Source organism: Vipera berus (assembly GCF_964194415.1).
Source record: "Vipera berus genome assembly, chromosome: 6".
NCBI classification, from domain to species: Eukaryota; Metazoa; Chordata; class Lepidosauria; order Squamata; family Viperidae; genus Vipera; species Vipera berus.
Window position 1 is genome coordinate 10,339,480 of NC_138208.1, and position 142,788 is coordinate 10,482,267.

At 42.9% G+C, this 142,788-nt stretch overlaps 6 protein-coding genes and 1 long non-coding RNA gene across 10 annotated transcripts in view; 3 read left to right on the forward strand and 4 right to left on the reverse strand.

The window, feature by feature from the left end:
- Positions 1–49,829: 49,829 nt before the first annotated feature.
- CDNF (cerebral dopamine neurotrophic factor) lies at positions 49,830–60,477 on the reverse strand. The gene is made up of 4 exons (XM_081331249.1): positions 60,144–60,477; positions 55,463–55,590; positions 54,189–54,330; positions 49,830–50,321 (listed from the first exon to the last, which is right to left on the reverse strand). The coding sequence occupies exons 1-4, from the start codon at positions 60,277–60,279 to the stop codon at positions 50,143–50,145; spliced, it is 585 nt and encodes a 194-aa protein (XP_081187375.1). The 5' UTR covers positions 60,280–60,477; the 3' UTR covers positions 49,830–50,142.
- Positions 60,478–60,479: 2 nt separating this feature from the next.
- On the forward strand, positions 60,480–74,671 carry HSPA14 (heat shock protein family A (Hsp70) member 14). Its single transcript, XM_081331243.1, has 14 exons — positions 60,480–60,561; positions 61,793–61,873; positions 61,968–62,050; positions 62,407–62,455; positions 63,745–63,838; positions 63,926–64,016; positions 65,238–65,342; positions 66,033–66,194; positions 67,847–68,002; positions 70,324–70,426; positions 71,677–71,889; positions 72,672–72,845; positions 73,630–73,700; positions 74,540–74,671. The coding sequence occupies exons 1-14, from the start codon at positions 60,505–60,507 to the stop codon at positions 74,622–74,624; spliced, it is 1,524 nt and encodes a 507-aa protein (XP_081187369.1). The 5' UTR covers positions 60,480–60,504; the 3' UTR covers positions 74,625–74,671.
- On the reverse strand, positions 68,665–74,368 carry LOC308670069. The gene is made up of 2 exons (XR_014026932.1): positions 74,123–74,368; positions 68,665–69,126 (listed from the first exon to the last, which is right to left on the reverse strand). It is a non-coding gene; the product is annotated as an uncharacterized lncRNA (long non-coding RNA).
- A 354-nt stretch (positions 74,672–75,025) lies between the features above and the next one.
- DCLRE1C (DNA cross-link repair 1C) lies at positions 75,026–101,578 on the reverse strand. 2 transcript variants are annotated; one of them, XM_081331241.1, is made up of 14 exons: positions 101,455–101,578; positions 97,319–97,370; positions 95,702–95,786; positions 95,471–95,530; positions 94,566–94,621; positions 92,705–92,806; positions 90,491–90,563; positions 86,363–86,503; positions 84,161–84,262; positions 82,999–83,135; positions 80,566–80,620; positions 79,251–79,339; positions 78,325–78,425; positions 75,026–77,466 (listed from the first exon to the last, which is right to left on the reverse strand). In XM_081331241.1, the coding sequence occupies exons 1-14, from the start codon at positions 101,561–101,563 to the stop codon at positions 76,493–76,495; spliced, it is 2,136 nt and encodes a 711-aa protein (XP_081187367.1). In that variant the 5' UTR covers positions 101,564–101,578; the 3' UTR covers positions 75,026–76,492. The 2 variants fall into 2 exon arrangements, with proteins under 2 accessions (XP_081187367.1, XP_081187368.1); XM_081331242.1 differs by having other exon boundaries at positions 101,299–101,533.
- An 832-nt stretch (positions 101,579–102,410) lies between these two features.
- MEIG1 (meiosis/spermiogenesis associated 1) lies at positions 102,411–109,575 on the forward strand. Its single transcript, XM_081331506.1, has 4 exons — positions 102,411–102,538; positions 103,715–103,850; positions 104,688–104,853; positions 109,267–109,575. Exons 2-4 carry the CDS (start codon positions 103,723–103,725, stop codon positions 109,393–109,395), a joined length of 423 nt encoding a protein of 140 aa, XP_081187632.1. The 5' UTR covers positions 102,411–102,538; positions 103,715–103,722; the 3' UTR covers positions 109,396–109,575.
- Positions 109,576–124,620: 15,045 nt separating this feature from the next.
- Positions 124,621–137,627, forward strand: TMEM243 (transmembrane protein 243). The gene is made up of 5 exons (XM_081331957.1): positions 124,621–124,722; positions 126,842–127,151; positions 134,036–134,086; positions 136,533–136,637; positions 137,389–137,627. Exons 2-5 carry the CDS (start codon positions 127,074–127,076, stop codon positions 137,509–137,511), a joined length of 357 nt encoding a protein of 118 aa, XP_081188083.1. The 5' UTR covers positions 124,621–124,722; positions 126,842–127,073; the 3' UTR covers positions 137,512–137,627.
- Positions 137,628–138,771: 1,144 nt separating this feature from the next.
- Positions 138,772–142,788, reverse strand: part of DMTF1 (cyclin D binding myb like transcription factor 1) — a 32,730-nt gene continuing 28,713 nt past the window's right edge. For all 3 annotated transcript variants that reach the window (XM_081331956.1, XM_081331955.1, XM_081331954.1), the window contains 3 exons: positions 142,220–142,597; positions 140,733–140,874; positions 138,772–138,987 (listed from right to left, as the gene is read on the reverse strand). In XM_081331956.1, the coding sequence (XP_081188082.1) occupies positions 138,878–138,987; positions 140,733–140,874; positions 142,220–142,597 (630 nt within the window). In that variant the 3' untranslated portion in view covers positions 138,772–138,877. The remainder of the gene's footprint in view (positions 138,988–140,732; positions 140,875–142,219; positions 142,598–142,788) is intronic.

A 142,788-nucleotide genomic window follows, 5' to 3' on the forward strand; every position in this document is an offset into this window, starting at 1 on the left:
GGCGCAGAGTTCTAGTCCCACCATAGGCATGAACACCAGCTGGGTGACTTGGGCTAACCACCAGGAGATGGTGAGTTCTAGTCCTGCCTTAGCCATGAAAGCTTCCTGGGTGACTTGGGCCAATCACCAGGAGAGACCAAGTTCTAGTCCCCATGAAACCAGGGGTGCAGAGTTCTAGTCCCACCATAGGCATGAACACCAGCTAGGTGGCTTGGGCCAATCACCAGGAGACACCAAGTTCTAGTCCCCATGAAACCAGGGGCGCAGAGCTCTAGTCCCACCATAGGTATGAATACCAGCTGGGTGGCTTGGGCCAATCACCAGGAGACACCAAGTTCTAGTCCCCATGAAACCAGGGGTGCAGTGTTCTAGTCCCACCATAGGCATGAACACCAGCTGGGTGACTTGGGCTAACCACCAGGAGACACCAAGTTCTAGTCCCCATGAAACCAGGGGCGCAGAGCTGTAGTCCCACCATAGGTATGAATACCAGCTGGGTGGCTTGGGCCAATCACCAGGAGACACCAAGTTCTAGTCCCTATGAAACCAGGGGTGCAGAATTCTAGTCCCACCATAGGCATGTACAACAGCTGGGTGGCTTGGGCCAATCACAGGAGACACCAAGTTCTAGTCCCCATGAAACCAGGGATGCAGAGTTCTAGTCTCACCGTAGGCATGAACACCAGCTGGGTGACTTGGGCTAACCACTAGGAGATGGTGAGTTCTAGTCCTGCCTTAGCCATGAAAGCTTCCTGGGTGACTTGAGCCAATCACCAGGAGACACCAAGTTCTAGTCCCCATGAAACCAGGAGACAGTGAGTTCTAGTCCCACTTTAGGCATGAACACCAGCTGGGTGGCTTGGGCCAATCACCAGGAGACAATGAGTTTAGTCTCCATGAAACCAGGAGATGGTGAGTTCTAGTGCTGCCTTAGATATGAAAGCTGTCTGGATAACTTTGGACCAATCCCTCTCTCCCAGCCCAACCCACCTCACAGGGTTGTGGTGGTGGTGGTGGGGAAAATAGGAGGAGGAAGGTGTGTTGGATCTGTTCACCACCTTGAGTTGTTTTCAAAAATAATAAGCGTGGGATACAAATAAATAAACAGGGGCAAGACTCATTATGGGTATCATCTAGCAGGTGTGTATGGGGTTCTGAGTCCGTTTTTTTGACGCTTAGAGGCTGCCTGTATAAAGTGCCTGGAGTTTTCTTGGCCAGGTTTGTTTGTTTAGAAGTGGGTTGCCTCCTCTTGACAGGCCTTAGTTCACCTGGATGGCTTCATGCCTGAGGTAGGACTAGAACTCCGGGCCTCCCAGCTTCTAGCTTGGTGCCTTAACCAACAACACCCAATCACCTCTCATTCCGTATCAAATTATGCAAATGTTTGGATGGGTGCAGTGATATCACAATGCACACAAGGTGATGGCGGCTTGCCCTAAACGCGGATGGAGTGAGCCCTGACTGCTAAGCCATTTCCTTCTGTTATGGAGACAGCCTAATAAAGATTTCTTCCATCTTTTCCTAATTACTCCTTTCTGCTCTTATTGTCTTGTTTAGACTTTACTCTGGTTGCAGTCATGCGACGGATTCCTTCTGTGCATTGCAAATAAAGTAAAAACAAAGAACTTGGAGATCCTGTTAGATAAATTATTAGTACAACTGTAGCAGATGTTGATTTTATTTTTATTTTTTTATTTTTTTGGAGAAGAATTTAGCCATAAAATGCTATTGTGCAATCAGCAAGGTTTTTCTTTTTACTTGCTAATTGCACAACAGCATTTTATGGGTAAATATCTTGCTTTATTTATTCTCTTCTAAATTATATCTTCCCCTGTGAGTTTAGGCTATTCACAGTCCATAGTATTCAGATAAAAACCACAAGTTAAGTCCTTCAACTTCCCAAACAAGAGCCTCTAATCAGAACGGTGAACAATTAGTGGGAAAATATATGTAAAAAACAATTACACCAAGTTTCTATTTTTTCTCCCCATTCATTATGATGATATTTAAAAAGGAGAAGAAACAATACTGATGCAGTCCCTGATTTAAAACACTAGAAAATATAGTAAGGAAGGAGAAAATACAGTATCAATAAAATCCAAGTGGATAACCAACAAATCTTGAATAATCAACTTATTATTATTATAATCAGCAGCTGTAAAATATCACATGGCTAATATATTCTACTCTCTTAACAGAACATCATAAGGTGCTTCATCACCCCATTTCTAGCCAAGAGACGTCTCTATTAAGCTGTAAAATCATTTGATGAGCAAAACTCAATTCAATGAAGGAGAGAAGGAAAGCTATAAATAGAATATATATATATATATATATATTGTTTGGGTAGTTGGTTGGTTGGTTGGTTGGTTGGTTGGTTGTGTAGTTGGGTGGATGGGTGGTTGGATGGTTGTGTGGGTGGGTGGGTAGTTGGGTAGTTGGTTGGATGGTTGATTGGGTGGGTGGGAGGATGATTGTTAGGGTAGGTGGTTGTTTGTTTGTTTGGATGTTTGGTTGTTTGGGTGGCTGGGTAGTTGGGTAGTTGGTTGATTGGGTGGGTAGGTGGGTAGTTGGTTGGATGGTTGATTGGGTGGCTGGGTGGATAGTTGGTTGGGTGGTTTGTTTATTTACCTACTTATTAGACTTGTGTGCCACCCATCTTACCTGGAGGTGACTTTGGGCAGCTTACAAACATTCATAGCCAATAAAAAGGAATGGAATCCAAACCCTGCTGAGATTTAATTCATAAATTCATGGAAAGCATCATTTTGATTTTCCTAATTTTTAAAGACTATCCCTTATTTTCTTTTTTATGTTTTCAAAAAGTAATTTTGTGCAAGGAAACAGCCAAGGTCAGAGAGCACCAGGACTCCACATTTATCTTTTGAATGAAAGATGTCTCAGCTAAGATGTGATGCAAATAATTATCTATCTATCTATCTATCTATCTATCTATCTATCTATCTCTATACCTATCTATTATCTATCTATTATCTACATATCTATCTGTTCATCCATCTATCTACCTATCTACCATCTATTAATCATCTATCATCTATCAATCATTATCATTTATCTGTCTGTCTGTTGGTCTATCTATCTATCTATCTATCTATCTATCTATCTATCTATCTATCATCTATCTATCTATCTATCTACCTATCCATCTGCTTATCTATCTGTAACTTATCTATCTTTTCTTCATGTTCTTAGCTGATAGAGGCAAAAGGCCGTTTTGACACCCCTTCAAAGTTTAACATCCACCTTCCTTGGTGTAAATCGCTGGCAATCTACATTAAAGCCTTCACTGTAACCTCCATTGAAAGCATCTGCTGTGCTACAACCTCATTAGAAAACTGATCTAATCTTTCATGCCTCATGCAATTATCCACCATTGCCATCGAAAACACGGGCTCCTGAGTGTGCATGACTAAGATTCCTACAAGTGTAAGAAACAGGAAACACTCAGGAGTCTGGTAAAAAAATCTCTCCAAGCCAAGGAGGCCACATACGTTGCTCTCTGATATGACTCATCACTGCAACTGTCATTACCTAACTTTTTTTCTTTTTTGTTGTAGCACAAATCTACCCCAAGTTCAGGACATCACGAATAATTCTCAGTGCCAAGGAACAAGCATTCCCAAAATAGATCAATATGTGGATGTAAGCCAAGGGAGTCCATTAAGAATGTTTCCTTCATTCGTGACTCCAAGTGAGACAATCAAAGTCAATCAATCAATCAGGCATAAAGAGTTGCTGGACACAGTAAAAACGATCACATGTGTGTCATTTGCACAGATGGACAGACTTTGCAGGTGGCTGAAAGGCATCACCTCTCGATGACTTGCCTCCAGAAGTTGTGGGTGCTCCAAAACTGGAGGTTTTTAAGAAGAGACTGGACATCCATGTGTCTGAAATGGTATAGGGTTTCCTGCCTGAGCAGGGGGTTGGACTAGATGACCTCCAGGGTCCCTTCCAACTCTGTTATTCTGTTATTCTCTTCAGCATCATCCTATTTCAAGCTTTGAAATTTATGGATAATGTTTGGTGTTAGGAAGTGATTCTATTATGCAGGTAGTCCTCTAGTTACAACAGTTCATTTCGTGACTGTTCAAAGTTACAACGGCACTGAAAAAAGTGACCTGTTTTCACACTTACAACCATTGCAGCATACCTGTGGTCGCATGATCAAAATTCGGATGCTTGACTCATATTTATGACGGTTGCAGCGTCCCATGGCCTTGTGATCCCCTTTTGCGACCTTCTGACAAGCAAAATCAATGGGGGAAGCCAGAATCACTTAACAACCATGTTACTAATTTTTAACAACCACAGTGATTCACTTAACAACCGTGGTAAGACAGGTCGTAAAATGGGGCAAAACTCACTTAAGAAATGTCTCACTTAACAACAGAAAATTTGGGCTAAACTGGGGCCATAAGCCAAGGATTACCTGTATTAGCTTAAGAGGAGCATCCATCGGATGCATCTATCATTTGGTCCTTAAAAAGAAGAAAAAAACCTGTCATTTTATAGGGTTGGCTATCACTCTATAAATCAAACCAAATTTCAAAGGGGCTTTGCATCTGCCAATAGGCAGCTTCCTCTCTCAATGAAAAGCTTTACCTATTTAAGTAACATTTTATTTATTGGGTTTGTGACCTGCTTTTCCATTTCAAAAGAGGCAATCAAAACCGATAGCGACAACAGAGAAAAATAAATTAGAAGCACAATTAAAAGGTGATTTAATTGGGAGATAACCAATATGTTTCATCAGTAAAATTACTCAGACAGCTAAATTGAAGCAACTGATGGTTCAGTCATCTGCTCCAAACGCTACCACTGTTTTACGAGCCGTGGCTTCATTTTCTATATGCACTTACATTAGAAACAATATTCTGCAGGGAGATTTCATATTTCCCAGTAATTGCTAGCAAGGAAACGGCCATAATGAATGTGTCATGTACTGGGTTTCTTGCAAGCAGGAGAAGAGGCGAGAGAGTTCAGGCAGGAACATTGCTTTATTGAATAACAGGAACTGAGCTAGTAACCAAGGCTTCTACGCAGCTATTTACACAGCTGGCCACTAGGCGGCGGCCAATAGGTTTGAAGGAACCTATTCCCGCCCTAGAGCCAACCAATGGTGGTCCTGGAGACTGCATGTCTGGGCAGCCAGCGACCGTTACACAGACTCCCTGATTAAGCAGTCTCAAACAGCATTCAAAGACAGGTGGAAAACAGTTCAAGTAACAAAGGCCCAATATCTTACAGAATGTTTTGTGGGAATTTAAGTACAGAGTCTACTGGTGTTCTTTTGTTGTTGTTAGCTGCGAAGTCGTGTCCGACCCATTGCGACCCCCATGGACAATGTTCCTCCAGGCCTTCCTGTCCTCTACCATAAGATATTGCAAAGCAAACGGTTTCGTGGAAATGCATATTGATGACACTGCAGCTCAATTATTATCACCGTCACTTATAAACCATTGAAATGAGTCTTGGTTTGGTGAAACTTTTAGCTGCCATGCTCTGGAGACTTTGGGGAGCATTTAGACTTTCCCACAAAGTGGTGTGGGCTGAAAGGCAAAGTCTTTCTCAAGATTTTTTGATGGACTCCAAAAACGATTTGAGTCGAGTCGTTCCACAGTCCTTCCACTATACCTCATGCCATAAAATTTTCCAGTTCTGTCCTAATTGAAGTGCCTATCCTTCTCATGAACCAATGAAGTATAATCTCCTGATCGATCAGGTGGTTGGACTAGAAGAACTCCATGATCCCTTTCAGCCCTGTTATTTCTACGAGGGCGATTCGGAAATAAACCTCCGTTTGGTTATCGATGACAGACACTCGCAGATGAAGAACTTTTATTATGCACATTAAAAGACTACAACATGACATTACTTTTTGACATAATCGCCTTTCCAACTGAGGCACTTGTCACAATGTCTTAGAAGGTTTGAAATTCCTTAGTCGTCGTCGCTTGGTGCCAAATCTGGGCTATGGGGGTAGGGTGTGATCAAAAACATCCCAACGGAATGACTTCAAAAGTTCTTGGGTGCATCTATTGGTGTGCAGACGAGCATGATCATGAACCAACACCACACTGGAAGTCAGCATGCCCCATGCTTGTTATGGATGGCTTGTCTGAGTTTTTGTAATGTTTCACAGTCGTGGTCTGGATTGATGGTCGAACCACACTCCATGAACTTCACTAGCAGTTACTCCTTTGGCATTCCAGAATACTGTTGCCATAACCTTTCTGACAGACAATGTTTGCCAAGCTTTTTGGGGTTTCTTTGCTGAGTGTGTATGACACCACACCATTGATTGCTCTTTGCTTTCAGGATTCACGTACAGCACCCAGGTCTCATTGCCAGTCTGTTAAGAAATTGTCCTCCTCCCCAGGCACAATGTGTGAGAAAGTCCAAAGCAGAACCCAGATTTGGCGCTGAACAACTGCCATTTCATTTCAAACCTTGTAAGACGTGATGACAAGTGCCTCAGTTTGAATGGTGATTATGTCAAAAAGCAATGTAACGTTGTAGTTTTCTAATGTGCATAATAAACATTCAGTATCTGCAAGTGTCTGCTATTGATAACCAAATGGAGGTTTATTTCCGAATTGCCCTCGTATGTTCTAGTCCATGTTCTCTAAGCCAGAAGAGCCAATTCTCAACTTCCTTAGGAAATAATAATCTTTAGGAAATAAGGATGCTGTGAAGCAAAACGTGAAGTTCTAGCATTATCTTTATCTACCAGAATGCTCAAGAAATTCTATTTTCTAGGAGCGACAGATGGTGATTGACTGTGGCTTTGTCTGGAACATATCTATTTGCCAAGAAAAGAAGCACCAAGACCATCCAGGGCGCTTACAGGGAACAATATGACCAGGCGATGGGTGCCAGCCATTTTTTCTTATGGTACCTATAATATCTTATATTCCAGATACATTCACCATTCCGAAAATATTGTCCTCCTTTGTTCAAAGGCCAGGTTGGCATACGTTCACTCAGAGGAACTCCAAGAAGTAAATAAATATTGAGCAAGGAGAGGATAATTCAAATATAAAGATTTAAGAAACGGCCACTGATTTTTTTCTTAATCATCAGATGCAAGTAAACACAGGTTTGTTGAACTATCAACTGTATAAACATATATAAAGCTCGATTTAGGTTTTTGGGGGGAGGGGGGAAAAATCACTTGAGCTTCTTCCCATTTCTGGACTTCCAAAATAAACTTGGACCATGGCCTGGAATAAGAGTGATACATATTCTTCAAAATATTTACCCCATAAGTTCATCATAGATCAAAAGACAGAGAAGACAGGCTCTTGAATTAAGCAATTCCCAAATACAGTAGAAGAAACAGACTCCCCCCCCCTCTTTTTCCTAATCAGGACTATCATTACATTTGCATCTATGGTTACTGCTCATGTACAGGCTCTTACAGATTCAGAATAAGAAAATGGCACGTGAGGTTGGAACACCCTCCAACTGATTTAACGTTTCTTCAATTTTATGTGCAACAAACTTATTAATAAAGATGATTGATTCATTAGCCTTCCTGTAAAATAAGCCAGGTGAAAGCAATTCCATAGGTCAATAAATGCTCTCAGCCAACCTTCTCATCTCTCAGGTTGATGCTTGTTGCTGTGACTGTATTCAACAAGCAAAGATGCCTCTCTCCAAGCATCCGAAAACTAGGATAATTCTCTCTCGTCAAGGCAGGACAGGCTTAACAAAATATCTGAAAGCTTGAACACTTGAACGCTTTCAACGTTGAGAAACGTGGTTAAGGAATCACATGGCCTGGCTCTCTTGAAGTCAAGGTAAGAGCCAGAAGACCGGAAAAAAACCAAAAAAAACTAGAACTAGCCTCAGATGCAGAACTTACACATCACTGCCAAATAACAACCAGCTGCCGTGCATCAATGTGCACATATACACAGTCCTTTTTCAGAGACCATTTACAACATGGACCAACTGAAAGTCTTCAGTGTTCAATAGTGGGGTAACAGGTTAGCAATCAAGAATATCTCCAGAGAATGTTCCAAAAATTCGAGATAATCATCACAATTTTGCAATCAAAACTTTTGACTGTTTTTTTATGTGCCACACGCATAAAAAGGGGAAAGCTCCCATCGTACCAGGGGGGCTACCACCTTCACATTTTGGACTACCCCTGCAGACACCCCTCTTAATAGCTTTAAGGTTTGAGAATCTGTTGAACTGAAGCAAGAGAGCAAGAGGAAGGTGACCAACTGTCCCAAAGATGCTTTTTCAGGAGGCAACTGGACTTTCTTGTTTTTCTTTGAAGACATTTCGCTTCTCATCCAAGAATCTTCTTCAGCTCTGACTGGATGGTGGGGAATGGAAGGATTTACACTCCTTGCAGACAGCTGGTCATTTGACTTCTTTTAGAGAGTCGTTGAGCCACGTGGGGCTTTGTCTGTCTCTGTTTCTTGAAAAATAAGGAAGTCCAGTTGCCTCTTGAAAAAGCACCTTTGGGACAACCATGACTTGGATGACTGAGAATCTCCATAGATATTGAGCTATGCCCTTTGGGATGAACACCCTTCAAATGGTGCGGGAGTATGAACAGATTTGCAGAAAAATTGCAGGCTACAGAAACCACTTGCGCTTCAGTTTGAGATACAGACAACACAGTCTCCTCCCCAACAGCCTGCGCCAGTCTTCAACCGTGAAGGGACACAAAGCAGAACACATCCTGCAGAAAACACAACTCTACAATACTGTCCTTTCATCAGTTCAATTATTTATTGGGTTCTGGAAGCAGGAAGGACGCCGAGACGATGAGTACAGCATGGCAGATCTTTATTGGGGGGAAGTGACTATACTGGGAGGTTAGGGGGTACTTGCACTCTTTATATAACTTTCTGAGTAAACAGCCAAACAATCAGATTGAACCTAAATCTCCCGCCATAAATGACTCCCGCCAAAACGGTTACAATTCAAATGCATACTGGTAGTGGCTGTGTACAATGCTTAGGTGTTTCTTTAAATGTCAATACACAACAAGTTCCAAGAAGGCTCCATCCACACCCATTTGCATTACTCAGGTGATCCTGAGGACACAGACAAACCTCCAAGTGGCCTCAACGACTCTTCGGAAAGAAGGCAAATGACCAGCTGTCTGCAAGGAATATAAATCCTTCCACTCCCCACCATCCGGTCAGAGCTGAAGAAGCTTCTTGGAAGAGAAGCGAAATGTCTTCAAAGAAAAACAAGAAAGTCCAGTTGCCTCCTGAAAAAGGGACAACCATGACCTGGATGACTGATAATCTCCATAGATATAAAGGTGACGAACTGTGCAAGGAAAAATCCAGGACTTCTAGCAGGTGGGAGGTAGGGGAAAAAGAGAGATAAATGTTGCTGAAAACTGAAATAAAAAACATTTGGACCAAAAAAAAACCACACACCGTGCAATAAAATTTGAAGTGGTCTCCCACAGGCATGTGCCAAATAATTAAACAAGGACCTGGTTGCGCCGAATGCTTTGCAATTACTGGAAAGGGAGCTAAATGCCTCTTATAAATTCGACATTATTTAAATCAAATTAAAAGAAAGCATCCAGCCCCCTCTTTTTCCAACATAATACCTCCTACTGGAAAGGACCTCACAGGGAAGCTTGCAAACTCTGTTTTCCCAGATCCAGAGTGCAATCAAGATTTAGAAACATCCTGTGACATCTGGCTGGAGCTGTTCATTATGTGTGAAAAACTCCCACACATGAAGGTGGGAGGAATAGAAAAGACTTGAGATTTTTTTCAGAGCTGGTTGCTGCAACGGATTAAAAATTTGGCTGTAGCTGCCCGTTTCAGCATCACTGGATCCGACAAGTATGATTCGTATCAATTTAAAGAGTCATCCCTCCTGAGGTCAAAGGTCCAAAGCAGAGCGGTGCCATCATGACACCACGTTCATCATGTTGCATGCACATATAAAAGAGGCAGAGTTTGCAGTGAATGCCACAAATGCTTTTGACATTTTAATAGAATAGCAGAATAACAGAGTTGGAAGGGACCTTGGAGGTCTTCTAGTCCAACCCCCCGCTCAGGTAGGAAACCCTATGCCATTTCAGACAAATGGTTTGTCCAGCCTCTTCTTAAAAACATCCAGTGTTAGAGCATCCTGGAGGCAAGTGGTTCCACTGATTAATTGTTCTAACTCAGGAAATTTCTCCTTAGTTCTAGGTTGCTTCTCTCCTTGGTTAGTTTCCATCCGTTGCTTCTTGTCCTGCCTTCAGGCGCTTTGGAGAATAGCTTGACTCCCTCTTCTTTGGGGCAGCCCTGAGATACTGGAACACTGCTGAAATGTCACCCCTAGTCCTTCTCTTCGTTAAACTAGACATACCCAATTCCAGCAACCGTTCCTTGTATGTTTTAGTCTCCAGTCCCTTAATCATCTTTGTTGCTCTTCTCTGTACTCTTTCTAGAGTCTCAACATCTTTTTTATACTGTGGCGACCAAAACTGGATGCAGTATTCCAAGTGTGGCCTTACCCAGGCATTGTAAATTGGTATTAACACTTCACGTGATCTTGATTCTATCCCTCTGTTAATGCAGCTTAGTACCGTGTTAGCTTTTTTTGACAGCTGCAGCACACGGCTGGCTCTTATTTAAGTGATCGCCCACTAAGACTCCAAAATCCCTCTCACAGTTACTGCTATTGAGCTATTTTTGATGACAGCTTTGGATCTTGGGAACCCCTCTGTCAATTTCCCTCTTTCCTTACATCAGACATGTCAAACACAAGGCCCGGGGCCAGATCCGGCCCGTGAAGTGGTTTCATGCGGCCCGCGAAGCCATCCTGGAAAGAGTGAGGGAACGGCCCCCACTGCCTTGGCCCTGGCCCAGAGACCCTCAGATCTGTCCCACTCCTGCCCTGGCACCCATAGGCACCCTCGATGTGAACGATGTAGAGCTGGCCATGCCCACCCAGTAGGCCATACGCACTCTAGCCACGCCCACCCAGTAGGCCACGCCCACCCTGGCCACACCCACCCAGCCCCCTGAGGGCAACCGCAATGCTGATGCAGCCCTCAATGAAATTGAGTTTGACACCCCTGCCTTACATGTTTTGTGTTTATTTGGGGCTGCGGGCGACATGGTTAAAATAGTAAAATTGGCCTTATGCCTATTTTGAAGGCCTGGTTTCAGCAAAATTCAGGCACTGGGAGGCAGAAGGAGGGAGAAAGATCTCTCAGCTCCCTGGCCACAGGAAAAAAAAAATAGTTTGGGTTCAAATGAAAAAGAAAAGACGAATATGAAAGTGAAGCGGTGAAGAGGCCATCTCTTGAATTCTTATTATGTTTAGATATGTTTTTAAATAGAATCAATAATAGAACAAATAATTGCACTGTTTTTTGTTTCAGCCTGTCATTAACATCCATTCTAGGTAGTCCTCGGGTTATTGGATGCAGTTATAAAGTGTGACATGAAACCTTGGTAAGGCCCAAAGGTTCTTTTTCAAGAGGTAACTGGACTTCATTTTTCTTTGGTTCGAAGAAAAACAAGGAAGTCCAGTTGCCTCTTGAAAAAGCACTTTGGGGACAACCGTGACCTGGATGACTGAGAATCCCCACAGACACGTAGATAGAGGCCACACCCGGAACACTGCATCCAGTTTTGTTCAGCGCATTACAAAAAAAGATGTTGAGACTTTGAAAAAAGTGCAGAGAAGAGCAGCTAAGGCGATTAAAAGTCTGGAGGCAAAAACATATGAAGAACGGTTGCAGGAATTGGTATGTCTAGCTTCGTGAAAAGAAGGACTACGGTGACTTGATGAGAGTCTTAAAATATTTGAAGGGCTGCCACAAAGAAGAGGGAGTCAAGCTATTCTCCAAAGCACCTGAAGGCAAGACAAGAAGCAACGGATGGAAGCTAATCAGAGAGAGAAGCAACCTGGAACAAAGGAGAAATTTCCTGACTGTGAAAACAATCAACCATTGGAACAGAAGTTGCCTCCAGATGTTGTGAGTTCTCCATCACTGGAGGCTTTTAAGTCTTGTCCGGAATGTCCAGAATGGCACCGGGTCCTCTGCTATAGCTTCCAGCTCTATTCTGAATTGAATTGAACACCATGTAACAAGATCGCTTTGCACTCCTGGTAGTCCATCAACACTGAGGCCAGATAAAGTGTCCTGTCCTGTCCTGTCCTGCCATGTACTGCTCTGTTCTAACCAGGGATTATGTGCATCTTCATACAGGAAGAGGCGGGACTCTCAGACAGCTGGGCCAGTAGGTGAGAACTGTGCATGAGAGCTACTGGCGGGTGATGGGTGCTTCTGGGCCTGGATTCATCCTCAAACATTTTCCTTGGCACCCGTCAGGTTTTATGCACCCCTTGATTTCTTAGAGATTAATTTTTAAAAAATGAATTGAAATGTGCATTTCCGGAACTGCTTCGGGCGCTCTTTTTTCACTCGATGTGTTAAGACACGAGGGCTGCAAGGCAGGGCAATGTTTTCTTGGGAGAGTTCGTACTTGCCCAGAAAACTCAACATGAAATACAAATGGGGATTTGCAAGATGTTTGTGTGAATCAGTATTTAGTGAGCTTGGCAATCCCTTGTGAGAGTGCCTGTAACATGATCTCAAAAGTCCAGATGTGCTCAGCAACAGCTTTGATTTATTTATTTTTTTAATCCCATTTATATCCCGCCCTTCTCCGAAGACTCAGCGTGGCTTACAATCTAAGAAGCACAAATCAATGTGCTTAGCAATAGCCTTCATTCTATGTATATGCCTGCTTATTAGGGCTTTAGCCCCCCCCCCGCAAGCGGCATTTTTACAAAGTCAGCTTATTGCCCCCAACAATCTGGGTCCTCATTTTACCTACCTCGGAAGGATGGAAGGCTGAGTCAACCTTGAGCCTGGTGGGACTCGAACCTGCACTAATTGCAGGCAGCTGGTGTTATTTTGGTGGGTAACAGCTTGAATGGGGTGCTAAGGAACACTCCAGCCTTCGTATCTATCAGCCTTGATCCCCTTTACGTCAAATGCACACCCTCAGTGGGTCCTTCTTCATCAGAGGAGTGGGGAACACATCATCCTTGAGAGATTGGTGCACAAGTGCTTCTCAGCACCGTCCCCTGTTGTGCAGGCTGCCAAGAACTGTAGCTTAGCCAACATCTGGAAGACCAAAGCTTTCCTGTTTCTACAGAATATTGTGGGGATTATTTTATGTAAAATATTTAGATTCCTCTTTTTGTTTATGTAAATGCCTAAGTCCACATTTCTTACAAGTGCCTATTCCAAACACATCGAAGGAAGGAAGGAAGGAGAGGGAAAGAGAGGGGAGAGGAGGAGAGGAGAGGAGGGGACGAAGAAAGAAGGGAAGGACAGGTGGTTGTTGTTTTTTAAAAAAAAAACTACCCCAACAAACATTTTAATAAGTAAGCTCTTGTAGCCAGATGCCTAAAAGACAATATTGAGGAATCCTAGAAAGAATGTCCTACAGAAAGACCACACAACAGCATTCTTTTTGAGGGAGAAGACTGGGCATTGAGGCACGATTTGGAAATGAGCAGACGTATGTACAAATTCAGGTACCCCTTACTATTTTAGAGAAAATACTTGCACTCCTATTTGATTATGGTTTCGAGTCTACCATACACTAGAATGTGGTGAAAAGTAAACTCAAGGATCTGAAATTATTCCAACTGCAGCAGCCTTAAAGGTGCCCTTGACTTTGACATGCTACAGAATCTTTGATAAAGGAAAAATCAACCACCATGCTCATTCATTTAACACCTCCATAAATCATTTCCCTTGTCTTAAAATAACAAGAGTGGACCTTTGACCGTGATCAGGTAAATTGCAGGCTCAACGCTGCCCTGCCTGAATTCATTTCTAGAAAACTATATGTTCCATTGAGGCCACTTTGTGTTTGTATAACCAGGGAACTCACTGCAGATGGGGACTGTAGCCAAGAAATTAAAAGACGCTTGCTCCTGGGGAGGAAAGCCATGGCAAATCTAGACAACACACTAAAAAGCAGAGACATCACCCTGTCAACAAAAGTGCGTATAGTCAAGGCTATGGTCTTCCCAGTTGCAATGTATGGCAGTGAAAGTTGGACCATAAGAAAGGCTGAGCGCCAAAGAATTGAGGCCTTTGAACTATGGTGCTGGAGAAGACGCCTATGAGTCCCTTGGACTGCGAGGCGATCAAACCGGTCAGTTCTAGAAGAGATCAACCCTGACTGCTCTTTAGAAGGCCAGATCCTGAAGCTAAAACTCAAATACTTTGGCCACCTAATGAGAAGGAAGGACTCACTGGAGAAGAGCCTCATGCTGGGAAAGGTTGAGGACAATAGAAGAAGGGAATGACAGAGAATGATGTGGCTGGATGGAGTCACTGAAGCAGTAGGCGTGAGCTTAAATGGACTCCAGAAGATGGTAGAGGACAGGAAGGCCTGGAGGAACGTTGTCCATAGGGTCGCGATGGGTCGGACACGACTTCGCAACTAACAACAACAAACCAGGGAACCCAAATAGACAAAAAGTCAGAGCTCTATTTCGCTTCAGAAAACAACAACAACCAACTCAGCAGAACAACAACTAATCAGAATCGTAGTATTTGAGGAGTAGTGAACTCTGCCCAGAATTTATTTTTGCCAGAAAGATTTCAACTAGTGGTCTAAACTTTTAAAAATAATTTGTTTGTTTTTTACAGAGAAGCAGAGTTTGTTTTTTTTACAGAGAAAAACACTTGGACCAAGAAAGTTACATCCATTGCCAAGGGGGTTTGATTTAAAGAAATTGAAAACTGCTAGTTGATAGAGAGAATTCACTCACACAATGTTGACAGCCAATCCATGCTTTAAGATGTGTGGACTTCAACTCCCAGAATTCCCCTGGCTGGGGAATTTGTGGGAGTTGTACTCCACACATCTTAAAATTGCCAAAAAACCCACTGATGTAGACCATTAAAATGTCCCTTTGCTCAGTTCATCAGTCAAGGAGATCAAAAAATCAAGAGGGCAGCACGATCACCCAACTCAGGGGTAGGCAACCTTGGCTCTTTTATGACTCCTGGACTTCAACTCCCAGAATTCCTGAGCCAGCCATGCTGAGGGGAAAGGGAGAGGTTTCCAAGCTGAGCCATGCTGGCTCAGGAATTCTGGGAGTTGAAGTCCACGAGTCATAAAAGAGCCAAGGTTGCCTGCCCCTGACCCAAATGAAGCTTATGCAGGTTAAAAAGGGGTGGAGTTTTGATCACACAATTGCATCCACCATCATTATCTATCTATCTATCTATCTATCTATCTATCTATCTATCTATCTATCTATCTATCTATTTATTTATTTATTTAGGACGCTCCTGGCAATAGTCACACCTCAGGTGGCTGTCTAGTTCCTACTGAAACACATTCACCAGTTCTCCAAATAATTGGTTCCAATACCAAACTGGAAGCAAGTTTAATCCCTCAATGAAAAATGCATGGAAAATAAGATATTCTAAGAATCCAGTGTAGAAAATGTTGAATGTTGGACCCATCTAATATCTCAGTTAGCTTTCAACTGAAGACCCACTGAGCTACATTATAGCAGTGACGGTGGTCTTAAACCCACATATTCTCTCTCTCTCTCTCTCTCCACGTCTCTGTCTTTCTCTCTCTCTCTCCTTCTCCCTCTTCCTCCCTCTCTCTCTCTCTCACACCCTCACTGGATGTTTGTAATTTGATTATTTGGGGATTTGCAAAAGGGCCTGATGCCGCTGATTTCGTTAATGAAACTACTTCCTAAAAGTCATTTATTCCACTGAAGCCTCACACATTGAAAGCAATACAGTACGTTGTCTGATCTTTAAGGAATTTAAGTGGGGCACTACAGGTTTCTCCCTTTGCATCTGGACCCGCTTTTAATGCAGTGAAATTCCCTGGCTGATCTAAGCCAACCGCGTTGGAAATTGGTCACCAGCCGTAGCAAAGGACGCCATCAGCATCTTTCAAGGGTTGAGAACAGGCATTCCTTGCAATGGATCCGTTTGTGTGCATGATATAATTGCCGAACAATAAATATTTAATGGATCGTACCTGTGGATAGATCATCGTCGGAGGGTGGAAAACTGGAAAGCTTGAATAATTCCATTTGTTTTCTGTCTTGCTTTTCCTCTCATATAGTTACCAATGGTAACAAGGAAGAGAGAGAGAGAGAGAGAGAGAGAGAGAGAGAGAGAGAGAGAGAGAGAGAGAGAGAGAGAGAGAGAGAGAGAGAGAGAGAGAGAGAGAGAGAGATAAAAAAAAGCAACATGTTAACAATTGTTAAACAATTAAGAAAGGCAATCAACATTGTTCTTGACTTCAGGAATTAATATATTTTCAATATAACCTTTTAACATCTTTTCTCCTTTTAAGCTTGAAGAGCGTAAAAATATTGTACTTTTTAAAGTTTTAGAGCCACGGGGTGTATACTTTTTTCCTCTTATGCATGTGAGCTAAATTTCTTCAGGAATGATCTGAGTGCAAAGTGAAGAGAACCATTGGGGCGTGAACCAGTTACATTTGTTGGGAGATGTTATCATTCAAATTTATTAGACAAATAATGCAGGCAATCTGCAACCTACACCTACAAATGGAATCAGAATTTCCAATGCTAAGCAAAGTGGATGCTCAGTGAGACACCCCTGATTTTATGACCTTTTTTTTTTTGCCATGCTTGTCAAGCAAATCACTGCAGTTATTAAGCGAATTATGAGGTCGTTAACGCAATCCGGCTTCTCCGACTGACTTTGCTTAGTGTACAACTTTGCGGCTGGGAAGATCGTAGATGGCAATCGTTGACCTCAGGATGCTGCAACCATTGTAAACAAATGTTAGCTGCCAAGCATTCAAATTTTGATCACGTGACAGACACACACACACAGCCAGATGTGACAGTCTTAAGTGTGAGGACTGATTGTAAGTCACTTTTTCCAGTGCCTTTGTAACTTCAGGTGATTGCTGTAAACCACGGGTGTCAAACTCACTGCGTCACGTGACGTGTCGTCACGTATCACACCTTTTTTTTTGCATTGCCTGCGGGCTGGCAGCTTGACACCCCAGCTATAAACAAAAAATTGTAAGTCAAGAACAGTATGTAATGTTCTCCACACTGGCAAAACAGTGTTGTTGTTGTTTTGTTTCATCACTAAAAATAGGGAATTTAGCTGACACCATTTAATTCTTTGTTGGGTATGTCTAGTTTAATGAAGAGAAGTGCAAGTGTTCCAATATCTCAGGGGCTGCCCCAAAGAAGAGGGACTCAAGCTATTCTCAAAAGCGCCTGAGGGCAGGACAAGAAGCAACGGATGGAAACTAATCAAGGAGAGAAGCAACCTAGAACTAAGGAGAAACTTCCTGATAGAAGAATTAACCAGTGCAATAACTTGCCTCCAGAAGTTGTGAATGCTCCAAAACTGGAAGTTTTTAAGAAGAGACTGGACAGCCATTCATCTGAAATGGTATAGGGTTTCCTGCCTGAGCAGGGGATTGGACTAGATGACCTCCAAGGGCCCTTCCAACATCATCATCATCATCATTATTGAAAAAGTTATGTATCTCATTCATTGTACCAAGGGTTTGTTATGTTTTGCCTGGTATCAGAATGTATGCTTATATACAGTGCTATTGCTTTGCACAAGGCAATAAAAGGGATGAATCCTATACAAATTCCCAGAGGCCGAAGCCCTTGGAATCAATAGGGTGTGATTAAGCATGGATTTGCTGTCCAAAATGATCTATTTTATTATGTCATTTCTCTTATGAGTAAGTTCATCATATGAATACTGTGGCATGATAATCTGACCTGCTCCATTTCCAATCCTGGTCAGTTCGCCCCTCTCCATTGGGAATCATCATTGATTGATGGCAAACTTAATGCAAACAACAACTAGGTCCTGGACCATAAATAAAATACAATTAAAAAAAAGCAAAATCCTGTGAACTCTGATTTGAGTTAATTCAGTCTTCCAACCTAGATCTATTAGGATTTACCTTCTGATTTCCCTTTTCCTGAATCTACTAAAAAAATAATATGACCCCCAATAGAAAATCAATCCTCCTTGTTTGCTTTTTGTTTCCATATAAGCACAGTTTCAGTTTTCTGATTGTTCATGTAACTGATAAGCACCTACTACTGATACGATAAGGATCACAGTATCCTATGTTCAAGTTATTTGGAATATGTGAAACGCTCATGCCTGCATTTTTATCTGGGACTCATCCTGTTCTGAATCAAGTACCTCTTTGCGTTTTCACCACCGAGATCTCTTCTGAGGGTTAAAAAAAAACAAAGGAGGAATAAAGTTTCTCTCTTCTACTTGAGTTCTTGAATCTTCCTCAACTATCCATTGTTCTGAAATGTGGGATTTTGCTGAAAATTGAATTGTCTCTGATGGTTTGATCAATCTCCAGGGAGGTGTAGGATTCTAAGATCTTAGTTTTATCATAACACAATTCTCTTCTCTTTCCTTCAATCTATGAAAAGTGTGAGTGTGTGTGTGTGTGGGGGGGTGTTGTCTTCTTTCACACAACAGCCTGGTATCCATAATACAAATCCTTCTTCCCGGTATTGGATAATCAATACCTAATTGGTATTGAGACTGGTAATTTATTTATTTTCATTAAATTTATATGCTGCCCATTTCGCCGTCAAGTGACTCAGAATGGCTTACAACAATATGAAAGCACAATGTACAGTGATAAGAAGCATTAAAAACATGAAAAAGCTTCAACATAATTAACCAAGAACAAGATCAAAAGGGACTGATACGAAAATAGGGTGGAGATGGGATAGTCTCCTAATCTACTCATGATATTGGAATGATGCAATAGTGTTATAATAACACAATTGCATGGTGTTATTCCTAGCAGTACTGTTGGGAAAATTCTGACCATTTCTAAAAATTATTTCAAGTTTGAGACTGTCCCCAAGGGTGGATATCCACAGGCTAGTCAACATGACAGCTGTGGCTGCATGATCAAAGTCACATTCCGTTTTGACCTGCAACAAGTCATTTGCTAAGGTTTATTTATTTTTGTTTAGGGTTCTGTGAAAAACCATCCATTGTGTCAGGCCCCAAGGATCAGGGCCACATATAAAGTTGCAATTCAAAAGGTTTATTGCTCAAGCCTATACACAAGGATCTAGTCAAGTAAAATTCAGTATTCAATTGGTGCCCAGTAAGGGTCAGTGGAATTCAAGAGGGGTTAGATTTGGATCGTTTGTGGCAACATGAGGATTCCAAACTGATGGCCTACTTAACTCCACCCACTCCAGCTCTCCTGCTCTTCTTCTACACATTGCACTTTATTTGTAGTACATTCTGGACTACAGTTGTTCATTATTAGCTAGGGACAAACATATCATGAAATATTGAGATGTGCAAACCCTCCTTAAGTCTGAATCCAGCCTGATGCCTAAAATTTAGTGCCTGGAGTCATTTTTACCCACCCTACTAGCCTCTAGATATCTATATAGGCATTCTTAGCATCCCAAGCCAGATGGGACTTGTAGACAACTGCAGAAAATTGGTCCAAATCCGATGAAAAAAAATATTGTACAGATGGAAGAATAACCAAACAACATTGGGTTCTCATATATCCTTAACACTTTAAATTCCCTTGTGATGGTTCAGCAGTGAAGCAAAATTAATACCAGAGATTGACAAAAAAATGGAGCTAGCACTGTTGTTTTTAGTCCAAGTCAAAGGAAAAGAAAGAACTCCATCTTCCACCACAAGGCATGTCTTGTATATTTAGCATTTTTCAAGTCTTTTTCCCATGTCGTTCATTTCCTGCCTTCACGGGGAAATATGACGTCTGTGGAAAACGTGGTATGGCTGAAGAAAAGAAGAAGTGAACTGAAGTCGGATAGAATTTTAAAAAGATTGCTGGATTCCCACTTCTTTTTTTTAACTGGAGAATGTTCTAGGGCTGGCTGTCCAACTTTGGCAACTTTAAGACTTGTGGACCTTAACTCCCAGAATTCCACAGCCAGCCTCAAGTCTTAAAGTTGCCAGAGTTGAACACCTCAGTTTTAGGCAAATAAAGAGAGACAGCAAGAGAGTATATGTATAATTCTGTATCTACCTTTGCTTGCAAAATGATTTCCTGAACAAAACAACTTTTAAAATCCAGTTAGTTCAGTATTATCAGGGCAGCAGTTCTGGCCAAACAAGCCTACGCCTCTCACTGTTTGTGTGTGTGTGCGCGTGTGTGTGCGTGTACTCATGCACACAGAGTTCCAGGGAGGCATTTTGTATGACAAAGCTTTGCTTGGAGTTGAGGTTGAAAAGAAACAGCTGAATCGATAGGAACTGGGGATTTGAAGCATTGCATTCAGTTCCGGAAATGCAAAGAGCTCGTCCATGTTTGTGAGTAAAAATGTGAGCACAAATGTACAAAACAGCAGGCTAAATGGAAGAGGCGGGATGCAAACTTCCAAATGTCTGCTTTGATCGGCATCAAAGCAATGCTTCAGACTGGATTTCAGCCAATCGATGGGCCTGCACTAGATTTTGGCCAGGATGGTTCCCTTGAAAGAAAGACGACCAGGTCATTTCCCAGTAGCCATGCTCCATGCATTAGATGAAGTGAGATATCAGTGCACAGAAGTGTAGGTCCTTCAAGAACATGTATGTATCTGAAAAGTTGCTATTTGTAACCCAAGGGTGCTCTTTCAAGAGGCAACTGGATTTTCTTATTTTTCTTTGAAAATGTTTCCCTTCTCATCCAAAAAAGTTTTTCAGCTCTGATTGGATGGTGGGGAATGGAAGGATTTATATTCCTTGCAGACGGCTGGTTAGTTGCCTTCTTTTTGAAAGTCTTTTAGACGAATCCTGGTAGATTTGATTCCCAGGAAAGGCTTACATAATAGTGACATTTAATCAGAGTTCTTCTGCCTGGAACGGAAATAAATTTGGGATGGGAAGAGTTTAGAACAGTTTGTGGAATGGAAATTCCTGCTTCTTGGAATATTGCTTCAGGCCACACACCATAAAGAGGTTATTTTCTATTGATATTTTGGTACTCTAACACAAAGGCTGTTGTCTTTTTGTGGCTCTTGGTCTGAATAAAGCAAACACAAACTAAGAAAGCTGCTCTAAAAATATTGTACGGCATTTCTGTACGCTGCACATCTGCCTTGATTCTTGATCAAGATGTGTGCGAGTTTTTCTCAACATGGATGCAGCTGCAATTAATCTCCCAACTTGTCAGTAACTTTAAAGATACTCGAGAATCTAAAAAAATATTGAGTTCTGACTTTGGGGATTCTACAATGCTGCGAACATGCTTTATACTTGTCAAACACAAATAAATCTGCAATGAAATGAGTTCATAAGTTTGTTCCTACATCAGTTTACCCAGTGCTTTTCCAGGATATCTACACTTCTGGAGTCCCTTAATACATTTGCATGGAAAACAAAAGATATGCTAAACAAAATAGCTGGAAATTACAGGTATGTTGAATTAACTAGTCTTCCACTGGCGTGGTAACCCCCAAATGTCAAACTTTTAGCCAATTGCATTGCATATGAAGGAGAAAGAAATACAGAGATGAGATTTAAGAAGTCATTGCTACATATTTGCACACGCACACAAAAAAAGCCTGCTAAAAGACACAGTGGTAAATATGGTATCAATGTGTACGTGTCACAAGCTCATTGTGTTTGTTTAACACGTTGAAATGGCCATATTAAAGAGCCTTGGTGGAGCAGTGGGCTAATGCCTCCTTAAGTAACACCAGCTGCCTGCAATTATTGCAGGTTCGCATCCCACCAGGCTCAAGGTTGACTCAGCCTTCCATCCTTCCGAGGTAGGTAAAATGAGGACCCAGATTGTTGGGGGCAATAAGCTGACTTTGTAATAATGCCGCTTGGGTGTGTGTGTGTGAAAGCCCTAATAAGCAGGCATATACATAGAATGAAGGCTATTGCTAAGCACATTTGATTTGTGCTTAGATTGTAAGCCGCCCTGCATCTTCGGAGAAGGGCGGGATATAAATGGGATTAAAATTTAAAAAAAAATTAAAAAATATTCTTTATTGTGACATCTGCAAGTGGTTTTGAGGACTTGCCATTTTTTTTTCTTTTTCAAAAATATTTTCTCTGTGTTTTACATTATCGTTCCCCCGCTAGCTAACAATATCCAAAGCCTGTCTTCCCTCTATTTCTTCTGCAGGCAGCAGATTCTTTTGTTCAACTCCTGTCAAGAAGACAACCCATCCTCTCTTCCTGTCCCATCTGCAAAGTATTCCCAACACAATTGAAACCCAATTCATGTTTTTCTGATTCTGCCCTCCGCAAATGGAAGACGTCTCCAGCCTGGGGCTGGTATTATGCACGGAGGCCTGGAATTCACAAAGAGAACCAGGCCCGAGCTTTAGCTAGCAAAGAACATCTTCAGAAAATGCAAACCAGAGATTGTCTTCTCCACTCGAAATGTCTCCCAGTTCCCGAGATCTCTTTGTTTAAGGTTTTACTTTGAGATGAAATTACAAGAACAGATACCGTAGTCCACGACTTAACGACCATAAGTGAGCCCAATGTTTCTGTTGCTAAATGAGACATTTGTTAAGTGAGCTTTGCCTCATTTCACGACTGTCCTTGCCACAGTTGTTAAGTAAAACCCTGCAGTTGTTAGGTTAGTATAGCTCCGTGGTGGCGAACCTATGGCACGCGTGCCACAGGTGGCATGCAGAGCCCTCTCTGTGGGCACGCGTGCTGTCGCCCCAGTCCTAGGCCTTTAGCTGGGTTTTATAAAACCTTTTTGAATAGGCCTCCGCTGCCGTCTGCAAAAAAAAAAAAAGGTTCAATCAATCAATCAGTTTTAACTTCTCATGGGGAAAAAAAGATCTCACAAAGTTGGAATTGATTGATTGAACTTTTTAGTCCCACCCAGTCTGCCGTTACCACCGCAGCCACGCCCACCAAATGAGTCACATCCACCCAATGGGCCACACCCACCCAATGGGCCATGCCCACCCGGCACCCGACGATACATAAGTGGGTTTTGGGTTGCAGTTTGGGCACTCGATCTCTAAAAGGTTCGCCATCACTGGTATAGGTGGCACCTTGCTCAAAAGTAGTAACTGTGAGAGGAATCTTGAAGCCCTAGTGGACAATCACTTAAGTATGAGCCAGCAGAATGCTGCAGCTGCCAAAAAAAGTCAACACAGTGCTAGGCTGCATAAACAGAGGGATAGAATCAAGATCACATGAAGTGTTAATACCAATTTACAATGCCTTGGTAAGGCCACACTTGGAATACTGCATCCAGTTTGGGTCGCCACAATGTAAAAAAGACATTGCTTAGACTGATTTATAGATCTTTTAAGTTCAGAGTACAGAGAAGAGCAACAAAGATGATCAGGGGACGAGGTTAAAACATATAAGACATGGTTGGTGGAATTGGGTATGTCTAGTTTAATGAAGAGAAGGACAAGGGGGGACACGATAGCAGTCTTCCAATATCTCAGGGGCTGCCACAAAGAATAGGGAGTCAAACTATTGTCCAAAGCAGCTGAAGGCAGGACAAGAAGCAACGGATGGAAACTAATCAAGGAGAGAATCAACCTAGAACTAAGGAGAAACTTCCTGACAGTGAGAACAATTAACCAGTGGAGCAACCTTCTAAAGTATTATAATTAAAATCAAAAGAGGTGGTAGCACGGAGCCACACTTGGCTGATCTTAAAAAAATTAAGCAGGCTTGCAGCCGTTGATACTTGTATGAAGAGTCCATCAGCAGACAATCTCAGAATTGTAGATTGGAACATATATTTTAAAACATCCCCAAATAAGTCAATAGTAAACTACTTCTGCATTAGTTGTATCCAAAACCACACCAAGAGACAAGCTGAAGCTAAAGGAAGGATGATCCACTTTTGACACTGTCCACATATGGGTCAAATAAAAAGAGGCATTATCTCAACATCAGTCCAGGAAAAAGTCACAGTTCCTTTGGCAGGAGAAATCTCTGCAAAAAGGAAGAAAGAGATAAAGCCAGACTGGGACATATTCAACCTGGGGAAGGCTGGCAGGAAGGAAACTGACGTATGTGCTCAGTTCATTTTGAAGGCATGAAGATTTAAAAGGTATGAGGCAGAACATTTTGTTGGTAGAAAACCATTTAGTCATTTGTCAACGTTACAGCACAATGTATTGGAGCAGAAGACTGGTTAAACCCAGCCAAAAAATTACATCGAATTTTCCACATTAGATGTTGTTTTATCCAGTTCTGAGTATACAACAGCCTCTAGTATGGATGCAAGCTTTCTTACTGTATATGATCTCTTGAACTGCTTCAAATAGAGCAGGGACTTCCACCCTTGGCAATTTTGAGCCTTGTGGACTTCAGCTCCCAGAATTCAGCTGGAGAATTGGCTGAGAAAGTCCACAGTTCTTAAAACTGCCAAGGTTGGACATACCCAAACTAGGTTCTTGCTACAATCAGACGCAATCAGCAGGATTCAGTAAAAAATCAGCAGCAGCAGCCAACAACTAGACGCAGGGGTGTCAAACTCAATTTCATTGAGGGCCGCATCAGCATTGCGGTTGCCCTCAGGGGGACGGGTGGGTGTGGCCAGGGTGGGCGTGGCCTGCTGGGTGGGCGTGGCTAGAGTGCGTATGGCCTACTGGGTGGGCGTGGCCAGCTCTACATCGTTGGCATCAAGGGTGCCTATGGGGGCCTGGGCAGGAGTGGGACAGATCTGAGGGTCTCTGGCAGAAGGAGGGTCTCTGGGCCAGGGCCAAGGAAGTGGGGGCCATTCCCTCACTGTTTCTAGGATGGCTTCGCGGGCCACATGAGACCACTTTGCGGGCCGGATCTGGCCCCCAGGCCTTGTGTTTGACATGTCTGAACTAGAGTCCTTTCTTGCCTCTTCCTGCTTCTTCTGCTTCTTGAAAAAACCTCTTCAAGTTCTTGTTTAGTGTTCCTTGCTTTGGAGTTTCTTTGAAGGGTTGAACTCTAAGGATCTACAGTATAAAGCAGTCTAAGCAAGAGACTTGGGTTGCTCCATGTCATACAAGCCTGAAAGGAATGTGTGATACGGGATCATTCAAGTCTATCCCATGATGTCTTGGTTCAACCTAGGGCAGTGATGGCGAACCTTTTAGAGACCCGAGTGCCCAAACTGCAAACCAAAACCCACTTATTTATCGCCGGGTGCCGGGTGGGCGTGGCTGTGGTGGTCATGGCAGATTGGGTGGGTATGGCAAAGGTGGGCATGGTCACCTCAATGTTGCTCGTGGGGAGGGACACCTGTGGGGAGTGGGCAGGGATGGAGAAGATCCAGGGGGTCTCTGGCAGGTGGGGCGGTAGGCAGGAGGCTCGTCCTGCAGGGTGAGGCTCGGCAGGGCAGGGGCGCCATTGCCATGGGGCAAGGCAAGGGCCGGGGCAGCTGCTGCCTGATACTATTGGCCGCCGCACGCAGAGGCCAGCGAGCGCACGGGGGCCGACGGTGTCCGTCAGTAGCCACAGCCTGCTGGTCCCTCGACCAGCACACTCTAGGGCTCCGCAGCCCACCGCCAGCAGTTCAAAGAAGCCGCCTCTGAGCTGGGTGGCCAGCCAACAGCTGAGGAGGTGATGTAGTGAGTCATGCCCAAGAAAAGGAGAGCATTTGAGGCCAGGAGGGATGGGACAAGGGGGAAGGAAACCAGCCGTGCCAGGATGCATCTGGCCACATGGGACTTTGGTGAGTTAGCGGGCGGCTGCTTGAAGAGGGACGGTTGCCATCTCCGCGGCATGGCGAGTGTGCCCACAGAGAGGGCTCTGAGTGCCACTGCTGGCACGCGTGCCATAGGTTCGCCACCACTGGCCTAGGGTCTAGTGAGGTCCTAAGTAGAAATATAATTCTTCCACAACAGCGACTGATCTTGTTGCAAGCTTGCTTGCAAGGAAATGCTCCAAAAATCTGTAATTGTAAAAGTCTGTCATTGAAATCCTGTTCCTGAGAGAAGGTTAGTTCCATTAAAACCTCTTGAAACGAATCCAAGTACGTATATCGTGATGTTATTTCATGACTGAGCCAGGGATTATGCAATGCTCTTAAATCATCCCAGGTCACGAATCAGAATGATACTAAAAATAAGGAAAGCAATAGAAGGAAAGTAATTATTCAAGTGAAAGATAATGTTCATTTGTTTGGGAAGGCAACGTGATGTGTGAAGTATAAGGATATGGGTGTCATTTTCATAAAACATTATACAATGTGTTTCCAGATGCTGAGCACCAGCTAGTGAGGAAAACAGCTAATACAGGTAACACACATTTAGTGACCATTCAAAGTTACAACAGCACTAAAAAAAAGTGACTTATACTGTAGACTGTGTTTTTCAGTTACGACTTTGCAGCATCCCCATGATCATGTGATCAAAATTCATTTTACCAATGGCTAGAAAAATGGGGTAGAGAGTAGGAATTTAAGATGCATTATCAAGTTTAATATGTGAACCCAGACAACACATTGTTTACTAAGCACTAAAGATTTGTAATTATAAAAAAAAAATTTTTTTTAAAAAAATCAGATGCTTGGCAACTGGTCCATATTTATGACCGTTGCTGTGTCCCAAGATCAGGGGATCCCCTTTTGTGACCTTCTGACAAGCAAAATCAATGGGGAAGTTTCATTTAACAACCAGGTTACTCATTTATCAACTGCGGTGACTCACTTAAAAAATGGTGGGAAGAAAGATCATAAAATGGGGCTAAACTCACTTAACAAATGTCTCACTTAACAATAGAAATTTGGGGCTCAACTGTGGTCATAATTCGAGGAAAACCTGTACTCCTGATTATATATTAGAATTCTACTGTAGTGTTTAGCTCAGAACACTGCTTTTATCGTTCCTCAATATTTTTCTCACGAATCGAGTTTCTGTTCATCTATCTTCTTGCTTTTCCTCCAGATAATACTTTGCACTGCTTTTATCTGGCTGTTCAGTCTAATAGGACTCTGTATGGATTATCCTGACAATATATTTGAGCAAAGTCAATTAGAACAACAAAAAAAATAAAAGACATTCATTGTGAACTCATGTGAACCTGTGGGGTTTTGCCATAACGTTTTCATTAGTGAAAGTAATCATATCAGGCAATAGTGCTATATGTCAACTCTTTCATCCAGTGCCAGGAGATTATCCATCTTGAGGTACAAATGTTATAAAGCAAAAATACTGTTTTTCCAGTCTCTGGATGGATTTATGTTCATTTTTGCATGTGTCTCTCTGGTGAATAGATTTATTTATTTATTTATTTATTTATTTATTTATTTATTTATTTATTTATTTATTTATTTAATTGGATTTGTATACCGCCCTATTCCCGTAGGACTCAGGGCGGTTTACGGGGCAGTTAAAACCATGAATACAAAAAATTAAAAACAAATAAAACAATTAAATTAAATTCAAGCCCCCAAGAGTAAATCTAAAACCCAGTTAAATTAACAACCCCACAGTCTGGACCAAACAGATCGAAGAGCCAAGTTTTCAGGTCCCGGCGAAATGAGCGAAGGTCATACATATTCAGAATTTGGCTGAGGCATGTGGTCCTCAACTTACGATTGTAATTGGAGCCTGACCATTACAGTCATAAGTTATAATGGTCTTATCTTAAAACAGATTATCCACGTGATTGACCTGTTTTGTGGAACTTTTTTTGCAGTGGTGGTTTAAGCAAACGCAGTAGTCCGAAAGTGAATGCTACGGGCATTAAGGGAATACCATGGTATTTAAGCGAATCTATTGTGTGCTGCAGGACATTTTTACCAAAAAACAGAAATAAATGTTGGTTTTCAGCAAAAAAAAAATCATAAATCATGGACACATGACCAAAGGATGCTGCAAACACGTATAAAAAAGCAGGCTGGTTACTGAGCATCCAATGTCACGTCATGTGACCTGGGGGGGGGAGGTCCAGCTATTGAAATTTCAGAAATGGGTTGTAAACAGCACTGGGGAGGTTTCTCCTAAGTTTAAACAATCATTAAGCAACCAGTCTTAAGTTGAGAACAACCTATACTTAAACAACCCACATCTTTAATAAAGATAGCATTATTTCTGTGTCTTCTAGGTAGAGGTCTCAACCAGAGGAATCTAGAGGCTCTATAGACCCTTTCAAAGCTGGAAAGGGGCCAAAATGCTCAAACTGACATTTTGATGAACTTTTTTCTTTTAGTACCCTTGGAGTGAATCCCAACTCAGGAATGAGATCCTCAATGGAGCATCTTTCTGATCACTTCCCTGCATTGATTCCACCTTCAGGCGGTGTGCAAAACTTCAAAAAGTCTTCTCTCTAATTTTTCAAAAATAAGACCCGCCTTTGATGTAGTCTCTGCTGTATTTGCCATTTGTCCACGAAGGAATTAATTCTTTAGTATATAAATGCCTTCTCTTTAATTAAAGGGCTTACTATATAACATGAATGAAAATTATAGTCAATCATCTTGATGGTAATTTCTACACATGGAGACCTGATTGCTGCTTATTACGTGCTAGCAAAAGGCCCGTAATGATGGGATGTGAAACGGAGGGTGGCCTTCCTCTTTCAGACCACCCACTATTTCAGAATAAGTGGCGTGTTGTGCACTCAGAAAGTCTCCTAATTCTATGAATCACAAGATATAAGCAGCTACCTGCCTTTCCTTCCCACCCTCTGCCTCTGAAACAGGATGGATGAAATGTTAGAAAAACAGCTCAGTTTCACATGGAGAAGAACCAGTTTTGACTAGAGATGAAGGCTAAAAACCAGAATATTCTGAGTTCTAGCTTACCTTAGGCAAGAGAGACAGCTGGGTGACTTTGGGTCAGTCCCTCAGTCATAAAGATAAGGCTGTAGGATCTCACTCAGTACACAGCTGTAGCACAGCTGTCACACTAGCCTTGGTGGAGCAGTGGGCTAATGCCTCCTTAAGTAACACCAGCTGCCTGCAATTAGTGCAGGTTCGCATCCCACCAGGCTCAAGGTTGACTCAGCCTTCCATCCTTCCGAGGTAGGTAAAATGAGGACCCAGATTGTTGGGGGCAATAAACTGACTTTGTAATAATGCCGCTGGGGGGGGGGCGAAAGCCCTAATAAGCAGGCATATACATAGAATGAAGGCTATTGCTAAGCACATTGGTTTGTGCTTAAATTGTAAGTCGCCCTGAGTCTTCGGAGAAGGGCGGGAAATAAATGGGATTAAAATAAAAATAAATAAATAAATAAAAATACACCATATTTTGAATCTCATTCAGCGCTGAAAAAAAATCTGTAGATATCACACAAGGAAAGAGACAAACTTCACCATATCCTGGTTAATCATCGATGCAGGGAGCTATTTTTTAGGGAACTATCTTCCAGTTGTGGGGTTTATGAGAACTGCAATCTCTAGCAGTTGATATTTCCTACTGCAATTAATCATCCTCCCCAAGGACAAAGTGAAGAGCTTTGGGATAAGGATGCAAATATGGGTGAAGTTACTGACTGGGACCTTCTTCCCTCTGGATCCCATTTCCAATGTATTGAATGAAGAAAGTTCAATAGTCAAACGATTCATTTTTGTGAAAAGGAGTCAGGATGTTGAACTCAAAAACAAGGATGATGAAAGCAGGAGAAATATGAAAATACACTGAGGAAAAAAATGGTATGATGTGTACTCTCTTCTGGTACAGTTGGTGGGTATGCAATTTTCTCTATTAAAGTAAAGGTAAAGGTTCCCCCGCACATGCGTGCTAGTCGTTTCCGACTCTAGGGGCCGGTGCTCATCTCCGTTTCACAGCCGAAGAGCCAGTGCTTGTCCGAGGACGTCTCCGTGGCCAAAGGCGCACGGAACGCTGTTACCTTCCCACCGTAGTGGTCCCTATTTTTCTACTTGCATTTTTACGTGCTTTTGAACTGCTAGGTTGGCAGAAGCTGGGACGAGTAACAGGCGCTCACTCTGCTACGCGGCACTCGGGATTCGACCCGCCAAACTGCCGACTTTCTGATCGACAAGCTCAGCGTCCTAACCCACTTTATCCTCGCAATCCTTTTTAAAGGCATGCATGTTTTAAAAGGCTACTGCAAATTTAAAACTCCCTTATTTAAAGCTCCTGAAGATGAGTTGGAAAGTCATTTTATATATTGGGGAGAATAATTCATGAAGCAGGAGATATACCTGAATGAATTTTGACTGGTTCAAACTGAACAATCCTGAATATTCGCAGAACTGATGGGTTAAATCTGGTTCAAGAAAAGAAAGAACAAAAAGACATTTCTGCAGAATGCTGTGACAATGAAACTATTCCAATGGTTCTTGAAATGTTAAAAAGAGATGGAAAGGAAGCAAGATATTCTGTAATTGCTTGTAAGGAAGGAAATCCTGTGGTTGAGCCAGAACAATTAGAATCAGGAAAGAATAATTCTATTCTTACATTAATTCAAGCATCCTCTATGATTCTAGCCAAGGAACAATAGGAAGATGCCTCCAGCTTGTTTACAAAGCATTAAATAACTCAGGACTTAACTACTATGTTCAAGTAAGTGCATTTTTTTTGGAGGAAATCCATTATGATGATGTGTATCTCAGTTTTAACTTTAAAACAATCAGTCTGGCTTAGGGATGGGATAATATTCCATCAGACATAAAAATTTATTCAATAAGAGAACAGTACCAATCGAGAGCACAAAAACACAGTTTAAAAACCACAATGGAAAGTGTTTTAAGCATACTGAAGGCCTCATACACAGCAAAATGTCTCAGGGTGTTAGCTTTCCTTACACAATTGTGCTGTCATTTTCATGGAAGTTTGTGAGGTCTGGGTACCATTGTCTTCCACTTGCAACTTCTTCCAAAGTTGTCATCTTTTGTGTTTCCAGAAAAATAAAAATAAAAGCCATCAGGGTGAGAAGGTGAAATAGCTGCCTCTTGGACTTTAAGCCATCTGCCCAAAATGTCCACTTAAAGTACATTAAATAGGACAGACTGAGAAGGCCCCATCATGTTCCCGTCCATTTTATTATATTGTTGAGACAGAATCAGGTACTCCAGATGCAATGTAAAGAACTGGTGTGGATCCTAGCATTTTAAAGTAATTTCAGAAATAAAAATGGTCAGGGAACTGCACAGCAGGTGTCCAAATGAAGTCAGAAGTGCTGACCCGAATTTGTGGTTTTATATAAATACAGGTGATCCTCGAGTTACAACCATAACTGAACCTAAAATTTATGTTGCTAAGTGAAATGTTTGTTAAGTGAGTTTTCCTCTATTTTATCACTTTTCTTGCCATAGTTGTTAAGTGAATCATTGCGTTTGTTAAGTTAGTAACACAATTGTTCAGTGAATCTGGCTTCCCCCATTGACATGGCTTGTCAAAAACTCACAAAAGGGGATCACGTGACCCTGGGACACTGCAACCGTTATAAATATGAGTCAGTTGCTAAGCATCTGAATTTTGATCATGTGATCATGGACATACTGCAACGGTTGTAAGTGTGAAAAACTGTCATAAGTCCCTTTTTCAGTGCCATTGTAAATTTGACCGGTCACAAAATGACCTTTGTAAATTGAGGACTTCCTGTAAATGTATTTTGCATCTATATTTGCAGCAAATAAAATAGTCAGGCAAACAGGAGCATCGTGAGGTAAATCATGAGGTAAATCACAGAGCACACAGGGCACACAGAAGAAAAAAGGTGGGACAAAAGGGAAACTCACCCTCCACACCCACAGCAACCAATCACAGCACAGATTGCCTCATGCAGCAGCCATCATTCTCCAACTGATCAACCACAACTGTGTGTTTTGGCTCACTGCATGACCCCACTGCTCCAGCTACTAAATTTAAATATCTTAACAAAAATAAGGTTGGAATTAAATAAAAAGTGGGTTGCTTCATTTTGCAATGATTGAATACCTTAATTTTTAAAGAGACCATTGCACAGAACTACCGGTAGCTTGGAAGTGACTAGGAAACGGATCCTGGGTCTTGTCCCATAAAGGTTGCAGTTATCAAACAAACAAACATTAGGAAAGACAGTTTTGCATTCCACCAAGCTCAGTATTCAAGGAAAGTAGATAACGAAGGATCCGGGGTTATCTCCAAGCTATCCCTATCTTCCTACAGAGACAATACCACATGCCTTGAGCAAGTTGCTTATCTCCTAAGTAAATAACAATTGGGTAAATCATCATCTATATTCCTACCAACAACTGATTTGGAAAAGAACTAAACAGGACCAGATTTGGTCAGTATTTTGATAGGAGACTGTCTGAAGATTGTATGGCTGGAGGATAGATTGGGAAGTAAACAACAACAACAAAACCAATGAACAAAACTCCAGAACATGGCAACGAGAAACCCTTCAATCTCATGGCTAAGAAAACCACCTGGACATTTTCTGAAAGCCACCCTCAGTCATCACCCACACGGCTTGGTCAGACAGTCTAAGACTGGTGGAAATTTAATAATTCAAGTCCTAATCAAGGATCTAAGGATTATTGTAGCATCTAAGAACATAGGCAGTTCTAAGAGGAGTGGGTTTTTTGTAGAATTAGGGTGTTTTTGCTGGATAAGTTCAATATTTCCAGATATTGAGGAAGTCCTTTAGGTATCACTCCAAAGGCTTCAATCACGATTGATATAATAATGGATTTCTTTTTCCATAAGCGTTCATCTTCAGTCTGCGAGTCCAAATAATTCATAATTTTTTCCAATTGCTTCTCAATCCTAGCATCATCTGGAATATGAATCAATGATTCAGACTTCCATCTTTTCAATAAAAGTTATATCAGCCTGTTATGAACATGCTGCCTTCTATTTGGTTGTACAAATCCTATAAGATCTTAATCCGCTCATTATCCAAAACCTCCACTTGATGATCCCAGTAGTTTTTCCTACATTTACTGCATCCAAACCTCTGGCCAAGTTTCCAATGAATAACTCTGGCAACACGGTCATGATGCTGCTTGTAGTCAGTTGGTGAAATTTTGCTGCAGCCACTGATCAATTGTCAATTGTTCCCAGTGCTTTTTTTGTAAAAGAAAAAGGTGCCGGAACTCACACACGTCATACAACCTGCCTTGCCTACCCTACAAGGTTCCATCCAAAAAAAGGTGCCGGAACTCCGTTCTGAGTGTTCTATGAGGAAAAAAGCCCTGATTGTTCCATGCTTTTTACTATAAAGTTGACATCTGCTGTTGCTTGCTACATGTAGACTTTTCACCTTCATGCAGTTAGGTGGCAAAGTTTGTTCTTGAGCTGCTAAAGTAAAGACTTCGGTTTCTTTCTTTAATACTCCTAATCTTAATCAATTCCATGTGGGGTTTTTTATCAGCTTTTCCTTCTATATCACAAGTGTCAAACTCGATCGCATCACATGATGTATCGTGACGTATCATGATGTTTTTTGCCTTTGTGGAGCCGGGGTGGGCATGGCCTGTACCTGATGCATCTGGCCTATGACCCACCAGTTTGACATCCCTGTTCTATATCTTTCAAGTATTTCTATGCATATCCTTCAAGTTTTCCTTATACTACACCCTTCAAGAGTTAGGTTTAGGGTTCAAATCATTTTCAATATTCATCACAACAATAGTATTATGATGATAGATATAAAAATCAATGCAGATAACAGAATGACACAGTTGGAAGGGACCTTGGAGATCTTCTAGTCCAACCTCTGCTCATACAGGAAACCCTACTATATAAATATACCTCTATAAAACTGGTAAGTTATGTATTCTATACTTCTTTCATATGCTGTGCTATATATAATATTTATATATTACATTATTAAAATAAAAAAGGGAAAAAGATTAGCTAGCTTTAATGACACTCGCAAAAGAAATAGCATTGAAAAAATGGAATTACAGTTAGTGTTTCATGGCACAAAGTGAATTTCTAACTGAAATATTGTTTATTTGGGCAGGGCTTAAACTACAATTTAAACTTTTGAAGTTACAACTTGGAGTGGACTTAAGATGGATGACATCCCTAACAGATGGATGATGGTCCTCGTCTGTCTACAAGGAATAATTGGGCAAATCCCAAATCCATCCATCCCCATTGCAATCCTAAATCTTTGAGAACACGTCCCCCTGGAATAAGTCAGCTGGAAGATCTGGGTAATTGCTTTATTACCCCTTTAAAGGTAGATTTCACGTCCCTTTGAAATGAATTTTAGAGTGAGCCACTCTGAGGAAAACAGACTATAATGAACGATGCATGACTGGAAAAAAATGGGAAAGGAGCTTATGTTGACAAAGTTCCCAAGAGTACCTGGCTGTTAAATTATTGTTGCTCTTCCTAATGGTAATATATTAGTACAACTCTGTTATTTCTTGGCAATGAAAATTGAGAAGAACGTCATCTTTGGTTGACAGTAGCCCTTAAAATTCCCCAGAATGGGTTAAAATGCAATCTGCCTCACTGCAAGTCAAGTTTAATTGTGTGTTGTGCTTCTCCCTATCCTCCCAATTAAGAATTTCCAGAGTAGCAAACCCTCGAGTCTTGATGTTTTGCACATTCCCACCAACCTCGTCCAGTTTAAATATTCAGTCCAGCAGCAGAATTCAACCTACAGCAGACACAGACCTCAAAACAACAGCCGGATGGTTTCCATTCCTGCTCCCAGATGCTTTATAAGGCTTTAGCTTTTTTTTTAAAAAAAAAAACTTTGGCTACTGGAAAGAGATGTGGAACAGGCATGGCTGGCCAGAAAATTAGGCCAGTCTGAAAGGAGAAGAATTTTTCATGTGCCACAATAAGAGAAAGTTATTATTATTGTAGAATCATCATCTCCGTCCATCAGAATTAAACTGCTTCTTGTTGTGTTCCATTTTACAGATAGCCCTTGACTTACAACAGCTCCTTTAGTGTCCTTTCGAAGTTACAAAGGCACTGAAATGAGTGACTTATGACCGTTTTTCACACTTATGACCGCTGCAGTATTTCAGGCCCCGTCCGACGAGCCACCAAAAAGAATGAATCCGGAACGGGAGCTGGTTCTCCTAAGCCACGTTTATTAACCTCATAAACAGTTGCTCGAAGACAGACGAAGTCAGCATTGATTCTACAGCATAATCAACGCTGTTAAATAGTCGGCAAAGCCGACACCCTCCACCACACCCTTAATTATTCCACCACGCCCACACCCTACTTAACTACTGCCTCCCCTGGTTCCCACCCTTTGGCACCCGCCCCACCACCATTGCAGCCGGTAAGCCACCCCCCAGCCCAAACCACCCTCCTTTCCCCCAGAGCTCCGCATATTTTCATCTCCCCCCCTAGCTCTCCAGTCCGCCGTGAATTGTGCCTTGAGCCCCTCCCCGACCTGCCGGCAGTCTCCACCACCCCCTGAGTCACCCTGGCGTCCGTTCTTGTCCTGCCGCTTGAGCGCTGGGTATCCACCGGCCGCTCCACCGGACGGCCGCTCCCCGGCCCTCTGGTCGGCCCTGGAGGCTGTCAGGCCGCGTCGGCATTCACGCCCTCCCCTCCAGTCCCCGAAAGCCAGCTGGCCGCTCCATGGCCGTACACGGCAGCCGCGCTCCTTCCCGACTCGTTGGTTGCTTCCGTGAGCCGGCGGGCTGGTCCGCGGCCTCCCCAGCTGACAGGCGGCCTGCCGCTGCGCTGTCGTCCCGGTCGCTCCTTTCCCTGGCCCACTAGGACGCCAGCGACCACCTCCGGAGCGCGGCAGCTCGTCAGGGAGAAGAAGAGGCTGGCAGGAGTCCATGGAGGCTGGTAGGACGCTTCGTGGCTTCCCCGGGAGTTGGGCGGGCGGTTGCTGGGGTGTGGCGACAGCCGAGCATTGTCCCGGCCCTCCAGGGAACCGCGGGCGCCGGCGGTTGGTTTTGGGGCCTGGCGGGGCGCTCCGCGGGCGCCGGCGGTAGTTTTCGGGGCCTGGTGAGTCGCTCCGCGGCCCCTCAGAATGTCGGGCGTGCCAGGCCCGACACAGTATCTCCATGGTCACATGATCAAAATTCAGACCCTCGGCAACTGATTCATATTTATGACGGTCGCAGTCTCCCAGGGTCATGTGATCCCCTTTGGTGACCTTCTGACGAACAAAGTCCATGGGGAAGCCAGATTCTCTTAACAACCGGGTTACTAATTCCACAACTGCAGTGATTCAGTTAACAACTGTGACAAGAAAGGACTTTAAAATTGGGCAAAACTCACTTAACAAATGTCTCGCTTAGCAACAGAGAATTTAGGCTCAACTGTGGTCATAAGTCCAGGACTTCCTGAAATCGATCTGTCGCCATGCAGAGTAGGTAAGCATTTAATAACCATTTCTAAAGGTAAAGGTAAAGGTTCCCCCGCACATGCGTTCTAGTCGTTTCCGACTCTAGGGGCCGGTGCTCATCTCCGTTTCAAAGCCGAAGAGCCAGCACTTTTTTTTTTTTATTGAAAAGTTTTAAAATACAATTTTCCTTTAAGAATCCCCCCTTCCCCCTCCCTCCTCCCCCCCCTACCTCCCCCCCTCCCCCCTCCCCCCCCCCCCGACTTCCCAGAGCTAAATACAAGGTATATATATAAAAAGCAATCATAAACAATCATATACTAACAACTATAAACTCTAAAATCCATCACTCTCTAGCTTATAAAGGATAAAACAAGCCTTAATAATATTGAATATGTATAAAAAGAAACTAAGATAAGAAAAGAAAAAAAAACGAAAGAAGACTTATTCAAATGCTACATAAAACTTCTTAACCCTATACTTGTTCTGGATAAACTCAATCCATTTTGTCCATTCCATAATATAGCGTTCTTGCGAATGATCTTTCAAATAGGCCGAAATCTTCGCCATCTCTTTCAGGTCTGAAACCTTTAAAGTCCACTCTTCTATAGTCGGCAGTTCCTCTTTCTTCCAATATTGGCCTATCAAAAGTCTTGCCGCCGTGATTAAGTTCAACATCAACTTGGTGTCCACAACTGTAGCGTCTGCAATTATTCCCAACAAAAAAAGTTGCGGACAAAACTTTATCCTCTGTTTAAAAATCTTCTGCATATTCCACCAGACTTTTATCCAAAAAGCCTTAACTTTCTTACATGTCCACCATATGTGAAAATATGTTGCATCTTCATCACCACACCTCCAACATTTAGGCTGATAATTCGGATACATACTTGCAAGCTTTTTAGGATCTAAATGCCATCTATAAAACATTTTGTAAAAGTTCTCTCTTAGATTTTGAGCTTGAGTAAATTTCACGTTCCTCACCCAAATCTTTTCCCACGTGTCCATTGTAATAACTTCCTGGATGTTTGGGGCCCATTTTATCATACAGTCCTTAACAAGCTCTGTTTCTGAGTCAATCTCTATCAATGCAAGATATATCCGTTTGATATGTGCTGGTCCCTGATTTCTAATTTGCTTTATCAAATTTTCATCAGTCATTGTAAATCCATTTTTCTGGTCTTCTTTCCACCTGGCCCGTAACTGAGTATATTGAAACCAATTTTGAACAACCTTCTCTTCTCGCAAGAGGCTATATGATTTCAAACACCAAACATTTCTTTCCAAGCTGAGGATCTCCTTGTACGTAGTCACATCATGTTTAAAGCCAGCATGTATATTTTCTATTGCGTGTTTTGGAATTGCCCACAATGGTATCTTGCAACTTAACTTATGTCTATACTTCTTCCAAACTCTCAGCAATGCCTGCCTTAAAATATGCACCCTAAACACGTTGTCTACCTTCTTATCATACAACAAATATGCATGCCAGCCAAACAACAAATCATGGCCCTCAAGATTTAATAACCTCCCTTGCGTCAAATTAATCCAATCACTTATTCCTGCTAATGCAGCAGCTTCATAATATAATTTGAAATTAGGCAATTTAAGGCCACCTCTCTCACGAGTATCCTGCATAATCTTAAGTTTAACTCGTGGTTTTTTCCCTGCCCACACAAATTTATTGATACCTCGCTGCCATTCCTCCAAATTAGAGTCTTTCTTAAGAATCGGTATCATTTGAAACAGAAATAAAAATTTAGGCAGGACATTCATTTTTACTGCTGCAATCCGTCCCAACAAAGACAATTGCAATTTTTCCCAACTCTCCAATTCTTTTTGAATTTTCCCCCATAGCTTTTCATAATTATTTTTATATAGCTTTGTATTAGAGGGCGACAAAATCACCCCCAGATATTTAACCCTTTTAACAATCTCAAATCCAGTTAATCCTTCTAAGAGGGCCTTTTGCGGTGATGTCATGTTTTTGGCCAAGATTTTTGTTTTTTGTACATTAACCTTAAATCCAGAAACCTTCCCATATTGTGTTATTATCTCCATCAGGTCCACAACAGAGTTCTCTGGCTGGGTCACTGTAACAACCAGATCGTCTGCGAATGCTCTCAATCTGTAGTCCTGATCTCCAATTTGAATCCCCTTAATTTTTTCCGAATTCCGAATTTTAACCAATAATATCTCTAATGTCAACACAAATAACAAGGGCGATAACGGACACCCTTGCCTTGTGCCCTTCTCAATATTACATGCTTCTGTCAAGCTATTATTAACTATAATTCGGGCAGTTTGTTTTTGATATAATGCCCTAATCGGTTGTAAAAAATTTTCCCCAAAATCCATTTTTTCTAAAACTTTCAACAAAAATTTCCAATTCAATTGATCAAAAGCTTTTTCAGCATCTAAAAAAATTAGCACCGCAGCAATCTGGTTGTTCCTTTCCAAAAACTCTAACACATCAACTATATGCCTCACATTATTTTTCATTTGCCTACCACTAATAAACCCCGTTTGATCCCCATGAATCACCTGTTGCAGAACCCTCATCAGTCTATTAGCCAAAACCTTAGCAAATATCTTGTAATCTGTGTTTAAAAGCGATATCGGTCTATAATTTTTAACTTGAGTAGCATCTTGGTCTTCCTTCGGAATCAAAGAAATAAAAGCAGTTCTCCAAGACGGTGGCACCTTTCCCCCCCTCTGGATTGTCTGGAACAGTTCCTTTAACGGTTTTATCATTTCTAATTGTAAATTTTTGTAATAGGCCGCAGTCAAGCCATCCGTACCTGGTGCTTTATCCACCTTCAATTCCTTAATTGCTGTAAAAATTTCTTCTTCTGTGATCAGTTGATTAATCCCTTCTTTTTGTACTTGCGTAAGAGCCGGGATGCTAGCATTTTCCAGATATATATCAATGTCTTTTTCATTAATTTTCTCCTTAGCATATAATTTAGAATAAAAATCCACAAAAGCGTCCTTGATAAGGTCCTGTTGAAACACAACCCTTCCTTTGTGCTCAATCTTATCTATATTAGAAGCCCTTTGTTTTTTCCTCAATCTGTAAGCTAACCATCTACCTGGTTTATTTGCGTTGCAAAAAGTATTATGCCTGGCAAACCGCATATTGGTTGCCACTTGGTCAGCCATTAATTTATCAAATTGTCCTCTTAACAATTTAATAGCCTCCTTAGTCTTCACATCCTCTGAGTTCAAAATCAAAGCCTTTTCTTTTTCCTTTATTTCGTTCTCCAGTTCTTTCCTCCTGGCTTCCACAACACGTCTATGTCTGTTATTCATATATATCAACACCCCTCTCATGTATGCCTTGCTAGCATCCCACACCATATCCATAGAGGTACCTTTGTTCATATTAGTTTCAAAAAAATCCTTCATCCGCTGTTTGCATTCTTCCACATTTCTCTGATTTCTAAACAAATTCTCATTTACGCGCCACGAGCGCCTATCTCTTTTCTCCTTATCAATCTCTAACCAAACTGGACTATGATCAGAGATAGTTCTTGCACAAATCTTCACCTTTTTAGTCCTCAAAAAAAGTCATTAGTCACCAAAATAAAATCAATCCTCGAAAAAGATTGATGTCTATCAGAATAAAAAGTATACTCCTTTTCCCCCAAGTGTCTCTCACGCCAAATATCTCACAATTCCAAGTCATCCTTCATTTCAAAAAAAGATTTAGGCAGTCTAGCATGACTTGGAATGCGCTTAAAAGCTCCAGCCTTATCCGTCTGTACATCCAAAACACCATTCCAGTCCCCCATAAAAATAAAAGATTTATAATCCAACTGGGTAAGTTTTGTATGAAGTAAACTAAAAAAGTCAGCCTGCTGTTGTTGTTGATTAGGGGCATACAGTCCAACTAAAAGCGTCTTTTTGCCTTCTAGCAACAAATCTATCAATACGTATCTTCCATGCTTGTCTGCTTCAATTAAGTCCGCTGTTATGGCACTTTTAACATAAACAACCACTCCATTTTTCTTATTCATTGCAGAGGCAACAAAGTGCGTGCCCAGTCTTGAGTTCAATAAAAACTTTTGGTCCATAGCCCTAATATGCGTTTCTTGCAAACATATAACATCTATCTTAAATTGTTTTAAATATTGAAAAACTTTCTTTCTCTTCTGTGGTGAATTTAGTCCATTAACATACCAAGTCAAAAATTTAGTTGCCATGCATATCCTCCCAAAGCTCTTGAAGCACTGCTTTGATAGGACTATCTTCTTTAGGCCGTGCTCCTCCCACTGCTTGGCTATGAGTACGTTGTGAAGATTCTGAAGACTTTTGCTGGTCTTGTTCTTTTATTTTCTTTGCTCTTTTTAAAGCAGCACGCGTTACCCTTTGCTCTCTAGGATCATCCAAAGAAGTTATAGCTTGATCTCCTCCAGCACCATTTTCCTCTGTTTCCTCATCTTGATGTTCTCCTTCACCTTCTCCAGATCCCTTTGCAGCTTCCAGAAGTGTTAATGGGATTGCTTTTAAAACAGTATTGTAGAAATCACGCGCTTGCTTCACAGTAATCAACCGATACCTTTTGCCTTCATACATCACCATCAGCCCATCTGGAATCTCCCATCTGAACCTTATATCTCGTTGCTTGAGCTCTTGAACAAGAAATGTGAAGTCTTTCCTTCTCCTTAAAATCTTTGGAGGGATTTCTTTTAAAACCAAGACTTCTTGATCAGCAATCACAACTTTAGCATCATAGGCACCGAAGAGCCAGCACTTGTCTGAGGACGTCTCTGTGGTCATGTGGCCGGCATGACTAGACGCCAAAGGCACACGGAACGCTGTTACCTTCCCACTGTAGTGGTCCCTATTTTTCTACTTGCATTTTTACGTGCTTTCAAACTGCTAGGTTGGCAGAAGCTGGGACGAGTAACAGGCGCTCACTCTGCTACGCGGCACTCGGGATTCGACCCGCCAAACTGCCGACCTTCTGATCAACAAGCTCAGCGTCCTAACCCACTGAGCCACCGCGTCACCATTTCTACAGTGAAATAAACGGGACTGAACATCGATCAGTTGTGACTTAACAGAAAAAGAGAAACAGAGAAGAGGAAAAATGATTTTGTCAACTTGAGGTAGAAAATGATCCTCAGGTCTTGGTGGAGCAGTGGGCTAATGCCTCCTTAAGTAACACCAGCTGCCTGCAATTAGTGCAGGTTCGAGTCCCACCAGGCTCAAGGTTGACTCAGCCTTCCATCCTTCCGAGGTAGGTAAAATGAGGACCCAGATTGTTGGGGGCAATAAGCTGACTTTGTAGTAATGCAACTTGGGGGGGGTATGAAAGCCCTAATAAGCAGGCATATACATAGAATGAAGGCTATTGCTAAGCACATTGATTTGTGCTTCTTAGATTGTAAGCCGCCCTGAGTCTTCGGAGAAGGGTGGGATATAAATGGGATTTTTAAAAAAAGGTCTTCTGGCTAGCTTTTGAATTTGTTCCCGATTCATCGATCTCCCTTCTATTTGTGGCAGGACCTATCCTCCAGTTTAGCAAGGAGAAGACTCAAAAAAAAAAAAGTCAAGAAGATGGTCACAGCCATTTGCTCACAACCCTGTCCTTTTTGTTGTCGTTACAACAGAGGTAAAAGGAGTAGAGCTCTCGTTATGTGGTTGTGTCCATATCTTCAGTTATCAGAAGCCCCTCCCTGCAAACGCTGCTGGCAGACTTCCCAAAATAACATGATGCTTAAAGTCCAAACAAATAAGATTTTGCAAGGCTAGGGTTACATTTTTTCCCCTCCCCCCCTCTTAAAAGAGGAAACAGCTCCTCCCCTGGGATTTTATTTGTGTGGGATTTCAAGTGTTTCCTGCGGTTCATTTAATATGCACATAAAATCAGTACCACATTAAAGTCTAATTGGCAAAGGGAATATTTAATGCATGCAGATAAAATAAGAATTCTTAGTACTGTATAACACTGACATGGAATCTAGTGGGAAGCCTGCACTGAATGAAGAAAAATCAGAGTTCAATAATATTTTGGTGTTCCTCTCTGGGTAGTTTTATCATTAAGACATGGCTGCGTGCATGTGAATATGGATGAACTACCATGGACCAAATATCTGCACAAGGTTTTCAGAGCAACTGTTCACATCACGTTCTTCCCCTGAGTGAGGCTAGGTTGCACATCTGAGTGTAAGATAACTAAAAATGAGGATAAAATGCCTGTTACATTAATGGAAATACAATGGAATATATGCATGAGGATGATAGCGCAGAATTGAAATGCTGAAGTGAAAAGCACTATTAATTTCCTGACATTATTAAAATGCCACTTAATGTTCTTGCTTATGACAAAATTCAATAGGCAGTTATGAGGATTAGGGTTAGGGTTAGGGTTAGGGTTAGGGTTAGGGTCACCTTCAGCTTTCAATTTTTTGCAAATATGTCAAGTTCAGTTTGATTTTTTTTAAAAAAGCCTGTGCTATCATTTGCATGATTTTAGGACAAATTGGCCTCATTTGTGCATTTTTATTCGCAATTATGCCTCAGTGTGCAGTTTTTATATTTATATTTTGTATATTTATTTATATTATTATTTATATGTATGTATATATATATATATATATATATATATATATATATATATATATATATATATATATATGTGTGTATATATATATGTATATATATATGTATATATATATATATATATGTATTTATATATATATATGTGTGTGTATATATATATATATATATATATGTATATGTATATGTATATATATATATATATATATATATATATATATATATATATATATATATATATATAAATATTTTAAAATATCTGTATATGTTTCTATATATATTTAGAATATATTTATACATATGTAGGAAAATATTTATATCAATATATATTAGAAATTAGGGGGATTTCTTCTTATTAGGAAGATTTGGAAAAATCTTATTAGGAAATTGCCAAGTTCAATTTATTTGAATTGCTAAATTCAAAGAACTAGTGAATTTCAAATGATGACTAAACTTCCATTTATACAATGGATTGAAAAGTGGAAAATAGTTAAATCCACTTTTGTGTATGAACTAAATACTTTCTTCTCCATTCATACTGCTAACTGAATCAAGAAGGAGAGAAACTATTTTTGTTTCCTATAAATATCGGTTTTGTCCATTTCTTTTCCAGAGCTCTTTAAAGCTAATGAATGACTGGGTCAAATTATTATTTTTTCCATTGGGTGATGTACATCAAAAGACAAGCATAGCTTTGATGGCACTGATGGGGCTCCAATTGTGACTTTTATAATCATACCCTGTGGATACTCTTCTTCTCCATGATCTTAATTGCACTGAAGATGATTATCTGAAATATCCACCCTTCTTTGTTTTGTTTGTTTAAAAAGCCAAGGATAGCTGTTTAGCAGGAAAAGTGGAAGCCAAATTGAACAATATAATGGAATGAAATCTAAGCCCAAAAGAATTACTTTCTCCCATGATAAACAATTCATACACTTGTCCCAAAGGTGCTTTTTCAAAAGGCAGTTGGCCTTTCTTTCTTTTTCCTTGAAGACATTTCACTTCTCATCCAAGAAGCTTCTTCAGTTCTGAACTGAGGAACTGGAGAAGCTTCTTGGATGAGAAGCGAAACGTCTTCAAGGAAAAACAAAGAAAATCCAGGTGCCTTTTCAAAAAGCACCTTTGGGACAACCATGACCTGAGTGACTGAAAATCTCTGGAGACAATTCACACACTTCTAATATAGATTCCTTGCTTGCATTTCCCACCTAGCCAACATCAAAAACCTAAATATAACCAAGTAGCAACCATTCCTTTTATGGTGCTACAGCTATGTAATTCTTTCCTGGCAAATTCTGCTCCAAATTTGCCTAGCCAAGGATCTGAAGGAATGTATATCATATAGCCATCATATATTAAAGCATTCATTAGTTTTTCTGGGTAGTGGAAGATTTTCAACTCCTGCTACAATGTAGTGAGGGAACATGAATGTGTTTGTTCCTAATAATTGTCTTTTGTCTAGGTTTATATAATGACATCATCAAGAAATCATATTAATAAACTATGGCTTTGATACAGAAACATTTACAGCATCATTCTTTGCTGATATATGTGGTCCATGTTGGTATTAGTTGGGACGTCACAGCAATGTTTATCCCCCACGATTGAGGAATGACCTATTTTTTTAATGATATATTATGTTTTCTTTTTTTCTGGAGGGGATGATGGCGTTTCAAATTTTAAAAAAATCAGTCACCCAAGCGATTTAGTTGAAAAGACTGAATTTTATTTAGTTCCATTTTTGTTCAGTCACTAAGAAAATAAGGCAGATCATATGAATGGCATCAAAAGGTCAGAATTTGCCTGGCAACACTCAGGGTGAGCTACCTGAGGGAACTGTACACCTTGGCTGGTTAAAGATGTACTTACCTTTGGCACTTTGATGATGGAGGGTCTAGGGATTTGTGTAAGAACTGCGGTTGTGTCATGTCCCAAGCTTTCATCAGGAAACAGAGATGAATCCAGAGGCGTAGCCGTGGATGGGACCCCAACACGTTTGCTGGAATTGCGATTTGCAGTGTTGTTTCTCTCTGCACACTTGTCGGGTCTGAAGACTGCATCTTTGTGGAGCCTCAGAGAATCGGTGTACCTTGCAGGTACTGGCTGATCACAGACGGTGACCTCTGGCTCCAGCTTTCGTTGTTCTTCAGGAGTTAGGCAGGTGGGCTGACTTTGATCGACAGGTGTGCTTTCTGTCACACTTCCAAAACAGCTGAGCAATGTCGAGCAAGGAAACGGATGCATCACGAATGCGGGAAGACTGCACAGTTTATCCCATAGTAACACTGGCATTCTTACCACGGGCTCAACAATCCTAAAAATGGCTGTAGAAGGAAGACTCCAAAGCAGGCGATTGACAAGGTGTCTACCGTAACTCTTCCCTAATGTGAAATCCAATATATTTCATTGCATTGGAAACGGTGGCTGGAGAGCCACAGGATTCAACCGTACGGCTGGCATGTCTTCCTTGGACAGAAGAAGCATCAGCACCAGGAAAAGGTTTAGATTTTAAAAGGGAGATGCAGGTTGTTTGCTGCGTTGCTAACAGCCTCCAAACAAGGAGCTTTCATAAAAAAAGCCATCTCTCCAGGAAGGTCAGGTTACAATCCACAGCCGAACAGATGCTACTTGAGGAGGTAGGGGTTACTCAGTGGGTGCTGGAATCTCAGATTACGTAGCTGGAGTGGCAGAAACAAACAAACAAACAAACCAAGGTAGCCTGATCTGTAAGAGCTTCAATGTTTCTACCTTTGACAACATGACAATAGCATAACTGGCTCTGATTTCACAGCTCGAAGGTTGATTTAGCAAAGAAAGATCAAAAATGGTACTTTCCAGAGTCCTGTTGTTACTGAAGAGAAAGTGGTAACAAATTTTTTTGTCAAGATGAAAAAAAAGATGAAGATTCTCCCTGCTCATTTATTTACATGAAAAGATTCTTTCGTCTTCAATGCAGCGTAAAGAAATAGGAAATAAAAATAAATAAATGCGGCACACATGTTCAACAGCCTTCTCTTTCAAATTCGTCTTCCTGCAGGGCAGGTAGAATATGATTACAGAATATGATCCTTGACCTACAACTGTTCGTTTAGTGACCGTCCAAAATTACATTGATGGTGAAAAAAGTGACTTACTTACAGTTGGGCCTCCCACTTACGAGTGTTGTGGTATTTCCACGGCCAAATTCGGGCGCTTGGCAACAAGACATGTATTTACAATGTTGGAGCATCCCATGGACACTTGATCACCACTTGTGACCTTCCCAGACAACTTCCAACCAGCAAAATCCATAGGGAAGGCTAGGTTTGCTTAATGATCCTGTGATTCCCTTCACAACTGTGAGATTCATTTAACAACTATGGCAAAAGAAAAGATTGCAAAATCAGGCTTAACAATTGCTTTCTGTAGCAATGAAAACTTTGGTCCCAACTGGGAGTTGTAAATTAAGGACTATCTGTATTGTGATGATGGCTCCTTTTCCATAACTCATTACAAATCGTTGCTTGTTTGTCCAGGTCTAGATTGTCAAAAGCCACAGAGAAAAGATCAAGGCTGTTTAAATTCCGGATGGACTTCCATGATGTCTGTAAGAATAACTCAGCTCTTTTTCAAACGAGATAACTTTTCTCTTTCCTGTCTATGGAGATTCTCAGCCATCCAGGTCATGGTTGTCCCAAAGGTGCTTTTTCAAAAGGCAACTGGACTTCCTCGGTTTTTCCCCCTGATAACATTTCACTTTTCATCCAAGAAGCTTATTCTTTCTCCGCACATATTCTTGTGCATCATCTCGGCATGTAGATATTTGTGGAGGAGAAAATAAAAATAAACCCGTAGCTTCTTAGTGAATCTATTGCAGCTGTTTGTTTGGCTAGAGTCCAAAGGATCTGAGCTATACTTTCAATACTGGAGAACCCTTAATCAATTTACACTTTAAAGTTTTTTTTTTTAAAAAAAAAAAGATCTGTAGAACCGAAACTGAAGCAGGTTCAGCTTCCTCCCTGTGAGCCGTGATGGCACAGTGGTTAAAATACAGCATTGAGGGCAAACTCTGCCCACTGTCAGCAGTTCGATCCTGACTGGCTCAAGGTCGTCTCAGCCTTCCACCCTTCCGAGGTCGGTAAAATGAGGACTCAGGTTGTTGGGGGCAAGAGGCTAAACCTGTAAAACTGCTAAGAGCAGGGGTCCCCAACCCCCAGTCTGTGGACCCGCACCGCGCCACGACATGCCAGAAACCGGGCCACTCAAACGAGTGCAGCCTCATCCGCGGGATGCAGGCAACATGCAAAACCACGCCACCCCCTCCTGTCCGTGGGAAAAACCTCTGTCCACAGAATTGGTCCCTAGTGCCTAAAAGGTTGAGGGCCACTGGCTTAAATAGTACTTAAAACACTATGAAGAGGTAAGTGTCAATGCTGCAAACATTGACATGTTTTTGTACTGACAATATAAGAGACAGCCTGTTACTTTAATTGCTTCGCTTGGGAGGGGAATGTAGTGTATCCCTCACAGGAATGACAGCTGTCAAAGGCTGCTCCACGAGGCCGCACTGACAGCTGTCAGAAGGCAGCCGGCCCCAACACGCACGCGCACCCCTCCGTTGACACTGACAGCTGTCAAAAGCCGCGCATGCGCAGAAGCAGCCGCGAGCTGTCAAAACGGCAGCAGCCGCGAGCTGTCAAAATCGCGCAGGCGCAGATCCACCAGCCAACTGACAGCTGCTAGCTGTCAAAACACCAGCTAGGATTACCTGGGTTCCCAGCTGAAGCGCCAGCCAGCTGACAGGGTTCCCCGGCTCAGCGGCGCATGCGCTATCACTAAGGGAATGTCAAAAGCTGCCAGCTGATTATTGGGCACGGCCCCTCAGCGGGAAAAACACCCGTCTCTGATTTGTTAACTTGTTTGACAGTTGCCTATATAAAGGCTCGTTGTACCTTTTACCCTGCCCGGGCTGAGTTAAATAAACGTTTGAGCTGAAGCCATCGTCTCCCATGCTCGAGATATTGCAGGGAAAGTTAACCGGATGTTTTGAGAAGATAAGAAAGCCCACATACAGAATGGGAAGTGAAACTTCATATGTAAAACTAATTGGATGATGTGATTTATGACGTGTAGATAAGGGCGGGCATTGTGTGTGTGTTACGATGGGTTTGGGGGGAGGAGATTTCAGATTCTGGCATCCCTCCATGAGTGCCGATGTTTTGTTTCATTATGAAGACTTTTCAGATAATGCTTGCATTTTGTTTGAACTGTCTCATTTATCAGAACCATGACAGTAAGTGCTATTGCTATGATAATAGCAGAACCTTTCTTTCCAAGGGCAAAAATGCCCCTTGGTAAATGACATACAGCCCTGCCCATCCATCCTTCCACCCTTCATCTTGCTGTTTCTTGTTGGGTGAGGACAGGACAGTCCTGGATTATCAGCAGAGACTTGGCTGAAGAAAACTGGTTTGGCCCAAGGATGAGAGGGTTGTGGCTTCAGAAGTCGCGTCTGGGATCTGTGGAGAGCTGCCCTTACCTCTTTTTAAAGTATGCTAATATTTAAAATTCCCCCTCTAGTACAAAATAAGCAACCTGTGGGTTTCTTTGATGTACTCTAAAGAAAAAAATATATGAAAGAACTCTACCTGGGATCCCTAAACAGATGGCAAAGGCTACCACTAGCTTGTTGATCTGCTCTATCAAAATTCCCCTCACATCAGGGTGATCTAACATGATAGGAATGGAACAGTAGTGAAAATATTTCACTGATTTTTCTCATTCAAACCTCACAGGCTTTCTCACTGTCTCTTCTGGAGGTGCGTAACTCAACATATGACATAATTGTTGCAACCTGAATGGACTTCACCCTCTTTTAATGGAGGTTCTTTGTTCATGTTTCATGATCTACTCATCTCTGACAAAACTGCAGGTCCATACAGGTTTTCTCACCCTTTGGAAAATTGCAAACTGGAATTCTTAGATTGATGTTCTCAAAGATGGGATTTTAGCAGCTGTCCTATATCTTCCAAATCCCGTTCAAATAATTTTGAAATCACTCTCGGTCATTCTTTGAGAACCATGAACTTTTCATAAAGTACAGGTTAATTATCTCTGACTTTGGACTACCGCAAATAAACTTGAATGCTGCTACTTCCTGCAGACTGTCCAAGGGTTGAAAAATTACTCTCCGCAGAGGTAATTTTTCTCCAGGACACTGACATTTTAATATTTTTCTTTACATTTGAACAACTGAAGACTACAAGCATTAGGAAATTCAAATAGATGAACCAACCCACTTTCTTCTACTATTCTTTTTTCTCAATTGGCTGGTAAATCCATAGGGTTAAATAAAGCACTAAATACTAAAGAAATTTCTCTTTTGAACCCAGTTTCATAGGGTGGGGAACTCATGGGAAACTTGGATAATGTTCAATGACAAAGATCTGAAGAAATTCACAATTCCCTCCTTGCTTTTTGCCTTCAATGGCTGTTTCATAGGGAGCAGCTTGGCTGCCTGCCCAGGTTAGTCAGCAGTTGAAAGGTGAAATGTTGGCCATCTCTCTCTCTCTCTCTCTCTCTCTCTCATCTCTCTCTCTCTCCCTCCCTTCTCTGTCTTTAAAATGGGGTAATTGATAAGGGTTCTGCCAAGTTTCTCCTTCAAGACCAAGGATTCTAAAACTGGTGATTGCTGCTTTTTTTCCACTACACAAAAGACATTCCCACGGAAGGGAAAGCAGGTGGCATTTGTTCTCCGGGCAGGGGCACCTTGACCAGATGGTAGATGGAGTGACACCTTGCAAGCTCCATCCTCTTCAAACATGCACATAATGCCAACACCTGCAGATAAGCGAGAGGACCTGCATTGTAATATGCCATCTGACTTCCAGCTGATTTTGATCTCCTTCTTTCTCTCTCTCTCTCTCTCTCTCACACACACACACAACAAGATCAACATTTCCTGGCAAGACAGGAGAAAAGGGGACTCCATCAATCCAGGACCACCTTAACTGAGAACCAAAGAGATCATTAGGCCATCACCCAGACAAGGTGGAGGGAGGGGCTGAAATCTTCAGAAAGCATTTATTTTGAGCTCTACCCCCCCAGCAAGTTTTCCACTGTTCTTCAAGTCTGGGTCTGATAATCAAATTGCAAAATATTCCACTACGTTTTCCTGTGCTTTTACGATGGAGAAATCTTTCTTCACCCAGTCACTGATTATGTCCATCTACTGAATTTTGCTTTACTGCAAAAGTCCTTGCAATCCATAGCGTTCTAGTAGCAATTTCTTAAGTTTCTTCGGAAGCGTCCTGGTGAATGAAATCCAGTCAGGATGTCATGCCTAAGGCTGTGTGGAAAGCATTCATGGGCTCATGGATAAGTAGCCTCCATCAAAGGTCAGCTTTAGCGGGGGGAGCTGTATGCTTGGGAGCAAGCTCCTTAATCAGGTTCACAAACTCCCTTTTTTCAGCACAAGCTCTGCAAACTTCTCCCCAGCCATCCAGGATCTTCTTCAGCTCAGCCACTCTCATCTTGGATAGATCTACCGAAGTTAAATCAAGTTGTCTTTCTGTAAAAGCAGATAAGCTGAGTCAGATATCTACATCTACATTTATATACCAAACCAACCTACAAAGGACCATTGCTGGAATTGAGTATGTCTACTTTAATAAAGAAAGTTTAATAAGAAAGGCTGAGTGCCAAAGAATTGAGGCCTTTGAACTATGGTGCTGGAGAAGACTCCTGCGAGTCCCTTGGACTGCAAGGCGATCAAACCGGTCAGTCCTAGAGGAGATCAACCCTGACTGCTCTTTAGAAGGCCAGATCCTGAAGTTGAAACTCAAATACTTTGGCCACCTAATGAGAAGGAAGGACTCACTGGAGAAGAGCCTAATGCTGGGAAAGGTTGAGGGCAAGAGAAGAAGGGGACGACAGAGAATAAGGTGGCTGGATGGAGTCACTGAAGCAGTAGGCGTGAGCCTAAATGGACTCCAGAAGATGGTAGAGGACAGGAAGGCCTGGAGGAACGTTGTCCGTGGAGTCGCGATGGGTCAGACATGACTTCGCAACTAACAACAGTTTAATAAAAAGAAGGACGAGGGGTGACATGATAACAGTGTTCCAATATTTGAGGGGCTGCCCCAAAGAAGAGGAAGTCAAGCTATTCTCCAAAGTATCTGAAGGCAGGACAAGAAGCAACAGATGGAAACTAATCAAGGAGAGAAGCAAGCTAGAACTAAGGGGGAAATTCCTGACAGTGAGAATAATTAATCAGTGGAACGGTTTGCCTTCAGAAGCTGTGGGTGCTCCAACACTGGAGGATTTTAGGAAGAGATTGGGCAGTCATTTGTCCGAAATGGTATAGGGTCTCAGGCTTGAGCAGGGGCTCGACTAGAAGACCTCCAAGGTCTCTTCTAACTTTTATTATTCTGTTATTCTGAAGGCTGCAGAGATAAGCAGTCAAATGTTCAGAGAATATCATAAGGCCTCATAGCAACAGGACCAGCTTCCACGGTGATTTCTCAAAATTTAAGGAATCCAGATTTCTCCCCCTTCCAGGGATAGCCCCAGACCATACCCAGGAACTGGAGGGAAGGGTGTGGATCATGAGCCTACAGATCTCTCCCTCCCAGAGGTCACCTAACTCGCAAACCTGAGGGGATGGGTGGAGGCCATTCACAGTGGACACAGCAGAAACAAAAGCAATTGGAAGATGCTTGTGACATCTTTATGTTCAATTGGAAGATGCCGCACAGATCCTCTTTTTCTTACTTGGTTGGCACAGCTCCTCATTCTTTTTATGCATGTATCTTTTAGCATTACGGGCAAGGAAGTTTCCTGACCCCATTCTTTGGCTAGTTCACATCTTCCTAAACGTTTCTCTTTGGGTCATTCCATTTCTAGGTTTTGAAAGCAGAAAGCTTCCAGGGATGCAGTGGCATCTCCTAATATGGAAATAATTAATAACACCTGGCTACACACACACACAGCCACACAAATTGTTCTCATTCTCTTTTTCTTTTCTGAATGCAGTTTGGTTACCCTTCTTAATGGGGAATGCCAAATCCTGTGGAAAACTTTAGATCAACTCAAGCAGTCTTGGATTCCCTCCTTAAAGTTTCTGTAAGTTTACCGTATATTTCTGGACTGAACATGTGGGCATGGGTGATATTTGGACCTAGCCTCAGTTTAGAATTTTGCTAATACAATAAGTGGAACCACTAACATTTCTCTCTCTTTCTCACAGATTCACCTAAACACACACACACACACACACACACACACACACACACACACACACACACGCTTAAAAAGTATAAACCTTAAATATCTTAAATGTATAATATACTTCTGAAGGAAAGACATACAGGTAGTCCTTGACTTACAACCACAATTCAGCCCCAAATTTGTTATTACAATTGAGCCCCCAAAACATTTGTTAAGTGAAATTCTGCCCCACTTTATGACCTTTCTTGCCACAGGTTAAGTGAATCACTCCAGTTGTTAAGTTAGTAACACGGCTGTTAAGTAAATCTGACTTCCGTGTTGACTTTGCTTGTCAGAAGGTCGCAAAAGGGGATCACGGTGACCCCGGGATACTGCAATGGTCATAAATAGGAGTCAGTAGCAAAGCATTGGAATTTTGATCACGGGACCTTGGGGATGCTGCGACGGTTCTAAGTGTGAAAAATGCTCATAAGTCTCTTTTTCCCCAGTACCACTGTAACTTTGAAGGGTCTCAAAATGAACTGTTGTAAGTTGAGAACTAGCTGTACGTGGCAGATGGCGTGTGGCATGTGGTTGGAGACTGACAGCAGACAGAGAAATCCTCCAGTGATGTAGTTGTGGCACTGTTGTTTCTTTCACAAACACAATCTTATAATGCCATCCTGGCATCTTTGCAATCACGATGCACTTCTCCAGGAGTGTTTAATGGCTGACTAAGAGAGGAATGTTAGGAATGTCTCAGCCATGATTTGATACCAGTCTTTTTCCACTTTTACAGTTTTAGGATGTGTGGACTTCAATTCCCAGAATTCTGCTAGGCAGCATGGCTGGGGGAGGGGGGAATTCTGGGAGTTGAAATTCACTCGGCTTAAGATGGCTGAGGTTGGGAAACAATAACTGGGTCCAAAATTTCTATTGCTAAGCGAGACCTTCTCTTATTCATGTGCCATAGTTATATCCACTGTTAAGTTGTAGTTGAATCACTGCAGTTGTTATGTTAGCAACATGGTCGTTAAGTGAATCTGGCTTCCCCATTGACTTGGCTTGTGAGGTCACAAAAGGGGGTAACAGGAGCCTGGGATGCTGCAACTGTCATAAATATGAACCAGTTGCCAAGCATCCGAGTTTTGATCAGGTGCAATGATCGAGAGGGTGAAAAATGGTCATAAGTCTTTTTTTTTTAGTGCTGAGGTAACTTTGAACAATCACTAAATGAATGGTTGTAAATCGAGAATTACCTGCACAAGCCAGCTTCCAGTAAGCTCTCAGAGCAGAGATATAAGTCAGAATTTTACGAAATGCCCAACATATAAGATTTTACATAGCTTCTATCTTAGAATAATATCTGGCTATCTGCTTAAGGACCTCTGGGTCTTATTGCAGTCATGGGTGAGGATGCCAGTGAAAAGGAGAACTAGTGACGTGGTACATGATGGGTTGCTGGTTGTAAGAAAGCCATAACTACTGTCATGGCAAGTGAAAAAGTTTCATGATGTTTAATGCCTCTGATTATCTTTCTGAAGTAGCAGATCTTCTGTTTATGCACCTTCTGTTCAAACCGTCTCTGGGATTTTTCTCCCAAACAACGGGCAATTTTAAATTATAGAGTATGGAAGGGAAGGGCCATTAGCAATTAACGTTTTTTGTCTCCATAGGACCAAAAAAAATTGTTGAAGGTGGGAACCTGGTGGAATCTGAGGGAGGGCTAGCAATCTAGGTTTTGTGGTTTGTTTAAGGATTTTGAAATTGGAGTCAAGGTATAAAAGGGTGGGGATGTTCAAAAGAGAAACTGCTGTAAATAATTACTGTCACTTATTAATAGTTCAACCATCTTCTTGTTGTTTAGATTATCCCATTGATCCTTCAGCAAGACAGTTATCTTTACAGGATAAGAGTTTTGGTGTGACGCACATTAAAAAAAAATCAGATGGAGCATTGATCAGACGGTTGAAGCCACCATGTTGACCTCTTTGAGGACATCCCGGCCAGCACGGATTCGTTGGCTGGCTCATGTCTGCAAGGCCAAACCATGGTTACATGATGGTTTTCTGTGTTACTCACAGACATAATTATGCCCGTAAAAGCCCATGTCTTTAGGAAATCAGGATTCTCTCTAGCTTTTCAAGGAGTAACACATAACAACTAGTGGGCCAAGTGTTAAAAGGTTCTTAATCATATGCTTAACTGCCTACATTGGTTGATTTCATACCATATTTGAGTTCACAAATCTGAATATCTCCTTTCTTCAGTTTCTCACAGATTTTTGCCACAGGGATGTGAAAGCTCATTGGACGGCTGACTTCAGTGAGGATCTTGGTCGCTGCATCTTCCGTAGCCCCAAGATAATAGCACTATGAAAAATAATACAAATGTGAAACCGATGCTTAGGGACCAGGGCATCCGTTTTCTCTTCTGAGTTTTCATAGCCGGAAGTCTTTAAACAAAATTATCTCAAGGACTTAGAAGCTACATAGTGAGGGGTCTCATTAGTGGTTGGATAGGGCAGGGCTTTTCAACCTTTTCACCCATTGTACCACTTTTAGGATATGGCAACATCCGAGTACCACCAGTTGCCTAGCAAGGTGTCAAAAACCTGATGACCAAAAAAAAAGAAAAAGGATGAAGTACAGGTAGTCCTCGACTTACAACAGTTCGTTTAGTGACTGTTCAAAGTTACAATGGCACTGAAAAAAGTGCCCCCCAAACCACAGCTGAGGAAGACACCTGCCTGCCTGCCTGGCGGCGCTCTTCCTCCTGTCCGAGGAAGGGGGTGGGGTGGGGGTGTTTGATTTTTATTTCCCCCCCCCCCGTCTGCTGGGTGGTTGCAGCAGGTTTTGGTCACTTCACAGGACCCTGGGACACTGCGAACGTCATAAATATGAATCAGTTGCCAAGCATCTGAATGTAAATCACAAGACCCTGGAGATGCTGCAACATTCCAGCTGATCGGTGCTTCTTCTGGGCTCAGCAGAAGCGCCAGGATCAGCGCCGAGCTCCAGCTGGAGTTTGGTGCTGATCCCAACACTTCCACTGAGCCCTGACAGCCCGGAAGCACTGATCCTGGCGCTTCTGCTGAGCCCTGACAGCCCTGCAGCTCCAGCCATCTCTCGCTCAGGCTTGTGCGGTGCTGCCACCGGTTCAGCTCATTCCCCTCCCCTGCTACCACTTTTCTAGGAGGGCCGCGTACCACCTGCCAGGTGCCAATGTACCACAGGTGGTACCCGTACCACTGGTTGAAAAGCCCTGGGATAGGGGACAACTAAAGGAAAGCAGAAAAACCAAGGGTACCAGTTCAAACAAAAGTATTGGGTAAAAATCCCACATACACTCTGGAAGAAGGAAATTGCAAATCAGGTCTGTAGTATTGTCAAGAAAACTGCATGGCTGTGTGGGTGAATTTACTAGGGGTCAAAATGGATTTGAAGGACATAAATTTTTACCTACAGTAAACTGTGTTGATGGAAAGAAGAAGAGAGGTCATACCAAGCGGTTTTCTTTGCCTTTTGTATTCATGCAAGTCTTAATTAATTCCTCCTCTATAGAAGCCATGGAGAAATCAGAATGTTTTTCTTTCAAAGAACTGTAAAATCTTTCCAAAAAATCTTGACACACTGTAAAAAGAACAAGAAGTGAAAAAGTAAACACACATAATGCACAAAATGTGTAAGTTAAACAAATGGATCACCAAAACCTTCCAACTTTGACTTGAAGGATAGAATTCATTAGTATTTCATAAAATGAAAACACATAAAAATAAAATTCGTTTTATGTTGAAATTATTCTCCCTCCCTTCCTTCAATTTTCAGTGTCTATGTACAGACATTATCATACGATAATGCAGTTTTATCACACTCCATAAACATAGGCTATTCTCCGCATTTGTTTAATGAGTTTTATTATGACTCTTGCCAATTATTAAGTGAATCACTACAGTTGTTAAGTGAGTAACCCGGTTGTTAAATGAATCTGGCTTCCCCCTTGACTTTGCTTGTCAGAGGTTTGCAGAAGGGGATCACATGACCGCAGGAAACTGTGATTGTCATAAATATGAGTCAGTTGCCAAGCATCCAAATTTTGATCATGTGACTATGGGGATGCTGCAACAGTCGTAAGTGTGAAAAACAGTCATAAGTCACTTTTCCCAGTGCCGTTGTAACTTTGAATGGTCACTAAATGAACTGTTGTAAGTCAAGGACTACTTGTATTCAAATATTAAACAGCAAGGGCTCCTTTAAAATGCATTGGGGCCTATGTCTACAGAGATTCTCAGTCAGGGGTCTTCAAACGTGGCCCTTTTATGACTTGTGGACTTCAACTCCCAGAATTCCTCAGCCAGCACGCCTGGCTGAGGAATTCTGGGAGTTGAAGTCCACAAGTCATAAAAGGGCCAAGTTTGAAGATCCCCGTTCTAAGTCATCCAGGTCCTGGTTCTCCCAAACGTGGTTTCCAAAAGGGAACTGGACGTTGTTTTTTTCTTAAAGAGGTTTCGCTTCTCATCCAAGGAGCTTCTTCAGTTGTGGTAGAGAAAATACGGTATTTCATTTAGTGAACGGAAAAATAAAATCCAGTTACCTCTTGAAAACGCCCCTTTGGGTGCATTAGGGTCCTGCTGACTTTCATGGGGGCGTCCACGCAGTATTCTTTGGCACAATATTATAACTGACAGAAAGTGGAAGGTGCTTTTTTTCACGAGGCAACTGGACTTGAAAAAAGCACCTTTGAGATCTGGATGACTGAGAGCCTCCATACACATGGAACAGTTTCAGAAGATCTGTGGGTGAATCTAAACAGACGTTTCCTGCTAAAAACCTTTGGTGGGAATAAGGCAAGGCCATCAGCTGTGGCTGTGACTGATACAGCAGTGAGAAACGGCTGGGAACGTGCAGAAATTGTAGGGAAGCCAGCTGGATAGGAGTGCCCCCTTATTCTCATTCTCCATGTACCATGCATATGTCCGCCATTATTTGTTTACCCCTCCCACAAAGTGAGATCAAGCCCACATGTATGCTGCACAATATTTTTAGATACTGCATTTAGAGATTTGAATTTCCAGAAATCATGAGTCTGAAATCTGATCCTGCATTCCAAATAGTTTGATATTCAGAAAAGGATATACATTTTGGAGGCATGGCCGTTTTGGGTACTCTTGCTGTAATCAAAGCCAGCAGCTCCGTGACTCCTGATAAAGATAAAACAGGACTTTTCCTACACATGATAATAATTTTTGCAGCAAGTCTCTCCTTATTCTGGTAATGTTACGATGGCTTTATGCCACCTACAGGAAACACAAATGTATTCCAAAGTTCAGGATGCAACAGGGAGACCACACTAACTTCGGTTGAGGGTGCCCAGTTAATTGTCCTCGGCTTACTTGCTTCTTTTTCTGTAACTAGGGTGAGCTAACTTGATATTTATCTGAATTGAAATATCATTTTCATGAGTATAGCTAGAGTTCAACTGGGCCCAATGTTTCTGTTACTAAGCAATACAGTTACCGTAAATGAGTTTTGCCCCATTTTGCCCCTGCATAGCACATCTGCATAGGTGAATCAATATTTGCAGTATTTGAAAGGGATCTTGGAGTTGAGAGGGATCTCGGAGTTCTCTAGTGGACAATCGCTGAAATATGAGCCAGCAGCGTGCTGCAGCTGCCAAAAAAGCTATGCTGCATTAACAGACGAATAGAATCAAGGTCATGTGAAGTGTTAATACCACTTTACAATGCCTTGGTAAGGCCACACTTGGAATACTGCATCCAGTTTTGGTCACCACGATGTAGAAAAGATGTTGAGGCTCTAGAAAGAGTACAGAGAAGAGCAGCAAAGATGATTAAGGGACTGGAGACTAAAACATACAAGGAACGGTTGCTGGAATTGGGTATGTCTAGTTTAATGAAGACAAGGATGAGGGGTGACATGATAGCAGCGTTCCAATATCTCAGGGGTTGCCACAAAGAAGAGGAAGTCAAGCTATTCTCCAAAGCAACTGAATGGAATGGATGGAAACTAATCAAGGAGAGAAGCAACCTAGAATTAAGGAGAAATTTCCTGACAGTTCGAACAATTAATCAGTGAAACAGAAGTTGCCTCCAGAAGTTGTGAATGTTCCAACACTGGAGGTTTTTAAAAAGAGACTGGATAATCATTTGCCTGAAATGGTATAGGGTTTCCTGCCTGAGCAGGGGGTTGGACTAGATGACCTCCAAGGTGCCTTCCAACGTTTGTTGGTTATTATTATTATAAAACTTTTATTCATAAAACATGAAACTCAGTCAACTGAACATTCAAATTGACTGGCACTAATGGTTGACACGGGTTGCTGCCAGCATCCTAGCTATCAACCAGGTATCTCCTTAAAATGTAAGATGTTCCGAGTAGCGCAGGTTTTTTGTAGCTTTGCTAGAGATATTGCAGGAAGCTGCAATTTCTTGATGTATTTTACAAAGTTTTGGGACATAGTTCCCAGTGCCCCAATGACAATGGGTATCACTATTACACGTTTCATCCATAATCCGCAGTTTCGATGGCCAGGTCGCGGTATTTTTCCACTTCTTTTTCTTCGACTTTGGCATCTCCTGGTACAGCGATATCAATCAACTGTACACTTCAGTTCTCTACGACTGCGATATCTGGCGTGTTGTGTTCCAAATGGTGATCTGTCTGTATTCGGAAGTCCCACAAGATCTTCACCCTCTCATTCTCGACAACTTTTTCCACCTTATGCTCCCACGACTTTTCAGACACAGGCAAGTTGTATTTTTTACACAATGCCCAGTGGATTAGTTTAGCAACTCGGTCATGTCTAGTTTTGTAATCAGTTTGCGCGATTTGGCTGCACTCACATATTAAATGTAAAACAATTTCAACTTTGTCGTTGCAAAGTCGGCAATTTGGATTGTCAGTAGATTTTTGTATCTTCGCTTTCATGGCATTAGTTTGTAGTGCTTGTTCTTGAGCAGCCAGTATTAAGCCTTCTGTTTCTTTCTTGATGGTTCCCATCTTAAGCCATGCCCATGTCAAGTTGTTATCACATTTTCCTTCAATATTTTTCAAATGCTGTCCATGCAAAGCTTTGGTTTTCCATCTACTTACTCTGTCATCCAGCAGTTTTTCCTTATATTCTGCCTTTGTTTCTGTTATTTTGATAATGCTCTGTTCTCACAGCCTGCAGCAATTTTTCTGTACTTTGATTTACATAGTCATTCAAACTTCCTTCTTCTACAGTTTGGTGGATTTGCAGTAGCCCTCTGCCCCCTATTCTTCTTGGCAGGTACAACCTATTGATGTCACTTCGTGGATGTAGAGCACAGTGCATATTCAAAAGTTTACACGTTTTTTGGTCTAGGTGTTCCAATTCAGCCAAAGTCCAGTTGATAATTCCAGCTGGGTAGCGTATCACTGGGACTGCCCATGTATTAATGGCTTTAATTATATTTCCAGCATTCAGCTTTGATTTTAGTATTTTGCAGACTCTTCTTTTGTGTTGACTTTGACTTTTCCATTCAAGATGTTACCTGCTTCCAATACGCCTAGGTATTTGTAACCGTCACCCTTTTGCTAGTGCTTTCATAATACTGCCGTTTCCCAGTTCTATTCCTTCTATTTTTCCCAGTTTTCCTCGCTGCATGGATAACACAGCACATTTTCCAAGTCCAAAGTCCATTCTGATGTTGCTGCTAAACAGTTGAACTGCGTTGAGTATTGATTCAAGTTCAGTGTGGCTTTTCGCGTAAGGTTTTAAGTCATCCATGTATAGTAGGATGGTTTATCTTGCCATGCTGGCTTGAGACGTGGTATCCCAGTTTTGCGTTTCATAATATTATTGTCAATGGAATTAATGCGATGTTGAACAGTAGTGGTTATTATTATTATTATTATTATTATTATTATTATTATTATTATTATTAATAATAATAATAATAATAATAATAATAATAATAATAATTAATATTATTACTATTACCGTGCAGGAAGCAAAAGCAGACAATTCTCGTGGGAACGAGTGTGCGAGGTTAACTTTAAAAAGTGCAAGCGCTCACAACTCCACCCAGTTTGCAAAAAACGGCTGGTCTTCCAGTGCATGCAAGCCGTGCTGGAATTCACACGTTAATTATAACAGCAGCTCGCACGCGGTGCAACACCCGCCCTGGCGGGAGCGTCCTCACCTTCGCACCGAGCTTCGGCGCCCCCGGAGGCGGAAGGTGCCCCGACAGTCTCGGGGCTTAAACAGAGCGCCGCCACCATCAGGGCTGCTAAAATGCAACCGTGCAACGGCCAGGAAACCCCGCCGCGACGCGCCATGCTTGCAAAGTAAATCGACGCCGCTCCTTGCAAGAGAAAACTTAGCAGCTGCTCGGGCTTGCGGGGCGAGAAAATCTGCCCCGGTTGCTAGGTGGAGTGATGTCACGCCAGACTCTATTTTGATTGGCCACAGAGCCTGGCAAGCCGCAGAGAAGAAGAAGAAGAAGAAGAAGAAGAAGACGGGACGGCGCTCCCGGTGCACTGTGGGTATTGAGCGCGGCAAAGATGGCGGCGATCGGGATCCACTTGGGGAGCAGCTGCGCCTGCGCGGCCGTTTATAAGGTGGGGAGGGGGCTCGGGGCGGCCGGGGGGGGGACGAGGTTTACTGGGGGGGGCTCGTTTTTTCCTTAAAGAAAGATGAAACGGAAGTAAAACCTTCCTTGGACGAAAAGGGAGGGTCCCGGAGGCAAAGAGACCCTGAGATGCTAGCTTTCTACGCGAGGGGACAGGGAGAGAGCCAGGCCTCTGGAGTGAGGTTGGGGGGGGGTTTCTTTCTTCTGGGAGGGGTGCATGGCTCTCTTCCATCAAAGTGAATGGGAAGGATATAATTTACAAAAAAAAGGGCAGGGTTAGAGAAGGATTAAGGCTGAGATACTAGCTTTCTGCTTCCAGGGAGGTCTTTTGCAGGGCGGGAGAGGTTGCATTTGAAGCTGGGGGGGGGCTTGAATTAAGACTTATGAGGTCTAATGCAAAAGTTTTATTTTTTTTGTTTTGTTTTTGCAGTTATGTTTTTGATAATTTGCACCCCTATGGTGAATTGCTGCCATTTTTACAACATTCCTTATATTTCCTTAATCCAAAGCAGAAAAGCCATAAAATATGCTACTCATAAACTGTCCACACACATGTCTTCCACGTAGATGTAATGGGAGTCTGGTTTTTAGGGAATGGTGCTTATTTTTAACGGGGTTTTAATGATCCTGGAAATGTTTTCCAAGCTTTTCCCTGCTTTGATGTGGGATCCGCTTTCCTTTCATCCTTCAGCACCTCGGAGACTGGCTTATCTTAAAAAAAAAGGCCAATATTAAAGGGGGAAAATGATTTCTGGTGGGTTTTCTTGAGAACTGTGTGTAATACGCCTTCCAGGAAAAAGAAATCACATCTGTTTATTTACAAAACATAAACTATTTTTTGCTGCGACTGAAGAATAGAGAGTATTGGATCAAATTATTAACTGGTGTGATGCACTTTGCTGTGCCTGTACTCATTGAGTTTATTTCTGCTACATTGAGTTAGGCTTGTAGTATCTTATAAGTACTTACTGAATTGCAAAATGGACTTAGTAAATTTGAATCGGATTGGTCTATAAGGATTTCTCTTTATTTTTCCCCCCTACCAAAGTAAAGAAAATCAGTCACTGTATCTTTTTGAACTGAGATCTACATTTGTGCCCTTATACCTTCTTTGTAAATAGAATATTAAAACCTGGATCTACCACTGAGCTTTCCTTTATAACTTTAGAAAACGGAAGGCCTTTTTTCCCAGTCTTAATAAGTGTGTTGATGTGTTGTAGGATGGCCGTGCAGATGTTGTGGCTAATGATGCTGGGGACCGAGTAACTCCTGCAGTTGTTGCGTTTTCTGAAAAGGAAGAGGTAAATTTCTTTCTTTCTTTTTGTTAAACACTTAAGGTCAGACTCAGCTAACTTTTTTTCCTAAAAAACCCCCCCTCTTTAATGCTTTTTTTAGATTGTTGGTCTGGCAGCAAAACAGAACCGGGTGAGAAATCTCCCAAATACCGTAGTGAAAGTGAAACAGATCCTTGGAAGAAGGTATGGATTATGCCATAAAATACCCTCTTAAAGGTTACTTTGTATTCCATTAGTGGGTATCTGAATAAATTGTTACCTTTTAAAATGTAATTATTGACTGATCTGTTTTTGGCTATGCTTGTAAGTCTCAGCATTGTTGTTTAGAAAGTAGCTGGTGTTGATTTGTTTTGTTTGTGTCATCTGTTTTCTTCCCCATTATTTAAAGAAGTACAGAAATTATACTGCTTAAAGCAGGAATGAAAGCTGAATTCATGAAAGTTGACTCCCTTACAATGAAAATAAATAGAAGTAATATTTTTGTTTGTTTTAAGTTTTAATATTTTTGAAGTACCTTCCAATTTTGCTTCTTTTCTCAGCTCTGGAGACCCACAAGCGGAAAAATACATCGCAGAAAGTAAATGTTCGGTAAGTGAAAGCGTGCTTTGCCATATTTTTCCTATAGGGAAAATTTATGACTTTGTGTCCCAAAGGTGCTTTTTTCCCCCCAAAAGGCAACTGGACTTCCTTTGTTTTTGCTTGAAGGTGTTTCGCTTCTCATCCAAGAAGCTTCTTCGCTTCAGACTAAATGGTGGGGAATGGAAGGACGAAAAGTGAAATATCTTCAAGGAAAAACCAAGAAAGTCCAGTTGTCTTTTGAAAAAAAAAAAGCACCTTTGGGACAAGTATGACCTGGATGACTGAGAATATCCACAGACATTTATGAATTTTTGAATCTATTTATGAAGTCATCTACTACGGTTTTTACAATTCACTTATTCGCTATATAAAGGATACAAGTACATATAGGAAAAAGTACATTTTTAAGGTCACTAATGATTCTGTCCTGTATTTTTTGTACATATCTGTTCGAAAAATACAAGATAATTAACAAGGAAATGCCAGAGCAATATTTTTCTTTTCTATTTATTCAATCTGATTGATGTTCCAGAGAAAAAAGGGCAATCAGAGTAAGGGCAAGTGAATTAGCACATTAATAGAGCAAAATTAAACAAAACAAACCTGATTTATTAAGTTCAGAAATTTGACAGAATGGAAATAATTTTAAGCTTCCCTGAAATGCATATGTTAGGTTGAATAACAAAATAACAGTTGGGAGGGACCTTGGAGATCTTCTAGTCCAATCCCCTACTCAGGCAGGGGACCCTATACAATTTCAGACAGATGATTGTCCAATCTCTTGAAAAATCTCCAGGGTTGGAACACCCACAACATCTGGAGACAAGCCGGTCCATGGATTAATTGTTCCAATTGTCAGGAAATGTTATCTTTAGCTATCGCTGCACAATATACTTATAATTAACGAGATGCTTATGGTAAAAAAAATAATAATGCATGAGGTTAAGTTGCAAAATTGTCAGAAGAATGTTCAGGGTTTTTTGTTTTGTGGGGAGTAGTGATATTTGTGGATTTTTCACATGCTTACTGTGGTCCAGCTATTCAACCACCATCTGGACTTCAATTTCCTCAATTCCTAGCCTTGTAGCCAACAACACTTGGAGGTGCTGGTTTAGAAAGACCACTGTAAAATGACTTCTTAATTTCTTGTTAATATAAACTAACTGGCATTGTTGCGTGGATCAGAAATGCTGAGATTGTTTTCTTAAGCAAAAGACGACGGGGGGGATGTGTGCATTGAAAATCTTCTCTCATAGTCCACCTAACCTGAGGAACACCTGGTGTTGATTTGTCTGTAGGTCACCGAAAAGAATGGAAAACTTACTTATGAAATAGATGGCAAATTTGTTTCTCCAGAAGATGTGGCAAAGTTAATCTTCAGGAAAATGAAAGGTACGTTATCCAAGTTGTGGAAAAAAAAAGTTAAGTTCTAGGAAATGGACTAGCTTTTATTGTTTATGTTGCTTTACGTTTCTCTAGAAACTGCTCAATTCACATTGGGTTCTGATGTCAACGACACTGTTATTACCGTGCCTTTTGATTTTGGAGAGAAGCAGAAAAATGTCCTTGGGTAAGTGTGGTTCCATATGCTTGTATGCCGTGAATACATTTTCTGGAGTTAATGGGGTCAGATCCTATGGACAGAGTGTTTTGCCTGGATACGATTTCCATTTGAAATCCCAGCTCAGCCACACAAAATGTCAAGAGGTAGATATTCTGGTTTCTCCTGTTGTCCTCATCTTTGGGAAGAGAAGTCACAAACAGTGACAGCTGATCTTGAATTTTTTCAGGAGAAAAAACAGAAAAGCCAAACTAGAAGTAATTTTAACTGTCATCCTGTTCGGCTTTTCTTCAGGATAGATACAAAAAGAGTTTGTAAAATAAGGATACTTGCGTCCTGAAATGAAGCCCCAAAGGCATATTTCATCTAGCTTGGCCAGGAGTAGGCAACCTTGGCTCTTTTATGACTCATGGACTTCAACTCCCAGAATTCCTGAGCCAGCTGTGCTGAGCTGGGCTATCACTTTCAAGTACAGAAGTATCATTAAAACACCTGATCACATTTTCATCTATCGCTAAAGGAACTGCTCTCATATTTGGTGCTTAAATATTGCTGTTATTATAGCCGTTATTGCATTACTGAAATGCAAATATATTAAAAGTAGATGCAAATTTGAAATGTTGTGAGTTTGGTGCAGAAGTGAAAATAAGCACAAACTTTATGCTAGCCTCCCTTTTTCTGTTACGAGTTGATGTAATATATGAAATAAATAAATTTCCCCAATTGCATAAAATTGCAGCATGGTGATACTGAGACACCTTATATCTGGAATAGTTCAAAAAGTATTTCTCAATCCTGGTAACCTGAAGCTTTGTGAACTCTAAACCCCAGGTGTCTCTGCCAAGGCCATGCTGAGTTGTGAAATTCTGGAAGATTATCATTTTTTATTTTATTAAATGTATAGAACCACTCCACTCACCCGGTAATTCTGAAGCTGATAATTTATACATCTAGAAATTGACACGAACGGGAATCACTAGTTTAGATTTACCTAGGCCAGGGGTAGGCAACCTTGGCTCTTTTATGACTCGTGGACTTCAACTCCCAGAATTCCTGAGCCAGCCAAGCTGGCTCAGGAATTCTGGGAGTTGAAGTCCACGAGTATAAAAGAGCCAAGGTTGCCTACCCCTGACCTAGGCTAACATACAAGAACTATCTTGGGTTTTTCTAGCGAAAGAATCTCTTAGGGTTATGTCACTATACTGATTTTTGTGGTCATATTTGTTACAGAGAAGCTGCTAAAGCAGCTGGACTTAATGTTCTTAGACTAATTCACGAACCATCAGCAGCTCTGCTGGCTTATGGAATCGGACAAGATTCACCCAGCGGAAAAAGGTGATTAAGGTTTTCTCAACTACGGGAATTGTGGTAATTTTTACACTGAAAGTAAGACTTAGAATAGCCTTTTTTTCTGCATTTATTTCAACCCTGTCTCTTGCAGATAAATAAGCCTTTTTTTGCGATTAACCATGATCAGAAAGGGGCACCCTTCAGCTTGTATTATATATTGAATTTCTAAACGGCATTCATGACAGAACTATAATCCGCCTCAGACTACAGATAGTCCTCGATTTACGACAGTCCATTTAGTGACCATTTAAAGTTATAACAGCACTGGAAAAAAGCAACTTACGAATGTTTTTCACACTTAATGACCGTTCGCAGCAGCCCCACGGTCACCTGACGAAAATTCAGACACTTGGCAACTGACTCATATTTACGACGGTTGCAGAGTCCTGGGTTTCAAGCGATCCCCCTTTGGTGACCATCTGACGAAGCAAAAGTCAAGGGGGAAGCTGGGTTCACTTAACGACCGTGCCACTAACTTAACAACTGTAGGGATTCACTTAACAACCGTGGCAAAGTTTGTAAAATGTAAAACAACACTCGCTTAACAACTGCCTCACTTAGCAACAGAAATTTTGGGCTCAATTGTGGTCGTACGTTGAGGGCCACCCGTACGGTTGTTAACACTTTGAGAAAAAAAGAGATTTTTTTCCCCCATTTATGTTTTGCAAATGGAAGCTACGTGCTGGTGTATAAACTTGGAGGTGCTTCGCTTTCCATCACGGTCATAGAAGTCAACAGTGGGCTGTATCGGGTGCTGTCGACCACCACCGATGACAGCATAGGTGGGACCTGTTTTACTGAAGCATTAGCGCAACACTTGGCTTCGGAATTCCAGAGGTAAATGGTATAAAATCTAGAACACCGTTTGGTGTGACACTTAGGGTGTCAGACTAGGGAATGTGGAAACTTGAGGGGTCCAATCGGTGCTTGACAATGGAAGATGACTGGTGAGGCAGCAACTCTCTCTCAGCCCAGAGAATGCTATATATATGTGTTGTGATTCCTCGCAAGCCAGTGGATCTGGCAGCTGAGTCTGAGGACTCAGAGGAGGAGGAGGAGGAGGGGCCTGGAGTGACATCAGAGTCAGAGGAAGGCTCTGAGGAGCTCCAAGACTTACCGTCTGACAAGGAGCCTAGCCCCTCTACTCGCACTCTTGCTGAGACACAGCTGTGCTGGGAGCCTGAGTTGGACAGTGACGAAGCACAGCTGTGAAATATTCAGGGTGCATGAATGCGCAGACAAGAGAAGCGAGTAGGACAGAGGAATGCAATGGGCCGGCTCCAAAGGCAAAGGAGAAGGCATTAGGAAGCCACGCCTTGGCTGAATAATAAAAGGGAAGGTGTCGGAGGTGCTTGCTGCCGAAGGCAACTGTTCGTGTTGAGGATTGAGTTTCTGTGAACTGTGTTTTCCTTGGACATTGACTCAGGTCTGTGAATACCGGTAATAATAATTGGTTTTTCTTGCGGTTCCTGCCTGTTTCTTGGAAGAGGGGTTTCTCCTTGTGAGCATAACAAGGGCTCACGTAGACTGGGACAGAACAATATGCTGCCTTGACCTCCTAAATGGAACGTGAAATATAAATCTAATAAGGTTTTATACACTGCACCATTATCAGCAAAACTGGCCACATCTGGCCTTTTGGAATGACATGAGCAGCTTTTCAAGGTAACACTGAATGGCCGAACTTATCGAAACGTAGCTGGAATACTCCAGTGGGGAAGAAGAGATTGCAAATTGAAGATGGCTGTTAATTCACCCTGATTAAAAATCTTGAGTTTAGTGAAGAACCGCTTGCTTGTTGGGAAAACTGCCTCTATGCCAGGGGTGTCAAACTCGCAACGTCATGCGACGTGTCGCAACATGTCACAACTTTTTTTTCCATTGCCGGCAATGGCAAGGTTTCGGCATGATGCATCTGGCCCGCGGGCTGGCAGTTTGACACCCCTGCTCTATGCGGTCAGGCAGATTTTTTTTCTCCCCCCTAATGGTGATTTTGTTATTGTTGTTCAGATCAGCTAAAAATAAGTTTTATTGCCCTTAATGGTCTCAGTAGGATAGCATGAAAGATCCTTTGTTCCATTTTAGGGTTTTGAAAGAGCCTGTCATTTCTAATGTGCATTTCCCTGAGAATACTGAAGATATTTTATAGCTGTTATTAACTACGTCTATTAAACTGCCTGTTTAAGGAGCACAGAGTAAAGATATAAATAACTTGAAAATTTTCAGTCTGTAATATCTGGCTTAGATGCAAACATATCTGTTCAGCTTTTTAATGTCAGCATCGTGCTTGATTTGTTTACGCTTAATATTGGAACCAAAAATATTTTATTTTAATTTTTTGATGTTTTTATTTTATTCTATTTTATTGCATTTCTGGACTGCCCATCTCCCTCAAACATCCAGAATAAATAGTTGCTAGCTTAACTATATGTTTTGTTGTTATTAATAACTGTGTTATTATTATTATTATTTTTTCAAAAAAAAACCAGATGCTATAGAAATGATGTGAGAGGAAATCCCAGGGCTATGATGAAGTTAATGAACAGTGCTGAAGTTGCAAAACATTCATTATCCACCCTGGGCACCGCAAATTGTTTTGTGGACTCCCTGTACGATGGGATGGATTTTGACTGTAATGTTTCCAGGTACGTTTTGATATTTTCCTGACCTCGGGGTGGGCATCCTTTTTTTTTCATTTTCACAGGGGAGGCTGGTCAACAGGCATGCATAAAATGTTTTGAATTGGAAGCTGGCAAACATTCAAAGCAGGCCTTTTCCATCATTGTGTTAGCGTTTTGAGCTGGAAGCAGCTATTTCAAATTTAGGCGCTTGTTGAATGGTTAGGAAAAGCTGTTTTCAGCTTAGAGCATGTCTTTGAAGTTCAAAACTGTTCCAATAATTAATATAATAGTAATAATAATAATAGGGATGCAGTGGCTCAGTGGGTTATGAGGCTGAGCTTGTCGATCAGAAGGTCGGCAGTTTGGCGGGTCGAATCCCGAGTGCCGCGTAATAGAGTGAGCGCCTGTTACTCGTCCCAGCTTCTGCCAACCTAACAGTTTGAAAGCACGTAAAAATGCAAGTAGAAAAATTGGGACCACTATGGTATGGTGGGAAGGTAACAGCGTTCCGTGTGCCTTTGGCGTCCAGTCATGCCGGCCACATGACCACGGAGACGTCCTCGGACAAGTGCTGGCTCTTCGGCTTTGAAATGGAGATGAGCACTGGCCCCTAGAGTCGGAAACGACTAGCATGCATGTTCGGGGGAACCTTTACCTAATAATAATAATAATAATAATAATAATAATAATAATAATAATAATAATAGTAATTGTAATAATAGTGATAATAGTGATAATAGTAATAATAGTAATAGTAATAATAGTAATAATAGTAATAATAGTAATAAAGTTGGAAGGGACCTTGCAGGTCATCTAGTCCAACCCCCTGCTGAGGCAGGAAACCCTATACCATTTCAGACAAATGGCTGTTCAGTCTCTTTTTAAAAACTTCCAGTGTTGGAGCATTCACAGCTTCTGGAGGCAGGTTGTTCCACTGACTAATTGTTCTCACTGTCAGGAAATTTCTCCTTAGTTCTAGGTTGCTTCTGTCCTTGGCTAGTTTCCATCCATTGGTTCTTATCCTGCCTTCAGGCGCTTTGGAGAATAGGTTGACACACACACCCCTTCTGTGCGGCAGCCCCTGAGATATTGGAACGCTGCTATCATGTCATATCAATTTGCATATTCCTATTTTTCAACACCAGGTCCTGCTGGAAATGGGTAGATGATTAGGTAGGAATTAGTAGAACTAGTAGAAGACACAGCAGTCTTTATCCCCTGCAGATGGTTCATGTTATTAATGGCATTTCTAGACTGCCGAATCCCTAAAACCGTTTGGCAGTTCAGAAGATAAAATAAACGAGAAACAATATGCACATGGCTCAAGAACCAAGTCTGAGACGTGGATTACTTCTGAATGGTTTCTTTATCATTGCCTGCCTACAGACAGAATCTTGCCAGAGTAAGGCAATTATCTGTCTAACTACAGATACACTCTGGGAACTTTTTTCCGGAGAAAAAAGGAGGAACCTGCCCCACTTTACATTGGAGAGAACTGTGTAGAGAGAGTTCCCTCCTTTAAATTTCTGGGAGTCTACCTCTGTGAAGATCTGACCTGGAAAGGTAACACAACTCAGGTGGCTAGAAAGGCCCAACAGATGCTTCACTTTCTCAGGGTCTTGCGGAAGAACAGGGTAGAACAACAGCTAATGACCCTCTTTTACCGGTCTACTATAGAGAGCATCCTCTCGTATGGTATTGTGGTTTGGTATGCTGGTCTGACAGCCGCGGATAGGAAAGTATTACAGAGGGTGGTGAGCACAGCACAAGACATTGTGGGCTGTTCCCTGACACCACTGGATGACAGCGCCAGGGCTCGCAGCCTTGGAAGAGTGAGGAAGATTCTCAGGGATGACTCACACCCTGGACGGTATCTCTTTACTCTCCTACCATCCGGTAGGAGATATAGGAATATAGCCAGCCGTACCAACAGGCTGAAAAATAGCTTTTATCCGTGGGCTGTTAGGCTTTCAAATGGGACATAATCTTATGCAGAATTGACTTGGGAGGCCGGTGTGTGGTGTAGTTGGTTCACATGGTGTGGTGGGATGGAGGGTTTGTTGTCACTGTGTGTTGGGGGGAGAGAGCATGGGGGGAGGCTCAGCTAATCTCAATGTACACATGTACTTTGACAATAAAGGTTTATTATTTGCTTAGAGAGGAACCATCTTTCTCTTCCTGCCTACCGGACAGTCCAATCCCGGCTACCTCTTTGTCCTCTGGGAAGGAGCCCCTCCCTCTGGGAATCCAGACTCTGTTCCACACCACAATACGACAAGAAAAGTCTGCAGGAAAAGGTTGACAAACTAATGATTTTTTTATTATTATTTTTAATTACACATTAGGGCCCGATTTGAACTGATTTGTTCTGCGCTTTTTGTTAAGTGCATTGAAGCAATCAAAACATTGTTGGAACAAGCGGGACTTGGAACGGATGACATTAGCAAGGTGAGGGTGTCCTTTTATTCATTCCCCCCCCTCATTTAATTTCTAGATTTTGAAGGGTTTAGGGAGGTGGGGGGTTTCTTGGTGTAGGTGTAATGAGGAATCCTGGCTTAATACTGAAGTCAAAGAAAAGCTTTTAGACATAACACTTATTCCAGAATGGATGCATTGCTATGTTTCAGATCTTTGACCCGATGTCAGAATGGGGCCAATATTTGCAGGGCTCAAACCATGTTGTTGTACATAAGTAACTATAAAATGTACAATCTTGAAACGAGAGACAGAAATAGGGATTTGTCCTTGTGAACCTGTAAATGTCATTACAGGTAGTCCTCGGCTTATGACCACAGTTGGGACCGGAACCTCTGCCACTAAGCGATGTGGTCATTAAGTGAGTCACTCCTGGTTTGGTTTTGTGGGGGGTTTTTTTGGCCTTTTTGCTTTGGTCTTGTAAGCAACTCCAACTTGCCTCAATCACTTTGCTTGTCAGAAGCCCATTGAAGGTCACAAATGGGGATCATATAAGCCTGGGGTGGTGCAGTGGTTGAATATTCAGCCAGTTGAATTTTGATCATATGGTCGTGGGGATGCTGCAACAGTCCTCAGTGTGTCTGGACTGGTTGTAAGTCACTTTTTTCAGCGCTGTCATAACTTAACAGTTGCTAAATCAATGGTCATAAGTAGAGGACTACCTGTAGAATGAGGAACATTACAATATTGAGTAAAATGTTCATACAGTAACGATTGGGTAAGACCAAGCATGATTTAGAAGGTGAGTAGTTGTGTTTAGTTTTGATGCTGCTAATTATACAATCGCTTAATCATTTATATCTTGGAAAGGAACTAGTTATGTTTATGGTTGCACCATTAGTATCAGCATTGCAGAAATCTAGAAAAACACTAGATGGCACCAAAGTAATACAAAAAACCCCCTTTTTGGTACCAATTAATTTCTGCCGCCCAGATAGCCTTATCTCTTTCTTCTGTTCATTTGTGTTTTGATTCTGAGACTGCTTGGACCCTTGACACTCCTTGCAATTTTCTTGGCAAGTATTTTTTCAGAAGTGGTTTTCCATTGCCTGCTTCCTAGGGTTGAAAGAGTGACTAGCCCAGGGTCATCCAGCTGGCCTTATGCCTAAGGCAGGACTAGAATTCCCAGTGTCTAGCCTGGTGCCTTCACCACATCAAGAAACGCTTGTCTAATTCTCATTTAGCTTTCGTGTCTTTAAAAAACTTGCTTCACTATCTTCTAGGTGGTTCTCTGTGGTGGATCAGCCCGTATTCCAAAACTCCAACAGATGATCAGAGAACTTTTCCCCAATGTTGAATTGCTAAACTCCATCCCTCCTGATGAGGTCATTCCTATTGGAGCGGCCCTAGAAGCAGGAATCTTGCTTGGAAGAGAGCAGTTTTTTTCAGATGACATGCTGTCCATTGAATGTTCTGCCAAGGACATATTAGTCAAGGTAAGATGGTTACAGAGATGTTGCAAATGTGACATCCCTAACTTGACCAATTTTTTTTAACAACCCTGTAGTCCCTTGCGATCAGGGTGGAGTTGGGACAACTGAATGGAACTGAGCATTTACTGGCTGGATGCCCTTCCTGACACCTATGCAGGGCTCACAGGAGATATTTTTCCCTTTGCACCCAGAGAGAAAAATTTCTGCCGCTACGTAGGAACTCCCAGCCTCCTGATTGTGAGACGAGGGTTTTCACCTCTAAGGCCACCACGCTGCTCACTGACCAAAATTAAATAACTGTTCAAAAACCCTTAGGATAAAAAAGACAAAATATTCTGAACAGAGGATAAGAAAAACTAAAGCTGGGTTGCAACAAACAACAACGGGATTAACATAAATTCAGCTGCTTGCACGGTGGTCATCTCTGAAGTGTCTGCTAGGAAGGAAAGAACCATTGGCAACTTCTTTTTTCTGACAGATGGCTACAGAAGTGTCATTTTAAGTTTTTGAGCTAATTTGAATAAAAAGGGGCAACTAAGGTGGATGTATGTTATTCGGTTTCCTCCAAGGAACAAGGGCACAATCTTGAGTCATTGTGTCACAAATCAGTACGAAATATAGATTTCGGCCACTGTCACCTTCTACAATCTTTCTGACCGTTCCATGGTTTTTCCACCCACAATTTGTTAAAAGATTGGCCGGTGGCGCTGCCCTTTTTGCGTCTGTCGGAGATGGATCTCCCATAAATGAGTAAAACTTCTTCAAGGCTTCTTTCATCCTTCCAGGCAGTGGACCAGTTGGGGGCTGACAAATTCCTCGTGGTGTTCCCATCAGGAACGCCTTTGCCAGCTCGAAGGCAACACACTCTCGAGGCCCCAGGAGAAATTTCCTCCGTCTGTCTGGAATTGTACGAGTCTCTGGAAAAAGGTCCCATCAGACAAGACGAGAGATTTGCACAGGTAAAGAAAAACATGTGAATTTTTAGACTGCCATTATTATATACCTGCTCAGAAGGAAATTTCTGTTTTCAGTGAAGCTCACTTTTTGAACTTGCAGGCCTATGAATATTTTACTGATCGAGTTTCATGCTTGAATTATGTTTTTGGTTTTTTTTTTAAACTAGAAACCTGAGATCTATGAACTGGAATCTGGTATATAAAAGGCACGATTTAGAATGACCCCCAAGAATTTGCTCGGGAAATAAGTGCTTTTCAAAGCTGTGCTACACAAAAACTTCATGCTTGGTTCCTTCAAATTTATTTACATTTCAGCATTACTATTTAGGGTTTAGTTATGGGGATTTTTTTTAAGGATTGCAATTTTGTAATATCACAGGGAGAGGGTGAGATTTAAATGAAGGCTGTTTTTCCAGCCTTTGGGTGGGCGGACACGGATTTCCACTGAAATACATCTTTAGGGGGGAAATAGTCCTGTTTTGGTTTTTTTTAGAAATTTAGGGTTGTTTTTTTTAAGGTTTGCTATGTATCTCATATTTTTCTGATAAAATTTGACACTGATTTCTGAAATCCCCCCAAAAAATTTTAAAAATGGAATTTTCCAGCATAGCTTGCTGAAGTTCCATTGCTGTTGACCTTAAACCTCTGTGAAAAGAACTGATATCCTTTGTTATTTAGTCCAAGTGGTGGGTTAAAGCAAACCTCATCCTTAGAAGATTTCCTTAATAATAATTTCAAAACCTTCTTTTAGCTGAGTGATATATTTGTGGTTGCTTGTTTTTAACAGATTGTGCTCCAGGATTTAGATGTCAAAGAAGAAGGTCTGCATCATATATTAGCTATCCTTACAATGAAGAGGTATTGAAAACAAAAATCTTATTCTGTGGGTCAGAACCATGAGTATTTATGGACTTTACATCTCGGGACAATGATTTTCATATTGACATTTGTGGGGGAGAAGATAACAGAATCTCTCTCTCTCTCTCTCTCTCTCTCTATCTATCAAACAGAGGTGTCAAACTTGCCGGCAATGGCAAAACTGTCCCAATACGTTGCGCGACGTCACGTGACATCGCAGGTTTGACATGTCTGGTCTAGAACTTGATCGCAGGGCACTTGACAACCAGTTATAAGTACAAACAGGGTCACGTGACTGGGGGGACAACAGTGCCACATTGTATAACAGCTCAGAAATGCTCTATAAGCCATAAAACCTTTGTTCTGTGGCTGTTGTAACTGCAAACCATAGTTACAACGGCTGATCGTAAGTCAAGAACTACCTGCGGTGGTTCTCCTTTCAGCTGCAACATCCTTGCATGGATGAATAGTTCCTGGGAGGCTGTTGCTTTTAAGAAAGAAACGAAGAATAATGAGGCCCTTCCTGAATTAACATATATAAAAGCCAGATATACAATATAGTGTCCTTCTTTAGTCCCTCTCACACCAATTTCTGGGACCCTAGAATTTAACCAAACGTTTTATGCTGATCCATACACCATTGCTGTTGCAGAGATCTAAATCGTGTGTCCAACTTTGGCCACTTTAAGACCTGTGGACTTCAGCTCCCAGAATCCCCCAGCCAGCTGGCTGGGGAATTCTGGGAGCTGAAGTCCACAGGTCTTAAAGTGGCCAAAGTTGGACACCCCTGATCTAAATGTTTAGGAAGTGAGGATAAAATTTCTGTTTTCCTTTCTCAGAGACGGATCATTACACGTCACCTGCACAGATCAAGACACTGGAAAATCTGAAGCCATCACTGTGGAAGTGGCCTCACAGGCGTAGTTAGAAAGCCCCTTTTCTCAGTTATAGTAAATTTTATTTTCACACAACAGCTTTGTGTTTCATTCTTCAGAGGAACCAATAATAGCTGGGCGCCTTCACAAAGAACTGTAAACTGTTTTGATGGAGAAGTACACATACCTACAAACCCATAATGGCAAATTGGCTTCATTCCCGTTTGTGAACTGTGTACATCGGAGAATCTATTCCGTTACTTGTGAATAATAAACCCTATGTTTTTATATTCATCATAAGACTGTCCTTGGTGACTGAACTCACTGAAGTCAAAAACAGCTAACTAGAAATTGTATTCTGAGTGACTCACGATCATGAGGATGGGCTGAACTAAGTCTCCCAATGGGTTTTTGCATGATTAAACCCTTGGTACAGTACATTAAAAGGTTATTCATTAACTTAATAATCGCTTCCAGTTTCATATAGGCATAATCCTGGGAGCTTGTTCAATCTTACTTCATATAACAATAGGCCACAAACGACACGGACCTTCATTGGGAAAGACATGGGGGGGGGAAAAGAACTGCAAACAGACGACAAAACACAGATGATATATGAACGAATGAACTCTGCGAAATTCTTTTACGGATGAACATAAGTGTATTGTAGAAAAGAATTTGGCAGCAGTCAAGAGTCACGCCTCCGTTAACGTTGGTTAACGGAGAAGTTTTGACGCCTGTCTGGTGAGGTGATTTAAAGGCAGGAGAAACAAACTTTGAGTACGTGATAGAAGCCGTAGAAGAAACGGGCAGAGGTTCCACCTAACATAGGCAGAATTATCACACAGTGGTCCCTGGTCCATTAGTAAAGCAGAGAACCAGCTCCTTAAACACCATAGCAACATTTGTGCACGGGAAGGTATTCAGCAGGCCCATTCTTGCCATTCAAGAACTGGAAACCTCAGAACTTAAGAATACTAGAAAATGGTAGCCATTACATGGAAATAAAACTGGGAGGGGAGGCTGTCCTGCCTGCAGGTCAAGGAGCTCGGCCCAAAGGTCTAAGGTTGGCAATTTTGGGGTGAAGGCAGCAGGCCAGGGGTTACTTATGAAGAGAAGGAACTTTCAGGATTCATCAGAAAGCTACAAGCCAACGGCCAGTGGTAGAAAAACTCAGCTGTGGAAGATGCATCTTTAGATCTGTCAAGAACAGAATCTAGTTAGACCTGGTAGAACTAAGCTTCTGACGAGCTACTGAGTAACAAACTGGAACAAAGCATGGATTTTCGCCAACTGCACACTGCTAAAACAATAAGTTCGAGGCTGCTAGCCTCAATTGGTCTCTTAGCTACAGCTGGTGGGCTCCACAAAGGGCAGAAGAGCCACAAAAAGCCTCACGAAATTAGGCTTATCCTCTTGTTGCAATGAAAACATGAAATGACATATGCCATTTCGTTCCTTGTTGCAACAGATGTCCAAATGCTTCAACATCTGGCAGGTCTTTCTGAACAACAACAACAAAAACATGTTCATTTGGAACCCAAAAACCCAATGCCTTTTTTTTTAAAAAAAATCATTGGATGGATACTGGCTTTCAGTATTCCTAAGCGAGCAGCTCCTAGAGTTTAACGGCTGCACAGATAACCTAACTCAGGGGTAGGCAATCTTGGCTCTTCTATGACTTGTGGACTTTAACTCTCAGGAATTCTGGGAGTTAAAAGTCCACGAGTCATAAAAGAGCCAAGGTTGCCTACCCCTGACCTAACCTCAAAACGATACGAAAAAAAGAGTCATTTTGTGCATCTGGACCTGCCGCCAGTTTTTCAATAAAACCTAAAATTGGGCCCGAATTAACATTTGAGGGAGGCAGGCCAGAATAGTCAAAAAAAGCTTCTAGGTCCCGTTGCTCTTTCCTGGTCAGTGGACGTTTTCTCCAGCTGCCAGCTTTTGGTACAGGCTGCAGAGTTGCTCAGGTTTAGGAATCTCAGCCCCGGGAGTAGGTGGGACTTCAAAATCTGAAGAGCTCTGGGAATCAGTTTGGACCTCTGGATTGAGTGTTTCCGGTCTGCCTTCTGGTTGGGTTTTCTCATATGATGGTTCAGTTTGACTGGGAGCTGCTGTGTCCCAATATCTCACTTTGCGTTCCAAGTGATCTGCAGAAAGTGCGCCGCCATCTAAAGCCTGGCTATTTGGCGAGACTGTTTTCTTGGCGAGGAGATGAGGTATGTAGGTCGTCATTCTTTCAGCTCCCCCCTTGGAAGGGCTAAACTCCAAGTTCCTTCGCTCTTGGGAGGAAATGAGGACGGTGTCGGCTTGACTGTCCCATCCTTGGCTACCCTGTTCAGATAGATGGGTTGACTGAGAAGAATTCTGAGAAGAGATATGAGTTGAGTCACTCAGATCGTCATCGTCGGGGCAAGGAGAACGCGGCTCGGTTGAGTCTGTGCAAGGTTGGTGGTCCTCGTGGTCAGAGGCCTCTGGATCTTCTGAAGGACGTCGAAAGAAACTATCCCATTTTGGCACTTCCAAGTTAGTTTGCTGTTGGTCTTCACTGTGCTTCCCGGTTGAACCCACAAGGCTCTTGTGGGGCCTCAGCGCTGCAATGGAGTCTGTCCTCAGCAATGGAATTTCTGGAAGAGCTGTCACCTTCTCGTGTTCTTCCTCCTCTTCCTCTTCCTCGTCCTCATCCTCATCATTAGATTCTTCACACTCCACAAAATCAACCTGGAAAGAGGCAGGCATCGGAGCGGCTTTACAACTGTTGTCTCCTTCGCGATTTGGGAGAAGCGGCTTGCTCTCCGTGGGCCCCGCCTCTGGCAGTAATTTGGGAATCTTGTTCTTTGTGGGAATCAGTTCGGAATCAAAGAGATCCTCATCATCGCTCCCACCATCTGTCAAAACAAAAAACAAAAAAGCAAATTAATCTTTTTTTTAAAAAAGTCCCTTTCAGGATTAATTCAGAACTCAAAACCCTCATTCGGGCGTGCTAATTTTCTGCACGGGGGGGGGGGGAATTTTTGAGTTTGCAAGTTTTCAGTATTCAGCAGCTCAGGATTCTCCCGGATATGGAGAACTGAATGGTTGGTAGCTAAAGTATTGGTGGGTCTTGCAGAGGCCCAGTTTCTCATCCAGCCTCTGCCACAGAAACTCATTTAAGTGATTTGGGGCCAGTCATCACGTCAGCCCATCCCCATCACACAGGTATATGGGAGAAAAGGTGGAGGCAAAAATCAAATTAATAGAAGATTATGTCTAAAACCCTGTTTTTAAGCTGACCCTGGGACGTCAACTGCCAGGAATTCCCTAGCCAGCACTACAGGCTATCCCCTACTTACAATCGCAATTGAGCCCCAGACTTACGTTGCTAAGCAAGACACTTCGTTAAATGAGCTTTGCCCCATTTTGCCACCTTTCTCGCCATAGTTGTTAAGGGAATCATTGCAGCTGTTAAGTGAGTAACATGGCTGTTACTAACAGCGTTGGCTTTGCTTGTCAAAAGGTCGCAAAAGGGGGGGGTCACGTGACCTCGGGACGCTGCAACCGTCATAAATATGAGTCAGGTGCCAGACGTCTGGATGGAAATCACGTGGCCACGGGGTTTCCACAAGGGTACTAAGTGTGAAAAAAGGGTGGCGAGTCATTTTTTTTATCTGACGTCGTAACTTCGAACAGTCACTAAACGAACCGCTGTAAGTCGAAGTCCACCTGTACGTATTTAAAAAAAAAAGAAAAGCATCCTTTCATCTTACTGGCGTCGAATAGCTCCAAGGCCCTTGGTCTCTTCAACACGCCGAGAGGTTTATACGTCGGCCCGTGATTTTGCCTGTACATTCTGCAGAAGGGCTTCAGGCTTAGGAGGGTAAAAATGACACAACTTTACAAAAGTGAAAATCTTAAAGGGGATGGAAGCGGGGGGTGGGGGTGGGGGGGACGCGAAAGACACTGGACTGGAAACGAATCACGTCGTCTTACTTAATTTTAGATAAATTTAACATGTGAACACAAGTCAAATGTAGATTACATCTGTTTAGTAGATTATATCTTATTTATTAGATTATATCTATTATATGCTCCAATTTTGGGAGTCAATCTGTTTGGCTTGGAAAAACTATCCTTATCTGACAAGGTGGCAAGCCATTATCAAAGTATTTTTTGATGCAACTATCCAATGAAGAGTTTCATGAAGGCCAGTTTGATGTCGATTCCAATAGAGACAGTCCTCGGTTTACAATTATTTATGGAGTTTTCCATCCCGGTTGCAATTTGTGATGGTCATAAAACGACCCACCCAACATAAAACGACCCACCCAACTCTCTCTCTCTCTTTTTGCAGGGGTCGATTAAGTGAACACAGCAGTCCTAAACCAAACCAACACTTTGTTGCCGTTTTGCTGAAAACGAGGTAAACACTAGCTTTCAGGGGAAAAAAAAACATCAAATGCAGTCAGGTGACCGTCGGACCCGGCAAATGGGCATAAAGGTGGCCCAGTTGCTGAGCACCCAAAATTTGATCAGGCAACTACGGGGTGGGGGCACCAATCATTGGGACTTCAAATTCGGGGTCGTGAGTAGCTTCCCGGGCAGGTCTGTTGTAATTTTGCATAGTCACTAGCTGACCAGTTGTAAGTTGAACACTATTTGTATTATAGAGGGGGAGAAAAAAAAGAACCCTTACTTTTCTTCAACTCGTTCCTTGTTTGATCCCAGTGGAATTACATTGGGGTAGACATTCACTGGGCAAATGTAGCTCAGGAAATCTTGGATCTAGAACAGCGGATGGAAGGGGAGGGGAAAAAAAGATGCATTGATAATATTTAATGCCTCGCCTTGATTTCTCGTATCATGATTTACAACAGCTTGAGAAGTACTGCTAGACTTACAACAGATTGCTTAGCGACCGTTCAACGTTAACGACGGCACTGAAAAATGTGACTTATGACCGATGTCTAGGGCAGTGATGGCGAACCTTTGAGAGACAGAGTGCCCAAACTACAACCCAAAACCCACTTAAGTATCGTCGGGTGCTGGGTGGGTGTGGCCCACTGGGTGGGCGTGGCTGCAGTGGTAACGGCAGACTGGGTGGAACTAAAAAGTTCAATCAATTCATTCCAACTTTGCGAGATCTCTTTTTCTTCGTGCAAGAAGTTGAAATTGATTGATTGAACTTTTTTTTTTTTGCACACGGCGGCGGAGGCCTAAAGCGAAAAGGTTTTATAAAACCCAGCTGAAAGCCTAGGACGGAGGCGACGGCGCGCGTGCCCACAGAGAGAACTCTGTGTGCCACCTGTGGCATGCATGCCATAGGTTCGCCACCACTGGTCTAGGGAGATTCTCCATCCTCCACGTCATGGTTGTCCCAAAGGTGCTTTCTCAGGAGGCAACTGGACTTTGTTTTTTCCTTGAAGACGTTTCGCTTCTCATCCAAGAAGCTTCTTCAACTCTTTCAGAACAAATTCAAAGCTGAAGAAGCTTCTTGGATGAGAAAGCGAAATGTCTTTAAACAAATCAAGAAAATTCAGTTGCCTCCTGAAAAAGCACCTTTGTGACTTATGATCATTTTTCACATTTATGACCTTTGTAGCATCCCCACGGTCAGGCGATCAACATTCAGATGTTTGGCCACTGTTTCATATTTAGGACCTTTGATATGTCCTGGGGTCACCTTAACCCCTCTTGTGACCTTCTGACCAGCAAAGTCAATGGGGGAAGCCAGATTCCCTTAACAACCGGCTAACTAACTTATCAACTGCAGCGATTGACTTAAATGGGGCAAAACTCTTTGAACAAATGTCTCACTTAACCACAGAAATTTCGGGCTCAATTGTGGCCACCAACTGGCCGCTTGTAATTTGCAGTGTGTGCAGAATGTTTTTTTTTTTCAAAAGGCGAGATGAGGAACGGGCCTCAATCAAATAAATAAAATCTTTTGCCAATGGCGGTTGCGTTGTACGGGAAATGCAATTTAACAAAACAAAACTGGAACTACGTACCTCGCTGTAAGAAGAGTGAAATGAAAAGCAAGCTCTGTAGGAACTGGTTCCCGCCCTAAACACAAGGCATAAATTACATTCATTTCCTCTGCTGTTGATCAACGCAAGATTAAAACAGCTCAAAAACAAAAGCTGTAAACCATAGTCCCATGAATCTGTTCTAAGGAATAAGAGAATGCTCTGTACAGCCATCTTCCTGAACCCCCTCTCCTTCTGAAGGAATTACGGTGTCCCCTTGAGGACCATTACTGAACCCACATCTGGAAGACTACAGAAGATTCTTAGTCAGTCTATGACATTCAGAAGTAAAAGGAACTTGAGGTTGGATGAAAAACTGAGGGGTTCTTGGTGTTCTCTGAGCTTGTTTTCTTGCAGATGTTTCATTGCCCTTGTGGAAAACAAAAACATTGGCTATTGTTCTTTTTATGCAAGGTTTAGGCCCAGGTGAACCGAATCAGGCCTCACGGATCAAGTATTGAACCAAAGTCTGTGCTATGCTTCATTTTGCAGTTTGCAGTTGTATTTTATTTAATAGGATTTTGCTCAGCTTGCTTGTTTCAAATATATTTAGAACATAAGGACTGGAACAGTAAGACATAGGGAATTGAAAGTAGCTGATGGATGCAGGTTCCAATGTACACAGGTGTATGTGGAAAGTTATGTTCAGCAGAGGGTCAGCAGGAAGTCAGTAAAAAGTCAGCAAAGGTCAGCAAAAGTCAGCGGACCATCTGACTACAGTCTCAGAACGAGAAAGGGTGTAGAGGGTGGGGACTGGACCTGATTGATTTGCCATTGGCCTATAGCTGTCCTTTTGGAATCTGCTAGGCCATATGGTCCTCATTGCAATGGGTTATTCATGTAAGTGATGTTGTGTTATTATGCTTGCTATGTTCCAAATCATTAGCAAAATAAACCTCTGGATCTTAAAGTAAGAATTATTGTTTTGTGTTGCTGTCTCTTGTCTTTTCCATTGGGTTATTCCACGATGCCCTAACTAGGTAACGTCATCAGTGCTAATAAGGAGTGCTGTTGTCTGTCAGTTTATATTCTGGTGTCTTGTCTGGGTGGGTGTTAGGGACTCTTTGTTTGGGCTGTTTACTAATGGCTCTCCTAACAAGCTTCTAACAAGCTTCACCTTATAGATGTTCAAGGATCCTGCACTTCTAACAAGAAGATGCAAGGATGAACCATAAAAAAGCATCCATCACTAGCCTGCACTTTTAAATCTTTTGTTTTCAGGGCAATTTTTAATGCTTAGTATTCTCTAAAACTCCCAGATATCAGCACTCGTACAAGTGACGCATTAAAAAAAATTTTTTTAAAAAAAATCCCCTTTTACACTCTGCCTTCTCCATAAATAGAAATAAACCCCGTGTATATTGTAAAGAGCAGGATGAAATGACAGACAAAAAAAACCGGAAGCCCTTTTTACTTTGAATCAATTTAAATTACTAGAACCCCCTGAACTGCACCCCAGAGTAGCGAAAGAAACAGCTGGAAATGAAGCGAAATTATTTCAGCCAGACCAGGGGTGTCAAACTGCCGGCCCATGGGCTGGATGCATCACAGTGAAACCGCGCCGACCCCGTTGCCAGCAATGGCAAAAAAGTCCTGATATGTCACGACACGTCACGTGGCGTTGCGCGTTTGACACCCCCTGAACTATTTATTTTATTTATTTAGATTTATATACCGCCCTTTCCCGAAGGACTCAGACCTTATTTAGGTTAACTGACAATAAAAGAAGTGCCAAATGAATGCTTCTTAGGTTGCTAGGAAAAGCATCAATGAGAGAGAAATAGAGATAAAATGCTGATTTTGTGGGGTCCTTGGTGCTCTCTAAATTGGTGGTTTTCTTCCGGGCATCTCATTACCCAACTAGGTAACATCATCAGGGCTACAAGGGAGTGGGGTTTGCCCCTTCTAACACCGTTCCCTAGTTGGGTAAGGAGATGCCTAGGAGAAAACTACCAAGCTCAGAAAGCACCAAGGATCTCAGAGTTCAACCTTGAGCTAGGTAAAGGTAAAGGTTCCCCCGCACATGCGTGCTAGTCATTTCCAACTCTAGGGGCCGGTGTTCATCTCCGTTTCAAACCCAAAGAGCCAGCGCTTGTCCGAGGATGTCTCCGTGGTCATGTGGCCGGCGTGACTAGACGCCAGAGGCGCACGGAACGCTGTTACCTTCCCACCGTAGTGGTCCCTATTTTTCTACTTGCATTTTTACGTGCTTTCGAACTGCTAGGTTGGCAGAAGCTGGGATGAGTAACAGGCGCTCACTCTGTTACATGGCACTCGGGATTCGACCCGCCAAACTGCCAATCTTCTGATCGTCAAGCTCAGCGTCCTAACCCACTGAGCCACCGCGTCCCTTAACCTTGAGCTACAAAGCTTCTAATGCTAATTTGAGGAAATTAAAATGTACCCTACCCTCACCTCATGATCACCTTGCTTTTCTGTGTCCTTTCTCCAAACCACATGGTGGATGGCTTGACACTGATAACACGCAGCTCATTTCCATTCTGAGAGCTCATTCCACAAGGCAGCCGGTTTCTGCGGAACATTTCGTAATCCTAACGGACAGATAACACCCTGTCAAATTGTGACTAAAAGTCTATGGAGGTTTCTCAATCATCCAGGTCCTGGGCTGTCCCAAAAATGCTTTTTCCTTTGTATATATATTTTATTGGTTTTTAACAACGGCAATCTCCAGTGCCTGGTGTGCAGCGTGTTGTCTCGGTTTACATTTTAAAAAGAAAAAGAAAAAAAGACAATGATAATCAATTAACATCAGTAATGATTAAATTTGATAACCCCATAATTAGTATATTAATAATATCTTTCTTTGATCTTCCCTTTTCCCATCTATATTTCCCTTCGTCAATCTTAAACAAAATGTGATCCTTAATATTTTCAGTATATGAATGATTAAATGTAGGCATTTTTTTATATTTATGCAAATAACAATCTCTATGTATAACAGTTTTTTTTATCAGCTTATATTATTCTTATAACCACCAATTCGTTTGTTCACCCTGCATCCTATTTTCGTGGTTTTTGTTTAAGCTTAATTTCCCTTTTATATTCAAAATGCTTTTTTCCTAAAAGCAGTTGGGCTTCCCGAGTTTTTGTCTTTGAAAATGTTTTGCTTCTTATCTGAAGAAGTTCTGAAGAAGCTGCTTGGAAGAGAAGCGAAACGTTTTCAAAGAAAAAAAAAAGTCTGGTTGCCTTTTCGGAAAAAAAGCACCTTTGGGACATTAGTACAATAATGGCCTAATAGCCATTGTTAATGATTGGTTTTCATTTCATCATCACTAAATGTCTATGGAGATCCTCAGTCATCCAGGTCAGTTATCCCAAAGGTGCTTTTTTTCACGAGGCAACTGGACTTTCTTGTTTTGCTTTGAAGACATCTCGCTTCTCATCCAAGGAGCTTCTCCAGTTCTTTGAAGCGAAAACACCTTCAAAGAAAAACAAGGAAGTCCTGTCACCTCGTGAAAAAGCCCCTTTGGGATTTTTTTTTTCTCCCTACCAGAAGGACCCCTTTCGTAAATTGACAGGAAGCAACTCTCGTTCTTTTTATAAAGAAGATACATACCCTGGGATGGCGACATGCGTGAATCTGGGTATGCCGATTTGTGGTGACATGGTAGAGGATTTCTGGCATGTTTTTAAACATGTCCAACTTGTTCACGTGCACCTAGGCCAAGAGGTTCGTAAAAAGGTTCTTTAGACAACTCAGAAGAGAGACAGGAGAGAAACTTTGCAGTCCCTTTTTCAGCAAATTACTGTCATGGTTCCGACAGATGAAACTCTTCAAAGAACTTGGAGGCATTGCTTACCTTAAAGAATCTTTATTTGAGTAGCGTAACATCGGCACTTACATAGTCAAAGCCAAAATCTGGATTCCCCTCCCCTGAGCACAGAGTATCAAAGCACAATTCCCTCCTTTAATTAACAGTCATAAATCACATTCTCCAATTAGTTTGAAATGCAGGCTTGCCCTCCAGTTCTCTAACCCGCCAATTCTCATCATCTCTTATTTCAATAACCTTGGTTCGCACACCAGTCACAGTATTGTTGTCTAACTAAACTCCCATGCACATTTCTCCTCCTCCTCCCCCCCTCCAGTATCATCTAAACACAAGAAGGAAAATGGTTGCAACTCCATATGTTGTCAAAGCAAAAACATTCGATGTTAGCAGCGATGACAATTACTTGGAAGAGAATTTCTTGGTTCCTCCTCTGAATTGCTGGAGAATGTAGAACAGGGCTTTTCAACCTTTTCACCCACTGTACTACTTTTAGGATATGGCAACATCTGAGTACCACCAGTCGCCTAGCAATGTGTCAAAAACTTGACGACCAAAAAAGACCCTGGAGATGCTGCAACATTCCAGCTGATCAGCACTTCTTCTGGGATCAGCGCCGAGCTCCAGCTGGAGCCTGGCGCTGATCCTGGTGCTTCCGCTGAGCCCTGACAGCCCCGAAGAAGCGCTGATCCTGCCGCTTCCGCTGAGCCCTGACAGCCCTGCAGCTCCAGCCGTCTCTCGCTCAGGCTTGTGCGGTGCTGCCACCGGTTCAGCTCATTCCCCTCCCCCGCTACCACTTTTCTAGGATAGCTGCGTACCACCTGCCAGGTGCCAATGTACCACAGGTGGTACCCGCACCACTGGTTGAAAAGCCCTGATGTAGAATGTAATGTAGAACTCGAAGGCAGGTTACTGAATCAGCCGTAACTTTTTGTTTTCATCTCATGGACTAAAAAAACAAAAAAAAAACCATGCAACTTGTCTTTGAAACGCAAGTGATCGAGACCAATCTGTAACCCGAGGCTTGGCCTTGCGAAACAAAGCTTGATGCTCTCTCAAGCTTGGTTGTTTTCTTGCAGATGTTTAATTACCCAATTAGGGAAACATCATCAGTGCTACAGCCTCTGGGTAATGAAGGCCCTGCAAGAAAAAAAACCGCCAACCTCAGAGAGCACCAAAGATCCCACAGTTCAAACCTGAGCTACAAATATTCTTTTCTGTTGGTAAAATATCGTCAACCTGAACACTTGAAGGAAGAAGACACCCGGGAAGCATGTCTTAAAAAAAATCAACCGCTAAGAAAAAATAAATAAATCTTGAAATAGCACTGCTGTGTTCATACTCTACATGAGAATTTCAAGACTGCCTCTGATTGATCATACAGGACAGGGTTTCCAAACCTTGGCAACTTTAAGCCAAGAGCCAGGGTGGCGTAGTGATTAGAATGCAGCATTGCACTGCCTCACTGCTCACTGCCAGGAGTTCGATCCTGGCCAGCTCAAGCCTTCCATCCTTCCCAGATCGGTAAAATGAGGACCCAGATTGTTGGGAGGGGAGGGAGGGCAATATGCTGACTCTGTAAACCTGCCAGAGGGTGCTGTAAGGCACTATGAAGCAGAATATAAATCCAAGCGCTATTGCTATTAAGATGTGTGGACTTCCCCCAGGGCTAGTTGAGGAATTCTGGGAGTTGAAGTCTACACGTTTCCTGTTCAGAAAGGAATAACCTAGGTCAGGGGTAGGCAACCTTGGTTCTTTTATGACTCGTGGACTTCAACTCCCAGAATTCCTGAGCCAGCATGGCTCAGCTTGGAAACCTCTCCCTTTTCCCTCAGCGTGGCTGGCTCAGGAATTCTGGGAGCGGAAGTCTACAAGTCATGAAGGGGCCATAGTTCCCCCATGCTGGCTCAGGAATTCTGGGAGTTGAAGTCCACGAGTCATAAAAGAGCCAAGATTGCCTACCCCTGACCTAGGGGATATGGTCTTACCTTCATCCCAAGCTCTTCGCTGAGATTTGTGAATAAATACTCATATCCATAAGCTGCTTTGCAGTTCAGCCACACCACGTGGTAGGGGCTCTGGACCACCCAGCTTCGCACTAATTCCATCATGCCTTTCATGCATTCTTCCTGATATGAAAAAGAGTACATAGGATGGTTTTAACTTAAATGCAATGTTACTACACTCTTGAGTTAAATTCTCCCCCGCCCCCTTGAATGAATGCAGGTCAGCATCACATGCCTGCTTCTCAATATGACGTCACTTTACTACAATCGTAAGTAAAATCTCCTTTGAAATAAGCTTGATGTCTATTCTAAGTGACCGTAAAAACTTCCTTTTCAAGCCGGCAAAACCAATCTGGTATCTATTTGGAGATTCCCAGATAATTAATAAGGAATAAGAAGTATGGACAAGAGGCAGGCTCCATCATCTAGAATAAAGCAAAATTTAGCTATAATCGTAATTCAGAGACTTACGATATTTGGCAAGCTAAAACAGAATAAACCTGAATTAATTATGTTAAATTGGAAAAGGCCTAAATTGGCTAGATGGCTGCCCAAGTCATTAATTTGTATAGACGGAACTGAATGTAAGAATTGCCAGGAGTTTCAAGTGGAATTATGACAATCAGCAGCATGGCAAGAAAAATTACACCAGAAATAGGAAGGCAAATGAAACATTATTGCTATCCATGTTGGTTAAAACAAAATGGGCCCATGTAATGTATTTCATAAGCTTAATGCATTTATCCCCTTCATGGATTACTGCCTTGTCGTGGCGAAGGGGCTTGCGTAATTCAATGAAGCTATGAGCTATGCCGTGCAGGGCCACCCAAGACGGACAGGTCATAGCAGAGAGTTCTGACAAAACGTGATCCACTGGAGAAGGAAATGGCAACCCACTCCAGTATCTTTGCCATGAAAACCCTATGGACAGTACCAAAAGGCAAAACGATATGACGCTGGAAGATGAGCCCCTCAGGTCGGAAGGCGTCCAATATGCTACTGGGGAAGAACAGAGGGCTAGTACTAGTAGCGCCAGAAAGAATGAAGCGACTGGGCCAAAGCCGAAAGGACGCTCAGCTGTGGATGTGTCTGGTGGTGAAAGGAAAGTCCAATGCTGTAAAGATTTTTTCTCCATAGGAACCTGGAATGTAAGATCCATGAATCAAGGAAAGCTGGACGTGATCAAACAAGAGATGACAAGACTGAACATTGACATCTTAGGTATCAGCGAACTAAAATGGACAGGAATGGGTGAATTTAATTCAGATGACCATCAGGTATACTACTGTGGGCAAGAATCCCTCAGAAGAAATGGAGTAGCCTTCATAGTCAATAAAAGAGTAGGAAAAGCAATACTGGGATACAATCCTCAAAATGACAGAATGATCTCAGTTCGAATACAAGGCAAACCATTCAATATCACAGTAGTCCAAGTCTATGCCCCAACCACCAGTGCTGAAGAGGATGAAATTGACCAGTTCTATGAAGCACTACAGCACCTTATAGAACTAACACCAAAAAATGATGTTCTTATCATCATGGGGGATTGGAATGCTAAAGTAGGAAGCCAAAAGATAACCGGAATAACAGGCAAGTTTGGCCTTGGAGTGCAAAATGAAGCAGGGCACAGGCTGATAGAATTCTGTCAAGAGAATGCGATGGTCATAGCAAACACTCTTTTCCAACAACCCAAGAGACGGCTCTACACATGGACATCACCAGATGGTCAACACAGAAATCAGATTGACTATATGCTCTGCAGCCAAAGATGGAGAAGCTCTATACAGTCAGTAAAAACAAGACCAGGAGCTGACTGTGGCTCAGACCATGAGCTTCTCCTTGCAAAGTTTAGGCTTAAACTGAAGAAAGTAGGGAAAAGCACTAGGCCACTCAGGTATGAATTAAATCATATCCCTGTTGAATATACAGTAGAGGTGACAAATAGATTTAAGGAATTAGAACTGATAGACAGAGTGCCTGAAGAACTATGGACAGAGGTTCACGACATTGTACAAGAGGTAGCAACCAAAACCATCCCAAAGAAAAAGAAATGCAAGAAAGCAAAATGGCTGTCTGAGGAAGCTTTGCAAATAGCTGAGGAAAGGAGGGAAGCGAAAGGCAAGGGAGAAAAAGAAAGATACACCCAATTGAATGCAGAATTCCAGAGAATAGCTAGAAGAGATAAGAATGCCTTCTTAAATGAACAGTGCAAAGAAATAGAAGAAAACAATAGAATAGGGAGGACCAGAGATCTTTTTAAGAAAATTGGAGAAATGAAGGGAACGTTTAATGCAAAAATGGGCATGATAAAGGACCAAAATGGCAGGGACCTAACAGAGGCAGAAGAGATTAAGAAGAGGTGGCAAAATTACACAGAAGAACTATACAAGAATGAGCTTAACGTCCCTGATAATCACAATGAGGTGGTCACTGACCTCGAGCCAGACATCCTAGAATGTGAAGTGAAGTGGGCCTTAGAAAAACTGAGCAACAACAAAGCTAGTGGAAGTGACAGTATTCCAGCTGAGCTATTCAAAATCTTAAAAGACAATGCAGTAAAAGTGCTACACTCAATTTGCCAGCAAATTTGGAAAACTCAACAGTGGCCACAGGATTGGAAAAGATCAGTTTACATTCCAATTCCAAAGAAAGGCAGTGCCAAAGAATGTTCAAACTATCGCACCATTGCACTCATTTCTCATGCTAGTAAAGTCATGCTTAAAATCCTACAAGCTAGACTTCAGCAGTATGTGGATCGAGAACTACCAGAAGTACAGGCAGGATTTCGAAGAGGCAGAGGAACTAGAGATCAAATTGCCAACATACACTGGATCATGGAGAAAGCTAGGGAGTTCCAGAAAAACATCTACTTCTGCTTCATTGACTATGCTAAAGCCTTTGATTGTGTGGATCACAACAAACTGTGGCAAGTTCTTAAAGAGATGGGAGTACCAGACCATCTTATTTGTCTCTTGAGAAACCTATATGCGGGTCAAGAAGCAACAGTGAGAACTGGACACGGAACCACTGATTGGTTCAAAATTGGGAAAGGAGTCCGGCAAGGCTGTATAGTCGCCCTGCCTATTTAACTTATATGCAGAGCACATCATGAGAAAGGCAGGGCTAGATGAATCAAAAGTTGGAATTAAGATTGCCGGAAGAAATATCAACAACCTAAGATACGCAGATGATACCACTCTAATGGCAGAAAGTGAAGAAGAACTAAAGAGCCTCTTGTTGCAGGTGAAGAAGGAGAGTGCAAAACTTGGGTTGAAACTTAACATTAAGAAAACCAAGATCATGGCATCTGGCCCTCTCAATTCCTGGCAAATAGATGGGGAAGAAATGGAGGTAGTGACAGATTTTATTTTCCTGGGCTCCAAGATCACTGCAGACGGGGACTGTAGCCAAGAAATTAAAAGACGCTTGCTCCTGGGGAGGAAAGCCATGGCAAATCTAGACAGCACACTAAAAAGCAGAGACATCACCCTGTCAACAAAAGTGCGTATAGTCAAGGCTATGGTCTTCCCAGTTGCAATGTATGGCAGTGAAAGTTGGACCATAAGAAAGGCTGAGCGCCAAACCATTGAGGCCTTTGAACTGTGGTGCTGGAGAAGACTCCTGCGAGTCCCTTGGACTGCAAGGCGATCAAACCGGTCAGTCCTAGAGGAGATCAATCCTGACTGCTCTTTAGAAGGCCAGATTCTGAAGCTAAAACTCAAGTACTTTGGCCACCTAATGAGAAGGAAGGACTCACTGGAGAAGAGCCTAATGCTGGGAAAGATCGAGGGCAATAGAAGAAGGGGACGACAGAGAATGAGGTGGCTGGATGGAGTCACTGAAGCAGTAGGCGCGAGCTTAAATGGACTCCAGAAGATGGTAGAGGACAGGAAGGCCTGGAGGAATGTTGTCCATAGGGTCGCAATGGGTCGGACACGACTTCGCAGCTAACAACAACAACAATGCATTTATGCTTCAAGGTTATCATCATTAACCTTAATGCATTTATGCTTCAAGGTATACCTTTTATCATCAGGAATAAATGGTAGAATGTATTAATTTACATATTTTAATTACATATACATAATGTTATCTTTTCATGCTACTCACCCGACTTGGTATTTGATAATATTTGGGATCAAAGAATGTGGTGTCTAAATAGACACTCTGGATGTCTTTCACTCTGAAAAGAGAATGGCACAGTATCGGTACAGTAGTCCTTGACTTATGACCACTCTTAGGACTGGAACTTCAATTGCTAAGCAAGGTAGTTGAGTTCTGCCAGATCTTATGACCAGTTTTGCCCCTGTTGTTAAGTGAATGGCACTGTCATTAAACAAATCTGGCTTTCCCCGTTGGCTTTGCTTGCTGGGAGCCAGCTAGGATGGTCGCAAATGGTATTGTCGAAAGAAAAATCTTCCATCAGGGTCCAGTCCAAGCCGGGAATAAACAACATGGAGACTGCTTTAGAAAGAAGGTTGTAGTTTATTGAAGAGGAGAGCCAGACAGAAAGATGGCTCTGGGAAAACTGAGCACGTGCAGTAGGGAGTGGGCTTTGATACCTTCTTGGGCTTTTGTTTGGAGTTGTTCCTGTGTCATGAACTTTGACCTGAGTCTGAGTGTGCCTTTCTGGTATTCCGACGGGGGTGGGTTAATCCTATTTATGTCCCAAAGGTCATATCCTGCTTTCCTGGGGCTGGGGCTGATGACTGTTGGATTTTTTGGTATGAGGAATTGTTGATTTTAGGGATCTTTATCTTTCTAATCCCAGCTTCCTGACTCCAATCTTTCCGACAAGTTTATCACACCTGCATTTCTGCAGACCTGGTTTCTGTCTGGGGCAGAGAGACTGGGGGCGAAGTTTGGTTTCTGCCTTTAAAATCCTTTGAGGAAATATATTCTGCCTTTTTAATATTTCCCAAAATATTATTTTTTCCCCTCTGGATTCTTCCCACAGTATCACATGCATCTGAATTTTGATCATGGGAATGCTGGTAGTAATTGTGAGGACTAGTCGTTAAGTCACTCTGAAAGGTCGCTAAATGAATGGTTGCACTATCCATCTTGCGTCGGGCATATTTATGTCAGCTACACATTAATTCATAAAGTTTATGGCCAGGATCTGGAATATTATATTTCCTTTTACAAAGTCATTTAATTTCTCAAGAAGGAAAAGCGGGACATAAATTCATTTCCAAGCTTCTCTCGGCTGAGATGAGAATCAGAAGCCACACAGACGCTGGTTCGAGGACCCAGATCTTTAGTAGGTAATTTTTTAATTATTTTTTTTCAAGAGCCGGGAAAGCCATTGAGAAAGAATTCTGCTATAAAATGCAAGCCCAGTTGATAGGAAAATCAACGGTCCATTCTCGCACACCTTTCTCCCACCTGCGTGAGGCAACAGGTTGCAAACCTCAGCGTGCTGGTGGGTAGGAGGGACAGTTGCCCCTTATCCCTTATTACTGGAACAGACTAGATAAGACAAATAAGCTTTATTGTCACTTTTCTGTGTACACAACGGCACACGTTAAAATGAAATTCCAACGACTTCTGACCTTGTCGGAACTGACCCTCTCTGGCTTATTATAGACCAGTGATGGCGAACCTTTTAGAGACCGAGTGCTCAAACTGCAACCCAAAACTCACTTATGTACTGTCAGGTGCTGGGTGGGCGTGGCCCATTGGGTGGGCGTGGCCCACGGGGTGGGTGTGGCCCATGGGGTGGGCATGGCTGCGGTGGTAACGGCAGACTGGGTGGGACTAAAAAGTTCAATCAATTCCAACTTTGTGAGATCTTTTTTTTTCCCCGTGAGAAGTTGAAATTGATTGGTCTTTATTTTTTTTCCATACAGCGGCGGAGGCCTAAAGCGAAAAGGTTTTATAAAACCCAGCTGAAAGCCTAGGAGTGGGGCGACGGCACATGTGCCCACAGAGAGGGCTGTGCGTGCCATAGGTTCGCCACCATGGTTATAGACTGTGGCTGTGTTTGCGGGGAGCAGCATATGGATCCCTCAGCTCTGAAAATTCAGCAACTCCTCTGCCAATCAATCAAATCAATCAACCGCAAGTGCAGAAAAAGCACAAAGGTGGATCGTCCAATGACACGTAAGAGGCTTTGGGTTTCTCGTTTCATAGGACTGCTGGGGAGTAAAGCATCTTTCTCCAGCTAAGTTCAAGACATTCCGACATGCTAAAGAGCTGAGATCATTCCTCCACATTGCCCCCACGCACGTTACCGAGGACACAAAACAGGGACAATATCCACCTTTTTGTCATAGGCCTACTACGGGTGTGCCACGGTGAATAGCCAGGGGTTTGCCTCACCTGCTTCCTGAATGCAAAAGTTCCATTCGGGCTACTTCTCCTCTGGCAAGTCGGAAATCCCCCGTGTACAATACCGTCCCATTTTCCCCTTGGAACAGAAACCTAGTTGAAAACATATTCGTTTATTATTCATATTCAATAATAATAATAATAATAATAATAATAATAATAATAATAATAATAATAATAATAATAATAATAATAAGAAGAAGAAGAAGAAGAAGAAGAAGAAGAAGAAGTTGTTGTTGTTGGAAGGGACCTTGGAGGTCATCTAGTCCAACCCCCTGCTCAGGCAGGAAATCCTATACCATTTCAGACAAGTGGCTGTCCAGTCTCTTCTTAAAAACTTCCAGTGTTGGAGCATTCACCACTTCTGGAGGCAGGTTGTTCCACTGGTTAATTGTTCTAACTGTCAGGAAGTTTCTCCTGATAAACAACCCATTCCCTGCTGAGTTTGCCCGCTTTAGAATGGGCCCGGTTGCAGCCATCTTTTTCCTTCTCATTCCTAGTTGCCGCACAGCACGGAGGGAGGGGGGTTTGCCAGGTGTTGCACTAGCTAGACAAAGCTAGACTTTTTATCTCGGACTTTCTCTCACGGGAACCAAGGTCATCGGCTGCTCCCGAGACTGCAGGGTGGGCGTTTCATGAAAAGCCCGCCAACAGGCTGAGTGGGGATACGTAGTTGCTTGCATAGCTTTGGGAATGGGATTTCTTAACTTAATAACAATAATAACAATAACAATAATAAAGTTGGAAGGGACCTTGGAGGTCATCTAGTCCAACCCCCTGCTCAGGCAGGAAACCCTATACCATTTCAGACAAATGGCTGTCCAGTCTCTTCTTAAAAACTTCCAGTGTTGGAGCATTCACAGCTTCTGGAGGCAGGTTGTTCCACTGGTTAATTGTTCTCACTCTCAGGAAGTTTCTCCTTAGTTCTAGGTTGCTTCTCTCCTTGACTAGTTTCCATCTGTTGCTTCTTGTCCTGCCTTCGGGTGCTTTGGAGAATAGCTTGACTCCCTCTCCTTTGTGGCAGCCCCTGAGATATTGGAACACTGCTATCATGTCCCCCCTATCCTTCTCTTCATTAAACTACACATACCCAATTCCAGCAACCGTTCCCTATATGTTTTAGCCTCCAGTCCCCCAATCATCTTTGTTGCTCTTCTCTGTACCCTTTCTAGAGTCTCGACATCTTTTTTACATCGTGGTGACCAAAACTGGATGCAGTATTCCAGGTGTGGCCTTACCAAAGCATTGTAAAGTGGTATTAAGACTTCACATGATCTTGATTCTATTCCTCTGTTAATGCAGCCTAGCACTGTGTTGGCTTTTTTTGGCAGCTGCAGCACACTGCTGGCTCATATCTAAGTGATTGTCCACTAGGACTCCAAGATCCCTTGCACAGTTAGTACTATTGAGCAAGGTACCACCTGTACCCAATACTTTGTATTGGAGAAATTGTTATGCATCTCTTCAGACTTGGTTTCACTTTTGAAGTACCGATACTCTGTATCAATAAACATGTTCTTTTGAGGAATTTGCAAGCCCCGGAGTTCTGGTTTACTTTGTCAATCGGAACCATGACAGAGTCATGGTTTCAGAGATATTTCCTTACCTAAGCAAAGAGCAGGACAAGTTCTGATTTCCCGCTGTCTTCCCCATTGCATTTCCTTGTGGGAAGCTGGAAGGGAGTGTCAGAAATTCCTCCCTCCCTCCCTCCCTCTTTCTCCCTAATGGGGATGAATTAGGCTAATTACACTGGGATCCTCATGAAAGGTAAAAGAATTGTGGCAAAAGTAAACAAAAAAACCACATTTCCACCATTGCTGTTAATTGTTTGATAGGAGAAGAAAATGCATACATAACTGATCCTGGGCAATGGCCAGCAGGCAGAAGTGTGACCTCTATATCTTCTTTCTGGAAGGAAAAGATGGAAAAAGAGCTTCAAATTCATTAGATAACAGGACAGTGGAAAACAGCACGGAAAACTCTCGATGTTTACACTAGTATCTGGTTCCCTAATTATCGGTCACAGCTAATAAGGAACACCTTAAAACTGTTTGCCCGTTTGTCGAGTGGGCAAAACAATTTGAGCTCAAAGTCTTCCAAACCTCCCCTTCCAATCTTATCGGAACTGTTCCAAATTTTACAAATAATAAGGTGACCTCTGAATTGTGTGTGTGTGTTTTTGATAGGCTTCTTCTGTTAATGGTGAGAACAGTCGTAAGAATAAGCATTTATTCTTGCATTTAAGATTTTCAACCGAACGGCTAGAAAAGGAATTAGGAGTAGCCCCCGACTTACGATCGGTTGCTTGGCAACCAAAGTTATGACCAACATACAAAAGGAGACTTAAGACCTGGATTTCAGTGGTTACCCACACCCCCGCCCCATCCTTTTGGGTGCTCAACAACGCATCATGATATGGCGTTTTACAATGGGTTAGGCAAAAACCAGCAGTTACTTATGGTTTTCAGCAAAATCATGCCTCTATTGAAGCATGATTGGTTTTAACGACTGCGGTCGTCATCTTACAACTGCTACATTCACTTAACTGCTGCAGAAAAGATTGTAAAATCAGGTCAGTCACATGGTCAGGCTGCATTCTGGTTGGTAACTCGGGGACTACTTGTAAAAATAAATAATTTCCCCCCCCAAAACGACAGTCTGTGGGGTTTTGCAAGGATTGAGGGTTAGAAAGCTTTAAAGCCAGGCCCACATATGGATCCAAGAGATAAAGCATTGAGCTTCAACGGAGCATCCCACCTCGCCTGATGCTTCCTCAATGAGAGAAATTTGCGTCGGTGTTTCAACTTCCAAGGTGACCTAAATCATAGAAACCACAATAGACAGATCAACGCTGAGAAAAGAAATATATTTGTGACACTCCCTAGTGTGGAAATATTTATAACAGGAAGATGTAGGGGGAACTAGAGTTTCTTATTGCCTTCGTAGCATTTATAGGTAATAAACGTGTAGAAGAAATGGGTAACTTACGATGTAATTTTCCCAGAATGTGTATCGTGGGCTGGACAGTAGCAATTCTTTCGTCACAGGGGAGCAATACAGGCGGAGTTTCAAACTTGTAAGATAAAACAAAACAAAATTAAAAAAATACAAACATACCATATAATGTGCTGCATATTTCAATTTTGGGAGCTGAAGTCCACACATCTTAAAAGTTGCCAAGGTTGAGAACAATAGGAAAAATAATAATGGGAGGTAGCTCCATTTCCTGCTTGTGAACTGCATAGATGAGGAAGAGAGATTTCTGTCTTCTTAAAGCATTCCGATCTCTTAAGCAAGCTATTACACAAGACATGCAAGCCAACATAGCAATAGCACTTAGACTTAATATACCACTTCACAGTGCCTTAGAGTCCTCTCTTAGCAGTTTAGAGTGTCAGCATATTGCCCTCAACAGTCTGAGTCCTCATTTTACCAACCTCAGAAGGATGGAAGGCTGAGTCAACCTTGAGCTGGTTAGGATCGAACTGCCGAACTGCTGACAATCAGCAGAATTAGTCTGCAGTATTGCATTCTAACCACTGCACCATCACAGCAATCATATCCTCTACAACTGCAAGGGAAATTTGATAATTGCGCGTAATTACTACACGTGCTTTTTTTCCCCAGAGCTATATTTCTGTCTGGTTCTCCTTTTCAATAAACTACAACCTTCTTTCTAAAGCAGTCGCCATGTTGTTTATTCCCGGCTTGGACTGGACCCTGATGAAGATTTTTCCTTCAACAGTAGAGAAAGTCTTGTTTGGACTTCAGCGCAAACTTGAAACTCCTTTGCTTAGAAGTGCAGAATCTTCCAAATGGTGCTTGCAAGGTTCAGATGTTCTCTAGACTCCATTCATCTTTACCAAAAGTTCAATACAGCTAGTCCTTGACTTACGACAGTTCATTTAGTGACTGTTCGAAGTTACAACAGCACTGAAAAAAGGAACCTATGACCGTTTTCCACACTTACGACCATTTCACCATTCCCTTGGTCATGTAATCAAAATTCAGACACTTGGCAACTGACTCATATTTATGACGGTTGCAGTGTCCCGCGGTTATGTGATCTGCTTTTGCGACCTACTGACAAGCAAAGTCAACAGGGGAGGCGAGATTCATTTAACAACCATGTTACTAACTTCACATCTGCAGCGGTTCACTTAACAACAGTGGCAGGAAAAAAGTTGTAAAATGGGGCAAAACTCACTTCACAAATGTCTCATTTAGCAACAGAAATTTTGGACTCAATTGTGGTCATAGGTTAAGGAACACCTGTTTGTCAAATTCTGCAAGGCAGGCCAGCAAGGATCTTCTCTTGATTACTTTTTTATTTCACTTAATATCCTTTCTTGTTCTCCACTGCGTTTAAAGTTTCAACAGCCCCAATCAAATGCAATCTTCTAATCAACTCTAAATGTTACTAGCAGTTCTGGAGAAAAGATTTTTTTACAAGGAAAAAAAAAGGAAAGAAAAATGACAGGGCAAAAAACCCCCAGTATTGTAATATTCTTTTCAAAGACATTTGAAAAGAGGTGATTGCAATTTGATGCTCCTGTCAGATGCTACTAAGTCCGTTATTCTAGCAAAATTTAACAGAAGCAGTACCTGCATGCCAACCGTCTTTTCATAGAAGGGGCTCTCAAGCCTTTCATGTGATCTGAATAAACAAACCAACGGGATACGAATTAAAATAATCTCCATACAAATCATTAGAAAATTAACACATTAAATACATCATCGTGTTCAACAAGTTTTCCCCACTTGTACGATAATCGATACCTGATTGAAAAGCAGGGATCAGCCTCTGCTGGGTCTTTTAGCAGCCTGTATGTACCTTTTGCTTAAAAAAATAATTTAATTGGACTTCCGGTGGCTGCGCGGCGCCGGAGACAGCCTTCCCGGGCTGCCCGCGGCTCAGATGAGTGATTTTCGCCCGAAACAGCGCCGATCAGCTGTTCGGGCGAATTTGAAGCCCCCTCCTTGGGAGAAGAGGAGGGGGTGAGGCCCCAGGTAGGGGTCGAGTTCTCCGGGGCCGCCTGAGCTTGCAGCTTGGGCGGCTGAAGGATCGAACTCCCCCGTAGCCTGGGTCGCTCCCAGCTGGCCAGCGCCTCTGCTCCTGATTTCATGGAGCAGAGCCAGGCGTCTGCGACCACCCCTGCCTGAAGGAAGGACTATGGATTAAAAGGAGCAGGCAGAGCGGTACAAGAGGAAAAGGTGAAGAGGATTATTTTATTTTACTCTCGAGCTTGATGGACTTTTTTAAACTTTAAGTGAAAGTGCGTCACAATTGAAAGTTAAAGATGGCGGCTAAACCTCCCCCTAAAACTCTTCGGAGTGGTGGATCTTCTCCGGTGCAACAATCATCATTACAGGCGTTGCACCCTCCTGATGTATTGACACCGAAGGATTTACGAGATGCTTTGGATAAACATGCCCAGGTACTTTTGGAATCAATTAATCAATCAATTGGTGATAAATTTGCACAGATGGAGGAGAAATTGAAGAAGTTGGAAGAGAGAATGGAGGAGAGGATGGAACAGAAGTTCAGGGTGATGAAGGTAGACATTTTGTCTTCAGTGTATAAAGTGGCTGAATGTGTGGAAGATTTGGATGAAAAAGTGGAAGATTTGACTCAAAAGAATGCCATATTAGAAGCAAAAGTACTGGAGAATGAAGATTTAAGAGATAAAATGGATAGAGAATTGAGTCTTGCTCAATATTTCCAGATGCAGTTTGCCATTAGAATCAGAGGTTTAAAGGAGAATATTAAGGAAGATCTAAAGCAGCTGGTTTCTGAGGCTCTTGAAGTGGTATTGAATCAGCCAGCATCCGAAATAAAAGGAGGCATGGATAAAGTGTTTCGTGTGAATTCATGGATTGCTAGACAGAGAAAGTTGCCTAGAGATGTGGTGGTTTATTTTGCAAAAAGGGAAATTAGAGATGAAGTTATACAAGCTGCCTATGATACTAAAGTCGTGATTGCTGATCAAGAAGTTCTGGTTCTAAAAGAAATTCCTCCAAAGATTTTAAGGAGAAGGAAGGATTTTACATTTCTTGTGCAAGAGCTCAAGCAACGAGATATAAGGTTCAGATGGGAGATCCCAGCTGGGTTGATGGTGATGCATGAAGGTAAAAGGTACCGTCTGGTTACTGTGATGCAAGCGCGTGATTTTTACAATAATGTTTTAAAAGCAACCCCATTAACACTTCTGGAAGCTGCAAAGGGATCTGGAGAAGGAGAACATCAAGAGGCTGAAGATGGACAGACAGAGGAGAATGGTGCTGGAGGAGATCAAGTTATAACACCTTTGGATGATCCCAGAGAACAGAGGGTGACGCGTGCTGCTTTAAAACGATCAAAAAAGATAAAAGAACAAGAACAGCAGAAGTCTATGGAACTTTCACAACGTACTTACAGCCAAGTAGTGGGAGGTGGGAAAAGATTTGGGTGAGGAATGTAAAATTTAAACAAGTTTGAAATCTAAGAGAGAATTTTTACAAAATGTTTTATAGATGGTATTTAGATTTTAAAAAGCTAAGTATGTATCTGAATCATTAGCCTAAATGTTGGAGGTGCGGTGATGAAGACGTAATATATTTTCATATATGGTGGACTTGTAAAAAGGTTAAGGCTTTTTGGATAAAAGTCTGGTGGAACATACTAAGTTGATGTTGAATTTAATTACGGCAGCAAGACTTTTGATAGGTTAGTACTGGAAAGAGGAACTGCCGACCATAGAAGAGTGGGCTTTAGAGGTTTCCGACTTGGTTGAAATGGCGAAGATTTCGGCCTATTTGCAAGATTACTTGCAGGAACGCTATATTATGGAAGGGAGATAATGGTTTGAGTTTATCCAGAATAAGTATAGGGTTAAGAAGTTTTATATTTGAATAAGGCTTTCTTTGTTTCTTTTTCTATATTAGTTTTTTTTTATATATATTTAATATTACTAAGGTTTGTTTTATCCTATATAAGCTAGAGAGTGATAGATTTTAGAGTTTATGGTTGTTAGTATATGGTTGTTTATGATTGTTTTTTTTATACATACCTTGTATTTAGCTCTGGGAAGTCGGGGGGGAAGGGGGGAGGGGGGGGAGGAAGGGGGGGAGGGAGAAGGGTGGGGGAGGGGGGATTTTCTAAGGGAAAAATTGTATGTTAAAACTTTTCAATAAAAAAAAAATAATTTAATTTAAAAAATAACCAAAAAAAAAGCATCTTCCAAATTCAACTCCACTGCTGGGGATTTGTGGCAACAAGACACAAATAGACCCAATTAGCCTGGATATTAGCTTCAAAGGTAGAGGTGACTTCACACTAATGGTTTACTTGGTAGGTCTGTTAGTTAAATTTATTTATTTGCTTGTTATGGAGAGCCCACCCATTGGGCTGGCCTTCTTCAGGGTGTTTTTTCCCCACATTAGGGGTGGTGCCTGCTTTCAAATTGTGATGCTGGAGACTGAAGCCAAGACATAGAGTAGCTGACTTTTTTTTCTCCTGGTCTCCTCCTTTGACCAACTCTTAGTAACTCCACACAGGCTTTCGAATTTTGGTGCTCAAGAAGACTCTTGGGAGACCCAATCAGTCAATCCTAAAGGAAGTCAACCCTGACTGTTCTTTGGAAGGACAGATCCTCAAGCTGCAACTCAAACACTCTGGCCACCAAATCAGAAGAGAGGACTCCTTGGAAAAGACCCTGATGTTGGGAAAGATGGAAGGCAAAAGGAGAACGTGGGTCTGGGCAAACTTCTGGGAGAAAAGCGGAGGAGAGGAAAGTTTGGTGTGCCATGGTCCAAGTCAGAACCTAGTGACTAAACAACAACAAATCCTAAGATCATAGAATCACAGGGCAGGAAGAAATCTTGGAGGTCTTTTCCTTCAACCCTCTGCCCAAGGCTGCATCCCGGACAAATGGCTGTCCAATAAATAGATTTTTTTTCTTGGAAGAAGTGTGTGTGTATAAAAATAAAATATTCTTCTTGCACCTCATAAAAGGATGTTGACACTAGCAAACTCTGGGTGCTCAAAATATTCTCAAAAGTCCTAGGAAAGTTAATAACCCTTCCCAGAAATGCTCAGGCATGTCCATCAAAGTAGATATCAAAGCAGCTGGAAATGTTTTGTTGAACTGCCCTCTATACACCAACTAATGATCACTTAGATACATGATTAAGCATAATTTGACTTTCAACATTTAATCCCTACCTGTCCCCATATTTTTCTGTTATTCAAATCTCACCCTTTCCTGGCCAGATAGGTGGACAAATACAGGGAGTCCTCGACTTACAACAGTTCATCTAGTGACCGTCAGAAGTTACAACGGCGCTGAAAAAAAAGGGACAGGACTGCAGCATCCCCATGGTCACATGATTCACATTCAGATGCTTGACAACCGACTCATACTTATGATGGTTGCAGTGTCCCAGGGTCACGGGATCCCATTTTGTGATCTTCTGTCAGGCGAAGCCGATGGGGAAGCCGGATTCGCTTAACAATCGTTACTAACTGAATATCTGCAGTGATTCACCACAAACCGTGGCAAGGAAGGTGGTAAAATGGGGCAAAATTCGCTTAACAAATGACTCACTTAGCAACAGAAATCTTGGGCTCCATTTTGGTGGTAAGCCGAGGACCACCCGGAACCGCCAGACACACGACTCAGTGCCTGAACAAAAGAGGCAGTGCTGGGATCTCCTGGTGGTCTCCTTTCTCGCCCCTTCTCCCACCGGGGGCCCCCGCTCACCCTTATGGCAGTGGGAGAGGAAGTAGGCGCGGGCGCGTAGGTTCTCCCGGTCGAAGCGGTCGATGGAGAGGTGCGGATACTCACGCATCACCCCGCCGAAGCTGCTCATGCTGCCGTCAGCGCTCTTCCGCTTGGCCCTTCCGCCACTCTCTTCCCGCCGCCCTCTCATTGGCTGGGGCGGCGCCAATCACAGGCAAGACTCCTTGTACGCATGCGCAAATGGGAACTCGGAGGGCGCGGCGCTGCTCAGTCCTGGATCTTAAAGGGACGAGGAGGCTCCGCCCAGAGCGGTGCGCCACGCCTTCCGAGTTCTCAGTTACGCATGCGTCCGGAAAAAAAGGCCCCTGTGATTGGGCGGCGCCTCAGCCAATCGCAGAGAAGCCTCGCACGTGCTGGAGGCGGGCGAGGGGACTCTATGAGCGGCTGGGTCCTAGCGCGGTTTCATTTAGTGGTGTGGAGAGTGGTTGTGCCTGCATTTTCTCCTTTTATTCTGACTAAATCGTATTTACTCTGAAAAGACAAAGAAAGGGAAGGCTGCCCCAGCCAAAAGTGCAAGACACGTGTCTTCCTTCGTCTTCCCTTGCATGCAACAGTTTCTATATGAAGGTTCTCTTAACTACTGAAGCTCTCGTTGGTAACAATGATAGACCAACGAAGAAACTGCACAGCCCATGTTTTGGACTACCGTTCCCAGAATTCCATCAGGCTGCTCGTGTTTGGTCGAGCTCCTAGGGAGCCTAGGCCCTAGAATCCACCGATTGGCCCAAAGAGACGAAGAGCCCGCCCTTCGGTAGAATTTGACTAGTCCTCGCCGGCAGCTCCTATTGGCCCGTACCCTGGAACCTCGGGGTTGCTAAGCAACCGCGTAACCGCTGCGGGGGCGGGGCGTTTGCGCGGCGTGCGTGGAAAAGCTCTGCTTAGGTAATTCAGGGCCGGCCGGGGCGGCGGGACGAGGCTGGTTCCCCTTCCGAGGAGGGAAACGCTGCAGGCCCGGACAGGGGAGGAAGTCGGGGATGGAGAAATAGGGGAATAAGCATCTCCCCTCACTTTCTCTCCCTCAGTAAACAGCCCTTCGGATTGGTTGGTATAAAAGCCCCGCCCCTTTCCGGGTGGCAACTCTGCTCCAGGGACTAAGTATCGCGATATTTGGGCTGGTGCGGCGGGAATAGGGGCCCTGCACGTGTGTGGGCAGTTTGTTCACACGTTGGTGGGAAAAGGAGGGAAGCGACCCGCGAGATCAAACCTTTGGGGGGCTTTTGAGGGGCAAACGGTGCGCCTCTTAGGAGGGCTGCCCCTTATGCTGTGCGTGGCCCACAGTTGGCTCAGAAATTCAAATACAGAGTCATATATAAATAGATTCTATAAATATATAGAAATATTGTTTGAATTTCCAATCCAAAACTGGGAACTTGAAGATGGCAGGTCGTTTGCCAATCAGGATACCAAAAAGTAACTAGTAAATTAATACAATAAGATAGTAATAATAGTGTTATATAATATATATTATGCCAGTATAATTTATACATATACATGTACATATACATACGCACACATATATTATTTTTTTATTTTTATTTTATTTATTTTATTAGATTTATATACCGCCCTTTCCCGGAGGACTCAGGGCGGTTTACAGGGCATTTTAAAATCATACCAATATAAAAGACAAGTTAAAAGACAAATAAAAGATTAAATTATCCCTGAAAATAAAACCCCATATAAAATTCTCAGCCTGGGTCAGAGAGCTCAAAGAGCCAAGTCTTCAGGTCTCGGCGGAATGAGCGTAGGTCAGGGGCAGTTCTGAGCTCCATGGGCAGCTGGTTCCAGAGGGCTGGCGCACCCACAGAAAAGGCTCTCTCCCTGGGTGTATGTATATAGTTATATAATTAATACTTTGATTTTCTTACTAAAAATATGAGCCATTTATTTTCACTTGTGCTAAGAAATTTGCAAACTTTTTTTTTCTATTCCAGCTCATCTTGATAACTAAAGCTGAGTTGCCTCCTTTAATTAATTTAGGAGATGACTTCAGATTACAAATTTTTGGTGATAAAACTGCAGGCTACAGTATGTATCTATTCACAACTGGTACACAAAGCCCATGCGTATCTTCTTTAGCAGAATGACAGAAACAACAAACTGTAAAAATGGCATACAGACCTCAGGCAAAACCGTGAAGATGTTAAAAAAATCCTTTTTAGCTAGACTTGCGTTTCCATATTCCTGATAATCAGGCTTGTTTTTTTTTTTTTTTTTGCAGAAGCTCCTATGGAAAATTCAGCTCTGTTTATGGACAGTAAGAATATAACCTGTGCATCTTTCTCCTCTGGAGAAGCACATATGACAGATAAGCCTGGTACGTCCTTCAGTAGAGAAGCAGATAGCCCTGAAGACATGTAAGTGGTGATCATGCAAGGTCTTCAGGTTGAGATTTGAATGAACCTTGATACATTGATACATTGATACATTGAGATTGGCTGAGCCTCCCTCCCGTTGATTGAGGATTTTATTCATTTGAGCATATAGATTGAGGAATTGTAATCTTATCATGTCTCAAGAGGTTGGGGGGAAGGAAGGAAGGAAGGTTTTTCCATGGTATCAAGCAGCAGTTCACAAATTAAATTGGTGTACTACTGGTAGCAACTAGAACCAAATACAGGACAAGGCTAAGCACATTGATTTGTGCTTTAGATTGTAAGCCGCCCTGAGTCTTCGGAGAAGGGCGGGATATAAATGGGATTAAAAAAAAGGCAAAATGGTGCTCTGCAGATGTATTTATTATTTATTTATTAAACTTATTTGCTTGCCTATCTTGCCGTGAGGATACTCGAGAGGGCTTCTTGGGAAGCAAAGATCTTTTCTTCCGCCTTACTTTCTTTTTGGAAGCAAAGGGACAAATCTGGATTTATACTCTAAATACGTACATATTTAGGCTGGGGGAGGGGGAAACAAAGGAGAGAAAATCGGGTCTAAAGCCATGATTATTTATTCCCTTTTTTCATTAGCAGCTCTGCTTTTCAAAAGTATACCTGCTTTTTTGTGTCAAAAGCAATCGGTAAGTCTTTTTGGGTGGTATCAAAATAGTTTATAATACAGTTATGTCTTTAATCGATTATGTCCTTACATTTAGTTGCAACATCTTTTCATGAATATTTTGATGACTTTTCCTCTGCTTTTTTTATGCATGAAAGTTTAGTTTATTTTTTAAAAAAACAAAAAACATGTACTTTCAGCAAATTAGCCGGTGATGTCTCTGGAGCAACATCCAGTATTGACTTGAAGCCAAAGTTCATGCAGCGGGCCAAAACATGGTCAGATGAAGTTGAAGATCTATACAGATTTCAGCAAGCTGGCTATAGAGATGAAATTGAATATAAGCAAGTAAAGCATGTTGCTGCGGTAAGGCTTAATAGATTTTAAGAATTGCACATTTTCAAGATATGAATAATCTCCTTAGGCTTGTGGTACTCTTTCATTTGTCTTGCCTCCCGGCATGATTTGTGGCTCTCATATACACACACACACATACATACACACACACATACATACACACACACATACACACACACACAATCATATATATCTTGAGTGTTTTGAGCACCTCGTTGGCCCAAATATGGGCGAAATCTTGGCTGACTGATGAGAGCAAAGAAGCTTGAAATGGCCGTGTGTGTGTGTGTGTGTGTGTGTGTGATATATAAAAATAAATAAAAGGTAAAAGGTTCCCCCGCACATGCGCGCTAGTCCCCGCACATCCGCTCATCTCCGTTTCAAAGCCGAAGAGCCAGCGCTTGTCCGAGGACGACTCTGTGGTCATGTGGCTGGCATGACTAGATGCCGAAGGCGCATGGAACGCTGTTACCTTCCCACCGTAGTGGTCCCTATTTTTCTACTTGCATTTTTACGTGCTTTCGAACTGCTAGGTTGGCAGAAGCTGGGACGAGTAACAGGTGCTCACTCTGTTACGTGGCACTCAGGATTCGACCCGCCAAACTGCCGACCTTCTGATCGACAAGCTCAGTGTCCTAACCCACTGAGCCACCACATCCCATATATATTGTTAAAAATGTGATTTGCTTCCCTTTGCTCTCCCAGGGTATTTTTGCTAATAATAATAGTAGCTGAATTAGTGTCTGATAAGCAATAGAAAACTAGTGCAACATATATTAGGCATTATGTTACCTTGTACATTTTTCCTTTTTCCTATCAATCACCAGAAGGAATGATAACCATTTATTTAATTTACATGATGTCTTTTACCTTAGAGGGCTTTTGGGGTGGCTAAGAAGGCAAAATCTGAATAAAGGCTGTTAAAAATCACTCTCGGTGAAAAGATTTTGATTCGTCAACCAAAATCAGAAAACAGGCTAAGCACATTTAATAGGCTTGGGAACGGCACGAGGTACTTTTCATGTGCGGTCAAAAATAGACTTTAGAAAGAGTATTTTGCTAGTTTTAGTGTCCAGTTGCATTCATATTGAATTACATGGCCCTGCAGCCAGTTTATTTGCTTACAGCAAATGCTTTTCTGCTGGTTCCATCATGGGTCCAGTTGGAATCCAAGCTATTTAGGGCTTTAAATTTTCGATTGGGTCCAGAAAATAATATTTAAGTTACTTTAGTGTGCATGACTATGTTACTTATTTCCATTGGGAGACTCTAAAGCAGAGCTGAGCTGATTTTTATCCCTCGCCATTTCTCTCTCGAGTCTCTACGCTCTGCCTTAACTCCATGGTTACTTCATGGGCCCGGAGTGCTGGCTTCAAAAGAGCTCTTCTCTGTTTATTCTTTGCCTTCTGTCTCCAAGGAGAGAAGCAAAGGGGGAGAGGTGGGCTACCTCCTGTTAGCTCCCCAGTCTCCAGAGTAGGGATTTTGTGGGAGAGGAAAATGGGATTTCCATTATGTAGAAACGCTCATCAGTGAGGGATCAAAAAATGTTGAAATTAGGGAAAAATAGGCCGCGGTGTTGCTGGAGATTATAGGAGAAGCACTTCCTAAGCACACTGCAATAGGGGGAGGGGGAGGGAGGGGCAGCAAATATGCTCAGGCTGCAGGCATCCATCTGACCACCCAAATTGTTTTTTTTTAATCTTGGGTTTTTTTCAGGGATTGATGTAATTTTTTTAATTGTTTTTAACTTTTGTATTTCTTGTTTTAAATACCCTGTAAACCGTCCTGAGTCCTTCGGGAAAGGGCGGTATATAAATCTAATAAAATAAATAAAATAAATAAATAAAAAAGTGCATGACACATAACAGTCATTGGCTGGCATGCAGAGAGCTAATCCAGAATGCTTCTCTATTGGGACAGAAGTTTCTGAAAGCCAGCCAGCCACCTACTTCATAACAAGTCTGCTTTTTTTTTTTTTAATCTCTCTCAATTCTCAGGAGCACCTGGTGATATGGTATTGTGGGCAGGCCCGGAGTTGCCTGGCCATCAGCCCGGTCAAAGAAACCATGAATTCCCACTAAATTAGGCCTAAACCTTGGAACAAGTAATTGGTTCAGCTACCCGGATAAGGGCATAAAGGATACAGGATGAAGGATCCATGAGAAATAAGATTTTCTTGCCTTTCTAGAGAATACTGACTAACACATTGATGGACAGAACAAACGGAAGGCTATGCCATCCTTGTCTAATCAATAGGACTTGCCTACCTAACAAAAAAAAAGGAGCATTTAGGGATCACAGCTGCATCTCCTGTGTGCTCTTGGCTGCCTCAGCACAGCGTGACTTTGAGCCAAGAAATTGCTGGCAGAGATGCCTTTCCAGAAGGGACCTGTGCCAGTCCCCTTACAAAGAGGCAATTTGAATGATGTCTTGATGCTGAGATTATATTTGTGTTACCTCGTTCAGACTGTGCAATGAAAATATATTTTTTCCCCCTCCTAATCTTCAGAAAACCTAGATTCACCCTGAGGGTCATTTCATTCTGAAAACAGCTCTTCACCCCTGCTCCCTTTTCCCAATTGGTGGAGTCACTTAATGCTGTATAAAAGGACTGAGTTGGTCCTTTTTCTGCTTATTCTAACCCCCCCCCCCTTCTCAATCGCATTGAAAACATCCGCTAATTTCTGTTCTTGCCTTCAGTCAAATCTGCAATGGTGATAAATTTGATAGTCTTCCTCAAAACTTCGTGACTAATCCTTTCTCCCTGATAAGAGTGAATTTTGAGAGCATGGAAAACACTCATATTTACTAATGAAAAGCCTCAAAAGTATCTCTTAACTGAGTCTTTTGGTCAAGACTTCTGACTGGAAGTTACTGATCAAGGCTACAAAATACGCGCAACACAAGAAACCTTAAGCCTCGGTTGAATCTTTACAAGAATAAAGGGACAGGAGAATTCGTGCTCAAAGCCAGCTTTAAGTCAGCTGAGCCCAGAAACTCAAAATGTTCCCAGTTGAACAGAATGAAAAGTCACAGAATTCCATATCAATAAAATTAGCTGGGAGAGATTGTGAAATCCTTGGGAGAGATTGTGAAATCCTGAATTTCTTCTATCTGCATTGTCAACTTTGGATCAGGTTTGGGATCCTACGATCAGCATGCCTGGCCGCCTCCTCCCATATATTTCTCTATGGTATAAAATATGTAGCCCTCTTTTTGGGTCACATAACAGGTAGTCCTCGATTTACGACCACAGTAGAGCTCAAAATTCCTATATATATTTTTTGGTAAAACTTTTATTAATTTTTTCCATATAATTCAATAGTACTCATTCAACAACATGTTGTCTGAGTTTATCATTCCCTAATACGAATTTAATTCCTAATCCTTTATTCTTTTCTCCAGCCCCTGATAAAACAGGTCCCAAGTCTGACAGTATTCTGTTTCTTCTTTTTCTTTCAGCCTCATAGTAAGTCTGTCCATTTCTGCCCATTCTAATATTTTTTTTTAATTATTTCTTCCTCTGATGGCAATTCTGCCTTTTTCCAATATTGTGGCAAATACGATTTTTGCCGCTGTTATCACAGGTAAAATCGAATATATACTTTGGTTTATCAATCTTTTCTGGCACATAGTACCTAATAAAATAAAATTTCTATTGTTAAGTGAGACATTTATTAAGGTGAGCTTTGCCCCATTTTATGATTTTTCTTGCCACCGTTGCTAAGCGAATCACTGTGGTTGGTAAATTAGTAACACCGTTGCTAAGTGAATCTGGCTTCCCCCCTCGACTTTACTTGGTCGCAAAAGAGGGAATCACGTGACCCCAGGAGACACTGCGACCGTCATAAATATGAACCAGTTGCCAAGCCGGTCTGAATTCTGATCACATGGCCATGGGGGGGGGGATGGTGCAAAGGCGGTGGTGGCGTTGAAAAAACGGTCGCAAGTCCCTTTTTTCATTGTTATAACTTTGAACGGTCACTAAATGAACTCATGTAATTCGAGGACCACCAAGGAGCCTTGGTGGAGCAGTGGGCTAATGCCTCCTTAAGTAACACCAGCTGCCTGCAATTAGTGCAGGTTCGCGTCCCACCAGGCTCAAGGTTGACTCAGCCTTCCATCCTTCCGAGGTAGGTAAAATGAGGACCCAGATTGTTGGGGGCAATTAAGCTGACTTTGTAATAATGCCGCTTGGGGTGTGTGTGTGAAAGCCCTAACAAGCAGGCATATACATAGAATGAAGGCTACTGCTAAGCTTGTAAGCCCGCCCTGAGTCTTCGGAGAAGGGCAGGATATAAATGGAATTAAAATTAAAAAAAATAAAAATAAAAAAAATTAGGTTTCACTAGCAGGATCTGCAGGTAAGCTCAGCCATTCCAAGAACCCACAGGCACTTCCCTTCTTCTTGTTTGCATGCAGGTGGAAAGGTGGCCAGAAACCGGATTTGTGAAGAAGCTTCAAAGGAAGGACAACACGTTCTACTATTACGATAAGGAAAGAGAATGTGAGGACAAAGAAGTCCATAACGTTAAAATGTATGGCTACTGATCTCTGTCTCATCCACTGTTTTTAGAAATGATTTTTTTTTTGCCTTCAATAGAATGGAACCCATTAAAAGGTTTTGAAGAGTCACTTGATCTTATTTTATGTACGGCTCCACTCTGTGGGGGAAAAAAACAAAGCAAAATTGAAGATGTTTTTTAATGAGCAATGTAAAAATAAATTGATTTTGAGATTCCTGTTTGTGTGTTTGTGTGTGTGTGTGTGGGGGGTCACTCTGAAGGCTGTGAAGATATATCTGTTTACCTGGAGATGGAACAACTTGGCTTGGCCTACTTCATATATTTTAATGTATGTTCTGTGTAATGTGGTTGTAACTTTCTCCCTGGCTCTCCAGTTCCATTTCACTTCAGTTTCAGTAGGTGAATTTTGTAAGAAAGCTTTAGCCCTAACCAAAGCCAGATTGCTACCTTTAATGCTTTAAAAGGGAAAGGATGAAATTGTGAGGTCCTTGGTGCTCTCTGAGTTGGTGGTTTTCTTACAGAATTTCCTGACCCAACAAGGGAACATCATCAGTGCTAGAAGGGTGTGGCGTTTGTGGGGAGGAGGAGGAGGAGGAGGCAAACTGTGGGGTCCTTGGTGCTGTCTGAGTTTGGTGGTTTTCTTGCAGACATTTCATAACCCAACTAGGTAACATCATCAGTGCACACTTCAAAGAGCACCAAAGCCTCTACAGGAAAAGCATCCACTGCTCTGCAGCAAATGGGCCCAGATGTGTTTGTGGGGGCTGGGTATACCTAAAGGTAAAGGTAAAGGTTCCCCCGCACATGCGTGCTAGTCGTTTCCAACTCTAGGGGCCGGTGCTCATCTCCATTTCAAAGCCGAAGAGCCAGCGCTTGTCCGAGGATGTCTCCGTGGTCATGTGGCCGGCATGACTAGACGCCAAAGGCACACAGAACGCTGTTACCTTCCCACCGGAGTGGTCCCTATTTTTCTACTTGCATTTTTACGTGCTTTCGAACTGCTAGGTTGGCAGAAGCTGGGACGAGTAACAGGCGCTCACTCTGTTACGCGGCACTCGGGATTCGACCCGCCAAACTGCCGATCTTCTGATCGACATACCTAGGAAGTCTTTAATGCACAATTCAATTCTATATGATAAAAGGTGCTTTCCTGAAAATATATTACGTGTATTGTATGTTGCTACTCTGAGGTGGAACCTTTAGTATTGTTTATCTTGAAGGTCAGTAGTTCCCCTTTATGAGATTTATGCTACCATGTGAGCTTTTTTTGATACGTCCTACCTAAATGGGAGGTGCCCACCTTCCTTCAGCAGTTTGCACAGAAAGGAAAATCAAGGCCTGCTCTGAATTAAGAGCGGAAAGGCCCGGATAATTAATTTGCTGGCACTGGGCTTTTGTATTTCTTTTGCTTTCCCCCAGGCACGGCAATAACAACAGGCAAAAGTGGACCTTTCCATTGCCCTCCCAATCCTCCCTTGCTGTTCCTACCTGAAAGCAGAAGATGCCTGTCGGACCGTCTGTCATTTAGCAGAGACCAAGAACAAAGTACAAACGTACCGAAGCGGGCAGATCTTTGGATCAGGGCGCTAGGCCATTTTGGTAGCCAGGTCTGGCATTCCTCACATTCCTTATTGCGGGGTCCTCAACTTTGGGAACTTTAAGACTTATGGACTTCAACTCCCAGAATTCCTCAGCCAGCAAAGCTAGGCCATTTTGGTAGCCTGGTCTGGCATTCCTTACGTTCTACCTTGGCGACTTTAAGACTTGTGGACTTCATCTCCCAGAATTCCTCAGCCAGCAAAGCTAAGCCATTTTGATAGCCAGGTCTGGCATTCCTCATGTTCCTTATCGCGGGGTTCTCAACCTTGGCAACATTAAGACTTGTGGACTTCAACTCCCAGAATTCCTCAGCCAGCAAAGCTAGGCCATTTTGGTAGCCTGGTCTGGCATTCCTTACGTTCTACCTTGGCGACTTTAAGACTTGTGGACTTCATCTCCCAGAATTCCTCAGCCAGCAAAGCTAAGCCATTTTGATAGCCAGGTCTGGCATTCCTCATGTTCCTTATTGCGGGGTCTTCAACCTTGGCAACTTTAAGACTTGTGGACTTAAAGCTTTACTGGCTGAGGAATTCTGGGAGTTGAAGTCCACAAGTCTTAAAGTTGCCAAGGTTGAGGACCCCTGCCTTATTGTGCTCTTAATACAAGAAGCTTCCTCAATCTCTACCTTCTTCCAGATCTGCTACCAAGTTCCAGGAGAAAGGTCCATACAGTCTGCCTGAAGGGTGCCGCTCAGGGGGAGCATTTGCCTCCATGCAGCTGTAGTACCAATAAATCAAATATTTGCTAAAAGGTGAGAGTGACCTCTTTAAAAGCCGGAGTTGGGCAGCCATAAGCAGATTAAAAAGTACAAAACAAATGTAATATCAGATTCCACATTAATATAAAACAGCACAGCGACATTCTAAGTGTTTGGAGGTCTCTGGGGCAAACCTATGTTGTCCTGCAGGAACAAAATAAGACAGACGGGCGCTGAGCTTTTATGGGAACGGAGAGCAGGCAGAGACATCCTTTGGCCGCCTGGTAATTTAAAGCTAGCTCGCTTTCTTTCAGCAGGATACCTGCTTGTTTGGATGTATCAAATTTCACTGCTGAATATAAGAGGGGTCTAATGATGAGATGTGGGAGAAATAAGAATACATAAAACCCACTTGCCTGCATGTATAATGAGATTTTGTTAGCTTTGAACCTCCGGGTTCGTTGCTGGATCCTTACCAAGAGAACAATTGAATTCTTTGAAGGAATTCCATTTATATCCCGCCCTGAGTCTTCGGAGAAGGGCGGGATATAAATGGAATAAAAATAAATAAATAAATATTCTGTCTCTACAGATTCTGTCTGTAACGATTCCTTTTCTTATATAAAGTTTTGTTAGAGGTTTTTACAAATCACATAAAAACTAACGGACTAATAAAGGGCAGAAACAGGAGAGAGAGAAAGTAAAAGCTCGGAGAACAAAGAATTCAAAAGAAAAATGAGGAAGAAACAGCTTTTTGATGGGGAACAAGATTGGAAAAATAAAAGCTTTCCAGGGGAGGCGCATAGTTTAGTGGCAGAATTTATTTGTTTTCTTGCAAAAGATCCAGGCTAGTCCCTGAATTCTCCAGCCGAAAAAATTCAGCTGCCAGAGCTGAGGGAGGCCAGTATCCATTGCAGTCCATTAAGGCAGACTTTGATGGATTAAGGCATGAAGACAGCATGAAATGACCCACCAATTCCATGATTCTTTAAAATGTATATCGAAACCACATTATTCAATGTGTACTGCACTGTAGATTTCTTTAGTACACCCTTAGGACAAAGAACAGTACCAGGAAATCAACCTCTAAACAATATTAGCCGGTATCATAATGAAATGCAGGTAGTCCTCGCCTTATGACCAGATTTGAGCCCCAAATTTTTGTTGCTGAATGAAAATTTGTTCAGCGAGTTTTGGCCCTATTTTAACTACCTTCCTTGCCACAGTTGTTAAGTGAATCACTGCATTTGTTAAGTTAGTAACCCGGTTGTTAAGTGAGTCCCCCATTGACTTTGCTTGTCAAAAGGTCGCAAAAGGGGGTCACGTGACCCCCAAGACACTGCGACCGTCATAAATGTGAGTCAGTTGTCAAGCGTCTGAATTTTGAACAGGTGACCGTGGGGATGCTGCAAAGATCGTAAGCATGAAAAATGGTCATAAATCACTTTTTTGCAGTGCCGTTGCAACTTTGAACAGCCACTAAATGATCTGTCGTAAGCTGAGGACTGCCTGTAATACAATTAAGACATTTCCTAATTTAATACAGTAGTATAAACAATTCTCGGTACAAATTTGGGACAATTACAGCAAATGAGATTGTATGTGACCAGTTTTATCCTATTCGGGGCTCATCACATGTATGTAGCTAGGAATCTTTCAGTGGTGTTCAAAAGTTTCCTGTATCCAAATTGAATTTATTAAATTTATGGGCTTTTGCACTGACCCACCTGCCAATCTGAAGCGTGGAATTTCAGCTTTAATCCCAAGGTTGTAATAATAGAATCGGAAAATAATTCCAACTGAAACCAATTGGTCAAACGTGCATGCTGAGTTAGTAGGACTCAACTTACTCTGAGAAGCGTTTGTTGATTGGACAGGATCAAACACAGTTGGGCTATTGCCTAAATCGGGGGTAGGCAACCTTGGCTCTTTTATGACTCATGGACTTCAACTCCCAGAATTCCTGAGTCAGCATAGCTGACTCAGGAATTCTGGGAGTTGAAGTCCATGAGTCATAAGAGCCAAAGTTGCCTACCCCTGGCCTAAATAAATGCCCAATAGTCCTTTTTGGAAGGTTCGGGATGCTTATTTTTGTCCTGTTCAGTGACCCCTGTCTGTTCTGTTCCAGCCTACGACCGGCCCTGTTTGAATGTCAGGGACAACCCCTTTTTACAATCAACAGGCTGGAAAAAAAACCAACCAAATTTATTTACAAAGAGTTCAAACAAAAGTTAAACGAAAAGTTCAAACAAGACTTAAACCAAAAGGTTAAACAAGAGTTAAGCAAAAATAACAGACCAGGACTCTAAGGTGTGGCTTCTCATTGCCTTCTCCCGAGTTGCCTCATTGCCTTCCTTTGTTCTGCTCTGCTAGATTGCCTCCTGCTCCTAGCATCCCTGAACAGAGCCAGCTGTGGATCGTCTTCTTCCAATCCTTTATGCTCACACAGCTAAGTCTGAGGAGGAACAAGATGGGAGGGGCCAGGCTGAGAGTCCTGCAGTGCATCAGAATCTTCCACTGACACCTAACCCCTCCTCCTCCTCATCTATCTATCTATCTATCTATCTATCTATCTATCTATCTATCTATCTATCTATCTATCTATCATCTATCTATCTATCTATCAGACCTTTTTTGCGATCCAGTCAAGGCTGATGTAGCTAACCTGGGCAGCTCACTCAGATAAATGATGTGCTTTCTTAAAAAAAGAAGTGTCAAATAAAGGCGAAGACTCCCTCCAGTCGGGCTGTCGTTGTGGCTTTTTTGGCCCTAACATAGAACTAGCTTCTACACAGCTACCTGCTTCTGTTTTTTTTTTTAAATTCCATTTATATCCCGCCCTTCTCCAAAGACTCAGGGCGGCTTACAAGCTTAGTAGTAGCCTTCATTCTATGTATATGCCTGCTTGTTAGGGCTTTCATACACACCCCAAGCGGCATTATTACAAAGTCAGCTTATTGCCCCCAACAATCTGGGTCCTCATTTTACCTACCTCGGAAGGATGGAAGGCTGAGTCAACCTTGAGCCTGGTGGGACTCGAACCTGCACTAATTGCAGGCAGCTGGTGTTACTTAAGGAGGCATTAGCCCACTGCTCCACCAAGTCTCACTATACTCCCATCTTGCCCGCAGCCCTGGCATGGTCTCACATTAAAGGTAAAGGTAAAGGGTTTCCCCCGCACATGCGTGCTAGTTGTTTTCGACTCTAGGGGCCGGTGCTCATCTCTGTTTCAAAGCCGAAAAGCCAGCGCTTGTCCGAGGACCAAAGGCGCACGGAACGCTGTTACGTTCCCACCGGAGTGGTCCCTATTTTTCTACTTGCATTTTTACGTGCTTTCGAACTGCTAGGTTGGCAGAAGCTGGGACAAGTAACAGGCGCTCACTCTGTTAAGCGGCACTCGGGATTCGACCCGCCAAACTGCTGACCTTCTGATTGACAAGCTCAGAGTCTTAACCCACTGAGCCACCGCATCCCTAATCGGTCTCACTTAATCCCACTTAGCCTCTTGTCATCTCAGCCCAGGTTGGCTTGGCGCTGCGCTGCCACCCGTTGAGGACTTGAAGCAAGCCCAGCTTTCACCCTTGGTGACGCTCAGTTGCAAGGAAGCCCAGGGGGGGGGGAGATTTTTGCTTTAGAAGGAGCGAGGGGGCTGGTCTTGGCTAGCATGTTCCCTTTGGAAGGCTCCTGCATCAGGCTTGCGTTCTGTACCACTCTGGGGCAAATCTGGGCTGTCCCCGTTTCTTGCAGAAGGTCCCCAAAGGTGGTTTTCCAGGAGGCAACTGGATTATTATTTTTTTTGGCTTTCCTTTGAAGACGTTTCGCTTCTCGTCCAAGAAGCTTCTTCAGCTCTGACTTGGATGGTGGGGTCCTGGGATGAGAAGCGAAACATCTTCAAAGGAAAGCAAAAGGAAAAACAAGAAAGTCCAGGTGCCTCCTGAAAAACCCCCTTTGGGGCAACCATGACCTGGATGACTGAGCATCTCCATGGACGTTTCTTGCAGAAGGTTTCTTGCAATTCCAAATGAGTTTCGTACACCTGTCCAGAAGGGGCAGCCTGGATGCCACGGGCGCTGCTGCCACGCAGATCGTTCCCCTACCAGCAAAGCCTGGGATGGAGGAAGTGGCAAATTCTGTCACCTCCCCTTCATTTGGGGCCAGGGGCTCTTAACCTACCCCTCCACACACACACACACACACACACACACACACACACACACACACACACTTTCCCTCAGTTCACTTTCTCCTTATCTGGGAACAGCAAATCTCCAACCGAAACAGTGGATATGTTTGCCTCCCCACCTATTTCTTTCCTGGGATGAAAGGACTTTTTAACTTTATTTTTCCATCCCGCTCAGGCTTAACCAGGCTTAACCACAGTTAAGCCCAGAATTATTCTCCTAAATCGTGCTGTCGTTAAAGCGGATCACCATGTGAAGGTGCCTGGTTTTACGACTTTTTTCCCCCTTTGGCGACGGTCATTAAACACGGTGGTTAAATGTCTCGGATGTTAAGTGAGCCCATTGTAATCAATGGGTGTTTGGGTTGGAAACCAGGCCAGTTTAAACAGCATAAATTGCAGCCACAGTGGTTGTTTTAAATGCAGGTGAATTGCCAATCCCGTGATCACGTTGTGTGTGTTGGTGGTGTGTATTTGTCAACCATTGGAACCTTGAAAGTGGGTTGTAACTAACTCTGGGGGTCCACTGTAACGCTCAACAGTCATCCAGTGAAGGTTGCAAGTTGCTAAGTTGCCAGGTTGGGAAAAGGCTAGCCTGGATGATGAAAGTTACCATCAAAAGGACCAAGACGAGACATACTTGCTTTTCAAATCTTTTTTAACTGTCATGGCTCCTGCTGTGGAATCATCACAACCTGAAGTTCTATCCTGAAGATGTGGCTTTTCCAGTGACTGATATTCTTCCGGTGCTCTGGAAACTACAGGTCATCCTGGATCTTTCGGGGAGGTGGGGGGAAAGGAAAACGAGGGCAACTGCCTGTAGAAGGTCCCAAAACAAGGTATGATTAAACAAGGTGTGGTTGGTTCTTGTAGAACTATTCAAAATGTAAACTCAAGAGCGTTCTTGAAAATTCGGCTTTTCGTCACTAGACTTGAGGTCCCCGTAGAGCTGGCAGGTTTTGCCACGAGCGTCCGTCAGCAAATAAAAATAAAACCTTGGGCAAGCTGGCATTAAGAGATCAAGGCTCCATCTTCAGATGTTTGCATTGACTTAGTTCAACAAAGGTGAGCTTTGATTTGAGCTAGAAGGATTTAATATTTCTTTTAAATAATAGTTTGGGCTTACGTACGGTTGACTTCATATGTGGATTTTAAATTGCTTCTCATGTGTAAGTTAAAATATGCATAGGTTTACACAACTCATTCAACTAATGTTCCCCAGCTGGAGTTCTCTAGACCAGCATCAGATACAACAAAATGTTGGTCACCTCTTAAAACATGATTTAAAATTATGATGAGGAATAGTGGGAAATACAGCATTTGGGCTTTGCTATAGTCCTCTGTGACTATGAGTGATAGAGACCTTTAAAAAAATCCATCAATTTCATAGCCACCGTAAATTCTCAGAAAAGGAACATTTCAGATGACAAAATGAGAAGCAAAAACTGTCTTCGCTTCTGGTTACTTCTTTCCAAAGAATCCTGGAAACGATGGCTAGGAGAAGAATTTGAATGGGTTTACTTAGAAAATGCATAAAACTACAGTTTACAGAATTCCATGACAGTTAAGCCATTTTAATCCATACAGAGCAAAGTCCTCACAACTTGTTCCAATGTTAACAATGTCGAAATCAATGGCGCTGTTCAAAAATTGCCACTGTAGACTGAGTTGCCTGTTATTTGTCTTTTAATCAATCAAGATTAAGAGGAAAAAAGGAATAACGTTTCAACTATTTTATTTCATTAATGTTGCTTATTTTGGATATGCCTTTCTTCTTCTTCAAGGATTCAAACGCCTAAAGAGGGTTTATATATTTTCTGATTCGGAAATTAACTCAGGTTGGGCTAATGTAGAAAAGATTCTTTGGAGATAATTATTTTGGGTCCCCCTCCCCCTTTTTGTTTTACACATCACATAAAGATTCTCCAACATTTTTGATGAATATTTTGTTAGATGCAACCAACAGTAGAAACGAAACTTTTCTGTAGACATAAATAGAATTATTTTTCAAAGATACTGTGGTAAGAATGTGGCTGTTTCTGCTTTCTGTTCTGTGCCTGTTATGTATGTGAAGGAAATTATGACTAGCCCCAAAGCTCAGAAGATAATCGGTGACCAACCCAGATGGGATTCTACCAAAACCAAAATTGGTATCGACACAAAACCGTTACCTCCCTTAAGTTTCTGCATCCAGGAGGGAAGGAGGCTTAGAAAGAAGAAATTGCAGCATTTTTGGCTGCTGCCCAATTGCCCCCCCGCCATCCCTACCCCCATGCTGGCTTCTCTGCCATAACAATAACCAGGTTTGGAAAACCTGTTAAGATCTTGGAGTGTAAGGTAAAGGTAAAGGTTCCCCCGCATATGCGTGCTAGTTGTTTCCGACTCTAGGGGCCGGTGCTCATCTCCGTTTCAAAGCCGAAGAGCCAGCGCTTGTCCGAGGATGTCTCCGTGGTCATGTGGCCGGCATGACTAGACGCCAAAGGCGCACGGAACTCCGTTACCTTCCCACAGCAGTGGTCCCTATTTTTCTACTTGCATTTTTACGTGCTTTCGAACTGCTAGGTTGGCAGGAGCTGGGACGAGTAACAGGCACTCACTCTGTTATGCGGCACTCGGGATTCGACCCGCCAAACTGCTGACCTGACTGACAAGCTCAGCGTCCCAACCCACTGAGCCACCGCTCAGTGTAGTGGGGGAAAAATGGATGTTAAGAATTCAAATACTTTTATTGTTACGTGGGAACCGCTTCTAGGCTTTGTGCTTGAGGCGGGAAAAAAGTGAAATTTTGATTTTGGGTTTTACCAATTAGATAGACTTGATGTTATCAAAATGACTGGTTTATATTCTTTTGTAAAGGTAAGAAGTTGAGGTTTGATGTTGATATTCTAATTTACTGCCCCAAAGGAAGTCAGAAGTCAATGCTTTTTTTTCTTTTTTTCTCCCTTACCTTATTTCTTTACTCCCTTTCCGCTTCCCTAACTTTTCCGATATTTGCTTTTGTATTTTCATTGCATCGTATATTATAAACTAATAAAACTTTTGGAACAAACAATTCCAGGGACATCATACTGGGGACATTCCTATTATGAAATGATTCTATCAATCCAGTAAATCGGTGGTTTTCTACTTTTCCAGAGTACAAACAAAACACTTCTCGTAAACGGGTTTCTTTTCCTACCAAACTGGTTTTGTTTTGTTTTTCCCCTGGTCAGATTAAAATATTTAATAATTACTTGATCTAATCTTGAGTGGTCCTCAAAGAGACTTTATGAAGTGCTTGTTAAACACGGGAAACTCTGCAGCTCTTTATTTGATTGATTTGAAAAAGCCGGAAAGCCTTTCATATTTTGATTTTCCTTCCCGTCAGACAGTATGTTTTTTTCTCCAGGTGCTCTATCAATCCGACACAAAGCTGTTCTTCCCCCATCAGATTTCAAAAGCATAACTTGGCTGAATAATGTTCTCCGTGCAAGGAAAAGAAAACACTTGGGAAAAATACAAAGACTTCTTCACAAACTATAGAGGTTGGATGGGAACAGAATTTGGGTCCTTAAACTCGATGAGTTCCAGGTTCAAGAACTTTTTAAATGGCGATTTTTTTGCTGCTAAAATGTGAGCTAAACCAGAAATTGTTTTACTGTGTTATGCAGAATATAAAAGCACGGGACAAAAGTCACTGCTGTAAAAGGAACAAGGAAGAGCATTAAAGCAATTGAAAGGTGCATAAAACCTACCAGATATTTTTCAACATACATCTTAATTTAAACCGTTCAAAGGATGTACGCCACACTGCATTCACCGGGGTTAAGGCCGGTCAAGAAATAAATGAAGCCATGAAAAAAGGATATGAAACTTTAATCCTGCTGTTTTGTCTTAGGCTTACTTTTATCAGCACAATTCATCTTTAGCTTTTTAACACTGAACGAAACTTAATTTACACCCCACCTTTATTATTATTTTTATAAATAACTCAAGATGGCAAACATCAGTACCTTATTCCTATTTTCAAAGTGTTCCCTTTTGAATGCCCCAGGCATTGAAAATCACAAGTTAAAAGTACTGAATGCCATTAGTTCATACTCCTTTGTAACAGAATTAGTGTTGGAAGGCACCTTGGAGGTCTTCTAGTCCAACCCTCTGCTCAAGCAGGAGACCCCCCCCCCCGTACCATTTCAGACAAATGGTTGTCCAATTGTTGTTGTTTTTTTTTTAAAAAAAACCTCCAGTGATGCAGCACCCACAACCTCTGGAGGCAAGCAGTTCCAATGGTTAATTGTTCCCACTGTCAGGAAATTTCGCCTTAGTTCTAGGTTTGCTTCTCTCCTTGATTAGTTTCCATCCGTTGCTTCTTGTCCTGCCTTCTGGAGTTTGGGGAAATAAGTTGAAACCCCCACCCACCCCTCATCTTTGTGGCAGCCCTTCGAATATTGGAACAATGCTATCATGTCACCCCTAGTCCTTCTTTTCATTAAACTAAAAGGTAAAGGTTCCCCTGCACATGCGTGCTAGTCGTTCCCGACTGTAAGGGCCGGTGCTCATCTCCGTTTCAAAGCCGAAGAGCCAGCGCTTGTCCGAGGACATCTCCGTGGTCATGTCGCCGGCATGACTAGACGCCAAAGGCACACGGAACGCTGTTACCTTCCCACCGTAGTGGTCCCTATTTTTCTACTTGCATTTTTACGTGCTTTCGAACTGCTAGGTTGGCAGAAGCTGGGATGAGTAACAGGCGCTCACTCTGCTACACGGCACTCGGGATTCGACCCGCCAAACTGCCGACCTTCTGATTGACAAGCTCAGCGTCCTAACCCACTGAGCCACTGCGTCCCTTCATTAAACTAGAGTTACCCAATTCCTGCAATCTTTCTTCATATGTTTTATCCTATATACACTCCAGACAAAATAATACACAAACTCATTAGAAGTTCGCAGTGGGTGGCAAAGTATGTAATTGCTGGGCATCTTAAGACAGGTGGCTCAGGCATCTTTTGAAATCTGCTCTGAGCTAAGACTGCTGCCTGCTTGTCGTGGCAAAGCCGGTATGAATTTTGGCAACGTTTTTGCTTTGCCTGTACAAAGCCTGACCAGCTCTGCACCAGATGTCTCCACCCTCCTCTTGAAGTGCTCATAACCCAGCATTTGAGAAAGGACCATCTTAATTCATTTTACTCTGTGGGCAAAGATTACGGGCCTAGGCACCGCAGAAAGCAGCAGAAATGTTCGGGAAAAGATTTACACCAGATGTGACCTGCAAAAATCCAAATGACTACTAGATGTTATCTGGAGATAACGGAAAAGAGTTACCCCTTGGCTGCCATTCAGCACAGATAGTCCTCGACTTACGAACACAACGGAGCCCCAAATTTCTGTTGCTAAGTCAAAACCTTTAAGTGAATTTTGCTCCATTTTACCATTTTTCTTGCCACAGTTGTTAAGGGAACCCCTGCAGTTGTTAAATTAGTAACAGGGTTGTTAAGCGAATCCGGATTCTCCAGCTTGGCAGAAGGTCGCAAAAAGGAATCACATGACCCCTGGACGCTGTGACTGTCATGAATATGAGTTGTTAACCATCCAAATTTTGATCATGTGACCATGGGGAATGCTGTGAAGGTCGCAAGTGTGAAAAACAGTCATAAGTCACTTTTCCCAGTGGCATTGTAACTTTGAACGGTCATTAAATCAACTGTTGTAAGTCGAGGACTAGCCGTATTGAACTTTTGGTAAAGATGAATGCAGTCTAGAGAACATCTGAACCTTTGCAAGCACCATTTTGAAGATTCTGCACTTCTAGCAAAGGAATTTCAAGTTTGCACTGAAGACAAGACTTTTTCTACTGTTGAAGGAAAAATCTTCATCAGGGTCCAGTCCAAGATGGGAATAAATAACATGGCAACTGTTTAAAAAAAAAGGTTGTAGTTTATTGAAAAGGAGAGCCAGGCAGAAAGATGGCTCTGGAAAAAAAAGAGAGAGCACATGTAGTAGGGAGTGGGTTTCTATACCTTCTTGGGCTTTCGTTTGGAGTTGTTCCTGTGTCATAAACTTTGACCTGAGCCTGAGTGTGCCTTTCTGGTATTCTGATGGTGGTGGGTTAATTATATTATGTCCTGTCTTAAGAGCTTGGTATGTAGATTTTAACTCTTCAGCTTCTAGCTGGAGGGCCCCAACCTTCCTGAATGATTACTTCTGCATTTCTAAAAGCTGGTTTCCGCTGAGTTGTCTGGTTGTGTGTGTGTGTGTGTCTCTGTGTGTAGATGTTTCTGCCTTTTTAAAGATCTTCTCCGCTATTCCTTTGGGGAAATATATTCTGCCTTTTTAATATCCCCCAAAATATTTCTTTCTCTGGATTGTTCTTACACTACTCTGAGCAGCATTTTCCCAACGGTTCCAATCCTAGCTTAAGGTTAAGGAAGCTAACCTTGTTGTTGTTAGTTGTGAAGTTGTGTCTGACCCATCGCGTGCCATTATCTTGGTTTTCTTAATGTTTAGTTTCAACCCAACTTTTGCACTCTCCTTCTTCACCCGCAACAAGAGGCTCTTTAGCTCCTCTTCAGTTTCTGCCATTAGAGTGATATCATCAAGCTAACCTTAAAAAAGTGCTATTTCCTTGCCAGGCAGCTCATCTCCAGATTCCCTCACAAGTTGCTGCCATTCTACAGTCACAACATCAATTTCAGGTCCTGACTTAAGAGCCCTAGGACAGGGGTAGGCAACCTCGGCTCTTTTATGACTCATGGACTTCAACTCCCAGAATTCCTGAGCCAGCATGGCTCAGCTTGGAAACCTCTCCCTTTCCCCTCAGCCTGGCTGGCTCAGGAATTCTGGGAGTTGAAGTCCACGAGTCATAAAAGAGCCAAGGTTGCCTACCCCTGATCTACTATTGTACTGTAAGTCGAGGACTACCTGTAATGGCAGGCAAAATGATGTCCTACAACAGGGGTAGGCAACCTTGGCTCTTTTATGACTCACGGACTTCAACTCCCAGAATTCCTGAGACAGCATGGCTCAGCTTGGAAACCTCTCCCTTTCCCCTCAGCCTGGCTGGCTCAGGAATTCTGGGAGCTGAAGTCCACGAGTCATAAAAGAGCCGAGGTTGCCTACCCCTGATCTACTATTGTACTGTAAGTCGAGGACTACCTGTAATGGCAGGCAAAATGATGTCCTACAACAGGGGTAGGCAACCTCGGCTCTTTTATGACTCGTGGACTTCAACTCCCAGAATTCCTGAGCCAGCATGGCTCAGCTTGGAAACCTCTCCCTTTCCCCTCAGCATGGCTGGCTCAGGAATTCTGGGAGTTGAAGTCCACGAGTCATAAAGCGGCCTAGGCCTAGGCCAGGGGTAGGGAACCTCGGCTCTTTTATGACTCGTGGACTTCAACTCCCAGAATTCCTGAGCCAGCATGGCTCAGCTTCTTAACCTCTCCCTTTCCCCTCAGCATGGCTGACTCAGGAATTCTGGGAGTTGAAGTCCACAAGTCATAAAGCGGCCTAGGCCAGGGGTAGGCAACCTTGGCTCTTTTATGACTCGTGGACTTCAACTCCCAGAATTCCTGAGACAGCATGGCTCAGCTTGGAAACCTCTCCCTTTCCCCTCAGCGTGGCTGGCTCAGGAATTCTGGGAGTTGAAGTCTGCGAGTCATAAAAGAGCCGAGGTTGCCTAGCCCTGCCCTAGGAAGTTAAGTGCAAGGCAGTGGTGCCGCAGGAGCGCCCAGGATGCTGGAGGAGAAAAGCGCCCTTTACCCGAGGCAGGATTCGGCCCTTCGGTGCCAACAAGAGCTGCGGCTTCTGGGACCGCGGTCACGTCTTCGACTGCCTCCCCGACGCGTCCGACCGAAGCAGCCCCGAGAAAGGCAGAGCAGACTCCAAACTCAACCGAGTCTATCTTCCCGGGGAGCCCGCGGGGATTAAATCCACGCGCGCACTAAGGCACAACTGACCGCCTTTCTCCTCCTCCTCCTCTCCGGCCAGGCAAAGATAGACTGCTCCCGAACCTGGAGGTTTCACCATTAGCACTGGGCAGCTGGCTGGTAAGGCAGCAGAAAGACGCCCCCTAACCACCACCACCACCCCCCAAAATTTTTTTATTTTATTTTAATCCCATTTATATCCCGCCCTTCTCCGAAGACTCAAGGTGGCTTACAATTTAAGCACAAACCAATGTGCTTAGCAATAGCCTTCATTCTATGTATATGCCTGCTTATTTATTTTATTTATTTATTTATTTATTTTAATTCCATTTATATCCCGCCCTTCTCCGAAGACTCAGGGCGGCTTACAAGCTTAGCAGTAGCCTTCATTCTATGTATATGCCTGCTTATTAGGGCTTTCACACACACACCCCAAAGCGGCATTATTACAAAGTCAGCTTATTGCCCCCAACAATCTGGGTCCTCATTTTACCTCCCTCGGAAGGATGGAAGGCTGAGTCAACCTTGAGCCTGGTGGGATGCGAACCTGCACTAATTGCAGGCAGCTGGTGTTACTTAAGGAGGCATTAGCCCACTGCGCCACCAAAAATGAAAAGCACCCTTTCTCGTCTCGGGAGACAAAGCAGAGCGTTGGAGCCGCCGTGGCTCCGAGGTTGCCCGCCAAAAGCCGAGGCGAAGGAAGCCGCGCCTCCCAGCCAGCCGCCGGCGCAAGGCGAACGAACCAGCCCAGGTTTGCAGCAAGGTGCGGCGTCGCCTGCTCCGGGATTGGCGAAAGCGGGCCAATCAGCTCGCAGGGGAAGGCGGCAGGGATTTGTGGTAGGCGGAGGAAGTCTGGGGTAGTTTGCGACAGTGGCCCAGAGCGAGCGCCTAGGAGCCCCTGCGGAGAGCAGGAACTTGGCGGCAGCCGCGCTCCGTGGCCGTCCGCCTTGGAGCTCGCCGAGCATCTTGCAGGAGGTGAGGGAGCGCGGTGGGACGTTGGCGTCGCCGGGATGCCTTCTCGGAACGTTGGCGTCTCCGGGGTTCCTCCTTGGAACGGTGGGGGCACCCAGGATTCCTTTTTGGAACCTTCGCGTCGCCAGGATTCTTTTCTTCGACCCTTCGCGTCTCGGGGGTTCCTCCTTGGAACGTTCGCGTCTTCGGGGTTCCTTCTTGGAACGTTCGCGTCTCCGAGGTTCCTTCTTGGAACGTTGGGGCATCCAGGATTCCTTCTTGGAACGTTCACGTCTCCGGGGTTCCTTCTTGGAACGTTCGCGTCTCTGGGGTTCCTTCTTGGAACGTTTGCATCTTCGGTGTTCCTTCTTGGAACGTTCGCGTCTCTGGGGTTCCTTCTTGGAACGTTGGGGCATCTAGGATTCCTTCTTGGAACGTTCACGTCTCCGGGGTTCTTTCTTGGAACGTTCGCATCTTCGGGGTTCCTTCTTGGAACGTTCGCGTCTCCGAGGTTCCTTCTTGGAACGTTGGGGCATCCAGGATTCCTTCTTGGAACGCTCGCGTCTCTGGGGTTCCTTCTTGGAACGTTCACGTCTCCGGGGTTCTTTCTTGGAACGTTGGCGTCGCCGAGGTTCCTTTGGGGAACGTTGCGGAGGCGAGTTTCCTGGGCAGGCAGGTAGAGGCATTTTGCAGGTGGGGCCGATCCGGCGCGGCGTGGGTTTGTTTTCCAGGGAGGAAGAGGAGGAGAAGAGAGTCTCGTCCGAAGGGGGGGGAAGAATGAAAATTGAGGGTGTGGGGGGGTCGATTAAAAAAATAAAATCGGAACTTCCCTATCTGGGGATCCAGGGCATCCTAGAGACTTGGAAAGAGAGTTAAGAATTGCCATATTTGGGGGCGGGGCGGGGGCGGGAAGCCAAGAGACCGAATGAAGCCCGCAAACCAACCTTAAGTAAGTCGGGTCGAAGGAAGAAAGAGCGGTGACTTTTTAAAGTCCCTCCAAGGATGCATTTAATGTCAGGCAGTGCAAATTCAGAAGCGCTTCCCCCACTGGGCAGATTTCGGGGCTTTGAACTCCTGGGGCAGAAACTAACCTGGTTTCTCCGAAGTCCTTGCTGCAATCAGGCCTTTCTCTGGCTTGCCGCTAACCAGCCCAGGTGCTGGCCTGCTTAAGGGGTTCGCTGCTGGCCTCTGCTGGACACCCTTCCCTGGAGGCAGTGTGGGATGAAGCAGTGTGCAATCTGTCGGATCAGTGTCACACCTTTGTGGCCACTTCTGAGACAGGTTAAAAGCTTGTCCTACCCCTGAGGTCCCCAAGGTCGCCAAAGAGTTCCACCTGGAATTGCCCAGCAGATCGACTGCATTCCCACGGCAGGCTTAACCAGGTTACGGAATTGTTTTATTTTCTCAGTTTGGGGTTTATAGCAGACTAAGCACCGCAAAAACAAAGCAAACTAATTGAGATGAATCCCCTCCAAGTTCAGCATGTGGAAGAAAGGATAGTAAAACTTCAAACCATGGCGAGGATGTCACTATTCCTTGTTTGGAAATTTCTCATCAGCTCAAAAATTGACATGTTATTTGCGGGCAGTGAATAATGCTAGAGAGAATGCCAAATTTCATTTCCTCCCTCCCTCCTTCCCTCCCTCCCTATTTTCCTTCCTTCTCATTCTCATTTTCTTTCCTTCCTTCCTTTCTTCCTCCCTTTCTTCTCATTCCCATTTTCCTTCCTTCCCATTTTCATTTTCCTTCCTTCCTTCCTTCCTTCCTTCCTTCCTTCCTTCCTTCCTTCCTTCCTTCCTTCCTTCCTTCCTTCCTTCCTTCCTTCCTTCCTTCCTTCCCTCCCTCCCTCCCTCCCTCCCTCCCTTATCTTCTATTGTTTTATTGAAACCTCAAATACAATTATTTGGAAAAAAAGAAGAAGAAAGAATTCCAGGCAGTGGTCCCAGATCTGCAATCTCTCCTCTTCATCTCTTGGGCTGTGAAGATCAGGGATCTGGTCTTCCGGGGGCAAATGAGCTGGGTAGCCTGCCCCTCAGCCTGCCCCAGTCGCAGCCGTGATCAAATCAACTGCCTTAATCGATTGGGCAGGCCTGAGGGAAGCCTGTCAGCCTGCTGACTGCTGCTCTGTTATTTCTCTCCTCAGCTGCTGATCATGAGGAGGAAAGTTGAGGTTTGGAGGAGAGGCCCGGATCCCTGGCGTTGAACCACAACCGGCTTGTAGCATCCAGCGCCGCAAGAGAAATGCATTTCTCATAAAAGTTGGATTTGCCCTGCCCGACGCTCGGCCTGCCCCCTCGGGCTTCAGCCCTCCTGGGAACAAGGGATGACTCTGTTTTGAAAGGCGTGCGGCTCTTCAGATTTGGACTTGGGACATAATGGAGGACTTCACGACCAGAACGTACGGGACCAGAGGCCTGGATAACAGGCCTCTTTTTGGAGAGACGTCACCAAGGGTAACGGGAAAGAGCGTGTCTTTTGTCTAATGCAGGCTTTCTCAACCTTGGCAGCTTTAAGATGGGTGCACTTCAAATCCTAGAATTCCCCAGCCAGGAATTCTGGGAGTTGAAGTCCACCCACCTTAAAATTGCCAAGGTTGAGAAACGCTGGACTTTAATGGGTCTTTTGCCCTCCAGGGAAGGACTTGCAGTCAGGCCAGAGCAGATGTCTGTCCCAGAAGGCAGCAGAGATTTATGCCTGACCGCCTGGCTCCCAATGCCTCTTGCAACTGGGCTCCAGAGCTGGCACAGTACAGGGCTGAAGATCCTGGCGAAGGCCCTAGGGCAGGGGTCTTCAAACTTGGCCCTTTTATGACTTGTGGACTTCAACTCCCAGAATTCCTCAGCCAGCATAGCTTATGTAGAAGGTGAAGAACAGAGTATTGAGCTTCAGATTCAAGTTCTCAAATTTGCCAATTTTAAGATATGAGGGCTGGCTGGGAAATTCTGGGAGTTGAAGTCCACACCTCCTAGAGCAGGGGCCTTCAAACCTGGCCCTTTTATGACTTGTGGACTTCAACTCCCAGAATTCCTCAGCCAGGCATGCTGGCTGAGGAATTCTGGGAGTTGAAGTTCACAAGTCATAAAAGGGCCAGCTTTGAAGGCCCCTGCCCTAGGGGTTCACATCTGATCTTGGACGCCAACGTTTCCTGGGAGAATTAGGACAGTCATTCTTTCTCAGCCCAAACACCTCCGAGGCGGGTGCTGAGGTGTTGTCAGCGCCACTTTGAGTTTCTGAGGTGTTGTCAGCAGCGAGAGGGAAAGGAAATAGCGTAGGTGAAGTGTGGCTGTGCCTGCAATCTGGGAGGTCTACAGCTAGTCCTCGGGTTAGGACCGTAACTGAGCCCAAATTTTACATCGTGAAGTGAGACATTCGTTAGGTGAATTTTGCCCCCTTTTACCTCCTTTCGTGCCACAGTTGGTAAGTAAACCATCGCACTTGTTAAGTTAGTGACCTGGTTGTTAGGTGAATCTGGCTTTCCCCATTGACTTTGCTTGTCAGAAGGTCGCAAAAAGAGGATCACATGACCCCGGGACACTGCGACCGGCATAAATATGAACCAGTTGCCAAGCTGGTCTGAATTCTGATCACGTGAACATGGGGATGCTGCAGCAGTCATAAGTGTGGAAAAAAAACGATCCTAAGACACTTTTTTCAGTGCCGTTGTAGCCTCGAACGGTCACTAAATGAACTGTTGTAAGTCAAGGATTATCTGTATTCGGCATTTGGTTTCAATGTATCTGGCCAAGCCCGATATCTTTTCAAAATGGCGGCCTCTGCTCAAGTTTTGTGGCTGTGGAGGTTGCATCTTTTCAAAATGGCGGCCTCTGCTGAAGTTTTGTGACTATGGAGGTTGCATCTTTTCAAAATGGTGGCCTCTGCTCAAGTTTTGTGGCTGTGGAGGTTGCATCTTTTCAAAATGGCGGCCTCTGCTCAAGTTTTGTGGCTGTGGAGCTTGCATCTTTTCAAAATGGTGGCCTCTGCTCAGGTTTTCTGGCTGTGGAGGTTGCATTTGAGTCTAGACTGCATTTTCTTAACGTACCAAGCCACTGCAGAGACACGTACGAGTTGTCCTTTTGAGTAGTGTGATGGAGCAATACTGCAATTGTGCAATATGTGCACAATGGCAGGCCTTTAGCCTGCAGTCTTCGAAAACCTTTGCTTACTCTGTTGGGGTCTTCTAATAAAGAGCTCTTTGTGTTGCACAACCGCCTCAGTTGTAACAGATTTACGGTGGAATTTCCTTGGGTTTGAGGGGATTATTTCAATAAACTTTCCAAGATTTTTGCCAGGAGAGGGATATTGACCCTCTGGCTTAAATGCAAATGTGACACTTTGAACTTTAATTTACCTGGCATTTTCATATAATTTGCCATGCCCGTTTTATCGGCTGTGCAATGAGTAGCTTATATTTTGGAGTTAGAGGACGTTTTCTATCCTTAGTTGTGATGGATTTCTTCGTAGGATTTCCCCATAAATGGTTCTTATAAGCCATAACACATTAGGTAGACCATTCTTCCTCCTGTTGATGGCCTCCAAAGAAATTGGATCACACAGTTGTCAAAGTCCCAACCAGCTTGATATGTTTTAGGACAGGGGTCTTCAAACTTGGCCCTTTTATGACTGGTGGACTTAACTCCCAGAATTCCTCAGCCAGGCACGCTGGCTGAGGAATTCTGGGAGTTGAAGTCCACCAGTCATAAAAAGGCCAAGTTTGAAGACCCGTTTTCGGAGATTAAGGTCTTCCATGTTGATGGAGATGTGGATTCATTTTTCTTGTTGCACCAGCTTTGTTGTGTTTCCCTCTCACACAATCTGACATTTGTAATAAATAGCTTAAACTTTGAAGTTTGTTAGAGGAAGTTTTTATCCTTACTTGTGATGGATTTTTTTCATAGGACTTTCCCATAAATGGGTCTTACAAGCTAAGCTCTATATAGACTTTTCTCCTGGTTGATGTCTTTCAAAGTTGGACTAAATGGTTCTCAAAGTCCCAACCAGCTTGGTATGTTTTAGGAGATTGAGGTCTTCTGTGTGTTAGGGGTAAGACATTTATCAGACTGCCCCTACCCACAAGCGTGCATTGGAAGCATTGAGTTGTGTGTTTGTTTGTCAACTGTTCCCAGTGAGAAGTAGGCAGATTCCAGGTCTGAATCCTCGGTAGATATTCTAAAGATTATTTCTCTCAGTAAATCTTAACAATATGGAGTCGACAGGATCAGTTTATGTGTGATCATAGAGGTATATCTTGGGTGTCCATTGCAATTTCCACACTGGCACTGATGATAATACCTAGTTGTGTCATGTAAAGTCTGCAAGAAAACAAGCAAGCTTAGCCCCAAGCCTCATGTCAACCCTGAGCTACAAATATTCTTTCATTAGCAATTTCCCGAAGAATGTTAAGAGGGTGCTAGCCAGATTCCAACAAGAGGATGGTAATGGGCAGAGGGTATTTTTATAATGCACATGTTCTATTGTTAGAGCTCTGAAGAAACCAAAATTTGCAGTTTTGGTACCCTAACATTTTTACTTGATTTTTTTTCCCCCTGTGCTTTTAAAATTGCAACGAACTTCATCTGTCTTTTTCTTCCTCGGCTGTATCATTTTGAGATGGGTAAGCTACATGCTGAGAAACATCTGTTATGTCAATACCAGATTGCATATATGGAATCAAGGGTGTAATTATATGGTGGGGTAATCTCTCTCTCTCTCTCTCTCTCTCTCTCTCTCTCTCTCTCTCTCTATATATATATATATATATATATATATATATATATATATATATATATATATATATATATACACACACACGTGTGTGTGTGTGTGTGTGTGTGTGTGTGTATATGTGTATGTGTACACACACATATAATAGAATTAGGCAATCTTTTGTTCAGCGTGACATTCTGGTGAGTGGGTTAGTGTGACTAAGTCTTCTGGATTAATGGATTTGTAGTTGAACCTATCAGATCTCAAGCTGAGTAAAGGATGGTTTTGAAATGTAGGGACAATTGGATTATGGGAATACTTATATGGAGTCCCAATCTGCTGAAATACATTTCAGGACAGAAAAAAGAATTAACAATAAAGGGAAGAAGAGAAGAAAGGAAGTTCTAAGCATCTTTATAAATGGGCCTTGTTAAGAATACAAAGCCTCAGCTTTTGAACTGTGTTCTGAAAAACATCCGGTGCCCCTGTTATTTTTCTTCTTCTTAATAATCCTGCTTTCAATGCTCAGTCTTTAGTGCTTTCTAATCTAGGCTTGTTGACATAAAAAGTATATTGAGAAACTAACCCTTTGGAACTGGCAAAGGACCAGGTGGATCAAACTGACAAGGAATAAAATGTGGGCTCTGAGTTGGTCTTCTGTAGGACATATTGGCCTGCAATGAGTAGATACAGTAGTTGTAAGAGCCAAAACTGGTTGTAAGTCTCATTTTTTTTCAGCACCGTTGCAACTTTGAACAGTTGCTAGACAAATGGTTGTAACTTGAGGACTGCCTATAAAGATTTGATTAATTCAGAACTTTTAACAGAATGACAGAGCTGGAAGGGACCTTGGAGGTCATCTAGTCCAACCCCCCCCTGCTCAGGCAGGAAACCTTGTAGCATTTCAGACAAATGGCTGTCCAGCCTCTTAAAAGCCTCCAGTGATGAAGCACCTACAACTTCTGAAGGCAAGCAGTTCGACTGGTTAATTGTTCTCGCTGTTAGGAAATTTCTCCTTAATTCCAGGTTGCTTCTCTCCTTGACTAGTTTCCACCCACTGCTTCTTGGTTTGCCTTCAGGGGCTTTGGAGAACAGCTCGACTCCCTCTTCTTTGGGGCAACTCCTCAAGTGCTGAAATACTGCTATCCTGTCAATCCTTGTCCTTCTCTTCATTAAACTAGACATGCCCCACTCCAACTGGGCCCTGGGCAATCCCAGCCTCAAACCGTGGAAGAGGCATCCGGTTGGGGAAGGCTGTGATGAGGTTGGCTTTCCGCAATGCAGGTAGTTCTCGATTTATGACCATAGTGGAGCCCAACATCTCCGTTGCCAAGCGAGATAGTTGTTCAGTGGGTTTTGCCCCATTTTACGACCTTTCTGGCCACATTCGTAAAGTGAACCACTGCAGTTCTTAAGTTAGTAACACGGTTGTTAGCTAAGTCCGGTCGTGAAGTGGATCTGGCTTCCCCCATTGATTTTGCTTGTTGGAAGGTTGCAAAAAAGGGTCCACACGACCCCGGGACACCGCAACCGTCATAAGTAAGAGTCAATTGCCAAGCGTCTGAATTGTGATCACGTGACCACGGGGAATGCTGCAACGGTTTAAAGTGTGAAAAGTCGTAAGTCACTTTTTTCCCCAGTGCCAACGTAACTCTGAACAGTTGCTAAATGAATGGTTGTAAGTCGAGAACTACCTGTATATAGTGGCATTTGAATGGAGGACATATTCCTAAAATGGAGGGGGGGGACATTCATGCTTTAAATCAATTTCTACCCTGACACCTCTTGATTTACATCCCCAGTCAGTCTCCTAACTTGACATTCACAGTATTTTAACATTTTTACTATACTTTCTCTTAACTGCCCCCTCCCCGCCCCATCCCTTACTTTGCTCCTGGCAGTAAGAAAGAAGTAAAACTAAAGCCTTCAGTGGGTCTTGCCTGGCAGTATAAATGCCATCTGCAGAGATGACTAGGGGGGGGGAAAGAAGGAAAGGCAAAGGGCCAAAGAAGTGGAGGAAGAGGAGGAGAAGGGGCTTTTCTCAGCAGAATTGAGGAAGCCGAAAGATGCTTTTTCAGGAGGCAACTGGAGTTTATTTTTCTTTCAAGACGTTTCGCTTCTCATCCAAGAAGCTTCTTCAGCTCTGACCATCCGGATGGTGGGGAAATGGAAGGATTTATACCTCTTGAAGACGGTCATTTGAAGCCCCTGGAGCAGGGGTAGACAACCTTGGCTCTTTTATGACTTGTGGACTTCAACTCCCAGAATTCCTGAGCCAGCCATGCTGAGGGGAAAGGGAGAGGTTTCCAAGCTGAGCCATGCTGGCTCAGGAATTCTGGGAGTTGAAGTCCACGAGTCATAAAAGAGCCAAGGTTGCCTACCCCTGCTGTAGGACATCATTTTGCTTGCCATTACAGGTAGTCCTCGACTTACAATAGTAGATCAGGGGTAGGCAACCTTGGCTCTTTTATGACTTGTGGACTTCAGCTCCCAGAATTCCTGAGCCAGCTGTGCTGAGGGGAAAGGGAGAAGTTTCCAAGCTGAGCCATGCTGGCTCAGGAATTCTGGGAGTTGAAGTCTGTGAGTCATAAAAGAGCCAAGGTTGCCTACCCCTGGCCTAGGCCTAGGCCGCTTTATGACTCGTGGACTTCCAACTCCCAGAATTCCTGAGCCAGCCACGCTGAAGGAAAGGGAGAGGTTTCCAAGCTGAGCCATGCTGGCTCAGGAATTCTGGGAGTTGAAGTCCATGAGTCATAAAAGAGCTAAGGTTGCCTACCCCTGCCCTGGAGGCTTACCTGTTGTCATCAGGATCACCTGGGTAGTGCAAATGGCTGTGGAGCCTTCTTGGAACTGTTGAAAGGGCCGTGTTGTAGACTGGGCATAGGTAGTGTCGTATCCCTTCCCCTCTTTTGAGAGAGGGCTGTTCAATTTTGACACAGATGGCCTCTTTGACCCCTCTTTCAAACCAGCTGCCCTCTGTGTCCAGAATGTCCACATTCTCTCTGTCCAAAGTCCACATTCTCAGGTGACCCTGGCGACAGAGAAGCTGAAGCTTCTCGGATGAGAAGCGAAAGGTTTTCAAAGAAAAACAAGAAAAGTCCAATTGCCTCGTGGGGGAAAAAAAGCACTTTCGGGACAACCATGACATGGATGACTGAGAATCTCCAGACACAGCCGGCGAGGAAAGGAAGTCCAACTGCAAGAGAAGCCAACTTGGGGAATTGGGAAAGGGATCAAAGTCCCCAAACAAACTTTCCTTTTTTAAAATGTGATTTTAAAAGGGGTTTAGGAGGCAAACTAAGTGACCTTAAGCCACGAGGCTTTGTTAGATGTGTTGCTGCGTTGACTGCAAAGTGATAAGACATCGTCGTTTATTAAATTTACTTAAATATGAGCCTGTTCACAGTTGTCTTCCCAGATTTTGGTTGAATCGGTTTCCTAGCATCTCGAGATTCCTTTGCTTAAATTCTGAAGACTCTCAAAGACTTAGAAGCTGCATGCGGTTTATTTGCTCTGTCACATAACTGGCACCAATTGCCTGCCATTTTGCAATTGGGCCACTAGTCTGTATTCTGCAGAATACAGAGCGCAACATGCCTTAATTTATTTTATTTTAAATTTTCTTGTCTTTCAGGACAGAATAATCAATCTTGCAGTTGGGATCGTAGTTTCCTTGTTGCTTATAGTAAGTATTCCACTTAGCCCTGAAAGCCTAATCCCAGAAGATGGGAGGTCCTTGGCTTTTAGGATGTTTGATTCGGTACCCGAATGTTTCAGATCAGATCAGGTTTATCTTCTAGCAGCCAGTAAGGACCTATTAATTCAATATGTTGTTCCAGGGAGTAGCAAAACATTCATGTCGTCCATTCTAATACCTTTTATAAGGGTGTGGATATTTTGGGATTTTTTTTCTTTCTTTAAAACCTTCCATTTTATTTTCTGCAAACACCGATACTTCCATTTTCTTGGCTGCTGTTTATAAATATTTGATATATGTATTGCAGCTAAACACACAGACCAGACCACTTTAATAAAAGTGAGGGCACTCTGAATTGGTAACCTCTGCCTTTAGACTGCCAAAGCAGCCAAATCTGGCTGCAGCATGCTCAGTTGTTAGAGCAAGTTAACTTTCCATTGGAAAATTAAAACACGGATTGGAGAAGGACTAGAACAGGCTGTTAGCTTGTTGCCCATGTGAAGAAGAACATGGCTGTAATGTGGATAATGTCCCATCAGAATTACTTGCTAAGAAGTTATGAATCCAGGAGATTCAGAACAAAATCTCCAGATCTGTGGACTTTTCCAGCCCTCCCTTTAAAGGTTTCTTAATTTGCAATGCTTTGTTACCAGTCTCAGTATTAAACTTTGGAGGTTTCGTCATTGTATGCATGAGTTGGTTCTCCATCCTGATTTACTGTCAGGTTTTTCTCACTTTTTCATGAGTTGTTCTCCCCCCCCCCCCGCCCCCAAACTTCTGAACATATTGGATTTTTCTCACTGGAAATTGCTTTCTAGCCCTTGCTAATTTTAGTTTGCTCTTGTGTTTTGCAAAGCTCCAGAAGTAAGCATTATTAAAGTGCAGATAATTAACAAGGCCCTCTGGGCATGGGTTAAGTGCCTTGTGTAACAGCTGAACTTTTAGCACTGTTTATTATAAGCACTGAAAGGTTATTATACCTTCAGAGAGTTGGGCAGGTGATTAAGGGAAATATGTTTTCTTTTAGATCACGGATTTAAAAACAAATGCAGTTAAAAGCCCCTGTGGACTGCTTGAATTAATATTCTCTAACTTGGAATTTTCCCCCCTTCCCTCAGCCTCAACAGGTATGTTAGCACCTAGCTGACCTGACCTGAGTTTGGAAACCAAGCAGGATCAGGCCTAATATTTGCACGGGAGACTTCTGGAAGTGTAGGCTAGACCAAAACGTAAAATCAGGAACATATGTTGTCCCCTTGGGAAAAAAGAAAAGTCAAGAAAATGATAGGGACCCTGTCTGTGAAATCTTCAGCAGTCAAACACAACAAATTATGGTCTTCAACACACCCAACGTTCAGGGGTGAAGCTGCTGTGTTGTGCTCATTCAGTGAGAAGATGGCTAACAGGACCATCGTGCGGTTGACATCTTGAATCTCCAAAGGAATCCAAGGATGATCAGAAGATCTCAGTAGAGTTTAAAAGTGGAGAATTGATGGGTCCACCGACTTTCCCTTAGCTAGCAGTTGCGTTAGTACCCCAGAGAGTCCTTGACTTACAACCGTTGGCTTAGCAGCCATTCGAAGTTGCAGCGGCACTGAAAACAGTGGCTTATGACTGATCCTCACACTTACGACCTTTGCAGCCTCCCCACAATCAAAATTTGGGTGCCTAGCAACCAGCACGTATTTATGATGACTGCAGCATCTCAGGGTTAAGTGGTTGCCGTTTGTGACCTCGTGGGAGGGAGGCTTCTATCAAGCAAAAGCAAAAAGGGGGGGGAAGCCTGGTTCACTTAAGGACCGCACGGTTCACTCAAGAACTGCAGTGATTTGCTTAACAACCATGGTGAAAAGGGTCAGAAAACTGGCTCCTTTTACTATCGTCTTACTTAGCCACAGAAATTTTTGTCCCAGCTGTGGCCGGACTGCCAACCAAAGTCCAGCTCTAAGGAAATATAGGGAAGTTAAAAGTGGTGGAACCACTCAGGGGGAATCCAACGGAGGACTGCGGTTGCCCTGGGCAAAAATTGGTCCTGAAAAAACAACACTTTAGACATCTCTTTTAACAATGGTTGCTTCTTTTCACTCACCTTCCCTCGCCCGAGTGTCAGGCAGCTGGCCAACACGTCTGAACCCGCGTCACCGATTCCCCAAGCTAGGCAGAAACATTAAATGCCAGGGTGTTGCATCAAACCGTAATGGTAAAGAATAGCTATGCTAGCTTGATCAAACTGTATTCTGACTTATCGTTTTATCTTGGATTGAAACCCTTAAGGAGAATCACATTCCACAAAAGTTTGTTTTCAATGAAGATAACGCCTGAATTTATTCTCTTTCTTTCTTTCTTTCTTTCTTTCTTTTTTTCTTTCTTTCTTTCTTTCTCTTTCCTTCCTTCTTTTCTTTCTCTTCTTTTTCATCTCTTTCTCTCTCTGCAGGTCACTTTAATCAGTGCTTTCGTCTTTCCTCACCTACCTCCAAAACCAATGAATATATTTTTTGCTTTCTGCATCTCCTTGAGTTGTATTTCGGCTGGCATTCTTGTGAGTACTGTGTTTAAGTTTGCAAAGATTAAGCAGATTTTACTCAGATTAGGGGAACAATAGTCCTAGCTACCATGGACAGCTATAAAAATATTGCAAGGCCCAAAGTAAACAGGGATTCAAGTCCACAAAGGATGTCTTTAATTATTTGCACTAGCTAGCAAGCACGGGCCCCAAGCCAGGTTTTTTAGACTACCTTGCAATGGCAGCTTTGTCTAGTTTTAGGATTCCCATTTTTGGGAAAAAATGAAAGAGCCCCAAATTTCCTTCCTGCAAAGCCTTTTAAAGGTTTCATGATAATCCACAGGGTGAAATAATGAAATGCAGGGCTATTTTCAACTGAACTTTTAATGAGGTTTTGATTTTGTCTTGGCCAGACTCACTTTGAGGAACGTGGCCTGCTGTGCCAACATGGCCCTTATCCCATAGCGTGCGCCTCTGATCAACGTTGTCACCCAAGGAAATGACACACGTCAGAGCAGATGCCTACAAGGATTGTGATTGTGAAAATACGGCCTACCCTTTTGGGGTCTTTTATATCACACCCCTACACATCCCATTAGAAGCAACTCCTCCACTGAGTTCAGTTCCCATCACCAACTAGCTCAGGTGCCCCACCGTCTTTTGTCAATCTTCTTGGAGGAGAACATCAACCCTAGAAGTATCTCGGAGATGATCATGGGTTCTTCTAATAAGATGATGGCGTCCGTCTCCTCTTACGTTTTGTTCCTCCCTTCTCTTCTGCCTCCAGATCTATTGGTATCGACAAGGAGACCTTGAGCCTAAATTTAGGAAGCTGATCTACTACATTTTGTTCTCAATCATTATGCTTTGCATATGTGCCAACCTCTACTTCCATGAAGTGGGGAAATGAACTCTCCTAGGACAAAGGTTGCAACGCATCCAGAGGGTCCGAGGTGGCGTTTCCAAGATGTGCTTTCTGAAGAGAGGGCAGGACTGCTTCCAAAAAAACGCCAAGACGTCACCGGAACAGATGTTGGAAGGAAGACCTCGAGGCTCCACAGAGGTGTATTTTAACGGTTCTTCTTTCTGGTGAGGTGAAGTAGTGCAACATAATAGAGCATCTGCTTTAGGGGTGGGTGGGAGCGAGCCACAGAATCGCTATTAGTGCACTTAAATGAACATTCCAGTTGTACGCTTGTGTTTTTCCAGAGTGGCACACCTTTTTTTTCCCATTGTGAAAAAAAAAACACGGCCTTTTTTTATTACACTGTACAAAAAAACTGCAGCACTGCAAATGTCTATACTACATTATAAATAAAAAGGCATCTACTATTACAGAAGAGAAACAGTATCTCACGTGTATTAAACTGGGCACTGGTTAATTCCCATTCCTTCCGAAAGCCACCGGCCATTGCGTTAACTACAAATTCATGGTACGTGAACAAAGCCACTTTGCTTCAGAGGAAGCTGATAATTACAGAAGTCAATACTGATTTTGAATTGTTTTTTGTTTTTTACACCGCCTTCGTAGTAGGGAGCCAGGTTGCCTGCCCAGGTTACACCGAATTTCAGCTCCGTGTTTCGGTGTGCAGAGCCTTGCCCGTAGATGGAGGACTCACAAGTCATCCATTGCTCAGCTCGTTCAGATGAACATCTCTGAAAAGTCTCATCCGAGCTGGCTTCCTTTGCCAACGTGGCTTTTAGCTTCTGTAATTTGATTTCCGAATAAACAGGAGGTGGTCTTCTCGGGGGTTTAAACCGACTCCTAAATTTATCGCAGCTTGAAAGTCTTGATGCTACACTCGGGGTTCTAACTGTAGTATTTTAAGAATTGCATCTGATCGTTCTGGCGCGACATCCCTTGCCAGCAGCAGCTTCTTAGTTTCAAGGAAGACCTTGATCCAGCAATGCTATTCTGCTGCTTGAACAGACTGGAACCATTAGGAAAAAAAAATGAAGCTTTTCTAATGTACCTTCTTGCTCTCTTGGTAGTTACGACACTGTAACTATATTCTATCCTGAAACAGGAGGATCAGTGCAAATTCTAAACGGTTTAACCTCTGTCCGCACGCTCATTTACCACTGTGTCAGTAGCCTGAAGCATTGAATTTCCTCACTGTCCCAACACAAGACTTCTTGAATGTAGAATCTGGGGAGGGGGAGGCAGCTGTGACTGTCACCGTGTGAGATCTGAAGAGAGCAAAAAGTTCCTTTGGTGAGCCCCGCCAGGCTGACGCCCCTTTGACCAATGGAGGAGTTACAGACTGGGAACATCCTCAGTGACAGCTTACTAAGTTCTCCATGCCCTTGGAGTCTTCAGAACTAGGGCTATCCAAAGAAGAGCCGATAACGTGAGAATTCTCTCCGTGGTGTTGTAAGATAGGATCTAGGGAGAACCAAGATACAGCAGGTGGTTACACAGATACAGCTTTTGTCTCCTGTGCTGGCTAACATGTTTATTTATTTATTTATTTTTATTAAATTTGTATACCGCCCTTCTCCCGAAGGACTCAGGGCGGTGAACAGGGCATATATAAATAGAAAATACAAAAATTAAAAGAGAAATTAAACAATTGCCCAATAAAAAACAATAACAATATAAAAAACCCATTAAAAACCCTAACGTCCCCCATCAGGCCAGGCCAGCTTGTTCAAATAAATGGGTCTTCAGACCGCACCGGAAGGAGCGAAGGTCCGGTGCCGTCCGGAGCTCAACCGGCAGTTGGTTCCATAGAGCCGGAGCGCCCACAGAGAAGGCCCTCCCCCTGGGGGCCACCAGCCGACACTCTCTGACCGGAGGCACCCTGAGGAGGCCCTCTCTGTGGGAACGCACAGGGCGGAGGGAAGTTGACGCCGGCAGCAGGTGGTCCCCGAGGTACTCTGGACCCATGCCATGTAAGGACTTAAAGACCATAACCAAAACCTTGAATGTGAGCTATAACACGTTTTAAGCTTAGCTTCCTTAACCTTAACCTGAAATAGCTAGGATTGGAACCGTTGGGAAAATGCCGCTCAGAATGGAAAAAGTCTTATTAATTAACCCACCACCATCAGAATACCAGAAAGGCACACTCAGGCTCAGGTCCAAGTTCATGACACAGGAACAACTCCAAACAAAAGCCCAAGAAGGTATAAAAACCCACTCCCTACTACATGTGCTCTCTCTTTTTTTTTTCTCCAGAGCCATCTTTCTGCCCGGTTCTCCTTTTCAATAAACTACAACCTTCTTTTTAAAACAGTTGCCATGTTATTTATTCCCATCTTGGACTGGACCCTGATGAAGATTTTTCCTTCAACAGTAGAAAAAGTCTCGTTTGGACTTTGGTTGCAAACTTGAAACTCCTTTGCTAGAAGCGCAGAATCTTCAAAATGGTCCTTGCAAGGTTCAGATGTTCTCCAGACCCCATTCATCTTTACCAAAAGTTCAATACAGCTAGTCCTTGACTTACGACAGTTGATTTAGTGACCGTTCAAAGTTACAACGGCACTGCAAAAAGTGACCCATGATTGTTTTTCACAACTATAATCACTGCAGCATTCCTGGGGTCGCAGGATCAAAATTCAAACACTTGACTCATATTTATGAGGGCTCGCAATGTCCCGGTGTGTGTGTGTGTGTGTGTGTGTGTGTGTGTGTGTGACGTGATCCCCTTTGGCGGCCTTCTGCCAAGCAGAGTCAAGGGGGGAAAGCCAGATCCACTCAACAATCACATTCCGAACTTAACAACTTCAGTGATTCACACAACCACTTTGGCATGAAAAGTCGTAAAATGGGGCAAACCCAATTTCTGGCTTGGCCACCTCCATTTTGGGCTCAGTTGTGGTAAGTTGAGGACCACCTGTACTGAGGCAGAAGGGCGCACAGAACCCGGAAGAAACCAACTCTCGGCTCTTTTGCACACTTCGGTCAGGAGCACAGCAGGCTTTGAAGCTCCCCCAAAATGCTGCTTTAACGCTAAACAAGAAAAATTGAGGGGAAAAGGAGGAGGAGGAGGAGAAATGTGTACTGGAGACGTTCACCATCTTCAACTTATTTGTGAAAATGGTAAAGGAGAGGATACAAAAATAAAAGTAAAAAGACACCCCCTCTCCCCGAAAAAAACCGACTTCAGATTTAGGAGCGTTTGTTACCTGTTAAGCTTGTCAGAGGCAGCACCGATTCGCCGTCTATATCACCGGATGTCTGGATAAAACTTTGGGGAGAAGGCACGAGAACGGCTCCATCCAGGGCGGACTGCTCCACTCGTTCTTCGGCTGTGGGAGAACCCAGATCCTGCGTAACAACCAACAACAACTCTGCTAAGCCATTTCGGCAGAATTTTATTTATTTATTTATTTATAAAAAAGGCTTTTCCAAAAATCCGCCGCCCCAAATCCAAGCCGAGCGACGCTTCTTGCTAGAGGCAAATTCCTGCAAATAGAAGTTGTATCCACCAGGTGAAGAGGCAAAGCGTGATGGCTATTAATAACGTAACATAATAACACCTAACTCCCACGGCACTGTCTTGTGCCTAAAAATATTTAGCCACGTAGTAGGGCTGTCTTGCCGTTATCCTTCTGGCCTTCTCATCTTGCCTACTGCTTTCTCCTGTTGGAATCTTTTGGTTTATCACTTCTTGTTTGTATCTTATGATTTGTAAGTATGACTTGGGATCTGTGACTTACTACTCAGTTGTACATGCTTACACTGAGAGCTTCTGCACTGGAGACAAATTCCTTGTGTGTCTACTCACACTTGGCCAAATAAAAGAATTCTAACTGCTTGGTAGAAACACAGACTTTTTTTAAATGCACGGCGGAGATCAACTAGTCAAGGAGCTGAACTAGGTTAAGAGGGATTTGATTTTCTCACTATTCTAACATTTAACGTCAGTTTCACATTTCTGCTGGATTTGGAGAACCCTTTCTTCTGGATTCATAAACTTCAGCTCCGAGGGTTTACAGGTGGGTTTTCTTTTGGTAAAGTTTTATTATTTTTTCAGGCAATTCAGGAGTATTTATTCAACAAACGTGTTGTCTGAGCTTATCATTCACTAATACAAATTTAATTCCTAATCCTTTATTCTTTTCTCCAGCCATTGATAAAAATAAGTCCCAAGTTTGAAAATATTCTGTTCCTTCTTTTTCTTTCAACCTCAAAGTACGTCTGTCCATTTCCGCACATTCTAGTATTTTTTTTTTTTAAATTATTTCTTCCTCTGGTGGTGGTTTCTTCACTTTTCCAGTATTGTGCGAATGTGATTCTTGCCGCTGTTATCACATGTAAAATCAGGTATACACTTTCTTTAACAATCTTTTCTGGCATTATACCCAATAAAAAAAGTTCAGGTTTAAAATCTACATGTTTTCCCCAACATCTTTTCTAGCCAAGTACGTATTTTGTCCAATACCTCTTTGCTTTAACACGTGTTCCACTATACAGGATAGTAAGTACCTGACTTGTGTTTGCATGTCCCAACATTTATTTGACATATTTTTAAACACTTTCGCTAACCTTAATGATGGCGAGTGCCATCTATAAAACATTTTACATAGGCTTTCTTTGTAAGACATGTAATTTCTTTCCCTAAAAGTTTTGCCATTTTTCTAAATCTATATTGACGAGTGGGTTTTCTTACCTCGGAAACATACGTGGCGGCCAAATCTGACGGACGACTTTCTTCCCGCTTGAGATCCGAATTCAGAACATTGACTCCTGCACTTCCCATGAGCTCCGGGCTGTTTCGGCTGCCAAATTTGGAGGAGCTGACTGCGCTGAAAGGAGGGGGTTCTTCTTCCCCTGGAAGTTTGGAGGGCTGGAGGTCATCTGGGAAAGAGTCCGTTTCCAGGGAGGCTGGCGTGTCCGCCAAATCGACGGGCTGCATGCCCGAATCGACGCTTAGTTCTGCCTGGCTGATGGGCGGAGAAATGTCTTCGGCTGCCACGGTGCGGATGATGACACTTGGCGTGTGACACTGCACGGTGACGTTCTCCGTTGTGTTCAGCAGGTGCTCGGGCTGTGGGAAAGGGTGGTTTTGTATTTGCAAAGGTGGCAAAGAAATTGCAAGGCTGCCTTTTATCTCCTTTGGCAAGCTGGATACTGGCTGCTCAGCGCCAGGTTTTGTTTTTTTAAAGCAAAGGAATATTTGTAGAAGAAAATGGAAACTGGGAATCAGCCACCTCATCTCTCACCTTTGCTCCAAAGGAA

Coding starts and splice junctions, on each gene's coding strand:
- CDNF (XM_081331249.1), bottom strand. CDS start 60,279: ATGGCGCGTCGCGGCGGGGTTTCCTGGCCGTTGCACGGTTGCATTTTA. Junction 55,591..60,143: donor CGCCGAAGCTCGGTGCGAAG/GTGAGGACGCTC, acceptor TTCTTTTTACAG/TGTGTCAAGATTTTTTGGAA. Junction 54,331..55,462: donor AAGGCAAAGAAAACCGCTTG/GTATGACCTCTC, acceptor TATTTTTCATAG/TGCTATTATCTTGGGGCTAC.
- HSPA14 (XM_081331243.1), top strand. CDS start 60,505: ATGGCGGCGATCGGGATCCACTTGGGGAGCAGCTGCGCCTGCGCGGCC. Junction 63,839..63,925: donor AATCTTCAGGAAAATGAAAG/GTACGTTATCCA, acceptor ACGTTTCTCTAG/AAACTGCTCAATTCACATTG. Junction 72,846..73,629: donor AAGACGAGAGATTTGCACAG/GTAAAGAAAAAC, acceptor TGTTTTTAACAG/ATTGTGCTCCAGGATTTAGA.
- DCLRE1C (XM_081331241.1), bottom strand. CDS start 101,563: ATGAGCAGCTTCGGCGGGGTGATGCGTGAGTATCCGCACCTCTCCATC. Junction 83,136..84,160: donor ACGCATGTCGCCATCCCAGG/GTATGTATCTTC, acceptor TCTGTCCGTTAG/GATTACGAAATGTTCCGCAG. Junction 80,621..82,998: donor AAAAGCAAGGTGATCATGAG/GTGAGGGTAGGG, acceptor CCTTGTGTTTAG/GGCGGGAACCAGTTCCTACA.
- MEIG1 (XM_081331506.1), top strand. CDS start 103,723: ATGGAAAATTCAGCTCTGTTTATGGACAGTAAGAATATAACCTGTGCA. Junction 103,851..104,687: donor GCAGATAGCCCTGAAGACAT/GTAAGTGGTGAT, acceptor ATGTACTTTCAG/CAAATTAGCCGGTGATGTCT. Junction 104,854..109,266: donor AAGTAAAGCATGTTGCTGCG/GTAAGGCTTAAT, acceptor GTTTGCATGCAG/GTGGAAAGGTGGCCAGAAAC.
- TMEM243 (XM_081331957.1), top strand. CDS start 127,074: ATGGAGGACTTCACGACCAGAACGTACGGGACCAGAGGCCTGGATAAC. Junction 134,087..136,532: donor TAGTTTCCTTGTTGCTTATA/GTAAGTATTCCA, acceptor CTCTCTCTGCAG/GTCACTTTAATCAGTGCTTT. Junction 136,638..137,388: donor GTATTTCGGCTGGCATTCTT/GTGAGTACTGTG, acceptor TTCTGCCTCCAG/ATCTATTGGTATCGACAAGG.